This window comes from Aulostomus chinensis, chromosome 9 (assembly GCF_037954235.1).
Source record: "Aulostomus chinensis isolate RoL2024-O1b breed Wild chromosome 9, RoL_Achi_v1.0, whole genome shotgun sequence".
Taxonomy (NCBI): domain Eukaryota; kingdom Metazoa; phylum Chordata; class Actinopteri; order Syngnathiformes; family Aulostomidae; genus Aulostomus; species Aulostomus chinensis.
Window position 1 is genome coordinate 14,171,610 of NC_141328.1, and position 144,179 is coordinate 14,315,788.

General features: G+C 40.5%; 3 protein-coding genes across 6 annotated transcripts in view; all 3 read right to left on the minus strand.

The window, feature by feature from the left end:
• Positions 1-2,315: 2,315 nt before the first annotated feature.
• Positions 2,316-15,346, minus strand: efhd2 (EF-hand domain family, member D2). Its single transcript, XM_086213886.1, has 4 exons — positions 14,978-15,346; positions 8,876-9,023; positions 8,648-8,782; positions 2,316-6,893 (listed from the first exon to the last, which is right to left on the minus strand). Exons 1-4 carry the CDS (start codon positions 15,262-15,264, stop codon positions 6,762-6,764), a joined length of 702 nt encoding a protein of 233 aa, XP_086070012.1. The 5' UTR covers positions 15,265-15,346; the 3' UTR covers positions 2,316-6,761.
• Positions 15,347-51,714: 36,368 nt separating this feature from the next.
• On the minus strand, positions 51,715-118,239 carry LOC147255859 (paired box protein Pax-7-like). 4 transcript variants are annotated; one of them, XM_086213890.1, is made up of 9 exons: positions 117,371-118,239; positions 116,226-116,461; positions 115,793-115,922; positions 115,448-115,576; positions 93,102-93,301; positions 75,511-75,676; positions 70,660-70,859; positions 58,701-58,968; positions 51,715-55,607 (listed from the first exon to the last, which is right to left on the minus strand). In XM_086213890.1, the coding sequence occupies exons 1-9, from the start codon at positions 117,453-117,455 to the stop codon at positions 55,492-55,494; spliced, it is 1,530 nt and encodes a 509-aa protein (XP_086070016.1). In that variant the 5' UTR covers positions 117,456-118,239; the 3' UTR covers positions 51,715-55,491. The 4 variants fall into 4 exon arrangements, with proteins under 4 accessions (XP_086070016.1, XP_086070015.1, XP_086070014.1 ...); XM_086213889.1 differs by having other exon boundaries at positions 115,778-115,922; XM_086213888.1 differs by having other exon boundaries at positions 116,226-116,488.
• A 17,160-nt stretch (positions 118,240-135,399) lies between these two features.
• Positions 135,400-144,179, minus strand: part of mfn2 (mitofusin 2) — a 21,978-nt gene continuing 13,198 nt past the window's right edge. The window contains exons 12-18 of the mRNA XM_086213891.1: positions 143,126-143,230; positions 142,852-142,954; positions 141,848-142,068; positions 140,653-140,808; positions 140,097-140,293; positions 139,783-139,917; positions 135,400-138,623 (exon numbers count right to left, since the gene is read on the minus strand). Coding sequence (XP_086070017.1) covers positions 138,554-138,623; positions 139,783-139,917; positions 140,097-140,293; positions 140,653-140,808; positions 141,848-142,068; positions 142,852-142,954; positions 143,126-143,230 — 987 coding nt within the window. The 3' untranslated portion in view covers positions 135,400-138,553. The remainder of the gene's footprint in view (positions 138,624-139,782; positions 139,918-140,096; positions 140,294-140,652; positions 140,809-141,847; positions 142,069-142,851; positions 142,955-143,125; positions 143,231-144,179) is intronic.

Genomic DNA, 144,179 nt, shown 5'->3' on the forward strand with positions numbered 1-144,179 from the left:
ACCAACTCTCCTTCATTAGAAATTGTAGAATGTATAAATATGCAAATATTATGGAGGGGGACTTCAAGTACTCTGACAGTGGCAAAATTATTGAATATTAATCTATATGAAGATTTTAACCAAGTAAGCTTTGCTGTCCTCACCTCTGTGTTCTGCTAATACTGCTGCATAGATTCATATTGGTGTTTCCTCTTTTAGCAATACCACTGTTTTAATGCAAAACAATGACCGAAGTAAAGTGCTAGACAGAGGGGAAAATGAATGCATGTAGTGAGTGTTCTTACTGGACTTTGCTCAAACGGTTCACATGCAGCTTTATTCTGCCCATTGCAACACAACAACATCCAGGGCTAACCCCATCATTTTTTAAAACTTTTATTAAAAAATTAAACATTAAACTCCTAATGGAGGTGGTGTACACGACAGTACATAACTATATTGATTTATTCTCTTGATTCTCAGTAGACAAGTCTGGCTTACCCGGCAGGTTGAAGGTGTGGATTTACCAGCACAGCGTCTTACCCCAGGTACTCTGGCCTCTGCTGGTGTATGAAGAGCCCTTGCCAACAGTGGAGACTCTGGAGAGGAAGACCAGTAGCTACCACCATAGATGGATGGCCTTTCCATGTAGCCTATGCAGTGCTGCGCTGTATGAGAAGACCAACAAACTCCAGCTTCCATTCAACAGCCACAATGAGGAGGTCAGTGTCTCTTGCACAAGAGAGGTCTTGTACAATCGGGACTCCAAGGACTTGAAAATGGCATCAGCAGGCATTGTGATGTGAACTGGCAGGAAGTGGAGGGCTCAGGATGACCTGGAAGAAGCCAAGTCTCGACTGAGACACGAGGCTTTGGTTGGCATGGTGACAACGGGCCGTGCAGGGCTGGGAGCCTTTCCTCAACCTCTCTATAAGAGGGCACATGGCAAGGACAAACGCCAGCACGTCCTGAAGGAGGTGCGCTCAGGCGTCATTTATTTCTAACTAAAAAACTGAGGTATCAGGTAACAACATCATTTTCATATTTGGGTGACCTATTTGCTTTACATTTTGTAAAATATGTTGCAAATATTTATTTTGTAAATAATAAAAAATGGCCTAAAATGGGAAATTTAACTCATGTTCAGTAATCTTTAAGAGTTTGGGTTTGGTAACAGCACATGTGAGACTCTTTTGGCTAAATATAAAGCTAGCTGTGAGTTTACCTGGGCCACACTTGGGCTGCAATGTTATTTTGGCGTGACGTTGGCCTGGCGACCCATCCAGGGTGAACCCCGCCTCTTGCCTGAAGGCAGCTGGGATAGGCTCAAGCCCCCGCCCCCCAACCCTTAACAGGATAAGTAGTAGAAAATAGATGGATGGATGAATGGAAAGATGGATAGATTAAATAGCAATACAAGTGAGCATCTCTAGCAATTATAAACCGTAATGTCATGCTGAACCAGATTCAGATATTTTGATGAAGTCATCAAGTTCATAAAGAGAGTCGTCATATCGCAGAACATACATCCATATTCTATACTGCTTATCCGTTTAGGGTCATGGGAGGGGGGGCTGGAGCCTATCTCCACTGAGATTGGGCGAGAGGCGGGATACACCCTGGACCGGTTGGCAGTCTGTCGCAAGGCCATCAGGAGCAATTAGGGGATCAGTATCTTGCTCAAGGATACTTCAACATGGTCACCAGGGGAAGCGAGGATCGAACCAGAAACCCTTTGGTTGCGAGGCAGCCACTTTATCTCCAAGCTATTGCAGAACATAGTCATTCAAAAAATGTTTCCACCATTTGTGTTTAAATTTACAATGGAGGTGGTCACATTTCTGTTTCAGTACCATATACAGTAAACAGCTGTCACTGCTCATTTCCTTTCTTGGAAGAGGCATATTTACAGAAGGTAGAGAGTCTTTCATCTGTTTTCTATATATGATTATTGTTCATTCATTCTGAATCATTTGGAGGAATTTCATAGTTTTTCCTACTTCTTAGAGTCAAGAACTAATAACTAACTCAATGCGGACTGTTTCAGCATATTTTGTAATCTCTTAAATTATTAAAGCAGCAATATTAGGCTTGACTGGCTCCACAACAATGTGTCACCAAATCAGTCAACTTAGTAAATTAGTACTCACCATCTTTTAAAATACCAACAGAGATACAAAAATACATACCATCTGACACTGGTGGTGTGTTCTAAGTAGTGAGGGGGCCAGATTGAGTAAATGCAAGGAGAGGCTTTGGGGATCCCAACAAACCAGAGGCTGCAATGACTGGAAACTGAGAAGTTCTTCCTCTATTAACAGACACCACGGACAAACTATTGACACAAAATGATGCATTTATTAAAAATCTGGTAGTAGAGTGATCACATTCTTTATCAGCATGCGAGACAGTAGAGTACATGCACACATGCATTTGTGAAAACAGGCGATAAATTAAAGGGGAAAAAATACATACAAATATATAATACATCTGGTTAGGTGTTCGGTCAAAATAAGAGAAGATTCAATTGTATTGATGCAGTTCAACATCCTACAAGTCTCTGGAACTCCCCTCTTCCAAAACATTTAGCCTTTTTTTTCTGGTGTTTGGTAAATGTTGTGAAGAAAACTGTTTCCAAATGTTGGTCTTTGGTCTCCCAAAGATCTTCAATTAAGACCTGTGGACTGCAAAGGTAAAAGTATATTATCATTTTGAGCTTCATTCAGCTCTTCACTGACCACCCATGGGTGAATAGGGGCACCGTCATTCAGTTTCTTATTGCTTTTTCCTTTTATCACCTGTTAGTGCATTGTGTACATAAAACGAACCAATCTCAGCTAGCGACTGCAAATACTCCAGGACATGAAAAAAATAAAACCTAATCTCTGAAGAAAATTGTCAAAATTAAAACAATGCTAGACCCAAATTCCCCACCAGCTCAGTACTCATGTTTTCACATTTTCCACAGAGCATGACACAAAGTTTAATAAGACTTGTTAAAGTTGTTTGGAATTACTCAGTAAGACATCATGTTATAAATGAAACAAAAACAAGTATAGCATGATGAAGTCTACCACCAGCTCTCAGATATGATTATCCAGTCCAACATATTTGCAGTTTCCACTGCTGGTCCAAAAACATAGAGGAAATAAAATACAGAACAGTCTAGTTAGTTAACATAGCTAATTCAGGTACAGTAACAAACACCCCGCACAATTTTAAACCGCTCAAGAAATCAGAGCATTTAGAGAGAAATATCTCCGCTCTTCACTCCTGTCTTCCAATCTCCCAAATTACTTTGATAACTGTCCCTTTTCATACCATGAAGGTCCAACTGCTGTCTCAGAAGACAACCAATCATTTTCATCTTGACACCAATTGGGAAGACAAAACAAGAAAAAAGAAAGCCATGTTAAAATTACCATGACACCTAACTCCAAGAATGTGTGCAAGGGTTTTAAAAAAAGAGATGGAATGAATATGGATTAAAGTGAGGCTGGAACTTCTATATCGTCTTTCGATCTGGTTCAGTGATTGATTGTCCTGCACTAGGGCTGCATGATTTGAGAAAAAAATGAATTTCAACCATTTTGATTGTCACCACAATTGCAAAGTATGACAGCAAATGTTTATTTTTACCAGCATTGTTGTCATTTTCATTGAAATGATATATGTGTTACATGTTTAGGGTGTGATTTTTGTGGGGATCTGTGTCAAACAAAGATGTCTGTAGAGTATGAGTATGCAGGACATCTCTGCAGTACCACGATATTAAATTAGAGACAATTAGCCTTTCACGAATATTGCACCTCCCTTTGATTTGAAAAATGCAGCTTTGATCAAATTTTAATGAATTGTTCAGCTCTAGCTTGCAGGGGTATGTGACGTTTCTATAAAATGTTCCTTGAAAAAAAAAAAAGTCTTACACAGCTACTAAAATAATTATGTTGTGATAAGTTTAATAAAATGTGAATGTACATACTATAAACATCTTAAATGCAATATTCTTATTATCAACATTTTCAACTGCCTCAAACTGAACAAAATTGAGTGAGGTGTCCTTTGGTACAATTCCCTCTTAAGTGAAGCTAAATCTATGTTCCTCTCTAAACTGCAAGTCTGGTTTAAAAAAAAAAAGCGCAGTTCATTCATGCGACAAAAATACTGTCTTAATTTATGAAAAAATAAACAATCCAAAAATTGTATTTAAATTCCAGGTTCTTGTTTAATAGACAAGATACCAATGATGGAGAGCTGTATGATGCCTGAAATTTTCTTCCTACCAAAAATGTTTTGCAGAATTGAAAGGGGCTCAAAAAAAAAAAAAAACAGTTTCAAAAAGGGCTGCATTATTTGAAAAGGTTGACAAGCAGCCTGATTACCTCACTGATCTAATCATATCTGAAATAGTAAATAGACTTCATCGGCTCACCCACTGATGATGGAGGCTGCCATACAAGATGCCAAACAGCTTACTTGACATTTCACGTCAATCTCTGGGGAGTTGGGGGACAACAAGTAACATGCTGATTACTAGACAGTCACTTGACCACCCAAGCCTCCGGAGTCATTAAACTAATATCATCATGGTTCACATAATTAGTCTCATGAATCTGTGCTACAGAGGATCTTACCTGGATATTTGCGTTAAAACTGAAACATTCTTATATGAAGAACTCAGTCCACCGTACAGAACAGATGATTATGAGGATCACACCTCACATCAATAAGACAGAAAGAAGTCTGATTTCGAACTAAAGTACACAAGGATATCCAGGTAAACTCTGTTTAGGGTTGGGGGGGGGGGGAGCTGGAGCCTATCCCAGCTGCCTTCAGGCAAGAGACGGGTACACTCTGGACAAGTTACCAGTCCATCGTGTGGCCAACATATATAGACAGACGAATATTCACACTCACAGCCACTCCTAGGGTGAATTTAGAGACTAAAATCAGCCTCGTCACCAGTTGCATGTTTTTGGACTCTGGGAGGAAGCCGGAGTACCTGGAGAGAACCCACGCAGGCACAGGGAGAACATGCAGACTCCACACAGAAAGATCCTGCATTCGAGCCAGGGCTAAAACCCGGAACCTTTTTATGTGAGGCGACAGTGCTAACCACTGCACCACCGTACCACCTGCCAACTCTACTAAACCTGGAAAAATAAAGACATTTGGACCCAATGACCAATTAAGTGCAAATTGTGCAAATCGGTCTTCTTTAAAGATGTACCTGACAATAAGTGCACCATACTGGAGCTCTCAACCAGTAAAAACTACAGAAAATAACCTAATTAACCCTTTAACCTCTGTCATTACTATATGCTTTTGGTATGGTAGCATATTAACCCACGTATCTAGTCTAGCAATGAAACCTGCTGTGAAATTAAATTCTCTGTGGTGGTGCTGCTGCACTGACATTTCAGATACAGCTTTAGAACACTGGGCCAGCACCAGCACCAGCTAACAGGTCAGGAGCAACAGTACTGAAAAACAATGAAAACAAATGCACTCACAGGTTACATGATACACTGTTTTGGCAGGTGTTACAATATTTCCCCATATACAGGTGGTTCTAAAATAATATCATGGATGTAAATGCAAGAGTTAAAAATAAAATCTTTGATGAGGGGCAGGGTCTACAGACAAGTCACTACATTCCCAGATCTCATTTTGGTGAATAGAAAGTGTGAAGAGCTATTGGAGATTTGGGTTTAAAGGTTAAAAAAAAGAAAGATCCTAAAACATACTTACAGCTGTCAAAGCAAAACATAATGATTACCACCACTTGCACAATTACCAACAACTCACACCCACCTACATATATTAATAAAAATGTCAAGCTCAACAATTTGTTAAGCATTTAAATCTGACTGGGTGTTGTGTGATTACAAGTCTACTAATTGTCACTGTATATTTTATGAGTCCTTAAGTTCATAAAGCCTTGTGCAGCCCACTGACACTGGAACTAAGACAGTGCAACAAGTGCTTTTGATCACTAGTTAATGCAGATACAGTGAATTGGACACTGGATCCTTTATGGATCCTGAATAAGTTAATGGTCGTTAAGACTGAACTCAATCCAAACCAAGAACTGTACAGCAGTTTATAATACCATGAACCGGGATTTTATAAATCTCCCTACTGCTCACACATCAACAATTCTAAGAGGGCCGTGTTTCAACACAACCTTGCTGATTAATCTAGGGTCATTTGATTTTAAAATGTACTGATATCTTTCAGGTATTGGGAAATGTATTCACAAAGAGCTCGATGTTGGAGGCACAGATGTGCTGCAGTTACTACCAGAACATTGTCTTTGCCTGTCCCTTTGAGGTTTTGAAGCACTGGGCAGCATAATGTGAAAAAGATAAGACTGAGACTTGATAGCAGACAGGACCAGATGAATGGTCCATGAAGGCACAGAGCTGGTACTTACAGTCAGGACACAGTGATGGATCTGACACAAAGAATCATGCGTTCATTTAGCTTAGTGCCAACTGCTCTACTCGCAGTCCTGCTCCAGCTTGACTGTTTTTAATGAAGGAGAGGGTTACTGAGCTATGAGCTAAAGAAAGGGATGATTCTAGACAGTCAGTGATTCTTGATCCTTAAACTGCATAAGATTAGACAGTGCAGATTTTTCATCATGTAGCAACTCCATAGACTAGTGTGCCTTTGACTCAAGACTACCACTGTCTAACACAAATGGAGAATTCAAACACACATTTACACACATACAGCATTAGTAGAGCAAAGGGAGAGGAAGATCCTGAGAGACGCGGTCACTGAAAGGCTGACTTCAGGTCTTTGAAGGCAGCTCGTCTCTGTTTCTGCTCCTCAGCCTGTTTCTTCTTGGCCTCCTGCTCCTGGCGGATTTCTGCCTCAAACCGGTTGGAATCATTGATGGCCTGGACCTGTCCAACAGGAGAACATAACAGCTGTCAGGTACAGAGGCCATAGTGGAATCCAGATTTGTAAAGGCCATTCGGCAGGATTTAGAGATAATATGAATGATCCTTTCTGCCATGACACTTCCCACTGGACACAGCACTAACGTAGAATTCAAAGTACAATGGAAGGATTATAAAATCATGACATAAAAGTTTTGGGCAGGGTCCCAACAAAATTCCAGCACTGGCATGTCCTGAGAGACCTGAACCTACTCGACTTTGATAACTACTTGGCATTCTCAGATATCAGTCTCATCCGATGTCTACATGGCCCGGGTCTTGATGTAACACGATGCAGCCGTTAGAAGGCACTGGATTATCCAACAGAAATACCGTGGCTGGGAAATGTCAAGTACGATACTGGTATACTGGACTTCTTTTTATTTAACAGGAGTTAACACATGGAACAGATTGCTATTGAACCCAAAACACTATGAAATCCCCAACAATTTCAAATTAACCCGTAAGGACCCATTCATGGAAAGTGCGCGACTTCAGACATGCTTTATTTGCATTTGGATACTTCCAGAATGGTTCGTCAGAGCTCGATCACACGCATAGCACATGAAACTGCACAGCTGCGCCTTTACAGTGGTACCTTTTATTTATTTTGTCTTCAAGTATTTGTAAGAAAATCAATTTTGGATTTAGCTGAATTTAATCGTAAAAGCAGTTTGCAAAAAGCCCGGCGTTGATGTGCCCTCCTTTCATTCATCTAAATAACTCACAAACCCGTCATCGGGCACATACGGCAAGCAGAAAACATGAAAGGGCAGAAACTGAGCTTTACAATCCTATAAGACACATACATGTGCATCAAATAAACCTTTTTTAACTTGACTGATAAAAGACTGCAAAATAATAAGTTGCCTTATTTGTTTACTCCAGTGTTTCACTTGTACTTGTCAATCGCATTCTAGAGAAGAAGCTCATATTTTAGCGATTCCTGGGTTATCATGTTTTCCTCTATGACAAACCATGTCCATAATCTGGTTTCGATCACTGCAAATTCCTACAGGGTGTCCAGCATAAGCAGGACATTGTCTCCTTTTCTGAATGGTAGGAAAGCTTTGCTTCTCAATACGTCCTCCAAACTTTCTCCAAGTAAATAGAAGAGCACAGGTGTACATATTGTGCACATGGAGGTTACTGTAAAAGCGCGTGTGCAGATCAAATCGGTTCAGGTCAGGTCACTACAGGTCAGTCTCAGAGATTGGAAAGACACGCTTGGCAGAGCAGTATACTATCTCAGGGTTATAACGAGGGTTTAATCTCTTGATGTCTGCATATAGTTGTATGTTCTTGGAAACAGTTGTGCTTACTAGTCCAACAACATACCCATTTTATAATCATGTTTCTGTTTATGCTTGAAAATATGAAACACTTAATTCCAGCTAGATTATGAGGGTCCGTCTGCCACTGCAGTCAGATGGGAAAAACCTGAATAAACCAAGAGGTTAAACCTACACAGTTTTCCCTCGGCAGACTTCAATTCATTACTTGTTCATGTACATTGTTGAATGTATACAGGTCTGACTTGACTATGAGTAACGTCCCCAGCCCTTGCCCTGGTTTTACCAACACAGATGAAACACACAACTTTAGAGTGCAAAAATTGAATTCAGAGTTTTTGTTGTTTATGTGGATGTCACATGACTCATGATATTGTGAGTGCATTCATTTTTTAATGTAGTCAAACGGATTGGAGTCAAACGTACTTTGGCTTCAAAGAAGGTCTTGGCTCCTTTGACCCCCTCTGTGGAGACATCAATTTCAGAGAGGCGAGCAAGGACACTGAGACCACTGTCTTCTGTTAGCTCTCCAGCTGCTGCCTTCCTGAAGATCAGCAGGAACTAGGGACAGGAACAGCACAGACATGGCTGAAGGGAGTAGAGTTTTTAGCACATCTGAAATCATTCTTTTCATTTTTCAAATTTTTATTTCACCTCTCTGAAACTGAGCTTGTTGTCCAGGTCCTCGTCCACCTCCTTGATCATGTTCTTCAAACAGAGGTGTGTCTGTGGAGCTTCCAGCTTTTCCATCATCAGCTTCAGCTCCATTAGGTCGATGTAGTTGTCTCTTCCAGCATCATACCTAGATGGAATGAGGTAGAAACCTGGTTTCACCACCTCCGCAATATGTATACATTAACACATTCAAGCAAAGCAGATATTTTGTCTTTATGTATTCTGCTTTTTGATTGACTTCTCTCTTTTTCAGTGCAATGACACTGAGTAGTTGTTTTTTTTTTTGGTGCTGCTATTCAAAATTAACATTTAAAAATGTCCCAGTGATATGTCTTTCTACTTAAGTACTGTTGATGCTCTTGATAATTCTCAGAATTCACCATCTCCAGAGCCTCCCCACACACATCAACGGTACTGTAGGGTTCAGTCTAATGGGATCCAGCACTGAGATTTGTTAGCTTAGCTTCCATGTTACCAGGTATGAAGACAGAATGAAGCAAGTTGGCATAATACCAAAGTTTCCTGCTGCTTTCCTAACTTACATATCTAACAACAGTTCTGAGATCAGTGAGTCTCAGTATGGAAGTAGAGCAATCCTATTGATTCAAACTAAAATAGAGAGAGAGGGTAGTCAGATAGAGAGCCCTTTTGGTAGCCCATGCAAAGTGGCAAATATGAAAATATTTACAAAAGTCAATCAGTTTACAGTGACAAGATGTCAAAGACAAAGTGCAACCACAATATTTCCACTAATACAAAAACTGCCATATTCTAATGGGTTATTACTGGCCAAGAACCCCCAACTCAGTCATTTCAAAATCTATGAAATTATACCATCAATCAATGAAAAGCAGACCACAAATTATGCACCTGCAGGACCAAGTAAAATGACAATATTATGCTAATTCCAGTAAACATACAGGCGTGTGCTGATCGAAAAGGTTTTTTTTTTTTCTAAGGTGGTAAGCTGGCCAAAGGGTATGTTTGTACAGGTTAAATAAGAATCAATCATTTATTTTTACACTCAGCTGTAATGTTTTACTGTCACAAAGCATTTAGAGTGAAAAGCAGGAAATCATTCTCACACTTTGTTGCACGCAGCTCCCTGGCAGAGCAAAGCACACTTTCCGACTTCACTAGAAGTAACACTTTCTTTACAAGTGTGAGGAGAGGGACACGCATAACTTAGTCTCCACAAGAAGAGGCAAGTTTTTTTCTCCTCAACAGACACTAGCATCCTTGAGTTTTTAGCTTATGTCACACACATTCTCCTTTATCTCAACCAACATTTTTTTTTTTAGCCCCATAAACAGTGACTTCTATTATGTCCCCATTCAAGTAGGGACACTTGGAGATGAAGTAAAGCATCTTATTATTTGAATCAGATTGTGGGACAGTATGTATTAAAATTATCTGTCAAGGAGCGATATGCACATGCAATTATCAAACGTTTGGCTTATGTTACATTGATGTGATTTTTGTTAAGAGAAAGGAACTAGGATCTCTGTGTAACCCAGACTGCACATTTCAGGGAAATACTCTCGCTAACTTTCAAACTAATATAAAAGTATTTTGCGACAATGAACATATTCTTCATCGTATGACAACAATGTATAATTTTTCTGATGTTGGAGGTCACTGAAAAGGAAGTGGTTATTTTGTTTTGAATTTCTTTTTACGTGAGGGTACGATCTTGAATGGGGAGGGGTCGCGTAGTGACAGTCCTGGCCCTTCGTAGGCTCGCTGCTATGTTAAATAAAGGAAGTCTCTGCTCAGACTGCATTTCCTATTTGGCAAACAGATCTGAGCTCATTACTTCCTGAAAACTCCCTCCATAGTCAATCGAGGAGCTAAAACTGTACAGAGCCACTGTTGACTTTAAACATTACTATCTGTCCATCGTGCCAGAAATGAGATTAACACCCACCTGAGTCTGACAACTTTCAACTCATAGCTTTCTCCAATCCTCCAGCTGAGCTAAATGAAACTTGTCTCCAAGTCTGTCCCACTATTTGGCAATGTTCCATATCTATTCTGAAATATTTGTTTTCCTAAGAGACTTGTAGGGAAAAGGCAAAGAGGCACAGTGGCTTGTTCCCATGGAGGAAACTGCTCTGAGATTTCTTTCTCCATTCTGAACAATGCCCTCCTTCAGACTTTTCAGCCACAAAAGTCACCTGATGTTTCCAACTTCCCTAAACCTAAAGCCCCATCTGTGATATTGACAGCTATACAGCCATTTATGGTCATGATCGAGAGTTTCATCATCAACGTGTGCTTGATTCTGTAGAAACTACTGTTTTCTGTTTGAATTCATTAAAAACCAGCTCAAAGTTGGTTGCAAAATAGGTACTTTTTTTTAAAGACAGAAGAGTTTGACGGTATCAAAGTACTTCCATAAAACTCAAAAAATGGTTTGTACAATATGCAACCCAAAGAAGCACACAGACACTATTATTTGATATAAGACCAAATCTCCACATGTACCCTGTTTTCATCTTCATCAAATGACCTCAGTTGGGAGAGCTGCTACTGTTTCCTAGCATGCACCCCTCGGCTGAATAACAGCAATGCAGCATTCACATTGCCTTTCAACTGCAGCATTTAAGCTGACCACCATGGTCGCTTACCCTTCAGTGTGAACACTCCCTTCTTCTCTTTTAATGCTGGTGCAATAAAATTTAGAAATTTGCATTTCTTTTGAAGATGCACTATTGAGAAATAAGTCCTCTTTTTTATTTTCCTCATGTTGAAAATATGCCAGCTTCCACTTGAGACTTTTCCACTTTAATAAGCCCGAGTTTGTCTTTTGTTTTTTGTTCTGTATCATACAAAGACATACTGCTGTCAAAATAAAATGAAGTTTAACGAAATAGTCGATGTTTTTGGAGGGAAATTTTCGATGTTTAGATCACTCTACTACTTAAAGGCAGAAAATAGTCATTAGTGGCAGCGCTTTTAAAAATAATTGAAAGTGTGTGTGTTGGGGGGGGGGGTGTAAAATAACTGGACAGGCTTGGACATGAGCAGGAACCTGGAGAATGTGGGTGGGGCATCACAAAGGCAACACAGATGGACATGCAGGGACAAAACCTCAAGAGTTCCTTGCTGACAGCTCATAATGTGTGTTTGCAGGATTCATCTGAATTAGTGCGCAGTTACAATGAGAACTACACCGATCTGATACAGACGGAGAACCAGTGGGGTCCATCTATTCATTTCACTGCTTCATATTTATGTCTAAATGAACATACTTTTTGACTCCTGTTTAGTGTGAATGTTTTGTTTTTACGAAGGGGACTCACTTGGAATCATCACGTGTTTTCAACCATTGTGTAACTCGTGATTTAATGTTTACATTTTTTTCTCATTTGATCCAGTTGCATTGTTTTTTTGCTGGAATTCAATAATAACTGAGTCAATTTATGTTAGTTCATTTGGAGTTGCACGATTTCAAATATATTTCTAATTGCAGTTCTGATATGATTTGCAATATAAGAGGAAATATCCATTTTAACACCCTTTTTCTAATTTCTGCTGAAAATCTATTTAGATGATTAGAGGACTTTTGTGGGGATCTGTAACACACAGATGTTTTCTTAAGTCTCCAGAATGCAATGTGTAGGCAGGGCATCTCTGCTGCACCTTCTTATTGAATTTGAAATGGTATTTTGGCAATGTTTTAGGTAAACAAGCTGAATTAGACTAAGGGGCTTACTTATCCATAACCAGACTGACATTATGTAGTTTGTTAATCTAAACCACAGAGGAACAGCAATCTAAACATTTGTGTGTATATTGACACATTTACTGACTGAAATTCTGTCCCTCAACTTTTTTTGTCACGGCAAAAAAATACTGTTTATGGGAGGAAGTTGCCAGTAAAGGTCAAATTCTGACTCATTTCACAAGTTCTCTCTTGTCACTATGCTGAACCACAAGGCTCCATCCTACCAGTCAAATGACAACTCTGCAGTCACTCTGCAAGTAGCCCCATCAACTAGTCAGCAACATTCATTTCCTGTTATATTAATTGCAGCTATGTAGTTTCAAAACATAATTTGGCCTCAAGACGAAAGAGCTGACATGAACATCTGATACATGTGACGTCACACGACAAAATTCAACCAGGCACTAAGCTATCTTGATTCTGACACCACTGTAATGTCCTCCCATCTCTACCTCAGAATTCTTTAGGTTTCAGTGCTTCAGTATCTCAAGATTAAACGAATGTTCATGACTTCGGCGAAACACACTTGAATTAATGACTCAGTGGTACAAGCTGGTATGAGCTAATGAAACATTAATTTTTTCTTTTTACTTGAATGAGCTGGATAGCTGATTGCGTATTTAGCACAATTATTCATGATTGTTTGTGTGATAAAAGTTTTCGCGAGAGGGAGGGGCAAGAAATGTGACAGCCCGCTGCTGTTTGTTTACTGGAAAGTTTCCACTTTTTAACAGGGTGATGAGATAGGACACCGTTCCAAAGAAATTTTAACGAGAGACGACTGTAACATTTAGGATATAAAGCAGACGGTGATGGGCGGAGGTATAAATTTCTGCCACCTACATATCCTTCTCACACTTGTGACATGAAATTCACAATAAAGCTGTCCTCTTGTACATATTGGTCTGGTTGTTCCAACACAAAGGAATGGGTAATGCTATTTAATGGTGACTAAACACAACTAGTGTTACTAATGCTGCATGTTGATCAGCAGTGTTAGCTTCTGCTTCACTCAGACCTGTGCAACACGACAGTACGACAGCTGTGGCACTGTGATTTCAGCTGCAATCAAAGTAAAATGATAGCTCAGAGAGATCGGTGGAAGCTACAGTGGGTCTTTGGGAAGTGCTACTGATATCTGTGTGGCTGCCGTGTTTGTATTAGCTTGCTGCTCTGGGCTGCTTCCTCTCGCTGCCATGACAGAGTGAGACACTTGGTGGGATGTCAGGACAACTGTCTTCAGTGAAAAGTTCCTGAAGTTTGTCCCTAATTTTATTAGAGCTGGTAGCACTGTTGTGGATGGAAGTACAGCATTCGCTTACAGTCTTAACTTTCTTCTTCTGGTCTCCTCAGTCACGCTGCTATATAATGTGTGTAATCGATTTTGTTCATAGTGAAGTTATGTGTTCACGCTACATCATTTCAAAGTCATACCTGCCTTAACAGTGTTTGAACCTGGTATCTGTAGCTAGCAGAGCACTATTCATCAGCTTTTAGCTTTGAGGATACACAAGGCTACACTGACTCAGAGAATGAATCACATTTGACGAAGCAAATTCCTTGCTGACTCACTCAAAAGGGAGGTCACCTGAACTAGGGACGTTTACATATTTATCAAGGAATCGGTTCAGTTCAGTGTGATTCTTTGAATCATTTGTGAAGGCTACAACACTGACACTAACCGCTGAAAATATGTGGTCAAATATGATGAGTGATTTTCCTAATGTCCCTCCTAATGTCATCTCCAATCATGATTTGTTGAATTAAACTACATTGGTGAGAGATATACACATTTTTTGCAGAGCTTTTTGTATCTGTTCGTTGACTTCAACTCGCTCAAGCACGTAAAGTAGGCTCCCTCTCTTCATTTTTGTGAGACCCTAACCACCACCACCCCCCCAATCTTTGAAATCTATGAATTTAATGTTTCGTAATATTCTTTGGTAGTGATGTTTACCATGAATGTCTAAGTGTGACTTCAGTAAAGCTCGACAGACATTGGCAGATTTGCGCTTTGCGGTTCAATAAATCATAGGCGAAACCTTTTCATTACACAATTGGCATTTTATTTGTCCATGTAAATAAAGTACATGTAGCCGTTTTTCGGGTGAAAACCGTGTTGTAGCTTATTGACTACCTTACTACGGTTAGACAGAGCTGTCAAATGTGCAATGAAAACGATTCGCCTATGATTTACTGAACAGCAAAACGCGAATCTGCCAATTTCTAACTTTACCTTAGTCTAAGTGTGAGCAACCTGCTGTGCCACTCTGCTCCCTCTGACTGATCGATGTCAGCGGGGAATCCTGTCCAACTTGACAGGAGCAACATGCAGACTGGTACAAACTCACGTTTTGAACATCTTCTCCATGTCTTTGATCTGCTTCCGGGAGAATTCCTTGAACTCGGTGTAGGGGTTGAACACCTTCGTACTGGGTTGGCAATGCTCTCCCTGCCCCTCGTTCAGCTCCCCGCGGCGCAGCAACTTAGCGCCCAGTTCCGCGTCCGCATTGGCCGTACTCGGCTTGTCCTGCGGACAGTTCTGCTCTTCGGGGACATCCACGGCAACGGGCTCTTCCACACCCTCTTCGATCTTCAGACGGCGGTTTAGTTTGTTCGACAATTCATCTTCGCTCATTTTCTCACTGAGTCTAACAGCTAGCCACTGGTCAGCAGTGTGTGATATCTAGCTAACTACCGGAGAGAAAGCCGTCTTCCTCTGTTGGTTTGACAGCAGCGGGCAACCGGGGGTAGGCGCATTACCGCCACCTATCGGACTGGAGTGTGAAAGGAACTGGTTTCCCAGCAACTGTAGCTGCCAGTATTTTACGATAATTTAACGGGAAATGTCTTACAGTCATGCATGACCCGTCCACCAACCAACCCCCATGAACACACCTCCAGAAATTCCTAAATAGAATTTGATATAGATGGATGATATGTCATTCACATTCTCCATTCTGTAGATAGTATCTGATTTTTTTGCCCACCTCTCCTATCTTTTCAATCATTAAGAAAACTGATCTGTGTTCAAATATTTGTGAGGGTTTAGGATCTTCTTGCAGTAAGTGAGAATAAAAAACTTTTATTACATGTAGATCATATGTTTCTATACAAAAATAAAAATCACCTTAAAGTCTGGTACTTCCAGACATTTTTCAGCTATCGTTTTTGTTTCTCCATGTTGTTTAGGGTGTCATCAGCCCTGACACCCCTTTCATTCCAGGTCTTTGTTCAGTCAGCTGCAAGGTAGTCATGCTGGCATCTGTCCATGACCCATACATGCTCATTGGCAAAATGGTGGAGGGTTAACATCCAAAGATCCTAAAATATTTGTAAAGACTAAGGAGGCCCACCTGCAGACAAAGGAGGAAGGGCATGAGGAGGATGAGATTGTCATGGAGACAGAGCAAATGATGGATCAGGAAGATCGTATGGAGGCAGAGGAGGTCCAGGAGGCCCACCTGCCAGCAAAGGAGGAGGGGAATGAGGAGGAGGAGATGATCTTAGTTAAAGAGCTTCAGGCTAAGGAAGAGCCCAAGGAAGTGGTGGAGGTCGTGAGGGACGAGCTTCAGGAGACAGCACAGGCCCAAGACGCAGTGCTACAGAGCAAGACAACCAAATGCATGAAGGAGGGACATCAGCAGAAGAAGGTGAAGCATGGATGTTTAAGAAAGTGGTTCTCATCTCTTTTTTCCCAGCACAAGAAAGCAGAGCGTCATGAGGCAGAGCACGTCCTGAAGGAGGCTCAGACTTCTGCAAAGAATACCTCTGTATATCCTAACTCCCAGTTCCTCTGGTGAGCCTCCTCTTTCCTGGAGACAACACATGCAGACCTCCATTTGTGGGTCATCCACATGAGGGTGGAGAAGAGAGGAGATGAGGATGATGGTGATATGAGGAGAAGCCTGAGTAGCGGCATGTTAATGGAGACTCAATGAGAAATGTGACAGTTCCAAATGGGTGATTATTACGTTACGTACAACAAGAGCCTACAATTGTGTCAAGATGAGGTGTGCCAGCAAGGAATTGATCATTTTGGAATGATTGTCAGCTCTGACAAGTGCATTTATGTGGAATACAGAGGGGATTAGTCACGCCGAATAAGAAAAAAGGGGTTTCATTTTCATTATCAACTTTCTTGGTGAGAAATCAGATCCCTGACGAACCGACTTAGGCGCCAATCCCTTGGGTGCTGGAGGGCCAAGCACTTACTCCAGCACTGGGCCGGCCTGTGCTTCTATTTTGCATGTATAGCAACATAATCAGAGGCACCACATACCTACATGGCTGCCACTCAACTCCTGACCCCGGCCCCCCAGCTCATGAAATCGGACAAATTTAGGATAAGAACCAAAAAGAATCATCAATGTCAAGTTCTCCAGTTCCACAAATGCATCGGAGGCCTCTGGCAGTGCTCAGTCTCTCAGTCAAATGATAAAAACAACAACAAACATAAAACAGTGCAGAAGAACCGAAAAAAGGACCAGATTGATCAAGCATGGAGGAAAATATCATTCTGGTAAATAGACCATGAAGCATCACAAAAAAACAAAACAAAAGCAGGCTACTTTGTGAAGTTTGCAGCACAGCTGAAACTTGGGTGGAACTTCTCTTGCCACGTCTCAAGATACAACCCTCTGCAATTCATTGTTTGCTTAGGGTTAACTTTGTTGGTCTCCATTCTTTGGTTATTGTATCATGTGTGTAGCTGAATACGGTACAGTTGGATGCTATTCTTCTAGTTTAGCTGTATCTCTATTGAGAAGCTCTAGGAATTTCCAGAGTTGGAGGCGTGGGGCCATGGGTTCTGTGATGGTACAAAACACTTTGATCTTAGAGGTCCGATTTTGATCACGGAATAATGCCTTTAAACTCTTATTATCTCACTTTGATCATATCTTCTTTTCTTTATAGTCTTTGTAGTCTTTATAGTCTCCTTCATTAATGTCAGAGTAATATTCTGAATCATCATCATGACACAGTTTAGAGATGGTGTATATATGCCACCGTACAATTGGTCATTTAATACATAGCAAACCTGCCCTCGCCTAATCAGTCCAGAATATCACTTCCAGCCTTGTGTTTCAAAGAGGTTCCTGATCCCAGAGAAAGATGGCTCCAAGGAGGAAGAAGGCAACAAAGCTCCGGGAGGCCAAGTGGAGAGCAAAGATGGAGGCTGAGCCAAAGGAGCCAGTGAGGGTCCAGAACTATGATGTGTGGAAAAAAGAATGTGACGATTTGATGGCCAAGGTGAAGCTGGAGAACAAGAAAGTGTATGCTGAGTGGCAGGCCAAGAACTTTGTGTGGAAGGCTGAGCTAGAAGATACAAAAACATTCCTAAAGGTCCTTGAGGCCAGGTGGACGAATGAGGAGCAGGAAAAGGAAGAGTGGAATGAGATGGAGCAGGTCCTGAAGGAGGCTCACCAGGAAGTGAGCATCTCTGATGCTCTAAAATGGGATGAGGACAAAGACCATGACAAAGAAGAAAGGGTCCTGGAGGCCCAGGAGGATCTGGAGATGGAGCAACAGGAAAAAGAGGAGGACAATACAGAAGCAGAGGATGTCCACAAGGCCCAACTGCCAGCAAAGGAGGAAGGGCATGAGGAAGAGGTGGCTGTCATGGAGACAGCACAACTGAAGGATCAGGAAGATCATATGGAAGCAGAGGAGGCCCAGGAGGCCCACCTGCCAGCAAAGGAGGAAGGGCATGAGGAGGAGGAGATTGTCGTGGAGACAGAGCAAATGATGGATCAGGAAGATCGTATGGAGGCAGAGGAGGTCCAGGAGGCCCACCTGCCAGCAAAGGAGGAAGGGAATGAGGAGGACGAGATGATCTTAGATAAAGAGCTTCAGGCTGAGGAAGAGCCCAAGGAGGTGGTTGAGGTGGTGAGGGAGGGGCTTCAGGAGACAGCACAGGCCCAAGACGCAGTGCTACAGAGCAAGACAACCAAACACATGAAGGAGGGACATCGGCAGAAGAAAGTGAAGCATGGACGTTTAAGAAAGTGGTTTTCATCTCTTTTTTCCCAGCACAAGAAAGCAGAGCATCATGAGGCAGAGCACATCCTGAAGGAGGCTCAGCAGGGAGTGAGCATCTCTAATGCTCAGCAATGGGATGAGGACAAAGACCAGGACAAAGACAAAAGGGTCCTGGAGGTGATGGTCATGGACAAAGAGATGGCGAAGGAAGAGCCCAAAGAGGTAGTGGAGCTCGTGAGGGAGGAGCTTCAGGAGACAGTGCGACAAACCAGGACAACCAAACACATGAAGGAGGGACGTCAGCAGAAGAAAGTGAAGCATGGACCCTTAGTGGAGTGCTTTTTATGTCTCTTTTGTCTGTCAGCATAAAACCTGAAAATGAAACTTATTTTTCCAATAAATTGTATTACTGTTTACTCTTAATTGCGTGTGATGTGTGGTGTTTACTTAATTTGGGGTGGGGGGTGGGGTTTAGTACATCTTATGCTTCTGGCCTGTTTCACAGCCCTTGTGTTCAAAATTCCGTCTTCATGTTTCTCCACAAACACACAAGATGAATCCATAATGTCAGCATCAAAATAAAAGTAAGTTAAATGGCTGTATTTGTGTCAGAGTAATATAAATATACTAAATGCATCAAACTGTAAACCTTACGGCCCCAAATTGGGTTCCATTGTGCCTTTGAGTGAGAGTATGTGTGGTTAGATTGTGTAGTTTTATTATACTTGACACTGGCATTGCCACCTTGACTTGCAGTACTACTGTGCACAACTGGACGTTTCCATATCCTCATAAAACAACATAACAGAGACCAACAGAGGCTGACAGGTAAGGAAAAGGACAGATTTGCTGGTTTGCCAATGACAGATTCCACACAAAACAGACAGGAGTTGGCAAGTGGAGCTGCCGAACACAGAGAAAATAAGCCTGGTGTCTCAGTCCAAGCCCAGATCACATCAGGAGATAAAACAGCCCAGGAAGAACTCCCATTTCAGGGGTTTCCAAATAAAGACCTGGGATTTAAGAGTTAAGTCATGCTGCAGTATTGAGAGAATTATTGTCTCCTATTTTAAGCCATACTTCACCACAAAAGTGTATTTTGCCTTACAGGTACTCACAAACAGGTGTGTTTACCTCACAAAGATGTGTTCTCACTTTTGCATCAGCTTCATTGTGAGTTCACAATGAATAAAAAGCCAGCCACATATATTTGGCATGCGGCTAATGGAGAATGAGGCCTTACAACATCAAAACCTTCCAAAAAAAGATTGATCTACAAACTATCAAGGTCATTGTCTAGAATATATATCTACTTTATCCTGTTGTATGCTCAGTAATCCAGAAAAATACACAACAAAGTAATGCAGGATGGAAAAAACTTTGTGAGCTCCACACCAATTTGTGAGTTCTTGAAAGACCAAATACATTTTTGGGGGAATTATAGCTTTAACCATGACAGTGAGGAAATTTTACTTATTGGTTTTGAATATAAAAGAATACAGACTGGCTGAGTGCAGCTGGCCGGTTGTAGCTACAGTAGACTAATGATTACTGACACACAAGTATGTCTGTGTCTGCAAATGTGTGAGCGTTTGTGAAACTAAAAAGTGTGTATGTTTTTTTGTTCTTATGTTCTATTGATTACTCCATGGTCATTTGATTAAAAAAGAGTTTTTTCCTCTTTTCTGACTGTGAAATAATTGAGTGACACAGCTGAATAAACTCGGTGCATCTGGGACAGCGCATGCTCTTACATTCTGGGTTCTGGCAGTAAAACGTCTAAGAGCGAACATTCTTTGTATCAACCAGCGGTGTGTCAGCCTCTTCTTTGGTTTAGGGTTCTGAAAAGACTTCCGCAAAGAATACCGTTGGCAAGTGGAGTTTGCATGTTCTGTCTGTGCCTTTGTGGGTTCTTTCCAGTTACTCCGGCTTCCTCCCACAAACCAAAGACATGCAAATGGGGACTAGGCTAATTGGATACACTATATTGACCATAGGTGTGACTGGCATGATGTAATGGAACAGTTTTAGGAAAAAAAATCAAAGTCAGGATCCTCTCATAGCCTAACATGACCTCCTGTTCTTGGACTTACACTACTTCATCAAGGACACTGATTCGCTTGGGAGATGTTGAAAAAAAAACACCAAGATCAGAAGAAAAATCACTGAAGAAATGTGAGAGGTAGCCTGTTGCATTATCAGGTTTAATTGATGTGCATAGCAGTGGATGTAGTGGGCATTTGGGTACTCATCCCGTATTCTTCACTGAACACCTGAAGTGGCACCCCTCATAACACTGGTTCCATCATATATGCCTGGCAGATGAGTTTACCTTTCTGTTCAAGAAGGATTCCACCAAGACATTCACTCAGTGCTGTCGCAACAGACTCAGCATTTGCTGACTGCAGCGGAATGAATTCAAAAAATCTTTCCTGCACTATGGTTCAGTCAACAATGTAGCGAAGCACAAGCACAAGTTAATGCTAATGTCCATCGTCTCATCTTCCTGGATTGACAGAAAATTACTTTTCTCTGCTTCTTTGATGATCTGTTCCCTCACAACAGACAACATACAGTCAAGGAGCTCATTCTGGACAGTCTTTGATGTCCCCTTAACCGTAGCATTCTCCAGGTGCTCATTCAATGCATTGTCACGTGAGCCAACAAAGTCCACAAAGCCATGGAATATCCCAGGGTTATCAGAATTCTCACTCTCGTCATGACCATGCAAAGCAAACTCAAACACGCCACAGAACTTGACGCAGTCTATAATTCTGGAGAGGATGTGTTTGTTTCTTGTCACCTCTTCATTGTGCATTCTGATGCCAATTCGGTAGCCTTTGTTGCTCTGCAATGCTAAGCCTTCCAAAAAGATTTAGCTTCGAGCTATTATCAAGGTGGCTGCGGCTGCACTTGTGTTTCTTGGCTTTCTCAGTAAAATGTTTTTAGTCCTTCATCCCCGTTGTAGTCCATAACATCTCAGTCCCAGGACTTTGAAATAACAAGCAGGGGAAACAAAAAAAAAATGCATTACTGACTGGACATCCCGCTAGCCAATTTTTGCTTAGCGTACATATTTGAGGAGAAGCTCTGTGTGTATGTCCTCCCATGATCAGTAGTCTACTGGGAAATGTTTAAATCATTCACCCTTTTCTTTTCCACATCGGGCCAATGAAAAAAATAGTTTCACATAGAGAAACAATCGAGTTTTCCTTCACCACAGTTTTCCTTCCTTCACAAATTGACAAGTCTCCATCTAGCCATCTCTTCTCTTCTCTGGTAATAGAATCTTCTTGCAGCTGTGGCATGAATGTTTGCTGATGGACATGATTCATTCGATGAATCGTCCAATCACGCTAAGATTAAACATTTGTAGAACGATGCCATTGGTCTGGGGACACAGAGTTGTGAACTAAAAGCAATTTTTCTGAAAAGCTGTCTCTGCTCGTAAACAATAAAAAAAAGTTTGCAAGCTCTCATAGACTCCAGTGTTACCGGGGCCCTTGACTTACAGGAGAGCTTTATATCAAATGGCAAATTGCAAGCCTAGTCTAAAGTTGGACGCTTTTAATGGTTGCTGGCAGGCTGGCAGATACCACTACACCATTGCACAAGTAAAAAAAATGCCATATTTGTTTATTTATTTTGTATTTGTTAGGTTCGATTGATTCATGGTTGATCTTGGTAGATATATAAAAGAGTCAATATTTCACGGGAGGTGGCACGGTGGTGCAGTGGTTAGCACTGTCACCTCACAGCAAGAATGTTCCAGGTTTGAGCCACAGGATCTTTCTGTGTGAGCCTGCATGTTCTCCCTGTTCCTGTGTGGGTTCTCTCTGGTACTCCAGCTTCCTCCCACAGTCCAAAGATATGCAAGCGGGGACTAGGATGACTGGATACTCTAAATTGACCGTATGCGTGGCTGTGAATGTGAATGGTTGTTTGTCTCTATGTGTTGGCCCTGTGATGGACTGGCGACCTGTCCAGGGTGAACCCCGCCTCTCGCCCAAAAGCCGCTGGGATAGGCTCCAGCCCCCCCGCGACCCTTAACAGGATAAGCGGAAGAAAATGGATGGATGGATGGATGGAATGGGCGGTGCTCTAGTGCCCTCTATTGACCAGACGCCTCTGGTTCAAATGAAAAGTATGTGTTCACTTCTGTCCACTGTCACCAGAGAGGAACAGTACAGTAAGGTCTCAGTCATAAATGACCACCTGCTTCCTCCGGATCAAACAAGGCTACTCTTTGATAACAGGCCTCTCAAGTCAAATTTAGGCAAAAATAAACATGTAGGATTTAACACTCAAGTTACATGATGCTGCAGATGTCACTTGTTTCTTTGCTGACCACTGTGCACGTGTAGGTCATGACAGAGACATAGAAAGAAAGAAATTTGTGCATGGTGTTAGGACAGTATGTCAGTGTATAGTTACGGACAGGAATTTTATTGTTTGACATATTTTGGAGGAATTTTCAATACAATAAATGCAGCAGAATAAGCATAAATATCCTCGATGTTGTTGTTTTTTTAAATAGTGCCGCTTTCTTAAAATAATTTACTGTAATTTTTTTCAAGTTCTTCAGAAAACACAAAAAATTGGAGACAAAACATCATAAGGAAGTTGTTTTAGAAAAAAATGGTCAAAAATGACAGGCAATTATTTTAAGAAGGTCACAATATTTAATCTTATAGAACTGAAGTACAGTGTTACAAATTTTTGTGTGCACCCCAGCAACAATCTGAGTTTCTTATGTGCTGCCTCTCCTTTGGGCGAAGGGGAATTGCTCAAAATACATAACAAGTAATTTTATGTTGCAAGTAGTTAACGCTACATCCAAGAACCAATAATAACCTTTAAATGTCTTCAGGCGAGGAATTTATCGAAAATGTGAGTATTTTATCCATCCCTTCCATCCATAGTAAACTGTATAAGCTGTTAATCTTCCCCTCCTTGTAATTACAATGATAATTTAAATTCTAAATTTAGCCTATAATTTATTAGTGCCTACAAATACTCAAGTCAAATGCATAATTACACTGTTGTGTGTATGTACTGTATTTTCTCTCATGTTCACTAGAGGGCATTCCACTCAAAGCCATTTTTTTGTAATGTGAGTGGATCCAAGAGGTATGTGGAGAGAATCATTTTATCATCACTCTGCACAACAAAACATCTGTGCATAAAGTTGAGGATCATGACATTACCAATGAAGGTAATGCATAAATATTTGGAAAACCAACATGACAAATAACAGCTTTCTTGGCAAATAATAAGTAGCCTAGACATAGAAGTAATATGTTAACCAGTTTAGCAATTCCTTCCATTCTTTGGATTGTATCTAATCTACTGCCACACAATATGAGGAGGAACATTCAAAAGCAGCTACCAGACAGAGTCCAACAATGATTTAAAGAGCACACATCATAGGGTTCCGACATTGCACAATAAACTTTGACTCAAGCAGCATTGCTGCCGGCTGCAGCTCTGTCGTGTTCTGAGTTTATTCTGATTGTTGGCATAAATCAAAGAACAATTCTATTTCCATTGACAAAGTGATGAATTGTAACTTTAGAAAAGCAGCACGTCTTATTTGGTTGACGAAGGAGCACAGGAGAATATAGCTCTTCACCTGATGTTCTCAAATTTTGGGATTTTCTTCACACCTATCATATATATGGCAATGGCAATGGCATTTTTATTTGTAGAGCCTGTTTTCACAAACAGTTTGTCTCAAAGGGCTTCACATGGCATCATAACAACATCCTCTGCCCTTAGACCCTCACATCGACTGAGGAAAAACTCCTTAGAAAACCCTCTTAACAGGGAAAAATCTGAGAAACCTCAGGGTGAGCAACAGAGGAGGGATCCCTCACCCAGGACGGACAGACATGCAGTATAGACAATGAAAATGTTGTGACATTTTTTTGGATCTCCAGAAAACATTTTCACTGCTGAGACACAGGGTTTCTCGCACCATTTAGAGCAATGGTTGGCAAAAGGGAGCCCACAGGCCAAACCTGGCTCTCCTGTTCCCCCAGGACATGGATGTTTTCACATCCTGTCCTGGCAATACTTTTTTTTTGTTTGTTTTCTTAAACATAACAATTTTCTATCCATACAGAGGAGGCATACTTTAAAATTATTGAAATTATGAGGCATCTTTGAGTAAAATTTGAGCATCATTTGAGTATCTCATTGCTGGGCTGAACATCCTTGTTTTCAGTAATCAACAAATGGTCATCCTAGGGTAGTGGATCTGTTCCACTCATGTAACCTCACCATTCGTCCACTAGTCAGAAGCTAATTCATCCATAACTTTCACCATTATCTGTTTAAAACATCTGAGTCGGTCACTGGCCTGTTGTGCTGCTTTTCGGGACCTGCTGGTAACTCATGTTGGGATGGGACATTGCTGCGCTGTACATAGCTGCTGCTTTTACTTGAATTTTGCACATTTGTGCCTCTGTGCTTGTGATTTCACTCTCCTCTGCTGGTCATTTCTGACTAATAAACACCAGAAAAGTATTGCAAGCTTCTCTCTTATGTAGAGCTAATGTCTCTCATCCATAAGCTGATTGCTTGCACTCCGTCTCTCTCCTGATTAAACAATAGACCAGACAAGCCATTCAAACCTGGGTGGATGTGTTGATTGACACCATCCACAGCAACAACAAACATATGTTTAATTTCTGCATGATTTGAACCACAAGAAACCAGCTAGGATAAATGTAGTTGTCTTTCCATTCTTCTTTGTATGCCCTGTTGCTGTCAACAATACACCAGTACATTTTTAGGCATATGTAGTAGTTACAACAATAAAAAGCCTACTGGCAGCTAACTAACTACTAACTAACTAACAGTAGAAACTGACCTGTCCAGCATACAGACCAACTCTGTGCCAGTGGCACACCCATCTAATGGACCATGGGTGATGATTCATAGGGATTATTTTTAGTTTAGCAATGCTACTCTTTATACCGTTTTAATATCAACACATATGACCTTGGACGGTGTAGAACATATAAATGTACTACACCATGAGAAATGTCCCCCTGTGAATCATTTCACCAAGGTTCAGAGAGACTGAGACCTCTGTCAGTCCTCCAGAATTCATAGAGCTGCAGTTACATTTGTATTATTCCGTCTTTCAGCCAGTGTTTCACAATGGATGACTATAGCCTGAGGATTCCTTAAGGCACACTGCCACCCCACCATGCTGCAACACTAACTCTCAAAAGTGAGAAGAGGAGCTCTGCATAACCCAGGTAGCCACTGCACAAATCTCACTAAGAGGGACACCAAAGTGCTGGAACAGAAGCCCTCTAGAGCTGGATTCCTTCTCAGTAACCAACAATTCTATGGCCCCCATACCACAAAAAATTGCTAAGGATCGGCGTGAGAACTTGTTTCACATTAATCATCATTAAAAGGAAAGTCAAGGAATCTTTTTTCTTCCTATTTTTGAGTAGACCAAAACCATTAAAGTTTGAACTGATAATAAACTGAAAAGTTGAAACCATAATGTTGATGTTGCCATGCACTTTTGTGCTGAAATCAAACACTTCCAATGACATGAAAGTAGTAAGGAAGCCAATTTAGGCAAACAAACCTACTAGACAAATGAGTTAACTTTTCTTCCATTTTCAAATCCACATTTTAATTGAATTATGTACACCAAACAGGATCACCATTTCATCATGGCAACTTCAGTGAGTCATGACAGTACTTCGTAAAATGACAAGCAAACAGTGTTGAGTGTAAAATATGGTAGGTATGTCACCATAGCAGTATTAGTACAATCTGTCAACATCTGTTATTAATGCATAAAGCATTCCACTGAGAGAGAGTTTGTAGCAGCCACATATGACAGCATTCACCTATACAAGAAACCACTGTTATGAAGTTTGGAAGGGCAGTATCCCCAACTTCATCACATTGATAACTTAGGAGATGCTGCCTCAGAGTTCTTTTGGTCTATAAAAGTTTCTGTGATCTCATGGCCTATATATAGAGCAAATAATGTGACTGGCAACATTCAGAGTGGAAAAACTTATCGGGAGAAATGTATGCAGTTTAATACTGATCTCAATAAAGAGAATATGGTAGAAATAATGATGGATGCCTGGATGGCATTAACAACTGAGTCACACGTAGTGCTGCAGACCTGCATGGATGTGAGACACATGGAAGAAAACCTTGCTAAACATTACTGAAGAGATTGGAGTGCAAGATGAAGTCAAGACTTGGGTTCATGACAATGCAAGTGTGCAGTGTGCAACCTTCCACACTGCATGTGGAAGGTTGGTGTCACACTGAGGTAGTACTGTCAGATGCACTTGCACTCATGCTAGATGAAGGTACTCGAAGAACAGAGACAGATAGTGGGGAGTGGCTACAACACTGTCAAACACAAGGGTAACAAAGCTGGTCAGAATTAGGACCCTTCAAATCAAATGAAATTTGGCAGAACACTGTAATCATCTTATCTAGAATCCGTCAAATGTGCTACAGTTGCTCTCTGCTGCAAAACTCATTTTCATCCATGGGTTAGGGTTAGACTCCTGGTCAAAAACCTGAAACCTGAGCAAAGGGGATCAAAGCAAGTGGCTGATTTCTTTAGAAGGGTGACAGTGGCTGTTCAGTTATTTCTTTGTTACCCTCTTGAACAATTTGTGTGCAGTAAAATGCATGATTACAAATCGCAATATGCGATGTAGACCCGAGGAGCTGACACCTTCAATGTATGGAACCAGCACTTCTGCTTCATCATCCAAGATGATGGGTTTAGAAGCATTACTGTGGTTGACAGCACAGAGGGTGCAAGCAGTGCTATGCTAGTCCTCGTGTTGCAAGCACTAAGGCACTGAACACTTACTGTATTTTGGTGAGGATTGCCAAAACCGCAAATGTAAACAAAATCTAGGTTTTGTCAGGGGTTGAGGGAGGACCCAAGAGCAGCACAAAACACCAATAATGCAATACAGCGAGTTTCAACTGAAAGGCAATATAAATTATATACAACAGCAAAATATGAGCATGTTTACAGGAAGGTTCATTCAGTTCACTATTCAGTAGTTTTGCTGGGAAGCAAACCCACAGCACCCAGATGCCAGGCAGTGATAATCGAAGACCAACAGGGCAGGCTGACTGAAAGAGAACTGGAAGCAGTATATTTGAGCAGACAGAGAGAGGTGGAGTGGTACGACCCTAGGGAAGCAGGAGGAAGTATCAACAGAGGCAGACAGTGGGTTGGAAAACCAGATGGTCTCATGCAGACAGTGACAGATAAGCCAGCGGTTTCTTCCAGGGTGACCAGAGCAGTAACACCAAGCAGCCACAGGCAGATGAGAACTAGGAGACACACAGGCTGAACTCATAGTCAGAGGCAGAAGGCAGTTAAGGTTACTGGGACAGAGTCAAAACCAGGGGATCCAAACGTAGAGAGTTGTACATGCTGCAATGACACTATGCCAATGAGTAAAAGAAGACATACTGCTTAAATACAGGCTGGCTGATGAGCGATGATGAGCCGCAGCTTAAGGTAAACAAGTGCAGGGGATTGGCACTGATGAGACCAGAGGTGGGTGAATCTGGGCAGAGTTCAACAGGTTTATTTCAGTGATCCGTGAATTCCTCCTGAAAAAAAAAACCTTGAAATGGTGGAATTCCAGTGACTGGTTCATGAAACTGATCATTTTGGCATAGCAAAACTTGGTGAGGCCACCTGCATGTCAGCCAAATGAGTTTCTTCCACGGCAGGACTAAATTTACACAGAGCACTTGCATGTGGGTGGGGCAGCATGGCTCAGAGGTAGAGTGGCCATCTATCAACTGAAGGGTTGCTGGTTTGATCCTCACTTCCTCCAATGATCATGTTGAAGTATCCTTGAACAAGATTCTGAGTCCCTAATCACTCCTGATGGCCCTGAGACAGACTGGCAACCCATCCAGGGTGTACCTCACCTCTCACCCTATGTCAGCTGGAATAGGCTCCAACACCCACCCAACCCCCAACCCCCACTAAAGTAAAAGACTGGAATGAAAAACATAAAATGACACTGAGGAAACACAAAGAGCACTTAGTTGGAAATCACAACAGAAACAGAACTAAATTACAAACTCAACAAATGACACGACCAGAAAAAGGTGGGAGAACAGGTGGACATGCAAGGAACAGATATGTATGTGTGTGTGTGTGAGAGAGAGAGAGAGGGAGAGGGGAGAGAGAGAGAGAGAGAGAGAGAGAGAGAGAGAGAGAGAGAGAGAGATCACTGCCAGATTTTCTTGCTACTGTTAATGCTATTAACAAAAGATAAATGTGAGGCAGCTGCAGTTCTAGTCACCACCATACTACCACTAGTCAGTATCAACTAGTTTATTAAATCTCAAACATTCAGCACAAAAATCTACAAGCATATACATTGAAGGACAAAAGCATTTGCTGATAGTTGTGTGGTCTTCTGGAACACCAAACTGCTGAAGTGGGCTTTAATTTTGCTGATCTATTTATTAAATGAAGAAAGCAGATACACCTGATTCATACCGTGACTCAATATTACAGTCCCCTCCAACTCATCCCCATTACTGCAAAATTATCTTCTGAGCTGTGAGTCTTCTGTTAAAAGAACATCTATGTTCTTGGAGGAGAGACAAGTGCAGCTGCTGTTCCACTTCCCTCATTCTGCTGCTGTTGGGAAGAAAAACATTATCCTAAGTTCTCTCTCTTTCTCATTACACAACTCTCCCAAATTGGCATAACATCATAAGCACGCACGCGCACAAAACACACACACACTATGTACAGCGCAGCACATGCATACAGTACATCCGTGTGAGAGAGCTGTGAATGGGTGTTAGGGGGCAGGGGGATCTCAGCTGTTGCACTTGTCAAGAGCCTGGGAAATTGGAAAGTTGACTGTTTCCCCTCGGCCCTGACTTATTTCTGTGTGAAACCTGAAGCCATGATTCTGTTGACAGTGTGCTGGAACAGAAGATACTACTGCGCTCTTTGGACCAAAAAATGACAGACGCTTTTTGTTTTGTTTTGTTTAGTTTTGTTTTGTTTTTAACTGTATGAAGCCCTGCATTCCATTTCTATTTTGGTGCCCAGTTAATCAATAGCTCATGGTGTTGACCTTGGAGGCGGTGTCACACTGTAGAGACAAAACGCAGAGGGCTTTCTCCGTCAACCTACATGACAAAGTGTACATTGATTTGTGGATCAGATGAAAGCTGTGTCAGCTGCACGTGTGTGTCCACGTCCTACCAGATTATTTGACCTCTGCTTTCATGAAGCTCCTGGTTGAATCTCATATGAAACAACAACAACAACAACGCCATTATTGCGACCTTCTACAAAATGTTGGGTTTGCTGAGCCGACTCTTGAAAACACTATTATTGATCCAGTGTTAATGCACACGTGAAAAACTTCAAATTACTCTTGACCCACTGTTCCAATAGATCTGTTTCTGACACTTTCTCTCTTGTTCAGCATATTTCCGTTGACCTTGAAAAGAGAAAAACTTAAATTGTTTATATAAGAAATACTGTACTTTTGTTTTCAATACAATTGGACCATCAAAACTGCTGTCAAAAGTTCTTGGTTTGGGTCTGTGGCTATTTGATTTCTATGAGCGACCCCGACTTCACAGAATTTTTACTTTTTGCTGGAAAAGGAGGCCCAAGTCCAACCACCTTTCTCATGTCCTTTTCTTAGTCCTTCAATCTAAAATACCTAGTAATTAATAAACACATCATTAAAAGAATATTTCTCTGACTGTGTCAATCAAAAACTTGCATGGACATGATTAACTTGCTGCACAGTGTAATTGTTTCTTGTTGTTTACATTTATTTTAATGTTATAATTTCATTTATGCACTTCTCTAACCTCCCCCTGCTTCAACATACTTACTGATGTAATATTTCTATAGCTCCATATTAGCCTCTCTAGTCTCCAATGAAGAAAAACTTTAGTTGGAATCTATTGGTTGGAGGACATTTTGGATGATGTGGTTTAGAAACACAGTGAGTATGGGCAGGGTCATCACAGAAAATAGGGGTGAGTAGCATTACCATAGTCAATGTTTTCTCTCCTGTCTTCTCATGTTCAATAACCCCTAATGTAATCTTTTCCCTTTTAAAAAAAATTGAGTCATCAAACCCTGGTAATCCTGTCACTTCAAATCTCTCACAGTCTGCTGCTTGGATGGGAGTGACTATCAACCAGGCCTGTGATCTTTCCAATTAAATTTACCTCCCAAGTCTGGAGGTTTCTCATCCCAGCTGGATGAGTCACAATGGATGGTGGGGTTGCCCCATCTCAGATACACGGCTTTTGTAATCCTGAGCTGTGGTGTACATGAAATCCCACTGTAATTGCCTCCCCTCCTGAAGGCAGGTCGCTTACAGCTTAGATATTCACCTCAAGACATCTCACAAGGACAATGGAGGGGATTTAGTACCTAGGCAGATCCTCACCCGTGCTGAATATTTTTAGTGAAGGTGCTTTACAAGCACCGTAGTTGCTGATGACTTCCTGTTCTAACAATATGCACTGAGCCCCACTGTGACAAAAAGAAAAGTTCTGCGCGGAAGCCAAATACAGCCTGAAAAGCTTTAGAGGACAAACAGGCGGGAATTGCAGACTAAGTGTTTATATTTTTGGCATTGCTTCCCCGTTGTAACAAAGACAACAGTCTTTGACACAGACGCACTGTACAAAGAAGTTGTGCTCAACCATTTTTCGGGCACTACCCCCGGTTCCATCCATACTTTTCAGATGCCCTCCTCCCAAAAAAGGTTGGCTAATTTTCCTCTCTGAACATTAATTGTTTTTCTTTATCTATATCATAAAAATGTGCTATTGATGCCAAATATGTGAGTTTATATGTTTCTAGTGAGCAAACAAGACATGTAATTAAGAAATAGTATTCAGGGTTAGAAATAAATACAATCAGGTCACATTATTGCTAAGCAGCATCAGACAGGTGTAACTTTCTGATTACTACGTAATGTGGCAAGTTCACTGTATGCTCTTACATCAGGGAAAACTAGCCACTAACCAGGACCAACAGCTAACTAGTTGCTAAGATTAAAGTTGGTACCTCTAACAACAGCTGTTGAATTGTAAATAACTTCCAAAACCAGCCCACATTGGTCTCCCAAAGATCCTGGCTGCTGAGGTGGTGAGAAATATTTTAAAAAGTCATGCAGAAAATGAAAAAACAGGACAGGACCAAGGCACGTTTCTTTAGAAAATGGTTACAATACCTTTTTATTTCATCAACTTCTTGTAAAAGTAGTTTGTGATTAAAAATAATATACTTTGACATGTTTCAGCATCAGGGCTGCACGGTGGTGCAGTGGTTAGCACTGTGGCCTCACAGCAAGAAGGTTCCGGGTTCGAGTCCCGGCTCGGGCACGGGATCTTTCTGTGTGGAGTTTGCATGTTCTCCCTGTGTCTGCGTGGGTTCTCTCCGAGTACTCTGGCTTCCTCCCACAGTCCAAAAACATGCAATTGGGGACTAAGCTGATTGAATACTCTAAATTGACCGTAGGTATGAATGTGAGTGTGAATGGTTGTTCGTCTCTCTATGTTGGCCCTGCGATGGACTGGTGACCTGTCCAGGGTGTACCCCGCCTCTCGCCCGTTGATGCTGGGATAGGCTCCAGCCCCCCCGCGACCCTTAATGTGTAGGAATGAAGATGACGATGGATGGATGGATGTTTCAGCATCACGCCTTCGTCAGGGAGTTACAGATGAAGCTGTGACAAACCAAACTTTTAACAAAAGGTAAGCATATACACAGCCGTTGAGCCTTCAGCAACTATACCAGTCTGGATTGTGTGGACTTAGTTTCTCTCTTCCAGATGAATTCCACTGTGGGCAGTCACTCAAGAGGTATAAGTTCAGAAAGTTAGCAGGGGGCACCCTCAAGACACAGAGTGTATCTCCAGGTCAAAAGTATGCAGGAAGATTACAATATATACGCTTACACATCCACAATTACAAAAAAAACTTCCTAATTATAAAAAAAAGATCCAATAAATACATCTCACATCAGTTGATAAAAGACAAGTCTTTATTAAGAACTGGATGGGTCTTGCTTTTAGCCTGAAACTCCAGAAACTTTCTTGTTGGTTGAGTTGTCTGATTCTATTAAATCTGCATATTGTTTCTGGGATGTGATATATGCCTATCATTTTCAGGATGGATAGCTTCTGTTGTTCTTTTCTTTAAAATGTATCAACGTCTCCAGGCTGGAGAAGCTGATCAGGCAGGCCAGCTCAGTGGTTGGGATGAAGCTGGACCCTCTGGCAACAGTAGCAGAGAGGAGAACTCTGGACAAACTGCTGGACATCCTGGACAATGTCAGCCACCCTCTGCACACTGTCACCACCAGCCAGAGAAGCCTGTTCAGCCAGAGACTGCTCCTCCCCAAGTGCAGGACCAACAGACTGAAGAACTCCTTCATCCCCAGAGCCATCAAACTGTTAAACTCCTCAATGGAGGGGGGAGTGCCAACAGAAGGACTGTCGGAGAGGGCTGAGCACCAACCTGCCCCAATAACAACTGGACACTCGTGCAATAAAAGAGACTGCATTTTGTTATTATTATTATTATTGTTGTTGTTGTTGTTGTTACTACTGCTGTTATTATTATTATTATATTATATTATATCATCATCATTATTGTTATTACTGCTATTACTATTATTACTATTGTTATATGATATTATATTAGCATGATATCATATTATATCATCATTATTATTGTTATAATAATAACAATTAATATTATTATTATTATTTTTATTATTATCATTCCTGTTACTATGCGCATATACAAAATCACATTCAGGTACACACAGGCACACGCACATGTATATATATATATATATATATATATATATATATATATATATATATATATATATATATATATATATATATATATATATAGTCTTTGTTTTCTTTTCTTTTCTATTTTTCTATACAGTTTTATTTATGTCTATTCTTTTTAACTTTATGGTAACAGTGCTGTGAATGTTTAGGAGATTGCAATTTCCCTGGCAGAACGTCCAAAAAGGATTAATAACGTAATCTGTCTGTCTGTCTGTCTGTCTGTCATATGATCATAATTATTTTTCCTGATTATGTGTACTGAAGGTCGATCAAACAATCGCGATTTTGTTTTTCCCATATAAAAACCTTTACATTGTGGACATTCCAATGTAAATGACATCAGTGGTTCTACAGTTAATAAAGTATATATGTATAATATGTCATACCTTATACCAATCCTGAAAGCAGATGTACCAAGTAGAAGAAAATAAACAGTGCTATTTAAAGGGCACATCGGTTAGATGAACAGATGTGTGGCATTGCAATAGGGTTCTATTGAGGCTTGAAAATGTTGGCTGCCACTTCCTCCCAAGCTGGATTCACCTCAGATGGCTTTGCTGAATGCATGCTCCCCCCTTATATGAACAAAAGACATGCCTGCGCCTTCACCTGGGGCATCAGGAGGTGGTCTGGTTATATGCCCTTTAAATACCAAAATGAAGCTCCAAACCCACACATACTACCATCCACAAAGTGGCTGGTGCCAAAGATCATTTAAATAGGGCCCTGAGACCAAGCTGTACACAGGAAGCTGGTGTGCCCAGGGCTGACCCTCGCTAAAAGTCTAAAGTCATATCAGCTACGCAGAGTGAACACTGCGGGTGGCTGGCCAAAATTAATGCTGTCAGTAAGAGGTTTGAGCCACTGGGAAAGATTTCCTGCAGCTTGTTCTCCATATCTAGTTTATCTCAGCTGTTAATGTTCATGATCATTTGAGGCAAGCATTCTTTCAGTCGAAAGAATGAGATTTTGGTTGAATGAACTTTATGCCTTTTTTTCTAAGTTCAGTGGAGTTCCCTGCAAATGAATGATTTGAATCACTTACTGAGCAGGAGTATCCCCCTGAAGTAACAACTAATTTAGCTGGGAGTTAGGATGGTTAGACTTAAACAGCTACATGAACACAAACACACACAATCAAGTTTCCCATTGTCTTAACAGACTTTCCTGATAAGTGTAAACTTAAAATGCTGACTTGATGCTAAATGTGAAAGATTACGGAACAGTATTAATATATATATATATACACATACATATATATATATATATATATATATATATATATATATATATATATATATACATACATAAAACTCAACCCTTTGAATATATATAAAATATATGAAACTTTGAATATATATATGAAACTCTGAATATATATATTCAGAGTTTCATTCCATATATTCAAAGTTTCATTCCATATATTCAAAGTTTCATTCAATATATTCAGAGTTTCATTCAATATATTCAGAGTTTCATTCAATATATTCAGAGTTTCATATATATATATTCATAGTTTCATTCAATATATTCAAGGTTTCGGCAAATCTCATTTGCATTTGTCTGTCTGTCCACAGTCCGCTGTGTGAGTAACGTGTCCAAAGCTGACAATGTGTCGCCGATCATCAAATATGTTCAGTACTAAACTTACGTTCAGCCTGCATTGGTCTATGAATGTGGGCGATTCTTACTGTATCTGAACAATACATGAAGAGCTACCCTTTCAGTTCACGAAATCCCTGAAGCCGCAGCAGCTTCTCCAGTCCCGGAGAAGTGCCGCGTCAGAGCGCAGTGCCATTACGCACGGCCGATCACTGTTTTACCTTCATTGAACCACCTGAAAACTATATCAAGCAATCCATACAGATCTAAATACGGACCTCTACACACAGCAGAGTGTTCCGTTAATAGTTCTGCTTTTTTATGAAGGAAAAACATGGCCGCCCGCAGGCACTGCCGTGAAGTCTGACGTCAGTCGAGTTTCATATATATATTCAGAGTTTCACTCCATATATTCAGGATTCATTATATATATTCAAAGTTTCATTCCATAGATTCAAAGTTTCATTCAATATATTCAAAGTTTCATTCAATATATTCAAAGTTTCATTCCATATATTCAAAGTTTCATTCAATATATTCAAAGTTTCATTCCATATATTCAGGGTTTCATTCAATATATTCAGAGTTTCACTCCATATATTCAGGATTCATTATATATATATATATATATATATATATATATATATATATATATAGTTTCGTATATATTCAGAGTTTCATATACATATATTCAGAGTTTCATTCAATATATTCAGAGTTTCATATATATATTCAGAGTTTCATTCAATATATTCAGATTTTCATATATATTCAGAGTTTATTTCAATATATTCAGAGTTTCGTATATATATTCAGAGTTTCGTATATATATTCAGAGTTTCGTATATATATTCAGAGTTTCATTCAATATATTCAGAGGTTCACTCAATATATTCAGAGTTTCATATATATATTCAGAATTTCATTCAATATATTCAGAGTTTAATTCAATATATTCAGAAGTTCACTCAATATATTCAGAGGTTCACTCAATATATTCAAAGATTAATTTCCTGAACGGCATGCCATAATACACATATATATACATACATGTATGTATGTATATGTATACATATATATGTATATATATACACACACACACACATATATACACATATATGTATGTATGTATGTATATGTATACATATATATGTATATATATATATATATATATATATATATATATATATATATATACACACATTAGTAATAATCAAGAAACTAACTTTTTTTAACTTATTAAATAATATAGCATCCATTGATATATTGAAATATTTTTTGAGGACTTCAGGATATATTAATGCATTAGCCAGAGACCTTAACAAGGCCTTTCACTTCATGGCATTCTTTGATATCTTACAAAGTCAGTATCAGTTGTTTTTTTTCTTACATGTATAATGATACACAATATTTAAGATATTTGAAATCCTCCTGTTAACAGAATTTTTTGAAGTGTAAACATAGAAGTCTCATTCAGCAGTGTGACAACCACCTCCATTCTGCAGGTGAATTGGCAAGGACTAGAAACTCCTCCGCCAGCATTTTCTCTGCATACCAAGAATATTTCTGAATGAAGTAATGAAAAAAAAATACTTGCCAAATATTAAAATTGGCCAAAGCATCTTTCTGTAGGCTGTCAGTGTTGGCTGGACACATTAAATCCCTTCTGTTTCATGAGTGAAAATGAAGACAGAAACTTAAAATTTATTCTATACAAGTATAAGATATCTGCCTTGGCTTTCATTATGATACATATAGAAACAACAGTCACTTGCTGACTTGAAACCTTGTTTGGCTGGATGGAAGGATGGCCTGAAAATCCATCCATCCATCCATTGTTTTCTGCTTATTCCTGTTAATGGTCACAGGGGGGCTGGAGCCTATCCCAGTGGCTACAGGCGAAAGGCGGGGTTCACCCTGGACAGGTCACCAGTCCATCGCAGGGCCAACACATACTGTATAGACAGACAACCATTCACACCGGAGTACCCGGAGAGAACCCACGCAGGCACGGGGAGAACATGCAAATGGCCTAAAAATGTTAAAGTAATTATTATGCATCAATCTGCCATTCCCTGTAACACGGCTAAGGACCAAGATGCGAACCAGCAAGCAAAAGTTCTCAACAGTCTTTATTAAGCACAAACACGCAGGGAAAACAAACTCTGCTGTGGATGATGTGTTTTAGAAACACAGTGAGTATGGGCAGGGTCATCACAGAAAATAGGGGTGAGTAGCATTACCATAGTCAATGTTTTCTCTCCTGTCTTCTCATGTTGTATAACCCCTAATGTAATCTTTTCCCTTTTAAAAAAAATTGAGTCATCAAACCCTGGTAATCCTGTCACTTGAATTCTTTCACAGACTGCTGCTTGGATGGAAGTGACTATCAATCAATAGAATCGATCCAGAACTGGTGAATCGATTTTTTTAACTCAAGCCTACATGAAAGGGCATCGGGTATTCCAGGAACCAGGGCAGTAGGGAAATGGTGAAATTGAATCTGGTAAAAAACAGTGACCAACAGGCCTGGTGGGAGTTTAGTCTTTTTGCCGACTTCATGTACCCCAGATTTTTATGGATGGTCCAGACGAGAAAAGGCTCTTTGGTTCCCTCCAACAAGTGGCGCCACTCCTCCAATGCCATTTTGACAGCCAGGAGCTCCCTGTTGCCAATGTCATAATTTCTTTCTGCCGGGAACAAACGCTGAGAGAAGAAGGCACAGGGGTGGAGTTTCTGGTCGGTGGTGGACCGTTGCGAGAGGACTCCTCCCACTCCCACATCTGAGGCATCCACCTCCATGACAAACCGGAGGTCAGGATCAGGCATCTGGAGGATGGGAGCCGAGGTAAACCTCTCCTTGAGGGAGATGAAAGCTTTTTCAGCATCAGGTGACCAGATGAAGGGGAATCTTGGAACTGGTTAGAGTGGTGAGCGGAGCTGCCACAGAGCTGTAATTTCTGGAAAATCTCCGATAGAAGTTGACGAATCCCAAGAAGCGTTGTAGTTGCTTGCAAGACTCGGGTCTGGGCCACGTAGCTACAGCGGAGACTTTGGGGGGTTCCATTTCGATGTGACCTCTCGAAACGATGTAGCCCAGGAAGGAAAATGATGAGACATGAAACTCACATTTCTCTGCTTTGACATAGAGTGAGTTTTCCAGGAGTTGTTGCAGGATGGATGTAGTGTATGTGCTCATCGTGGGATTTAGAGAATATCAGAATGTCATCCATGTGCACAAAGACATACTTGCATGTCGCGGACGACATCGTTGACCAGGGCTTGAAACACTACAGTGGTGTTGTTGAGTCCAAACGGCATGACCAGATATTCATAGTGGCCGTGGCTGTCTTCAATTCGTCTCCCTCACGGGTGCAGACGAGGTGGTAAGCATTGCGGAGGTCGAGTTTGGTAAAGATGGTGGCTCCCTGCAGCAGCTCGAAGGCCAATGAGATCAGGGGCAGGGGGTAGCGAGTCTTTACTGTGATCTCATTCAGTCCTCGGTAGTTGATGCAGGGTCTCAAAAACGTATCCCTCTTTTCAACGAGGAAGAACCTGCTCCAGCAGGGGATGAGGAGGAACAGATGGTACCAGCTGCCAGGGAGTTGTTGATGTACTTCTCCATGGCCTGTCTCTCTTGGGTGGAAAGGGAGTAGAGGCGATCCTTGGGAGGAGCAGTGCCAGGGAGGAGGTTAATGGTGCAGTCGTATGGCCAGTGGGGAGGCAGGGATCTGGCCTTGATCTTGCTGAAAACCTGGCAGTAGTCATGGCAGGTGGAACAGAAGAGAGATATGGCAGTGGAGTGCTGCTGGCAGGATGGGTTGAAGGAGCGGGGTTCCTCAGGCAGATGAGATGACAGGCTGTTCTCCAACCCTGGATGGAACCAGTAGACCAGTTGATGTAGGGGTTGTGGCGGCAAAGCCACAAGAATCCCAAGACCAGAGGCAGATCTAAGTAATCCAGGATGTGAAACTGAATGGTCTTGTGGTGGTTCCCAGACAAGAGCATGGAGACAGGTTCAGTTCGGTGGGTGATGGTACCCATCTTGTGGCCTTCAAGAGCTCATGCAGGGATAGGATGAGACAGCGATGACGTGTCCTTTCCACCAAGTGAATAACAGCCAGGGAACAGACAATCGGAAAGTCTGGAACGTGTGAGAGATGAGGAAACCAGCAGACAGGAAACTCACGGACAGGCAGCTTGGTGGCAGAGACAGAAGGCGAGATCAATTGCCAGGGAACAGATGAGCAGACCTTGCAACCAGTTCAAGGGCAAGGTGAGCAGGCAGGAACGGGAACAGACCAGGTTGGCAATAGGTGATAAGTCCGGGACAGAGTGCTAGAAGGCCTTGCACAACTGGTGAGTGTGGAGCTGGAGCTTTTATACCTGGGCTGATGACAGGGATGAGCTGCAGGTGTGGTGGAGAGCAGAGGTGAGTGGAGTTCAGCTGATGAGGTGGGAGTTGCAGTGGAAAAACACTGGGTGAGGAGCCAGAGATGTGAAACAATCCATCCATCCATTGTCTTCCACTTATTCCTGTTAAGGGTCGCGGGGGGGGGGGGGTGGGCTGGAGCCTATCCCAGCGGCTACAGGTGAGAGGCGGGGTACACCCTGGACAGGTCGCCAGTCCATTGCAGGGCCAACACATAGAGACAGACAACCATTCACACTCACATGAGAAACAGCATGCATGCATACCTACGGTCAATTTAGAGTATCAATCAGGCTCGTCACCAATTGCATGTCTTTGGACGGTGGAAAGAAGCTGGAGTACCTGGAGAGAACCCACGCAGGCACGGGGAGAACATGCAAACTCCACACAGAAAGATCCTGTGGACTCGAACCCGGAACCTTCTTGCTGTGAGGCGAGAGTGCTAACCACTGCACCACTGTGCTGCCTGCATGTGAAACAATCACATATCTTAAATCTTTAAAAGTTAAAATAGAAATACACAGGATGAGAAAATTTAATCTTTCTTTTACTGTATATTTGGGATGTAACAATATCAAAATTTCATTTCAGAAATGTCATTCTTACTCATTTTATTTGCAGCTCGAAAATACAACTACAGGCAGAGACTGCAGTTGTCTAATTAAAGTTAGGGCACCCAGCATTTTCAGTAAATATTATTGAAACATACTGGGTCAAGTCATAAAAAGCTTGTATCTTTTAACCATATAGTTCATATCAAAGTATCAACTAAAAAGTAAACTGTATTTCATAATGTCAAATACAGTCACTGCACAAGGGCTTCTTGTAAACTTACGTCATTTCATACATTCCTATATCATTGATTGCGCATGGAGTGAATGGTAATCATGCTCTCTGAAACAAAATTCAAATGATGTGCAGCTGCTGGTTCAAGGCAAGGACACCTTTTTTGCTACAGTAATGGTCTACTGACATGGGTTTTGTGTGAGCTAACAGAAAAAAGAAAGAAGGTGATTGGGAAACTCCACCATTTTTACCCCTTGCTGAAACTGCTGGTGCTTTATACATCTTCCATGTTTTTATATAGGTTACACAGTTTATAAGCAATATCCCATTGTTACTGATGCTGTATTGTACTGAACTGCATCTGATGACTGCAGAGCTCATTGGCTGTACCTGCTTACACATGTATGTCAGACATTCAGGACTCTGCTGATCTTGCCTAGAAAGCAGGACTTTAAAGCCCTACTCGACTGCTTTGCTATCAGAATGGACAGGGACTTAAGGGAAAATCACACATCAAGAGCAGCCAGAAATGTCTTTAAGAACTGTGTGTGTGTGTGTGTGTGTGTGTGTGTGTGTGTGTGTGTGTGTGTGTGTGTGTGTTGTAAGCTCCCAAGCAAGCCAAGACTTAAAACTGTGTACAATAAATATTGAACAATTTTTCAAACACTAATCAACGACAAGTCTTTGAATAACGAACGGTAGTACAATAGTATTCCCAGTTTTCTCAATAGATAATGTCTGCCTTTGTGAAAAATTAATTCTAACTCTAATTCAAAACAATACAAATGTTCAGCTGATCCACAGTCAAGAGAGATGAGGACGACAGAGATGAAATAGAATTAGAGGAGATAGAGGGATGTAGTTTTTTTTTCTTTCCTTTTTTTCTGTTTGCACTGCTTACAAGACACTGGGGAGAGTTGACAGATAGTGCTGCTGTTAAAACCTCAACAAAAACGTTTTCTGTCATGTGACCTGCTGAAGAGTCATCAGTAAGAGATTTTTAATCTGTCTGCCATACTCTGAAGGTCCTAATCTTACATTTACACAGAGCCGGTGTTGTCAAAATGAGTTGAAGCTAGAATTTGTCAGCCTCCATTTTCCTCTAATTTGAGCTGGAGGGATGATACATCCTAAAATGATAATATTAGTGTGCCAAATGCTGTAGTTCAGTTGCAGTAGAGTTGATATTGTAGTTACAATGCCAACATGCATAACAGTTATTTAAGGGTGTGACTGGCACCAACATATATCCTTTTTTTCATGGTTGTTAAATTTTTCAGCTCTTAACGTTTAAACAAAATGGTTCCACGGGACAGTTCTCCTCAGCGAAAAGAATGGACTAAGAGAGACAAACACCTTCTTTGTACTGCCATAAAGTAATCTACAGATTATACATTTACTGTAAGTAGTATATAAATATTTTAAGGACCCAAGAAACATGCAAACCAATACACTGTCTCAGGAAGTGTAAAGATACTGTTATCAGACAAAAAGCTGAGAAATATATGTTTCTGTGAAAGAAGTGATTTTCAAGCATGACATTTGTTTGTTTTTATTTTCTCACTTACATGTGGCGTCTTTACTTGGCATGCAAAATTAAATCCCACCTATGAGCAATTTATGAGAATTTGCCACATTCACAAATATTTTCTCATGTCATTTTCTCTTAGATACAAAGAAAATCTTTGAGTAGTGTGGACCTGTACATGCACAACCCACTCACCATTCACCAAAGCTATGAAACTGCTGGAATGTGTGTGATTCAATATTTTGAAGACATTAAAAGTTGGAATACCTAAAATTACACTTTGGAACTCATAATCACAGTGACATAATCAAGGATATGGCTTGATTCTTCGGCTGATGACTCCTCTCAACAACCCACAGGCCAGACTGAAACGTTGTAGTCCCCTGAGCTGTGTGAGCGCAACAGAGTTGAAGTGATTTATGGTCATGAATCTTATTTTTAGGTTGTAATTTAGGCTACAGGATACAAGATTTGTTTCATGATTTTGTTTGTGTCTTTAGGCTTACTGGCATAAAAGAACAAATGAAATGCTGCTCCTACAGCACACAGCAGTGTCACAAAAAGCAAAAAAAGGATGAACTACTGTTCCCTGAAATGTGACCTTTAAATCGTGGCTTATGTGCATGTAAATGTACAAATAGAGAAATAATATGTTTACTGTTGCCTCACATGCTGCAGCAGACATCAAGTCAGAATCCGGAAGTCTATTTACTAAATCTTCTCATCCCGTATAATAAGTGCACACATGGCTGATACACATCCTCATTCATTTTTTTCCCCATTCTCTTGTTTTCACTGGGCCTTAATTTCAATACTTCCTAAATGTGAAAAAATGCTAAATACTGTTTCACTTTCACAGCATGTATCACTCTTCTTCATTTTCCATTTGTTTTTCATGAATGAAACTCCTCTGCAACTGTGACAATTAGTTCACCTTGTGCTATTTTCAGGGCAGCAATCGTGCTAATTTTACTGAGCATCCTCTGTAACTGAAGTCACTGCTGTGCCCTCGTAACGACTGCACTGACTTTATTTCTTTGACATGTGATGACGGAGGACAGTGACACACGATCACAAAGAGCTATTTTATTTACAGAAGAACCTGATCACTACACACACTCTGTGGAGGTGTATGAGGAGAGCACTGACATCTATGTTGGAAGGTGAATGCAGAAACCAAAGGCAGGGAGGAATTGAAGACTCCAATATGTATTAAATAACAAAATAGGTAAAAACTAATTAACAAAATAATCAACAACCAAACAACACAACTAAATCAAAAAAATGGCACAGAAGTGATAAGAACAATACACAACCTAGTAAACAGATGATATAGCAATGAATGAAACAGAAAAACAAACCCTTAACAGGACAAGCAGAAGACAATGGATGGATGGATGGATGGATGGTTGGATGGATGGAACTGTCTGGACTCCATCAAACCATAAACACAACAAACACCAAGATTTACAGACCAGAGAAACAAAACTATAGAGTCAATAATTGCAAGATAGTCCAAAACTGGAAGTCCACAACTAGACAAATCATACAGTGACATCATGGTCAATACTCTTACTCTCTTAAACGTTTATCAGGATTCAAATCAGGTCCTATACATTATTAGACACCACTATTTTATTGTCTTTTATTACATGTGCCTTCATTGCCTTGTGCTCTGTTCTCTTCTCTGACCCCACCCTGCCATTTGTGCACCTGAGTGAAATCAGCGCTCAGCTAGAGGGAGGCAAAGTGATAAGAGACACACCAGTTCTAGAGACAGGACCAGTTCTAGAGACAGGACCAGTTCTACGGCGGTGGCGAGGTGGTCCTTTTCCTTTGTCTTTCCCTTTTTCTCCCCAAGCGGATTATGACCTTAATGCACATTTAGGTGCTGGGGTTTTGTTGTGTTAGTTATCGTGTTAGTTTGGGCTAGAGACTACTGGTCGTCTAGTTATTCAAGTCTTTTTTGCTTTAAGTTTAGTTTTGAGTTTAGGTAGGTGAAAGGGGAGGCATTCGGAGTTATGGCCACTTCATGGTTGGCTCAGCATCTTCCCTACTTTTGTTCATCTTACCAGGGGTTTCCTGTCCTTTTGTTTGACCTTTTTGTTGGCTGTTGGCTGCATAAGAAAGCTTTGGGGTTTAATTTCATCTTTGATCTGGTGTCCCTCCTTTATGTTGCAGCCTCCTACACCTTTGAGTCTTCAACTTCAGAAAGAATATGGTTTTGTAGCTCCCCGTGGATCTTGGTTATTGTAACATTTCTTTGGCAGTGTTTAATCATGTATCAGCCATAAAATCCACCGAAGGACAGGAGGATCCTACATAAACTTAATAAGACTGATGACCCTAACCTGGATAAAATCAAACTCAGACTTGGCATTGCTGTTGTGAGATGCTGGATGTTAGCCTTGTCTGTTAGTTCATCAAAAATATCTTCCTTTTCTTCTAGCAGTGAACACCACAGAGATATTCTAAAAATGCATTTCATCACCATCGCATATGAGAATAAATTACATTTTGTTTCAACTGTATAATGTATCTGGCGTGGCTTTTTCTTTCTTTTGGAAATCCTGTTTACTTAGTAGAAGGTTGGTGCACCTATGTTTGATATATTGTCAGTGGATTTGCCTAAAAATGCAGCACTGTTTATATCAGCAAGGAATATTCATAAGTGATTTCTAACCATGTGTTTTTTAGTGAATTCGGGATCATCAAACCTTTTAAAGCCGAGGTTTTCAGAGCAGCTGTCAGCTTAGGCATGTTGACTCAGACATGTTGAAGACTCTCTACACAATGGGGCTGATTGAGGGTCTGGTGTCAGAGCAAAGAGGTTAGTAAGACACCCAGCTTCATTTCAAAGTCCTACTGGAGTGAGGAGATTAGAATAGTGGGATGCTGGGAGTGGAGGGGCAGGGAGGAGGAGGCCGTACAACAACAGAGGTTGCTGCAGAGCTCTGTAATCATACATTCAGGGGACCAATGAGAGGACATAAAAGAAGGCAGACTTAAGGAAACCCTGTCGCTGAACAAAAGACAAGGGAGGAGATAGTAGTGGGGAGGGGGATAAATTGGTTGCAAAAAGATTCCCTGCCTCACTTTCTATTGTATTTGGGGAAATAGAATCAGCCAGGTGAATAAACACTGGAGCAGAACGAACAACAGTGGTGAATAACAGCTGCAGTGGAAGGGGATCTAGCAAATTATTTCACTTTTATTCTGCTGTCTGTTTCGCACTACTTAAGCATACTACTTACAAGCTGATATTGTTAGCCAATCATAGCAATCTGTCTGCTGTAAGCTGATTGAAGACGCTGCAATCCTCTCACTGTGGCGATCAGACAGCTGGAGCCCAGGTATATAATGTATCCTGGAATAATTATGGGATTTAGGGAAATGTTAGGCTTTGTTAGTGCTTTCATTGTGACAGTGTTAAGTATTTGACATAGCGGTATTCCTAATGCACAATACCCCCGGGCCTGCTGCAGTGGGGGGAGGGGGGCTGAACTTCTACAGACATGTCCTTTAATGACTGTGCTCCCCACTGTACTTTCTGCTCTTAGTCAGAGTGATAACATTGGTGCTGAGTCATCACTTTACACAGAAATACTTGCTGCTGCTCTTGTAATTGAACTTAAATGTTTATTTCAGTGTATTCTGTACAAATTAGTGCTACTACTTCTACATCAACTTTTAGTCCCCTTGTCTCCAAACAAATGGATATGGCCCATTCATATCACATTAAACTGTGTGAACTGGTTACTTTCAATAAAAGTTTGCTCAGATTCATCATTTGTCAACTCAATGCAAACGTCTCAAGTTCTTCTCAAGCAGACATCTGCTGGCTACACCAGAACCCCAAAATACTGGTTGGGTTCTGAAATTTCACACAATCAAAAAATGAATTTACATTAAATTAATGAAAACTATATCTCATAACCATTAACACTGGGTATGAGTGATCACCTGTATAAAGTACTAAAGAGGAATAGTTGTTGTTGCTTGGACAGACAATAAGGTGGAACTTTCGCTAAAAGTAGCTCAATTATATATGATCAAGGTGGCAGAGACATAAACTGGTAGTCATTGCAAAGCATATGGAGCTTTACCAACACCCAAGGGAAGTCATGGCAATGGAAAAGGCTACATACAAAAGGGCAGAAATCACCAAAGGGTCATGTTATGGTGAATTATTTGTTGTTGTAGAAGTTGCCGATGAGAACGACAAGGTGCGTTACTTCAGGTTCTGTACTGGTGTGTCCTCTGGATGCAGAAAGATGCTAACACTTTTACAGACTCATCAGTTGATGACTGACACAACTTCTCTTATTGCTCAAGTAAATTAATACAACATGCACGCAACACCATATCATACCATTCCTGCTTGGAAGACACTGGTTTATCTCTGGGTCGGAGAACTTCCCTGATGGCTACACAGACATTCACCAGATAAGTTTTGTCCCCTTTACCTCCAACTCTCCTGGCTTCTCCCTGTCTGACCTCATAACTACCCCAGCTCTCACAAACCCCCTCACTCTCCCCGATCAGAAATACACACTTCACTCTGCTCATTCCTGACTGAACTGGATTCTCTCCATACCCCCCCCCCCCCACACACACACACACACACACACACCTACCTACCTGGAACTTTTTGTATAAACAGAGACTTTATTTAACAAACCCGTACTCTGCTTACTCTGCTTTATTTAAATGATGATGATTTTTCCGGCTGATGAAATAAAATAGATTTGTGCAGCCTTAATTCCAGACGTTGTGGGTTTTTTTCGTATTTACTTTAAAGTTGTGGGTTTGATTGACACAGACTTTTGTAGAATGAAACAAACTGCAGGGTTTTCTCTCCCTTTTAATTTATAATTTAAAATAGTGTATGACAGTCGAGTTTTGTTTTCTCCTGTCTGGCGCCCAACTTTCACCTTACTTTGGGAGAGGTAGATTCAATGCTACAAGTGTGTAAGGTTTGACCCATGGCTGGAATATACAAACAATGGATGCAGCAGGACAGTGCTGCTGTTTGTGCATGCTCTGTGCAATGCAAGCTCTAAAACTTCAACCAACAAGCTCTTTGAGACAGAAGTTGGCCACAACATGGATGCAGAGTTTTAAAAGCAGCAGCAGCCCAATTTAGGGTGGTTGGATACCTAACTGATCCTTCCAGGACAGTGGATTTTTGTTTGTTTCTTATTTCATAAATATATTCTTTCTTTTAATTGATATCCTTCTTCCCTCTGTAAATGCTGCTGAAGCTATTTAAATTTCCCCTGTGTGGGATTAAAAAAGCATTCCTATTCTTATTCTTAACTCCGCAACAACAGCAAAAATATGACTGGTCACATGTCCGATGCATAGATGAAGCAAACGGGAGGATCCCTCGACACGGAGAAGAAAAGAATGGTATTACAGTCAGGTGTAGCAGTGGAAGCTGTTGAAAGGATGTCAACGTAGTGCGGTTCATATTTATATATACATTGATAAACATATACAATCCTGATAGTTTTACAGTTGATCGCAAAGAGCAGCTCGCATCATGAACATAATCCATAGGCAAACGGTTTTTGTTTTGTTTAGCTGTTACGTAGATGATGTAAATTCGATTCATGATCTAATCCCCACTTTGATAATCTCTGACTGACTCTCTCGCTTTGAAGTCAGCCATGACAGCTCCAGTGATTGAAAATGGTAAAATCCTATATTACAGCCCAGCTGAATGAATGGAGTGTTAATGAAGAAGGGTGTTTGAGCCCAAGGCAGAGAGCAGTGTGAGCAGCTGCCTCGGGGCCTGCATCCCAGACTTGATCTTGACTCTTAACAGCAGGCATAAATGTAAAGGTCCCATTTTAGCGCTTCTATCTCAGATGCTCATGTTTGTCAAACAAACACTTCTGTATCTGTTTTTCGCAAAACAGTGTTACTTTAATTTCAGCCACTTTACGAAGGCCTCTTTCCCTCTCAGACACAAACGGTCAGAAAGGAACTGCTCACTATCAGCAAATTCTCTGATCAACTAGGAACAAACTCTGGGAAATGGCTCACGTTGGAGAATAGATGGTAATTGTTCAATGCAATGCCTTACAAGGTAACATATTACTATTATCACATAACATTAATCTGCAACATAGAAATATAGTGTGTTAGTTTTTACATTCAGTGATAAAATCCAAACATCAATCTCATTATTTATGCCAATCTGCATTGAAAAAAGCATTACATTTATTTTAAGGCAATATATTTGCAGTAGGCAGTGTTAGGAACACCAGTTAATGACATCATACTTTTCAGGGCTTCCTATTCTTTTTCTCTGCTAAATCAAAGTTTAGTCAGGACTTTATTGGACTGAGGCACTCAGTATTTTCTCAGAAGCTTGATGCAGCCGATACATAGACACCGTCTGGCAAAAACTTATTGCTGAGGTAATGTTTTTCCATTTGTTTTCCACCAGGACAGTGGATCCCCCTCAGTGTTTAGTTCTGGCATTTTGCTGTATACCATAAACTCAGATCAACTACGCACTTGGGGAGAGATGCTGTTGGTGTTTATGTGCCATTATTGCTTCTCTTTTCTCCTTGTTTCCTCAGAAGCAGCTGTCTTACATCTGTCTTGGACGATCTGGATATCTTGTTTTGGTCTGAGGCCTTCGTTTCTTACTACAGGGAATTCATTAAATGGTCCATAAGATTTTTTTTTTTTTTTACATCCCTCCCACACAACACTGTCTTTAGCTGTCAGTTGCAACACCTTGTCACTCTCATTACATTGGTTCTGATAATCGATCAAACCCTTTATCTTCCAAGTCATCGTTTTCATTATAGGGACATGTGGGTATCTTCCACACCAACGGTAAGACAGAGCACAGAATTTGATGTTTCTCATCACTGAGTAAGTGCATCAGCAATAGCACTAAGTGGTCTAAGCACTTCTTTCACAGTTTTGAAAGTTGTAATGTCAGTGTCTTTAAAGGCACAGTCTGGAACATGGTCTGTTGCAACTTGTAAACACATCATTCATTCAAAGAGGGCCTGTCCTCCCATACTCAATTGGACAAGAAGCATACACCCCCCGCCCCTGACAACATAAACATCACCACAAAGCCCTGTTATCACTGGCTAACCCCTAGCTAGGTCAAGCTAAACACAGACTGATAGAACCTAACCACCGGTTAGCACAAGTATATTGCCCGTGCTTGTAATCCACCCATCCAGCAAAAAGGGGGTCAACTCTGCATTGCGTTTCAAGGTTCTTTTAAACTCCCACTTTTGTTTTCAGTCCTCTACAGCCTCAACAGCAGGAGTACATCTCCCATGACTTGGTTATGTACTGAATAGTCACAGAACTGAAGGTGTCTTCAGCTCTGTTTGTCCATAGAAATATGAGATCTCAATTTCAGTGTAGATTTTTGGGTGTACAGTAAATAATGTATCCTCTGTAGCCGATATCTGGAGTTAAAATGCTCAACCATTTGCTGAAATCCATATTTCTTTTTCACAGTATGAGCTTGATCCATGCATAAAAATTCAGCAAGAGCCCTATTCAGTTTCCTTGCTTCATTCCTGTTTTTGTCATAATGTCTGTCTTTGAAAAGTCTCTGTTAAGGTTGGCTGTGTGTATTTGCTGAGTCTGACTAGGCTGCTGCCAGGCCGTTACTATCTCCTGAGGCTGATACTGTGAATGGCATATTGTGAGATTTCAATTATCGAGTATAACTAAATGACTGTAGAAATGGCGAAGGCTGAAGTGTATACACAATGTGCAGCTAGAACAGACATATCGCTGAAGTACTTTAAATGTAATAGTGTAGGTACTGGTGGCAGACAGTTAAGCTGTAAATATTTAAATGGCCATGTTAGACTGACCTGCAAGGACACAGTATGGGGTGCAATGGTCAGATGACACGAGCCTAAACATGATCAAATTAGCCCTTAGCATTTTCCGTTGATGATTTTTTTTATGCCGAGTATCACAGTGTTCTCACTTGTGTATATCAGGAAAAGCATAACAAAGGTATCAGTTTCATACATTAAGTATTTTTAATGTAAAAAAGAATTAAAACTTAGTCATTGTAATAATAATTCTAATAATATATTCATCATTTTTATTTACTTATTACTAACCTCCTCTTTCTGGATTGTTAACTTTAATAATAGACACTCCCAATAGCCTTACAAAGTCTTGGACTGAAAGAGACCGAAGGGAGAGTTTAGCGGGTCGGGGAAGGTGTAGGAGGAGGGTGGGCTGTAAACTATTTTTTACTGTTTGTTTATTGTATTTATAGATAGATATTCACTGTTAAAAATCAATAAAAATTGTTGAAACAAACAAAAAAAATGAAAACTTCACTTACTAAATTCTTTGAGCCAGTCTTGGTGTAAATTCTACTGGTGCTTCACCAAAGTGTAAGTGTTTCCCTCTTCAGTTAGCAAACCTCGATGCAGTTTGCATTTGTTCAAATTTTTACAAAGCCATCATCATCCACTGTCAAATCCACTGCAAAATACTTCCATACATGATCCTTGGTATTTGTCTTCTAAATAAATCAGTGCAGAGACGACAGCAGCAGTTCTTCTTGTGATTCAGTTGGAATCTTCCATAAATTGCATGCGTATTCCTTGCAGGCGTTGTGAAGGGTGTGTTTGTTTCACTCCACAAGCTACCCTTTTCACACCCAGAAGAATCTCTAGTAGTGCCATCATATTTTGGGAAATTTAGCATTTAGCAGTTTTTAGTGACATCCAGCCAGCAAGGAGTTCTACCTGAATGGAGCTCAGTAGTGACCACCTACTCTTGTTCTTTTAGGGACACACTTTTTTTGGAATGCATACTGAAGCTGTCATTGTCTGCCATTCCAAGTTTACTGAGTTCTTGTCACTGATTGAGAAGAATGTGGAGAAACAGGATTCTCTTTCTGATGAGAAATGTTGCAGATTTTGCTATAACATGTTCCCTGACGTCAAGTCACCTGGTGCCAGGATATTGATGTCATCAAATCTATACAGGAAGCACCTAGTCCTCTATTTGAGCTCACAGAATTTCTATCAGGGGAGTCATATGTGCCTTGGTCATAACAAAAAACAAAACTTTTGAATGTTCCTGAAGTAACATTCAGCTCACAAAAGAGTTGAGCACCAAAACTGTGACATACTGTCAAGAAAATTATGCAGACCAGGCCTAGATGATCTGCCTGACATAGCTACCTTGGTTGATCTAAGATTCATGCTTTAGGACAACAAGCCAGACAAGTTAGAAGCCAGAAAGCCCTGTGTATTGTCTGAGAAGAGGAGTGATGACCTAGGCTCATGGGAGGAGCTGCTACTGCTGCTGATGCTGCTGAACCGTCAGTGGTTGAGGCATCATGAGTGCAATTTCCCAAGAGTGAGCCAACTTACAAGGAAATACTTGTACATCTCAGGTACCAGAACCCCTTTTGAAATGAATTTTAGTGCTGGAACTAATGTCACGTGTCCAGAAGCAAGAGTGAAACCAGAAAAAGTGACCCAATTTGTTCTCCTTTCTTAGAATTAGAAATAAAGGCATGTATAATTGTAGATAGTGCTTGGAAGTTTAGATGATTGAAATTTGCTCAGTTTTTTTTTTTAATCATGTTTTATGTATTTGGGTACTTATTGTCTGCGACAATATAGTTTATTATGTTCAGTTGCTCTAGAGTTCTTTAAAAGATTTTGTTACGATTAGTTTGATGCTTTACCGTGATTTATGCTTGATTTCAATTTTTTTATTTTTTTTACACTGCACACATTCTGTAACATTTTATTTACTATGTATGACTAACATTTTATTGCACCTTGTTGATGTTCGCTAAGTTATAACTTTATTTCTTTATTTAATTTTTATCAAGGTGTTAGCTATCTTATTTAAGGTACCCTCATTTTGTTTTGGAGAGGTTTTGATGATTTGTTGTAAAACTTTGTTGCAATTTAAGACATTTTTAAAACAATGTATAGCACTATATTAGCCTCATCTGACATGTTGACCCTCATGGAAGACTAAAATATTTTCCTTTGAGTGGTATACTCCAGGATGTCCACCTGCGTTTATCTTACCAATACTTTGGTCCTTCGTGGAACACACAAATGCATTAATTCTCTAATTTAACCATCCCAAACATACTCAATTATAAATTCTTCACTTCACTGTTCAGCTTCACTTGTCTGTGAACAACAAGAAGCCAGAGCAGTCAGGTAGTCTTGGTCCACTTGTAGAGATTTAATGAACAGACAGTTACGCCAGTACATTTTATACACCAAAAAGCTGAGGGGAGTAAAAGCCAATACAAATTTCCCACTAGTCTAAGACTTGATACAGGTTGAATAAATTATACTATGGCACCATACACACATGCCAAACAGAAAGCTGAACAAAACAAGCAGAGAAAGCACCAAGAGCAGTGTTTGAATTACAGGGCAGTTGGTGGGAGGGGGCTGGGGGGGCTTATATCCCTAGAAGACACCTGAGCTGCTTTCATCCTAACTTCATGTTCAGGGTTAATTCACGCGGTGTGATGGATATTACACATGTACATGTGCATTTGGTATAATATTATGGAGTTACTTAAAGGCCCCACCAACAACATGGAGATACGTTACCTCCAAAGCATTGATCCGACCACAGAATAAAATACATTTCCTTAGAGCCTCCCTTCTGTAGTTCAAACACAGACCAAGAGGTAAACAGTGGGTGAGGGGTTAATGAGAATATCTGTACATTTGATCCTTAATCTCTCATTGGTTTGAGGTCAATGAAAAAACATGTATATACACAAGGGTAACACAGCCAGCATTCAAAGAGTTCCCGTGGCTGCTGACACACATGGATGAAATTATCAAAAGCTCTTTGAGTCGATGATGATTGTCCTCACTATACATGGACACCAGTATTCAGTGGGAGTCAAGGATTGAACATCAAATGTCTCTGTGGAATGTCATCAAATACAGTACAAAGTAAAAGAAAAAAAGACACATATAATGCAGAAGCAAATATTGATTGTTGGCATTTGCTCAACACGTGGAATGAGACGATAAATTTGGTCTCCAGTTTACTTTCAGCTCATGGAAAAAGTAGGAAGTGTGGAATGGTGAGAAGTTTCACTTTGGTCAGTATTGATGAGTATGAGAAGTCCTTCTCGGAATAATCTGTTATGGCATTGGTGCAGTATAAGTAAAGGTTAAATACAAAAAAACACAGAGGGGCCATGGAAATTAAAGGCAGTATACATCATAATCAAAGAATGACAAAGCGCAAGGAAGTGAAATGAGCTGAGTCTGTAAGGAGTTGAGTTGGAATACACATCAAATTGTAATGAGGACAACAGGTAAACATAGATGAAGTGTTTAGTTTGCCCAGCAAATTAACACTGCAAAATATACATTTATAAATCTCGAGTATGAAGGATACCTCTGGTGTATTGAAACCTGGGCCCTATGTTCACATTTTTATGATAGCACAAATGGTAAAGGGACAAAAATGATCGGAATCAATCCAATATCGGTGAAAAAAACAATCGCAGGCAAAAAATAAACGGGGCCTTTGTCGACATCAAAGAGAAAGTGCTTGTTCTCGCCACTGACAAGTGTATGACAGCATTATGGATCCCTAGACGAATGTTTAACATGTGACACGAGGAGAATTCTCGCTGTTGCAGGAGGACTGTGAACAAGACCAGAACAGAGTACAGAGGATGTACGTACAATATTTTATGTTTGCACATGGAATTTCCCTGTGCATCAAGTTATAGAATAGCAGGAAAAATAACCACTAGTTAAGTCAGTTGTGTGTAAAAAGAACCAATAATTCCATTTAATGCTAATCGGAGCCTGTCTGTCAGTGGCAAAAACTCCCCCTTTTATTGGACATACTGTACTTCAATGTTTCCTGTAATAGTGCTCTTGAAAAAATGCACGTCAATTTTGAGCCTATGAATCATTTAGACCTAGAGTGATGGGACAACAGGGACCATGTTAAAACACTGGAATGAACCAGTAAATGTGTCCTCATTTAGCAATACACTTTTTGCAGTATTTCCAAAATACTGCAAGTCAGCTAAACAGAAGAAATATTAAGATTTTTATATTTGTGTAGGACCTAAAGCATAATCAGGTAATGTAACCATCCAATTAATTGTCATAACCAAAGTATGAAAACATGACTGAGCATCGTCCAGGCAATTCTGTAGGAGATATGTTTAAACATAGTGTGGACATTGTACTTACCAAAGCTTGTCCATTACACAATGATGAATAACTGATCTGTGCTTTTGCCATGGTACCACCGTGTAGTTGCTTTTAAGAGGTTAATGAAAAGTTAAATTAACTAGAATGAATTATAAATGAGTGCTGCACGGTGGTGCAGTGGTCAGCACTGTGGCCTCACAGCAAGAAGGTTCCAGGTTCAAGCCCCGGCTCCAGCACAGGATCTTTCTGTGTGGAGTCTGCATGTTCTCCCTGTTCCTGTGTGGGTTCTCTCTGGTACTCCAGCTTCCTCCACAGTCCAAAGACATCAAGAGGGGACGAGGCTGATTGATACTCTAAATTGACCGTAGGTGTGACTGTGAGTGTGAATGCTTGTCTGTCTCTATGTGTTGGCCCTGCGATGGACTGGTGACCTGTCCAGGCTGAACCCCGCCTCTCGCCCGTAGATGCTGGGATAGGCTCCAGCCCCCCCGCGACCCTTACAAGAAAGGAATAAGCGGAAGACGACGATGGATGGAATTAAAAATGAGCAAACAATTCAAATGTTTGGTTCTAAGCCGTCAGGAGCAATGTATGTTTACTTTAAAACAGGTGGGAACGATGATCACACCGGCAGATGCTTGATTCCGTCAGAACTTCAGCATAATGACTGCAGGTATGTCAGAACAGAACATGGCATGTAAAAACATATGGCTAAACTGCATTGTGCCTGCCACCGGATCTTAGACTGGCAAATTGTGTATTTTCTAACCAGGCATGTGCATAGACAGTGATTAGGGAGATCTGTCAGAAAAAATGCTAAGTTGAAAATGCTCCAATGGAACATGAAAATGTTCTTGGTAGGCAGTCTGAAGCACCGTTACAAGATGAAAATACCTTCCAACATGCAAACAGCATGGCATCATCTCTGCATAATAAATATCCTGTTCAGGTTTTGTGAAACAGATCTTTTCCTCATTTTAAATTGATTTTCTCAGTTTCACATTGTAAATGTTTATATCAATATTTTATCTATCATCCAGGAGGTACCCGGCAATATGAACAACCAGTAAAACCATAAAACAATATTTATGAACAACCAGTAAAACCATAAAACAATATTTATGAACAACCAGTAAAACAGTAAAACAATATTCCTTATGGTTGAAATCCTTGTTTTGATGGTGCCATGGAAAAATATGAAAGTTTGGACAGCTTAAGTACTAAATTATTACATCCTGGAGAAACGGTAACATAAATGGTATTTAAAATTTTAAAAAATAAAATAAAACAAAAAATCAGCCCCATTTGTAGTCATCCCATGACACATACACACACATGCTCTCAGGGACATTTATATGGATGATAGCAGGAGGTGTGGGTTGTGCTGGTGACAGGATGTCAGGTTGTTAAATATGCTGGGTGGGCACTAGTAGGCCTGGCCTGTCTCCACCTGCAGCAGTCCCAAAACAGCTGAATGGTCAGCCAGCTTCATCCTGCGCTGGCTGGACAGGCTGACGTTCTTGGCCAGGTAATCCACTGCAGCTGGAAAGGACAGAACATGGTACATGAATCTCTCAGCAACTTCACGTTTTCCTTTTTTTTTTTTTTAAGCTTGCTCAACATTAACTGCAAAAATCCATTACCCTCCAAAATCACTGATGGAGATTTTAAACCGGTTAGTCCCTCTGTAGGCACTCTGTCCTATTCTCATCAACACAAAATCTCAGGAACACCTTGAGGGAATTTCTTCAAATTTGGTGCGAATATCCACTCAGACACAAGCAGGAACTGGAGAGATTTTGGTGGTCAAAGGTCGAGGTCACTGTGACAAACACACATTGAGGAGGCATAAGGTGTGAGTGTGTGTGTGTGTGTGTGTGTGTGTGGAAACATTGATGATGCCTGCAGTCCAGTAGCTTAACTACAAAGAAAAATATAAGGGTAAATATAAGGTCTGGATAAAAGCCCAAACTGTTTACTGTATGTGTAGCAAGTCCCATCTGAATATAGAGAAAGTTGCTTAAAACTAGAACATTTTGCATACACTTCACTGTAAATCAACCACTCCAGCTCCTCAAAGCCTGTCTAATGGGAACCGAAAAACATTTTGTGGGCAACTTTTGTAGCCTTCCTGTAGCTCATATTTATCTGTCTGTTTAACATTAGCCTGCAGACGTTGGCAATGGAAAAGTGGATGATTAAGTAAGTGAACCCTGTCTATAATCATGATAAAGGATGAAATCACATCTTCATAATTATTTAACGGACACCAGTATGATCGATGTAGCCTGTCTTAAGAAACTAATCTAGGAACTAAGATAATGTTAGATAGCTGATACTGAACTAAACAGATTTGCAAATGATCAATAGGTGGGAGTCCCTCGGTGTCATTGTTGTGTCCACATGCCATCCATCTACTACGTTTATTTGACAGGAGTTTTGTAGAAAAAATGGAAATGCTTTTTAATTATATGAGGACTATAATATTGATGGATATAGTGGATGAATGTAGGATATCACCAGTCTTATCCTTGAACATGTTCAGTGTAGTTGAGGAATTGTTTGTTGTGTGTCGCTTACTTAGAGGATGACACAATATCTGACAGACAGACAAAAGGACGGCAACAGTTTGGCTTAGACAGACCGACAGACCGACAGAAAGGTCGACAGGCAATCAGACAGAGAGACAGGTAGTCACCAGAAAAACTATGGTTCTTAAAAAGCTGGCATTAATGCTCAGCACATTGCTCTCTTTGGTGGATGTTGCCCCTCCCTGGTTTAGCTGGTGATAGCTTCTCTTGTATAATGCAGCAAAGAGAGAGGATTGCTTAGAGCAGATGATGTGACATAGTGTGTGCGTGTGTGTGTGTGTGTGTGTGTGTGTGTGTTTGGGGGGATAAGGCAGGCGTGTCAGTTAGGATGCTTGTGTGCATAGTACACAGAAAGGAAGCTGTCGCTCTATGCTGAGGCCTGGGAGAAAGAAGAGCACCTATGGGTGGGCAGGTCTGTCTGCCAGGGTGCCAGTCATCTAGACAACTGGGGGAGCAGTGTGTGTGTGTGTGTGTGTTTCTACAGAGGTTTAGTGTGGCTCTCTAAACGAAGCTGTTTTTTTCCTGTCAGCCAGATTTACACCTTAAATCCTTGTTGAGCAGTGCTCTACGTTCAAGATAGAGCCTATCTGATAACACACTAACACGCATGTTCAAGCAGGAACACAGGTCCACACACACCTCAGCTATTTTGACAGTATGTACTTTAATCTGTCAGGTGCCTCCTGAATAAGAACAAGAGAAGAGTCAAATGTCTGAAGTTAAGTCAGTCAGCAGGAGGAAGAGGTGGGGGGTGGAGGGCCACAGCGGAATCATTTATGGCATAGCCCAGTATCTTAAAGACTTACAGCCAAAACCAAGCTTCATCATTTACTGTCAGGGGAAATGTTTGCTGTTAATGCAGGGAATATATTTTCTTTCATATATGAGATTTGAGCTCCATTATTTGAAGTGTTAAATAGAGCAGAAAAAAATACAAAACAAATACGAAAACAATATATGTAAAATCAGGTGGCATGGTGGTGCAGTGGTTAGCACTGTCGCCAACAAGAAGGTTCTGGGTTTGAGTCGGGCACAGGGTGTTTCTTTGTGGAGTTTCCATGTTCTCCCCGTGCCTGCGTGGGTTGTCTCCAGGTACTCCGGCTTCCTCCCACAGTCCAAAGACATGCAAATGGAGACGAGGCTAATCGGCCTAAGGCTAATACTCTAAATTTACTGAAGGCATGGCTGTGTGAATAGTTGTCTGTCTATATTTGACTGGCAACCAGTCCAGGATGAACCCCACCTCATGCCTGAAGGTTGCTGGGATAGGCTACAGCCCCCCCCCCCCCCCCCCCCCACACACACACACACACACACACAGAAACGTCCAGGTCTGATTCATTGTGTTTGTGTACCACAGCTGATATTTTTAAGTACTACAGAAATATTCAAGCTAGCAGTAGATTTCAACATGATTTGGTAATGTCAAGTTTGGCTGCTATTGACATGGCTGACTGTCTGGTGGACAGCTGGAAGTGGCTACAGCATGCTAGCAGTCCCTGCTGACCAGAACACACTAATGTTGTGGCAGTGAGAAACTGTGTTTTTTAGGTCCCGAAACAAGGATGAATCATGTTGCAGCAGGCTGGAATGGCTCTGTACCGTGTAAACATGAGATGTTGTCAGAGATGTGAGCTCCTGCGAGTGGGGACCGCTAAGCTAAATAGCAATTTTTTGGCATATACCAGCGAGCTGTCCACAGCCAAACTCTAACCATCATCTACAGTATAGAAAGAGCACAGATTAAATGTGGAAACAGAGCACTGTGGTTACCCACTTACCAGAAATACCGATCTCTAAATTTGACTAATTTTGAAGCCAAACTCTTAGTGAGCTAATGTTCATTTAATGCAGAGCAGCTAATAGCTAAGCTAACTACACTTTCCTGCATTACATCACCAATTAACAGACTTGTGCTGCATCAGACGAGTGACCAGCTAAATAAATGGACATGCTGTGTATGACACTTTTAGCAAACACTACTTTACACATGTGCAGAAATAGGTAACCTATCATGTTGAGTCTAGACACCATCTTGACTTACTCTGGCCATACTGACTGTATTGGTAGCCGGCAGCTGCCACAGCTGGGTCGACACTGTAGCTGGTGGTGCTGTACGTGGGGGGGCAGTAGGACTGGGATGACGGATGGCTGTCCACTGTCTTAATGGAGGCCTCGGCTGAACGTTGGCTGCAGCTGGCTGAGATGGCATTAGATGGAGATGTATCCAATGCACTGTGGAGTGGTGAAATGGAGAATTCATGTTGCGGCTGTGAGGAAACACCGCTGGGGTTACTGAGGATGCTCATCACCTGCAAACAAAGAGGACATATGGTCTCAACCGAGTTCCCGTTAGCCTTCCTACATTATGATTAAATTATTTAATAATCCTACATCTAAGAACCTCAAGTAAAGTAAAGTTTATAATACAATCCAGTGTGGAGACCAACACAAAAAAATGACACACTTTCACTTTCAATTCAGATCAATATCAATCTAATGCATGCATTCATTAAAATGGGAAATGCAATAGACAGGACAAAAACAATCATTTAATGTCCATTATTTAGGGACAATTTCTGTGAAAAGCAATATCAGTCAGTCTGTCATTTTTATTGCTGTCAACACATTCATAAAGAGCAAGAAATCTTAACTGCGGGCCATGCTAACAAGGTACCAAGTTATCATTTCATGGTCCACTGACACTGATTCCTAAAAACTGGGTGACTACGTGAGCTTTGTGTAAAAAACAAAAAGTCACTTTTTTATAAATTACCAATCACAGTCATTTTATATTCAGTACAAACACCAAAATAAAATGAACAATGATGGGAATAACGGTGTTAAAATAAACAGCGTTACTTACGGCGTTACGTTTTTCAGTAACGGGTAATCTAACTAATTACTTTGACACAACACCGTTACCGTTACCAACACGTCGTTACTACACGTTACTGAGGCGACTCATTGAAGCTGCCATCCGGCTCGGCTCACACAGACACAGGAGCTGCAAATGCGTGTTTTTTTTTCTCATTGGTGCAGGGGGAGGGGAGGGGGGGGGATAAGCGCCTAAGTCATGCTGATTGGGTAAGAAAGAGTAAGATTTCACGTTGAGCCAACCAGAGACATCAGGTGGGCGGGTGTTTACACACGAACCCAGCATGTAGCAGCACACATATAAACTACCAGAGGTGGCGAGTCTGGAGTCGCTAGGAAAGACGGCGTTTTCAAGATAGGCACGACTGTACCTTCATGGAGGTTAAAGGTAAAAATGTACATGTTGAGTGTATGTTATGTTGTCCCAGAGCGAAAACAAAGAGGCTGTCAATGTCCAATGTGAGCAACTCCAGTTTGATGAAGCACCGTTGACAGCACACGCTTCTACTACACTAGTGGCCAGAAACACCGTTGACACTGTTAATGGTGATAGCAAGCAGGTGCTGTTAAAGTGACCTCCGCAAACAAAGGACATGGAGCCACGCCATCCAAGCAGCCAAAGCTGGATTTTTCTTCCCTGCTCCAGAAAAACTTGTGACACAAACAGAACTTAACGAACTGATTGGCCGTTATGTTGATGAAAACAAGCTGCCGTTGTCATCATTTGATTCACACTCCTTCAGAGCCTTCATAGGCAAAATACCAAGGAGAAGGGGAGCATCTCTGCCCTGCAGAAAGGTATTTTCTAAAAAACTAAAAAAATTCTTTTACATTTTTAAACTTGTCAGAAAAAGAGTAATGCAATTGTTACTTTCCCTGGTAACTAGTTACTTTCATAGTAGAGTAACTCAGTTTCTAACTCAGTTACTTTTTGGGAGAAGTAACTAGTAACTATAACTAATTACTTTTTCAAAGTAATGTGCCCAACACTGAAAATGAATAATATCAGAATTAGGCATACCTCACGTGTTGTGTGCGCACACACACAAACACCCACATACACGCGCACACGCAGTGATGTAACAATAGAGGAGAGAATTGGTTGGTGTAGGAAACCACAAGTTACATACACACATTTTTTTTATACAAATAATATTCTCTGCTTAGTACATATCATTTTCAAAAGCCCAAAAAATGCAGTATTTAATATAGATTTTTCATAGCCTGATGACAACGTAGTCATGAGGAAGGCTGTACCTCTGCTCATGGAGTTAAATATCTGTGTCCATAGCTACATGAGCCAAGGTGTGTTCCGAACTGTCACGATGCAAGAGAGCAGCAGTCCAGACCAGCTATCCAGCAGGTGTCTGTGACCATAAGTGATAGTTGGATCGACCGGTAAATTGAGAGTTTCATTCACCTTCAAATAAGTCTCAGGAAGTTATAGCAGTTCTTCTTTCTTAAAATACGAGCAGAAACCCTGACTTTGTGGTAAAATTCTGCCTGCATTTGATTTGGAGCGTGAAATATGAAACACTAACTTCTTCAGATACGGATGTAAGAACATTTAACACATCTTATACATGTATTTTTCTATTTGGGCTGTTGTTGCTTCATAAAGGCTGTTTGTTCTTATGCGATCAAAGGGTCTTACAAAAATAAGAGAAAAATGGGGGAGGAGAGAGGTACAGAGAAGAGGCATATACTGTACTGCAGATAAAGATGTGTAGAAGGAACAGGGATAGAGCCTCCAGGCCCCCGGGAGATGTCAAGCCTGACTTGGGTGAGGAAGGTGAGTGGTTTCTAGCGGTCTGACACTTCTTTTCAGGGCAAACAAGGAGGTGGCCTGTCACTGCAGAGCAGCCCATTGTTGGGCTTGAGAGTGGAAATTATTCAAATCTTCATATTTAGCATAAACTCACTGACATCAGTTCAAGGTACTTGAATCACTGGGTGAATTCTTCGGACAACCATAATATGACAAAACACCAGGGTTCCCACCAGTGACAGAGAGGAGCTGTGTTCCTTCTCACGCCTTGGGTGATATTAGCTTACAGTGTGTAAAAAGCTTGAAACTTTCATGCACCCCTGGAGACGTTTTTGTACACTGCACCTTCTCTTTTCTTGATAATGTTGAATGTGTTAATGCATATAGCAAAAATCTTTGATCTTAACTCCTTAACTAAGTTAACCATGCACTGTATAATTAAACAAATTACTCCGGTCTTAAGGGTAATTTTGTCCCACTGACTCCCACTTCAGTATAAAATCCTGAAACTGTTTTTGATTAATTATGGTTTTATCCTGGTCTAAGGAGTTCAGAATTGCATTTTCACAATTTTCAACCCAACAGAACAATTTTCTCTTGATTGGCTTGTTGGGATCAATTACAATCACAAGTTCTACATTGTTAGGTATTTATTTTGCAGGACTTTAAAATTATAAGTATTTTTTTTAACTATTTTTCAGCTAAATGTCGTATTTGAATGTTTCCCCTCAAGAACTTACCAATTCACCCTACCTAGCTGTTCTTGGTGTTGCTCCACTATCTCTGCCAAGCCATCGTCTACATCTTTTAAGCTGTGAGTGAGGAGCTTCACAAGTGCAAATGTATATATCATCAGAAACCAGAGGTTGCTAGCCTCTCTGAGGACATGAGAACATCTGCTTAGAATTAAACCTATAGCACCAGAAAAATTGACTCTTACACTGTTTATTCATTATAAATAATAAAATGTGTGTAAATCAAAGTTGGATGTCCAAATGACTGCATTAATGATTTTAATTGATACATGTCTGAATACCCAAAATGGAAAATAACTAAACTGTTGACGACTGCTAAATTACAAATGATCAAACATCCATCGATCCATTTACTACTGCTTATTCTGTTAAGGGTCACGGAGGGGCTGGAGCCTCGGTTCGCCCTGGACAGGTCACCAGTCCATTACAGGGCCAACACATAGAGACAGACAACCATTCACACTCACACCTACAGTCAATTTAGAGTATCAATCAGCCTTGTCCTCTCTTGATGTCTTTGGACTGTGGGAGGAGGCTGGAGTACCAGAGAGAACCCACACAGGAACAGGGAGAACATGCAGACTCCACACAGAAAGATCTCGTGCTAAAGCTGGGGCTTGAACCCAGAACCTTCTTGCTGTGAGGCGACAGTGCTGACCACTGCACCACCGTGCCACCCTTCAGTGGATCAAAGAATCCTAATTCAAGTTGAAGTGTGTTTAAAGTGAAAATCTTTAATGTTGAAGAGAGTAACAAATAAAATCAAATGGTACCTGTTATATCAATTCAAAAAAAATCCATTTTGAAATCAGATCATTATAGCGTAATAGGGAGACAAAATCATTATGTTTTCATTTCAATTTTGGGGGGAAAACACAAAAGGTGATTGTTTTTAATTGAATTGTTCAGTTGTAATAATTATCATTAAGAGTCATTCATAATGATTAAACTGTATATTTAACTGCTTTCACCTAACATTTCTGATGGAATCTGGATGGAATTATGCACAAAAAATCTTGAAAAGCTACATCTATCTTGTAAACTGTTTCACACAGCAAGGGTTAAAGCTCAGTACATACCAATATGAGGACACTCACTCTCTTACAGGGTGGAATATTTAGAACTCCAATCATCCTCTTTACTCCCTCTGATCCTCCTCCTCTACATGGACTCCAAATTAACTGTGAACATTTAATGCTTCTAGGCCAAGTGGTTCTTGATCAGAGCAAGCTGGGGTCAAGCCCAATGATGGATGGAAGCAGACAGTAGCTGTTTGCTCAAGCGGTGGGGCCCACTGAGGGATGTCAGGCTGACAGTGTTAATATCGGCTCTTCCTTCCCATAATGACATGTAAATAAACATGGAGATGGCTCTCAGCTGGAGGCTGACAGGCAGAGCACTGCTGTAAATAGCAGGCAGCTGGGCTCTGGGAGCCTCACAGAGACACAGACAGACTGTACACTACAGATATCTACATTTGTTAAGGGTGGAACACTTCAATTGCAATAATGTAACCTTGAAATAGAGTTAATGGCACAATATCCTGCCATGCACCTTCACTAGAAGCAGAGCATCTGTCATCGCCTCGTTCAGTTTCAGCTAAGGAACAAAAATGAAATATTTCTGCAAACCACTGATATGATATAACTGACAATCTTTTTCAACCAAAGATGCTCTGCTTTATAATTTCAGTAGAATACTCTACCACATATCTAGAGAAATCAGGAGCAAACCCCTTTTCTTGTTCAAGTAGAAGATAAAGGACATTCAATAACAAGGTTAGGCCAGAGCTAAAGATGGTACAGTAGTAGATTCCATTCTAATCACACTACCTCTCCCTTAAGATAAATCACATTCACCTTATATTTTGCTGTTGATCTGTGAAATCAACATTGATTCTACATATCTTTGGAGAGAGTCTGCTGCCAGCAGATATACCGTATAGTCTTACATTCATGTTATAGACCACAGTCACCATATTCCCTTCTGGAGAGGAGAAAGTGTCAAGCAGGAGATGATGAAAAGGAAAAGGACAACATCTTCTCACTTCCAAGACCTAGACTGCAGGTAAAACAAAGCATCCATTTTCATGTCTTCAGAAATATATTTGTAAAATGTTGATGTCATAATTGAGCAGTAATTACAATTTTAAAAAGGAAAAAGGAAAATTGTGCATTCAAATCTGATGTTTAATATAAACATGGGTCATTGATCTTAAAACTTTAAACAGTCTCTTGCTTAATATAGACTTATGTAATGACCTGAACTGTGAAATTTCAGGTACAGACCATAATGATATTCTGTATATTACAATATATTTGTTTGTCTGGACATTTTAGAATGAATGCACTGATATAATGACAATTTATATATTTATATTTCATATAGTATAAAAAGAAAATGTATTGTGTTAGACACCAGGATTACCAGTAAAATTCTAGGCCTTTTCTTAAGTATAACTTCCATCTCTGAACAGCAATGAAAAGTGGACCGTTATGGCTTTGCTGCAAACCACATAACTTCTTTTGTATCATCCACAATAATCTCTCTATGGTACCTCAGTCCGCCTTAGTACTTTCAAATATATAAAATTTAGTTCCATACACAATCTGAAATTTTATTTCAAGTTCAACAGGACAGGGACTTGTTTTCCCAACCACAACACTCATTACATTGTATAAATGACAGAGCGGTGTATTTGCACTCCAGCTGCTGCATCACGCACGTGCACAGCATTTATAAATATGTGTTTGTACATTTATATATACCTATCATATGTATACATGATTTCCAAGCAATTCACAGAAGGGGCAGTTGGGCAGTCAAGGTAGTAATGATGCACAGACTGGGATGTATAGTGTCATAATTGAGGGGATGTGGTTTTGTCACCAGACATACACTTGCAATTGTCCTGACATCTCACTAAAACACCCAGTTTTGAAACCAGAAATACACTTTGGGTTGTATATGAATTATATTCACACCAACACGATGAGCAGTCTGAGCTCCAACATTCACAACATAGATGGAAACATGTATGATAACGGACAGTAACTTCTGTGACTTCATCTCATCTCAGCTACAACTTCAACTTCTCCGTGTTCAAGCAACTTTGTTTTGCATTTGAAAAAACATCACTGTCCTCCACACTGCTATTATTACTGCTAATGAAGATTGTATACAAGCACAAGATGTAACACGCGGGTGCCATTTTAACAACACCACACACTTCTTTATCTGTACTGGATTCACATTAAGTAGTTAATGAGAATCTTTTCAAACTGAAGAACAACACGTGTGTGTGTGTGTGTGTGTGTGTGTTAGATTATTTTAGAATGGGGAAAATTCCTTGATATATTCATGCAGCAATATAAATTGCAGATGGGAAAAAGAATCGCACTGTCAGTCTTTCAAAACATGGTGCAGCCCTCATCAACACCTGCATTTCATCTGAACCACGGGAGCTCAAATAGCAACACTCAGTCAGTACGATAACTTCATTTCTAAGGGGGGGGAGCACCCTCAGTGAGAAATAAAGAAAATATATCCTGTAAACATTCCATTAGTGGCTATAATTTACAATCCTCTACTTCTCTGGCATCTTTCTTGAGTAGGTCTTGTCTTTTATTTATTTATTTTTTTAATAAAGCTCTTTGCTTTGCTTCTTGCCAAAGTGAAGCAGCATCTGTTTTTCAGCCGATTTCTCATTAACAAATAAACCCCAACCCCCACCCCATTCCTCAATATGATGATCTAAATATATGCGCTCATCCTTTTTGATTTGTTGACATGGGAGTGTGCCAGTTGACAGTGTGCCCAGTCAAAGGGCTTAATACTGCAAATTTTAATAGCAGCTGAGACTAATATTGACATTCAGGTGCACACAGCCGTGTCAACACACTGTGAAATGGGGGCTGCAGGAGGACAAGCACAGGAATGTTGTTTTTTTTTTTATTTGTATTTTTTAAGAGATGGGGGAGGGGGGCTTATTTTGGGCTGCTCCTTCTGCATTGAGGGTAACAGATTTTTTTTGGGGGGGGCAGTTGGTGGGGGTCGATACACTGGAAATGTATGCGGCATTTTTGTGGTATTGTGGTAATTTGAAGAAATAAATGGGTAAATGTGTGTGTTTACCCCCCCCCCCCACCAAACGTGCACGCACACACACACACACACACACACACACACACACACACACACTCACACACACGTCCTCCCCACACCCCACCTCCTTATCTCAGGCCGACAGTTGTCAGGAAACACGAGCAGAGGCCTGAGTTAGCGAGGAGGCAGGCAGGCAGGCCTGGGGATATGGATCAAAGAGACAGAGCTGGAGAACCAAAGCAGCTCTGATCCCCCAACACTGAAACCCACTCTATTCTATCCTAACTCGCCTGCTCTCTCTCTCTCACCCCGACATCAAATAGCAAGCAAGAGAGCTCCACCACTCCAAAGCAGGCTAAATCTTTCTCTCATAACAAACTGGAGAGGAAATGTGAGCGCAAGATGTTCTTCTTTACCCGTGATGCGTTGATGTGTTTGGGTCACTGTGGGAATAATAATTTCATCTTCAGCGCCAGGTCACTTAGATGTCTGACCTGACAAAAAGGGCTTAGTGATCTAGCATCAGTGGCTGTCTTACTGAAGAAACCACATGGAGAGCTTGAAAGCAATATAGATTTATGGGAATTTGTCAAAAAAAAATAGTTAAAATGAAGAAACAGATTTATTTTTCAGGCAGCAAGGAGGTTGCAACAATACTGATGGTGAAGCTGTGAAAAGGGAGTTCTATTTACTCATACAATGCCATCACAGGGACTGCCTTCTATACTGCCTTTCTGTCAATAAGACTCGGAATTGGCTACACTCTCCGTCTCCACATAAAAGTCAGCCTCCAATTCTTTTCCATTCAATTTGAGAGGAGGAGGCGCAGAAATGGCTTGCATGAATTACATTCCAAATGCAATATAGCTGTTTCAAATTGAGTTATTTCCTGTCAGACGTACAGCATATGGTCTTCCTGCGATTTTCAAGTGGAATCTTAGCATATTCACCCTACACAGTTATCTCATGTAAATGCCTGGAAACATGATGAAAGGGTCACCGGCAGTGAACCCGTAATGAAAAAAGCTTCAACTGGGACTTGGATCCATTCAGAATAAAATAAGAGGACAATAAACGTGGGATGCAGCAGCATTCACTGAAGATGCATTTCATGTCATGAAGGAATGCCATTTCAATCAAATGAAATTACTGGAGCTGTATTGAATGAAACGATGAATTTCCTCCACAGTCGGCTCATACATTAGCGCTCCATCCTAGCAACAGTGAATGGTTAAAGTAATCATGCCTTAAGATCATACTGTAAATATGCCCTAAAGCTGCAGCTTTTAAAATACAGATTTTACCATTTAAAATAAATACAATGGAATGGAAAATAGGAGAACAGATGACAAATGATCATTTTAAGATTTTAGCTTAGAAGCAAGAACAACGGTCCAACAGAAGCTTCCCAAAATAGTTATCCAGGAAAAGAATAGTAAACATAGTCTTGACAAAGAAGTTACATTTTAATCTCTCCGACTCTGAATTTCCCTTCTGAGTTACGAACACCATCATTTCACCAAAGAAAAATATATAAATAAACAGCATATCGTGAACCACTGTTTACGTGATGCTTGACTTGCACCCGTTGGAACCAGAGACACCATGTTATGAGTAGGCGCTTCATCCAAAGAAACTACAGATAAATAAATACGTTTTTACTCATATAGTGACACCATTCTCACTAGACACAGAGCTTGTGCAGTGCTTGTCCATATTTTTTAATTTTATAAAATGGAACTCCTAAATCTCTATTTTCTTTTATTAACTGAAAGATTTAAGTCTTTTTCTATACCACGTTAATACACAAAGTCAAATAAATGAGTAAGAAAAGCAAAAACCACATGAATGTACTGTATACAGCGTATTCCCTCAGTCTGGTAATCCCTGATTTTAACCAGTGCTATGCTCTTTCAGGATAGAGATTTAACTAAATGTAAAGGCAGCCAGGGCTCTTGATATATATGCAGGATTCTTTTGTAGTATTAAGTCCAACACAAAGATTAATAAACATGTTCTGAGAAAACACCTTACAAACACCCTTTTGTAGAAAATCCTCACATCTCTCCTTTCTTCAAAGGAAACAAGAGGAATTAAAATCAACCAGCTCCCCCCCCCCCCCCAAAAAAAAGTAAAACCTGCCAACAAAAAATGCTGAGTGAAAGAATAATGCATGCATTTGAGGCGTTGAATTAACTGTCTTACTCTCTGCAATCACCATTTCAATCTTGTCTTCTTGCTCGTGGTACACTTTACTGCCCAGTGTTGGTGATATGAGCCATTCATCTATTCTACCAGAGACAACCTTAGGCCTGAGCTCAACCGTCTATCTGAATTGGTTACTTCCAGATAGCAAGAGAGGATAACACAGAGCGTCCCTCCCTCGTCTCTCCTCATACAGACATGTGTCAACATTGATACAAGTTCCTATTCTTTGTGAATCAAACATAATGGTTTCCTATCTATCACTGACTGATCTGATTTTAGAGAGTTAGGATTCGTGGCATGACTGTACGACCAGATAATCAGACAGGAACAATGACAAACAATTCTAAAAATCCCTGGATGATGTCCAACACTGAAAAAAAGAAAGAAAAAAGAAAGGTCTACTCCCTGCATGTTGACCATGGTTATGGTGAAGGTTGGAGCAAGATTGTGGATACAAAAAAGAAGTCTGTAAGGGGGGGAATTCTATCTTATACTCTTACTATTGTCCATAAAATGACCAGTGTTTTACCGTATACCAAGATTTCAAAGGTAGAGCAATAACCTGGCATTAAAGATACAATTTGTAGGTAACTGGGAGAAAAAAACTCCAGCATTTCATACCACTTTCAGCATATATCAGAAAGTTGTGGTGTCCACCCCTGTTTTTGGAAGCAAGGAAATGCTATGTTCTTTAGCTTTAGAGACTCTTCATTCTCCAATAGTTTTAATTTCCATCAGTCACCTCCTGCATTCACAAGGTTTAGATTCCAGATTCAAGCTGTCTGAATTTGTTTTCCCAACAACGTCTTGTTCCTTCATGCTACAGTGACTCACTAGCACCTCTTGAGGAAAATGAAGAGAGGTGTTAAGGAATTACCTTCATTTGGAAAAGTGTTCGTAGTTGTTTGAGAATACAGAATCTGTGAAGATGATCGTGGTGGAAACAGCTGGCCATCAACATGATGTAGAGTTTTGCTACATCAGAGTTTATTCTTATTATGTGTTTTCATCTTTTATACAGCTCCTTTTCTGAAATGGCAAAAAAAAAAAACACCTAAAGGGAGCATTAAAACTTGATTTTTAATTTTGCCATTTCCATTAATCCTTTATCATGTGACACTTCAAAATGCACATAAAAACACACTGATGGAAACCAAAGTACTTCACTGCAGCCTTAGACAATAAGTCAAGCTTGTAAATTAGGCTGTGGCTCAGGAAGCGGAGTGAGTCATCCACTCATCCTGCAGCCACAGTCTAACTTTCGAGATTGACTTATTGTCTAAGGCTGCAGCACATCGTCGAGTGTTACTTCACGATGCTGCTACAGAAAATTATTCTATTATTAGTCAGCACCCTTGCATAGAATATAGCTGACTGTTTCTTCCTATACACATATTGTTTTGTGTGTTTTACGTCACTAGCAGCAAGGTTCAGTGTTATCATTTAAGTAACCGTTAATATAATCAATACGAAGAGTTTCCAGCCTGACCAAGATTTCTCCAACAGTATGTGCTAGTTAATTGACTCACATCAATCAACAGGAATCAACCAGGATACCAGTTCTAATGACATATCAAGAGCTTTAGCAGAAATAACAGAAAGTCTGTCGCAATCAATTTGTTCAAAGAATCCTATGCATGAAAACAACTCAGCTAACCACTGGGCTAAAAATCTGTTACTCCTTATCAGAAGAAGATATGCAAGTCATTTACATCAAGCCAAATGTTGCTTATGTTCATACACACACAAAAGATATGGTAATTGGGTATCAGCTACAATTCATTATAACTGCCTGCATTGACAGGAACATCTGTTAATTACAAAATGAAAGACATTGTCTGAAATGAATGATCACAGTCATTATTCAGTGAGATTATTTCTTTTCTCTCTTTTTCCCCCATAGAGTGGAAAGGATTTGTCCTTGAAATGAATAGCGATGTGGTTGAAAGTTCATGCCAGAACCATTAGAAGCCAAAGGCTCCAACAATGTAATTAACCACACAAAGTAATGGATGTGGGATCAAATTAACTCCAAAATGTCAGTGTTCAAGTTCACCCAAACAGGACTGTACAGTAATGTGCTGATTGACTTAGTTGAGATCTTCTTCCTGAGTAAACATTCCATCCAATCCCAGCATGACAGCAAAGAAGACAAGCAGACCAAAATATTGGGACTATTGGAATTATGGTAAAACAATATTGATGGGGTCAATTATGTCTAGTTGATTGCTGATGTTACCATGTCTGCATATCCTTGTGTATGAATATCAAAGAAGTTCTACAAGTATTACCTGTGGTGAGAGACCGTTGCTGACGGGGTTAACGTGGTTGCTCGGTGCTGCAGAGGTCATAAAGGTGTCAGAGTAGCTGGAGAAGCCATGACGGTTAGACGCCAGACCATAGGCGGAGCTGCTGTCAGTGCTGGACAGACCACCCTGGTGCATAGTGGATGGAGGCAATGGCTGAGGGCGGTGAACTGTTCCTCCACCGTCTGAGGAACGAGACACAACAGAAAATATAGGCAGGTGACAAATCAAAGAAAAATATCATCAGATGCTTTCACACATGTACTTCAACACTGAAATAATTGGAGCAGCAACTGCAGGGTCACCAACTTACTCATCAGAAGTAATTAGGGGTTTAATACTGTGCTCAGGGATATGGTGACACAACTATTGGGGATTGAACCAGCAACCCTTCAGTATGTAGACAGCCACTCTACCACTGAGCCACGCTGCCACCAAGTAAGTGAGTGTATTCTGCATTTCAATATAGCCAAATTCCCAGTGAAGTTGTTATATTATTCTGTTTTAATGTCAGACAATAGAACAAGTGTGAGATGGTGTCACAAATGTGGCCCACGGTTAGTGACACATATTAAACAACAGTCGCTTCAGCTTTCTAAACTCCTAAAAGTTAGATGTGATAATTGTTTAGAATTGTTGGTCAAAAATTATGGCTGTTTTGTGATTATGTGATATCGTCTCTATTAACATATAAAGCATCACTCATAGGGAAGTTGGAAACATTACATCTGTCCAATTTATACTCTTACTCAGCAGACATGCAGCCTCTATACTGACCCGCCTCCAGCTGTACAGAGTAAATACAGGGTGTTTACAGGGTGTGTGTAAAGTACCTGCAATCTGTCTAAAAGTTTGTCAAATTTGTCTCTAGGTGCCTTCTTTGAACAAATATTGCTTAAGTGGTCTGAAAATTTCCAGGTCTAATCAAAAACAAAATTGTCAACAACCCTAAATTGCACATCTGACTGATACCGCTTTCAACTGCATGCAGACAATGGGGTTGCTTTCACAGAAAGTTGGCCATCAGTGTTTTCATAAATGCACGAACTAGCTATCAGTTCTGGGCGGCCATTGTGGTGCCCCTTTGGTGATGCAATTGTCCAGAGAACAAATACATTGGTGACAATGCGTGAGCTTTTTAAAAGTTTAAAAAGGATGTCTTGGACAACGATAGCTGTTTTTATCAACCAAGGTTTACCTCATATATGACAAAAATTTAGTAGGTTTGAAGAAGTTTTCTTTGGTGACTGTGGATTGGCCATCCTACAATGTAAGTGTCGTTGGGAGGACTGAGTTTACCTGTCGCCTACATGATTATCGCCTGTTGCACCTAACTTGAAGGGCTGCTCTCAAGATTTTTGACTGGTTCTGCAATGCAGGTTTTTTTTTTTTATATATATAATCTCTTTAATTTCTTCCAGACACATTTATTAACAAATCCCAGGAGATTATAGCATTTAGAACATGGATAATTAATCAGCGGCCTGCAGGCCACATCCAGTCCGCCATCTGGCCCCCAGAATCTTTCTTGTAAAGAAAGGAATAGAATCACCATTTGTTCTTCAATAAACCTGCTCTCAATGAGCCACTCTGGTGTTGCAGCTAGTGGCAGCGCAGAGCATCAGAGCTCCTGAAAGCAGCATGCAGGGAGAGAGCAGAGATGAGGCGGACATGAGAAAAGTAGAGACAACAGTTTCAGCTGCAGCAACGATACATGAAGTGTTCAGGTACATTACTGAATGTACATCGTATGCATTATAGAAGAACTGTGAGCCTCACACGGTAGTTACATATACAAACAAGCATTTCAGAATGCTCTGTCTGTGGCTTCTTTGCAAGGGTGGAAAGTAACCAATTACATCTACTCTCGTTACTGTAAATGAGTAGCTTTTTTGTGTACTTCTACTTTTTGGAGTACTTTTTAAAATCTGTAATTTTACTTTTACTTAAGTATTTTTTTTTCAAGTAACAGTACTTTGCTACATTTTAAATTGATTCCGTTACAGAGTAAAATAAATCCACAGTTTCACAAAGGTCGCCCTGGCAACAGCTGCAGCCAGTGCGAGCCCCAGCCCAGGTGCACGTCAGTGACGTCAGCTGCTTACCGCGAGACACTGGAAACTGAGCGTATGACACAGAAACTTCAAAAATGAATTTGACTGAAATGGATACGGTTGGAGTTGCTGAGGAGGAAGGTGAAGATGAACAAAACGAAATGAATCCCCGGCCATATTTGACAGACATTTTTGAGTTCAAGAACAGAGACGGGAACAGCTTGGTTATGCAGTGTAAGCTTTGTCCCAAAGATACCCGCATATCTGCGTTCAAAAACTCGGCATCAAACCTGCGCAAGCATGTAAAAGTAAGATAACATTCCATTAAATCAATAACTCAGTACAGTAGCTAACGTTGCCATTAACATGTATGTTAGCAATGCTACCTTACAGGTAGGTAACTAATCGTTCAGTAACATTGGTGGCTAATGGTTTGCCACGCACACTCCTGACCCCCCCCCCCCAAAAGTAACTAAGTAACTTTTACTCTGAGTACATTTTAAGTGAGCTACTTTTTACTTTTACTTGAGTAAATTTTTACACGAGTACTTTCACTTCTACTTCAGTAAAATGTAATCAAAGTAACTGTACTTCTGCTTAAGTAGATTTTTTCTGTACTCCTTCCACCCCTACTTCTGTGAAGCATCGATTCAAACTGAGGCCAGAAAAATTTAAACTATCACATAGCCCAATGAAGCTGAACAAATTCCTGCATGCAACTATGATGTACAAACCAATTTATTTATTTATTTATCATAGTTTTATTTTTCTAAATTCTATTATTCAACATATACAGTAGTTCCATTCTGTTTTTCTACATGTCCTTTTATAGTCACCATGACTGTTACAGGTCTAATAACCAAAATAAGTTTAGTCAAGGGGGAACTATATTTTTTTAGTCCTTGCTCAGATAATAAAAGAGCATAGTAAATGCCAGTGTGAAAAAAAATGACATTAATGAATGAAACACAATGCCTTAGTTTTCAGCAATGTTGCTTTTAAGTGTCATTCGAATTCAGCTGTCCTCTTCTCAATCTGCTGGAGTTATTGTCCCTGAGGTTCTTCCTCAGAGCTAAACTCTAGGCAGCCCTGGGTTTTGGTCAGTGACCACAAAAAGTGGGGGAAATCTGATGATACACTGGTTTCAACCTCAGTGCTTAATCCATTCCTGTGTGCTTGGCCTCTCCACTTTTAGGCCTAAGTTATTATCAAGACCCACAAAACTGCACTATAATTTGAGCCCTCCTAACATTTAAAATCACAATTTTTTCCTGTTTTATTTTCTAACAGATCTTAGGTGCACTGTCAGGCAACTGGTGAGGTTCCTCAAATGAGTATGTATCTGTCTACTACCCAGAATGATGAACATGTCACCCCTGGTTCAGATTCTGCTTAGTTAGGAATGCAATTATTAAACCCCTTCAGCAAAAAACAAAAAATATTATAGACCCTAATTTATAGAATAATTTCAAATTAATCCCCAAACTTCAAACTTACTCATAAAAGTTTGAAATTGTTTTGATTTGTTTTTAGGGTTAGAACGTTTTGAGACATTAATTCAGGATTCAAGGCAAATTACGTTGGTAAGACAGCATGCTTCATGTTGGTGAAGCTTCTGTTTTAGTTCAATTAGATGTAAGTGATGCATCTGTTTCCATTGCTATGCTAAAGAAACATAAATACTTCTCACCCCAATTATTTTACTCAAATTAAATCACAGTGAGTACACTGACCTGAGATACTGGATGCCTTCAGACTTTTTTAACCTAAATATTGGTATGACAGTCTGAGGTTGTTATTGTTAGACGTGATGAGGTTGATGCTTGCGCCTCAAGATATCCTTGCTGATCAACTCTACATGAACAATGATGTTAACCCAGATATGAGTCCATTTTTTTATATCTCAGTTTTTTTACTGCAGACTGTACAAACATGTTTTACAAAATTATACAACCAATGTGATTTTCTCTACACTTTTGTGAATCATCAGACTACAATAACTGTTTGAAAATACCAAAGCCAGACTCCTCAAAAAAACTAAAAAAAAAAAAGTGATAAAAAAAACAAACAAATGGGATACACACTTCTCCTGTTGCAGCAACGCTTCACTGATGTCAAATCCAAAACAGAATTGATAAAGACTGATGAGGAGAATCACTAATGCCATCAGTATCAGTAAAACCTACTTTGTGCTAGCAGGACTTGGAAATGCTCTACAAACGTGAGCAGCAGAATGACACCATACTGAAGCTTTCAGGTGAGCATGAACTGACAGCAAAAGATTATGCACAGGATTGAAGGTTAAGGAGATCAAAATAATGAAAAGGATGAATTGAGGAGGAATATCATCAGGAAACTTGCTCGAGCTGCTTAACAGACTTAATGTAAAAATTGATGAATCAAATTTTCGATACCATGAGGAAGAGGAGGAACGAATTAAATTCTCTGATTCCAATTTCTCAGGACTTTTAGAGGCTTTTAGCAGCTACATATTCACATCCTCTTAATTTCTATTTTGGAAAAGCTGTCACATCAAAGGCCTTATACTGGCCACCAAAATGGTGCTACCTGAAACTCAATCTAAGTTCTTTTAGTGGGTTAGGGATCTGGAGTCTAATGTATAGACAAAAGCTTCAAGAATGCAGGGTCATGAGGGTTTACTACGTGAGCTGATGAGTACATCAATTTTAAGTACTACTATGCAATCGTTGCTTGTATTCCTATTCACCTCATTTTGTGAGCAAGCAATGTATATTCTGTATAAATATGTTATTTCCACTACCTTGGGACAGATTGTTGGTTGGGTAGCTTGACTCTGGCAGTTGGTATGTAGGAAGTGTTGGCATCCCTGTGGGAGGAAATCCACTTGGCAACAGGTGGTTGAATGCTGCTAACTGATTAGCTCCTGCTTGTTTTCGCCACCTGGCCCTGCGATTGCTGAACCACACCTGGGAAAAATGAAATAATTGTTTAGAAAAAGGTCAAAACATCAGACAGCATTGGTTTCATTCGTTAGTCAATGCTTTTGTTAATATTAGCTTTCAGTGGTATCACACGACATGCAAGCTGCTTTTGAAGGTCAGCAAAGAGCTGTAATGTGTAGAACGTGAAGAACTGGACAGTTGTAATAGATAGTTTGGAGTTGTACCTATCAGACAGAACCATATGCAGCAGCAATGTAACAGTGCTGTCATGGTATGCCAACCAGTGGATTCAGATATTACCAGGCCATGAAATGTTGGTTATCAGTTGTAATCAAAAGCATATATTTAAAGTAGCCCATCTGAGGTTCAAGCAAGAAATGCCTTCAAGCAACCTTAATAATTATTAAGAGAGAAAGTCAGTGAACCAGATAATGTACATATATAACAAGGATATAGGTCAAGGCAACTGCAGACTCTGAGAGAAGCAGGTGTTCGTTCCTTGTTTGCTGCTGCCATTTACAAGCGTTACGTCATAATTAAACTAATCTTATAGAGGAAGTTAATGACTGTTTTCCTATCCCTAAAGGAAGGCTTCACAGCATTATTTTCAGGAGATTAATTTGCATGTCATTGTATTTTTCCTATTTAGTATATTTTTTTATATCTATTTTTTCACACTGTTGTCATAAGTACTTTCACAATAGAGGCTTGTGATGCAAAGAATCAAGTGCATTTTTTTAGTAGAATTTCAAAGATGCTGAATTATCGTTTTTTTGTTGTTGTTTTTTTTTAGAAAAATGAGTCAACACCTATCTATTCAAACATTTTAATGACCTGTAGATGGTTACCACAAGGTCTGCCACAGCACATATTTAATGAAATCTAACTTGATAAGGAAACACAAACACAAACACACATGCACACATACACATGCAAATTCACACACACCCGCAAATTCACACAGTCATAAATTACAGTCTGCCTGTTCTTTGGTCCTCGTGATGTCTGGGGCACCTGATAAGGTAAGTGTTTATACCAGGAAAGTTCTCCAAAACAAGGTGTACACACACACACACACACACACACACACACACACACACACACACACACACACACACACACACACAAAACCTATGAATACGGGCCAACACAGGCTGTGAAATGAGATGCGTATTGCTTAACAGCTCTCTTTTTTCACTCAGCAGGGTGTTAATTTCTAAGTTCTTAATTAAAACCAAAAGACAGATGCTCAGAACAAGTATCAGCCTGTTGCTCTGCAACAATCACACTCCCATTGCCTGCACTTGTATCTTTTCCTCCTCAACAGACACTGTCCCACATGAGGTAACAGCATTTTAATCATTTAACTCGTACAATACAATACACTTACATGAGTTAATAAATGAACACATTTACATATACACTCTCTCTCTCTCTTTCTCTCTCTCTCTCTCTCCTCCAGAGCCCTGGCAGAAACCTATGTACTGCCTCCAGCTCTCCACCCACCCACTTTCTCCAAGAATCCTCCTCTTTCATTTGGAGCAAATGAAAACATGCCTTTCAAGTGGAGAAGTTCATTTGGAAGCCTATTTCTGTAGAGGAGACTTGAATAATTAGGGCAGGTGTTTTGCCCTTAGGTGCTACTACAAGAAAAGAAGAAGAACATCCGTACTGATCAACTCAATAGTCCAACTCCATCTGCACCCAAAGAAATGACATAATTTCTCAATCTGTCACCTCCTTCCAACCACAGAAAACTCTCACAAGATGTCATTGATTGTAGTCAGAATGCATTCTTGCACATGTACACCAAATGTTCATTTCATTTCAGTTTATTACGTTGTCATACTGGACTGTGACCACGACTAAGTAACTAAGGCCTTAACATCTACAGCATTGCCTTTGACACCACCCTATCTAAACATGCGGGGGTTTTACTTAATATTACTAACATGATGGACATTTGCACTCTTAAACTGACATTAAACTGACACTACAAATGCTTTTTTCCATGAAAGTGGCGATCTACAATCTTCATGGCGATCCACCCCTGACCGCGCATTCAAAATCAGTTTTAGTTATCAATATCAAAACTAACAATCAAGCTTTTTATATAATTTTTTGGTAAACTGGCCAAGATCAAATCAATTGAGAACAAATTTTTATTTACAATGATAATCAGGCCAAGGTGATTATATCTGTTATCTTAATTTCTGAACTCAGTCAGAATACGTAAATAACACAATCAGCCTTATACCTAAGGGTAGGAGACTTTCTGTGAGAACTTGATTCAGATAAACTTCTAAATGTATACATCAATGGCAGGCTGAAATGCTGTAAAGAGTTGCTCATGGGTCACTTATATCTTAAGTATAACATTTTATGTTCTAATGACATAAAGATAAACTAGATATTCCTCTATCAAGAAGATGGTTTTGGCCCCAACCAAACATGATGCTCTGTTGATGACTGCAAGAGGACAGGAAGGGTGATGCCAGCAGAGCAGCTGCAACTGCTCATGAATCTTTGTGTGTGTGTGTGTGTGTGTGTGTGTGTGTGTGTGTGTGTGCGTGCGCACGCATGCGTGAGAGTGTGTGTATACGCAGTGAGACAGAAATCAAACAATTACAGTTGTTGCCAAGGCTGTAACAAGAACCCAAAAAGTGCAAAACTTTAGTTCTCAGATCATTTCAACGACAACCTATTTATGAAAGAACTACATTCCAAATACTACTGCTTATCCAAAAACTACTAAACAGGTAGTTTCCAGGATTACAGAGGATTGGAATAACCATCAAACTATCTCAATTTTAAGTTCTTTTGGCAAGCATTTCACTGATATACTCAATGTAAGGTTTTACAAGTTTAGTGAAGGTGGCAGACTACCTACATATTTACAACACAGCTGATCATATATTTGTGCCTTAGAACTGTTTTTTTTAAGAAAAGCAGCCTCTTCTGTTCCTTTGATGCCTATAGTAAAGCATGTAACACAGTATGCAGAGATGCACCATGGTTTCAACTACTGTAAGCAGGAATTAGTAGTAGACTGTTCAAGGTCATGGTGAGAATACAGAATACTATGTAACCATGTCACACCCTGTGTCTTTGTTAGAGGGCCTAAATGGGAGTTTCATGTTTGCTCTACTTAGGTTAGACAAAGTGAAAATCTCAAAAGCATTGGCGCAATTCACACTGCAAATAACATTGAACAATATTAGATACAAAAACGGTGTAGCGAGATGCTACAATGCCAAGATACATGATCATAGTTAACTTAAGACATGATTATCATAATCATTAAAATTGAAGCTTTTCAAAAAGCTGTTGATCAAATTTGTTCTTGTTTCTTGTAGAAAATGGAGACTGAGTTCAAACAGTATTCATACTAAAGCTGCAATCATAGGCGATTTTAGACCTTTTTAGGGGGGCTCAAGCACACCCTGAATTACATCAAAGCACCCCTAAAAAACATTTAATCTTAAATGTTATATCTTGAGTGGTGATAACAAGACTGTGCCTAAAGCATCAAAGATGTGACTATATATATTGGTTAGGCTCACTTGCCACAATGAGATCTCTTGCGTGCTTGGAAATGGAGGGGCAAGGGAAGGGGTTTGGCTGTAAATAAAAGTTACTAAATATCATTTAATCCTCCAAACTGTTGTTTTAAAACAAATAGCCAAGGTAGTGTTAAAAATCCCTTTAATTCTGTCTTTGACTTTAAACAAGTTATCTAGTTAAGCAAAAATTCGTTGGTTACAGTATGAACAGTCTGTGATTTTCTATATCTTTTATCTCACTGTAACCTTTCGATTTTAGACATACGGTGCTTGACAAATTTATTAGACCACTACAGGTAAGGTTTATGCCAAAAATTTAAACTGCCCAAGATAAAAAGCATAGGTAAATACCAATATAAATTTTTTATGTTTCTTTAATAGTTAATACACCAGTATGTAGAAGCTCTTGAAGCAAAATGATATTCTTAATGCTAAAAAATAAAAATGATTGTAATGCATGAATTTTCAAATTTACTGTTTTACAAAAAAGTGAAAAAATAGTAAAGCAAATTGTCATTATGAATAAGATGTCAAATTGTTGTTTTTTACTTGCATTCCTAAACAGAAAATTTAGTTTTAGTGGTCGAATGTTTCGTTGTTTTGCTTCATGAATTTCTGACTTCTCAGAGAAGTCTGGTGAGCTCAAATTTGGGCACAAAAGGGTGATTTCAGTTTGAAATACCACTTTCCTGTTCAAAATGGTAAAATGTGGAGAGCTCACTGAAATGAAAGTCTGGATTAAAGCCCTTCATGATGCTTGATGGTCTTTGAGACAAATAGGGAAAGACTTACAGTGTCAAGTATGCTTTGGAGTCAGCTGCCCAGACTGATACTTTAAATATGTGCCGACGAAGAGGCAGGAAACAAAAGTTAACCGAATCAAATGTCAGACACTTCAAGATTTTAAGTACTAGAGATGTGCAAGCATCTGTTCATCAGGCAGAGATGAATGCCTCTAGATCAGAGTCTGAGAAAGAACGACCATAAGCAGATGACTGACAGAACAAGGCTTAAAGCGAAGAATAGCTACTATGAAGCCATTATTGAAGCTGGCAAACATCAAGATCTGCCTCAGATTTGCCAGGGAGCACAAACATTGGACTGTTGATGATTGGAAGAAGGTACTCTGGATAGACGAGTCCAAGTTTGAGCTCTTCGGTCAGCATTGGCATGTTTCTGTCCACGGAAAAGCTGGAGAACGTATTGATGCCAGATGCATTGCACCCAAAACAAAACACAGTGGAGATTCCATCATTGTATGGGGTTCCATTTGTGCAAATGACATGGGTAAATTTGTGAAAATTGATGGTATCATGGACAAGAACAGGCAACATAACATCTTAGTGCATCATGAACTCCCTTCTGGACTGAATCTTATTGGTCGTGGATTCATACACCAGACAATGACCCCAAGCATACTTCAAATCTGTGTAAAGACTATTTGACCATGAAAAAAGGAATCTGGAGTCCTGGAACTGACAGACTGGCCAAGTCAAAATCCAGATTTACATCCTATTGAACAAATTTGGGTTTTAGTAGATTCAAAGATCTATTGCACCAAAGTTTCATCTGTGGGGGATGGCTCAGTGGTAGCATGGCCATCTAGAAACTGAAGGGTCGCTGGTTTGATCCCAGCGGCTACAGGTGAGAGGTGGGTTTCACCCTGGACAGGTTGCCAGTCAATGACAGGGCCAACATCTATAGAGACAACCATTCACACTCACAGGCATACCTATGGTCAATTTAGAGTATCCAATTAGCCTCGTCCCCAACTGCATGTCTTTGGACTGAGGGAGGAAGCCGGAGTAACCAGAGAGAACCCACACAGGAACAGGGAGAACATGAAAACTCCACACAGAAAGATCCCGTGCACGAGCCGGGACTCAAACCCGGAACCTTCTTGCTGTGAGGTGACAGTGCTAACCACTGCACCACCGTGCCGCCTTAAAATATTTACATTTTCTCATTTTTATGACTAGTGGTCTAATAAATTTGTTACACCCTACATGAAGACATCCCTTTGGACTTTCTGCTTTTCACTATCTTGTGAGTCAATTGTCACAAAAGAATCATAGCGATAATAACCTGAGCACTAATCACAGTAGCAATTAAAAACCATTGTCTGAGACAGCCCTACACATAACTGTGTAGATGACTGATTATGTAATGACAGACAATTCATCTATGTGTGGCATGCATGAATGGTGTGTATCTGGTATGTTGTGTGTGTGTGTGTGTGTGTGTGTGTGTGTGTGTGTGTGTGTATCTGGTATGTTGAGTGTGAGTGTGTGTGTGTGTGTGTGTGTGTGTGTGTGTATCTGGTATGTTGAGTGTGTGTGTGTGTGTGTGTGTGTGTGTGTGTGTGTGTGTGTGTGTGTGAGTATGTGTTTTCTTGAACTTCCTCCATAGTGAGGACCAGAATAAAGTTTGTGGGTTTTTTGTGCATTTGTGTGGGCCACACTGGCCAGCTCTGACTGGGGGACCTGAGGCGCTCCCAGGCCAGCATAGGACATATAATCCCTCCACCTGGTCCTCGGTCAGCTCTGTGGCCTCCTTTAAGCTTGATGTGCCAGGAAAACCTCTCTGGGGAGATGACCAGGAAGCATCTTTACTAGATGCAAGAGCTTTGCCCTCTGGCTCAGCCTCTATTAATCACAGCAGTATGGTAAAGCGGATGGCAGTACCACTCCTGCTGCTTCGATTCTCTGCCTATCCCTCACTCCATCAGTCCATCAATACAGCTCAAACCCCTGAGGTATACAAACTCCTCCAATTGAGGTGAGGACTTATTCCCAACCTGAAACCACTGGTTTCCCTCAGAGATCCATGGCCTCAGATTAAGGGTAAATCCACACTAGTACAGAAGGGGCATGGCACATTTCTGCCACTGAAGAAGATTATTCAGGTTTTTTAAGAAACACTTTGGAACCGACTAAGATTTGATTCTTAAGATTTTTGTTTGTTGTTTGTCAAAGCAGTATGACCAATTAGTCATCTGAAGACCACTTCTTTATGGACCCTGTACACTTGTAATGAGAACTCACCTCCCTGATTTCAAATAAATGACCATCATGTTCAAAGGTCTGCTGTTATGCTCTCAATACAACAAAACCCTACAGTTTAAAAAAATAATACAGGGTGCTGCAGAGGGGTTTTTTTTTTCATTTGGGGGCTAATAAAACTCAAGACTTGTGTTTCTGTAAAGCACAAACAAACTTGTGCATTTTGAAATCCAACATTTATCATGTGGATATATGCTTTGAGATGCCAATCTTCATCCCAGCTACTTCACACTCTGCTGTTAAGTGATTCAATGAGAGCTGAAGGTCACAGACTAATGGTGCGATCAGGACCGTAACATCTGCAGAAAGCAGTGATGCCATCCTCAGCCCACCAAACCCTGGTGTTCATGCCCAAGAAAAACAACGCACATTTAGTCATGCTAATGTGCATGCTGATGTATGCAGCTCTGGGTGGCTTGTCAAGAAGAAAAAAGGTGATTGTCAGTGCTTCTCATCTCCTGCACCAGCTGACTATATTTGCCATCTCTGGTCCTATTAGTTCAGCATTTTTGCATGATATCCTCATCTTTGCCCCAGTTTTCTTGGTCAGCTAATAGCATCAAATACATTATAAAAAAAATTGTGGTCCATCAGTGTTTAGTCTGTTTCCCCCTTAAGTCAGAAATAGAAAGCAGACCATGAATTAAGATTGTTTTGATTTTGCTCCTTTGTGACTGTCAGTAAATAGGATGAGCAGTGTCACAAAGGATCATTCAGGGGGCTTCAGGGGAAGAGTTTGGGCTGGTTTCCATGACGTAGTGCTTTCTGTTTTCCTGATTCTTGATTGATCCACGTTGCTGTAGTGAATTAATTCTCCCAGGAATGGTGGGCTTGAAAGTGGTGGGAAAAACAGATTCTAGCCAAGATGTTTGGGAGTGAGACATGCATGAGGAATGCAGCCCCCATCCCACTGCCAAGCACCTAACAGCTGTTGTTAGAGCTCGACAGTATTTTCCCCACCACTGTGCCACTGTGAAGCTGTCAAAACTAACCAGAGACCAAAGGAGCTCTTTACTTGAGATGTGAACAACTGGCACAATGTGTGTGTGTGTGTGTGTGTGTGTGTGCGTGCATGTGTGTGTACTGTTTAATCTTTTCCTGTTCTGTATCTCAATGACATGATCTGTCAACAAATATCAGCACAAACAGTAGAGGCATGAATGTGAATTCTATCCAGAACCCTGCAATCAGGGCCAAACTGGGCAAACAATGTCCTTTGGCAGCCCAGTCAAAATATTTGTCAGGGGTCTTGGCCTCACAATGGCAAAATGAGCATGAAAAATATAGTTTCAAAATAAGAAACACTGCTGGTCACTTGCTCACTACAGAGATGAATTTCTTTTCCTCTTAAATAAAATGCAAATGTTTTAGCATATCGATAAAATGAATGAGTACAATTAGCACAGTTGCAACTGCAATTTGCACAATTACCAAATACATAGGTCTTGCTGATCATTACTATGTTGCTTCTCAGGGGATCAGTTGTACTCCTCAAAGCATGTTGGAATTAGGTTTGAGTTATCCTGTGCACAATAGTCCATCATCACATTGTCAAGCTCTCTCCAACATATATTCCACTGCTAGCACTGATATGAGATTTTTGCAACATTTGCTAGATGCATATCCTGCTTGGCTGGAGAAACTAGAATATCACTCACGAGGGGGAGTTTCTTCAATCTTACATCAATCAATAAATCATTACACATCCTGTCAAGATGGACAATAAGTGATATTCAAAAGTCTGGTTATTGTTCAACAAAGTTATGGAGCTTTCAGTTTATTTTACAGTTTCTATTTTACAGTACTGTGAAAGTGTTCTGTTTTCTGTGTTGTACTTCCTTGTAAGACCTTTATAGTTACCCGAAATATAAATAATTTACATGTATATTTAGTGTTGATGGGAATGTGAACCCATTTGGCTAAAGTGAAGATATTCCACCAGTGCCTAAAGATCATTAAAATAACTGTTTGAATCAGAGGCAATGTGAGGTAGCAAATCAACATTGCATATTGTTGATATCAATCAATCAAGTCTATAAATGATCCTGTAGTTAAAGCGGTCCATATAAATCATGTCCAGGGCCGACTTAAGGCATAAGTGATATAGGCGGTCGCCTAGGGCGCCACATTGACTCGGGGGCGCCGGGAAAAAATAAATAAATAGATAAAAAATAAAAATTCACCTATGGGCACCCCATCCTTTTTTTTCTGGAAGTGAAAAATGAACAAATACAGAAAAAAAGAGTGAAAGCAAACAAGAAAGAAAGAAATACACTTTGCACCCTGCCCCTGCCCCTGCACCTGTACCCTGCGCACTGAGAGTGGGGGATGGGTCACTGTCTGATATTTACATTTTACCTGCATTTCATAAAAATGAAAATGTCCAAGCCTTCAGGTGCGCAAGGGAGGAAACGAAGGACTCGTCTCTGTGCTGGTCCTATTAGGTCTTAGTGCAGCTTTTGATACCATTGACCCCCATATCCTTTTACAGAGACTGGAACATGTCATTGGCATGAAAGGAACTGCACTAAACTGGTTCAGGTCATATTTACTAGGTCGATCTCAGTTCGTACTAACTAATGATAACCCCTCTGAAACCACTGCAGTCACTTATGGTGTTCCACAAGGCTCTGTGCTTGGACCAATCCTCTTCACCCTATACCTGCTTCCTCTAGGTCACATTATTAGGAAACACTCAATTAATTTTCACTGCTATGCAGACGACACACAGCTGTACTTATCAATGCATCCTCATGAAATGAATCAGCTGACTAAACTGGAGGCCTGTCTAAAGGAGATAAAAACTTGGATGACCCATAATTTCCTTTTACTAAACTCTGATAAAACTGAAGTCATTGTCCTGGGCCCAAAACATCTTAGAGACACCCTATCTAATGAGATAGGTACCCTGGAAGGCATTACCTTAACCCCCAGCAATACCGTAAGGAACCTAGGTGTTCTCTTTGATCAGGATCTGTCCTTTAATGCCCACATTAAGCAAATTTCTAGGACTGCTTTCTTTCATTTACGCAACATTGCTAAGATCAGACACATCCTGTCTCAAAAAGATGCAGAAAAACTAGTCCATGCTTTTGACACTTCCAGGCTGGATTACTGCAATTCCCTCCTATCAGGCTGCACCAGTAGGTCCCTAAAGACTCTCCAGCTGGTCCAAAATGCTGCTGCCCACGTGTTGATGAGAACTCGTAGAAGAGACCATGTCTCTCCTATACTGGCTTCTCTGCATTGGCTCCCTGTCAAATTTAGAATAGAATTCAAAATTCTCCTTCTAACACACAAAGTCCTCAACCATCAGGCTCCTTCATATCTGACAGAGCTCATAGTCCCTTATTATCCAGCTAGAACCCTTCACTCCCAGGATGCAGGGTTACTTATGGTTTTAGTTCAGTTCAGTTTTGGTCCGGGATGCAGACACCCTCTCTACCTTTAAGAGCAGACTAAAGACCTTCCTTTTTGATCAGGCTTATAGTTAGGGCTGCTTAGGCTGGCCCTTAGATATGCTGCCATAGGCTTAGAGTGCCGGGGGATCTCCCATGGGGCACTGGGCTTCTCTCTCCTCCTCTCTTTCCTCTCTCCTCTTCTCCTATATGTGTCATATATAAATCATACTCATACGTATTACTAACCAGTCTTCTTCTCCGGAGCCTTCCGGCTCCCCACTTCCCAGATCCCAAGTGCTGCTGGAGGAGGCTACAGACCTGAAGAGGCTCAAGCTGCCACCCGTAGCACCACCTGCACACGTCCCCATCCATCCATCAGTCTCATACCTTTATCGCTCTCTTTATCTCTGTCCCACTCTTTCCTTCTGCATATCTGTCTCTCTCCATTATCTGTTTTTGTCTCTGCCCCACTCTCCTGCTCTCTTTGCCCCCAACCGGTCAAAGCAGAAGGCCGACCCCATTGAGCCTGGATGTGCTCAACGATCCTGCCTGTTAAAAGGACGTTTTTTTTTTCAAAGAATTGTTGTGTGTAAATTCATCGAAGGAGTGTGGTACTAGACCTGCTCTACCCATAAAGTGTCATGAGATAACTTATGTTGCGATTTGGTGCTATATAAATAAAACTGACTTGACTTGACTTGACTTGATTAACACTAACTTATCCACGAAAACAGATTTCTGCACTCACTGGCTTGCACCAGATATGTGAGCACCACTTGGCATTGTAGCACATTGTTGTAAACTAAATTGATATTGAAATATATAAATAAACAAACATAATAGGATCTTCGCCTGAAGTACCTTCAGGCTCAGGCCCTAATTAGGTCTACACTGGATTATTGGGTTGCAAGTTGGCAGCAATTAGACTCAAGAAAAAATTATGTTGTGTGGCAGAAATGTTTTACTATTAGTGAGTTCTGTGACATTTTATGATTTACACCTAGCCCAGTAGCATGTGGGTAACTCTTTTGTTGTTACTCAATTATGGTGTTATGTTATCTCAGTGGTGCAAGGTTTTTATTTCAGAAATGCATAAATCACAGCTTTAATATGACAAATTTTGAACTCACTTATAACTTATTTTGAAGTAAGTTTGCCAATGGTGGAGGTATGGGGTGGCAGGGGGTGGCCAACTCATGCTGAATCCTGGCCACCCTATTGGCCACCCTGGCCCTGATCCCAACCTGATGCAACCACCGCATCACAGTTGTCACTACTTTCTGACATGCAAAACCTTTACTGCACTGCGACGACACTACTGGACACGTTAGATGTATGCACATCTTGATTACACATCCATTTTTTTAGGCGCAACAAAGATACTTTGGTTGCGTCCAGAGTTCTGGAGACGGGACCAAGGTCACATAACAGGTTAGTTATAATATCAGCAGGGAGATTCGCATTTTGATGCTAGCAAGCTCACTAACAAGAAAAGATAGCAAAAAGTATAAGCATTGTCTAACTTCTTTATGCATTGGTGACGTCATCCTAACTATATAACTGTAATATAACTCTAATAAAAATCAGCTGTTTTTCATATTATGTCTGTGTATACCTGATAGAACAAGAGAATGAGCTCATAGTGATCACTACAGGCTGAGCTGAACATCTCCCAACCTGAGTCCTCTCAACACAGTAAGCAGTACAGTTGTCTGTATATTGTGCTACATTTGTATCGTGTAAGCATCTTTGTTACTTTACTTGCAGGAACAAGGAAAAATTTAGATACACAGAATATGATTTGATCTTTTTCATCATTACCTGTATTCCAAATATTGTAGAGATGTGTAGCTTAGGTCCCCTTACAGTGAGAAATAGCCACCACAAAATGATCACATCAACATCCTGGCCACCCTGCAAAAAATTTCCCTGCTCCATCATTGTCTGCAGCTACATGTTTTTGCTTGTAATAGGCTAATATCTACTCTATAACTGTCCAGATACACTCAGGAAATATCTGCAGAAGCCCCCAGCTGCTGGAGAGGAAACATCTGATGTCCGATCTAAGCAAGTCAGTTCCAATAAGTTCACTTGTGGTCTCTGTGTAACTTAATTGATAGCACTGTTATGTTATTATTATTATTATTATCATCATCATTATTATTATTATTATCATGCCTACAGTCTATTTAGAGTATCAATTAGCCTAGTCCCCATCCATCCATTTTCTTCCGATTATTCTGTTAAGGGTCATGGGGGGCTGGAGCCTATCCCAGTGGCCTTCGGGCAAGAAGCGGGGTTCACCCTGGAAAGGTTGCCAGTCCATCGCAGGGCCAACACATATAGACCAACAACCACTCACATTCACAGTCACACCTACGGTCAATTTAGAGTATCAATCAGCCTCGTCCCCTCTCGAAGTCTTTGGACTGTGGGAGGAAGCTGGAGTACCAGAGAGAACCCACACAGGAACAGGGAGAACATGCAGACTCACACAGAAAGATCCGGCCGCGGCTCAAACCCAGAACCTTCTTGCTGTGAGGCGACAGTGCTAACAACTGCACCACCGTACCACCCTATTATTATTGTTGTTGTTGTTATTCATGGAGTGTCACAGTAAGTGTGAATTGTTGTCTTTCTATAAGTGTTTGTCCTGCGATGGACTGGCGACCCGTCCAGGGAGAACCCCGTCTCTCGCCCGAAAGCTGCGGAGATAGGCTCCAGCCCCCCACGACCCTTAACAGGATAAGAGGAAGAAAAGGATGATGATGATTATGATGATGACGATTATTATTTTTATTATTATTATTATTATGTTAAATTTTACAATTATAACAGCTATGGATGTTCTGTCTGTTTGTATACAGCTGCAGGTAAATCATCATCCAGTGCCACCACCTCCAGAGCTCCAGCTACCTTAAGTGAGGTACAGCTTGCAGCCTTAAAGTATTAACTAATTCTGCTGAACATAGCACCTTTTCAATACATGTTGTTGAAACAAAAATATTTGCTGTCACTAGGAGGACTGAGTGACTTTGTTGATAACATGTTAACAACAATATTTCCAAAAGGGAATGCAGTTGTTAATATTTAATAATTTATTCATTCTTTGATGTGTTCCTTTGTTTCTTAAGTCATTTTAAAATATAAAAATATACTGTTTGTCTTGAGACCATTGTTGTCCCTGATGTTTGAGGGGGGGCACCGAAGCTCGAATTCGCCGAGGGCACCAAAATGGCGAGGACTGGCCCTGCTCATGTCAGCACAGAATACTGGTGAAGTTTAAAGCACAAGATGTCTGTGTACGTTCTCATTCATCCAGGTCATCGTAGATCGAAGTGAAGTAAAATCTGGTCAACTGGACATAAGTTTATCTTAAAGACGTTTCACCTCTCATCCGAGAGGCTTCTTCAGTTCTAGTGAAGAGTGTGGAAACTCCAGCTTATAAACCTATGTGGGAGTGGTCAGTGCTATTGTGGTGGAAACGACCCTCCCGAGACTCACCTGGCCTCCCCAAACGACAGTCGTTGTGCGGTGTCAGGGAGTTTCAGGGGTGGTCGTTAGGGAGTTTCACCGACCACTCAGATGCTAATGGGCTGTGCTGGCATCAGCCGTTCCACATGGGTCTTTCAGCTGAGCTCTTTGGGGAAGTTTTGAAAGGACTTGGTTGTAAATAGGTGAAAGGAAATGTCGCAGTCCACCTCCTCTGTTCAAAGATGGTTTCTCTATCCTGACGTGGATGGCTTCTTTAACTCCTCTTTCAAACCATCTGTCCTCTCTGTCGAGGATTTGGACATGGTCGTCCTGGAAGGAGTGGCTTTCCTCCTTGAGGTGGAGGAAAACCGCTGAGTCCTGTCCTCCAGAGTTGGCTCTTCTATGTTGGGCCATGCGCTTGTTGAGGGGCTGTTTGGTTTACCCTATGCAGAGATCCGTGCAGGCCTCACTGCATCTGACAGCGTATACCAGATTGCTTTTCTGGCTGTGAGGGGTGGGATCTTTGGGGTGAACCAGTCTTTGTCTCAGAGTGTTGTCTGGTTTAAAAGACACAGGGATGCGGTGCTTATTATAGATTCTCCTTAATTTCTCAGAAACCCCTGCCACATAGGGGATCACTATGTTTTTTCTCCTGCCTTCTTCATCTTCCCTCCTCCTGGAGCTCTCCTCCTTTCTGGACCTGGAAGAGGATTTCACAAAGGTCCAGTCTGGGAAGCCACAAGTTTTAAGTGCTCTTTTCAGATGCTGCTGTTCTTTTTTCCGGCCTTGGACGCTGGTGGGGATGGTCTCCGCTCGGTGTTGCAGCGTCCTGATGACACCTAACTTGTGCTCCAGAGGATGGTGAGAGTCAAAAAGCAAGTATTGGTCAGTGTGGGTGGGTTTCCTGTACACATCCACCCTCAGGCTCCTGTCCTCTTGAATGTAGACGTCGCAGTCCAAAAAGGGCAGATGGTTGTCTTTCACATCCTCTCTGGTGAACTTGATGTTGACGTCTACCGAGTTGATGTGTGCTGTAAACGGTTGTACCTCCTGAACCTTGATCTTCACCCAGGTGTCATCAACGTATCGGAAACAGTGGGTGGGGGAGGGTCCACTGAAGGAAGTCAGGGCCCTCTGTTCCACCTCTTCCATGTATAGGTTGGCCACGATAGGAGATACGGGAGAACCCATGGCACAGCCGTGTTTTTGCCTGAAAAACTTCCCTCTGTACTGGAAGTAGGTTGTGTTCAGGCAAAGGTCCAGAAGTTGGCAGATTTGGTCCGGATTGAGGTTGGTCCTGTTGCTGAGGGTGTTGTCCAGCTGTAGGCGTTTCTTCACTGTTTCCACAGCCTCCACGGTAGGGACGCAGGTGAACAAGGAGGTCACATCGTAGGACACCATGGTCTCATCTGGGTCCAGCTTGAGTTCTCTAACCTTGTTCACGAAGTCCATGGAATTCTGGACGTGGTGGGGGGTTTTCCCTACCAAGGGGGCTAAGATGGTGGCGACGTGTTTGGCGATGTTGCACGTCACGGAGTTTATGCTGCTGACAATGGGTCGGAGCGGGGCACCTTCCTTGTGGATTTTGGGGAGGCCGTAAATCCGTGGAACTGCGTCTCGGGGTGACAGCAAAGTTCATTCCTTTGGCAAGGACGTGTTTCTCAGGACTGGTGAGCTCCCTGTTGGATAAGTTCCTTATCCACCTGTCCTGTGAGTCCGCACCCCGAAACATCTCCCGACTGTGGACCTCATCACTGCCACAGAATCCGCCATCAAGAAGAACAACCTCTCCACCACAGAAGCAGATGAACTACGACTCAAGGTCACAGCGGACTCACAGGACAGGAAACCCCCCCACCACGTCCAGAATTCCATGGACTTCGTGAACAAGGTTAGAGAACTCAAGCTGGACCCAGATGAGACCATGGTGTCCTACGATGTGACCTCCTTGTTCACCTGCGTCCCTACCGTGGAGGCTGTGGAAACAGTGAAGAAACGCCTACAGCTGGACAACACCCTCAGCAACAGGACCAACCTCAATCCGGACACTCATCAACAGAATCGGAAAAAACTGAACTTGATAACTTTCAATTAAAGTGAATACAAATCAAAACAAAATGAAAATTACATAGACCCTCAGAGAAATTTCTACGGGACACAAACACTGTGACACAAGTCGAAAAGGAATGTAAATATAGATTGAGTAATTCTAATACAGAATACATAGAAAGAAATATATAGATCTTATATTTATATATTCAAGAACGACAAATACAACTGTATTACACTTTAAAAACAAGAAAATTTTCTGTAGAGATTTCAATATTAATCTACTCAACCTCCATGAACACAATTCAACCACAGAATTAAATTCACAGTACCAGCTTGTACCCCTTAATCACAAGGCCAGCTAGAATAATTACACATAGAACTACACTTATTGACAACAATGATAATCAGGTACAAAGCACAAGATGTCAGCAATTCGCTGAAATAAGACTAATGAAACAAAGCTGGGGCAGCATGATGGTGCAGTGGAAACGCGTCCTTGCCAAAGGAATGAACTTTGCTGTCACCCCGAGACGCAGTTCCACGGATTTACGGCCTCCCCAAAATCCACAAGGAAGGTGGAACTCTGGAAAGAACTTTCAATCTTTTTGTGTGGAGTCTCCATGTTCTCCCTGTTCCTGTGTGGGTTCTCTCTGGTACTCCAGCTTCCTCCAACAGTCCAAAGACATCAAGAGGGGACGAGGCTGATTGATACTCTAAATTGACTGTAGGTGTGACTGTGAGTGTGAATGGTTGTCTGTCTCTATGTGTTGGCCCTGTGATGGACTGGCAACCTGTCCAGGGTGAACCCCGCCTCTCGCCCGAAGGTCACTGGGATAGGGTCCAGCCCCCCGCGACCCTTAACAGGATAATCGGAAGAAAATGGAAGGATGGATGGATGAATGCATGGATGGATGGAAACAAAGCTGGAATAATGTCTATATGAAGGACCCTCAATGTTACACATGAGGCACATGACACATTCCAACTACTCTCTTTGAAAATATTGCTCTCTAAAGAGGAAATTTGTGGAACAAAACCATACAGAAAAGCCATTGCTGACTGAGGATATATCAACTGCATGCCATCAAACAGCTATTTAATTCAGAGATTGTCAATAATTTTACTGGTCTGGCCAGAGAAAATGCCAAGAGTAAAGATTGTGTAGAAATTAAATATACTGTACGTTAAAGTACATGTTGTGTGGTCAGCGTGGTTCAGACGAAAGGATTCAAAGAGCTTGTTAAACAGCAAGTGCAAGTTTTAATGAGATAGCATCAAGCTAGCAAAGTCATAGAAGCTAGCTCTAACAACTGACTGCTGGTCAGCCCTTAAAAGCAAAAAAGAACTCAAAACTACCTGTCAGACCGTCAATGCCGACTGTGAGATGGGGTCCACATCCTGTTCAAGAACCAACTCCAACAACCTCACAGAGACACTGACTCGTGAAAAGTTGGATGTCACAGCCTACATCCATGATAATGCCATAAACATTGCGACCGTCACCATGTGCATCCCCAGTGATTCATGTTATGGGCCATCATAACTTGCCATCAAAGCCAGATTAAAAGGAAAGGGCTTCTCATATGCCACATCATTTAAATGCAATTAACTGGTTAGTTTTGGGTTAATAGGTGGCAGTCTGTCAAAAACAAGATGAACCAAAACTGACCTTCCAAGTAGCAATAAATAAATGCCAATAAATATGTAAAATTGCACCGGCCAGATGGAGACATACAGACAAAAACTTGTAGCTGGAAGAAAAAAAAAATCCTAGGTTGCATTTTCACTGTTAATAAGAGAAGATGATTATTGGTGAAACCTTTACATTCAGTCCATCAACTTCAAAGAGACAGGGAGCAAAAATGGCTGGAGGGACGAACAGATATCAGTCAATTACCTGGACCCGAGCCTCTGTGAGTTTGGTCCTCTGAGCCAGCTCCTCCCTCGTGTAGATATCAGGGTAGTGGGTTCTTTCAAATGCCTTCTCCAGTTCCTCCAGCTGCTCTGCTGTGAATGTCGTTCGACTCCTGCGTTGTTTCCTCTTCAGTGGGAGATCAGGCTCCGACTCCACGTCTGAAACCTCGTCCATTCGACTGCCTGGACAAACAGGATACACTAGGTCACCCCATGACACTGTGAATACACTGTATGGTGAATAAACTACGCAGACTAATGCTGAGGTATGAGAGTGACGTATTCATATTCAAGACCCTAAAAGTACTCAATGAACACAGTGAACAGTGAGAGCCATCTAACCCAAGAGCCATCTAAGTCACCCTACTACTAGTAGGCTAGAAGGTTTGGAGGTGATCCTTTACACCTTTCTGAGGATTTAATGCACAGATTAGTAGTAGATCTTTTCAAATTGACGTTAAAAACAACATTCATTTTGCAGTCTTTTCTGTAGGTAAAGTGTTATTTAAGGGTGTTTGTGTTCGTGACAAGCTGACTGTTACTCTGGTCTGTAGGGTCACTATCACACACATTTCAAAAGTTTTCACTGAAAGACCGTACATTTTCCATCCTTCCATTTTCTATATCGTTTATCCGTTAAGGGTCGCAGGAGGGGGCGGAGTCTATCCCAGCTGACATTGGGTAAGAGGCGGGGTACACCCTGAATGGGACACCAGTCCGTTACAGGGAAATCAGAAGCAATTAGGGGTTCAGTATCTTGCTAAAGGATGCTTCAACATGGTCACTCGGGGAAGTGAGGATCGAACCAAGGAACCTTCGGTTGCTAGACAGCCACTCTACCTCCGACTCATGCCGTGCACCCAGGACATTTTTAACCCACTATATTATAACTGTGTATGCGAGTGTGTGTGCGAGAGAGAGAGAGAGAGAGAGAGAGAGAGAGAGACAGACAGACAGTGAGATAGACAGACAGAGAGACATAGAGACAGAGACAGAAGAGACAGAGAGAGAGACCCTTTCTTCACATTTGAAACAAACATCCACTGTACCTTGCGGATAAGCTTAAAAGATTTTGGTGATCAAAGGTGACAGTCACATTTTGCAGAGGTGTACAAGAGCAATGCGGTATTTCTAGTGTATTGCATGGCCAAATTTTTCCAGTCTTATTAAGGCCTCAAACATTGTTCAAAAGTTAAAATTAATGTTGCAGTCTGGTATCAGTCTTTTTTTTTTCAACAAAACTTTGTTCATTCCATATTGTTCATACATCCATATTATTCACATACTGTACATCTTTTCAAGTCAGCATTGCAGTCTAGCATCAGCTTTCTGTATTCACATTGAAATATCTTCAGTGACTACATTCTCTTATTATTTCTGTCCTAATATGACCTGTATTCATGTCATCCACAAATGGTATCCAATTACAGTAGCAGGAAAGTAAAATCCTTATTCAGCAAAGTAAACTCTAAACAGTTAAAGAAACAAACATCAAAGCTTACAAGAATATAAGTGTAGTTTATTTAACCCACCTGTTAAATGAATTTCTTGTAAATGCTAAAAATATCCTCATTGATGGAAATTATCTCGGAACATCTACTGGCAACACAGTGCAGCCTCTCATGTTATCATATAAATTTCTAAAAAATATTTATTTCTATAATATGTGTGTATGCTTTTGTTCATTTGCGCCTGTGTTTTGTTTTGTTTTTTTATTTTAGGATTAATTCTAGGTTTTTTGTGTTAATTTGCTTGATTGTGTGTGTCTGTGAGTGTGTGTGTGTGTATGTGTCTGTGTGTGTGAGAGAGAGAGCGTATAGGAGGGAGAGAGAGAAAGAGAGAGATGAATAAACGCAGTAGATCCAAGCGCAGACCATGTCAGTTTTGAACACTAAACACAGCAATAAGCATCATCAAAACTTTGCAAACACACAGAGAGAGGGAGGTAGAGGAAGGAAACATGATGCTTCAAACTGCTCCAATGACTTTTCTGAAGCCTACATGATTTCTCTGTATGGTTATTTATATGACAAAACATTTCCTTGTAGTATTATTCTATATCAAAACCTGCATATCTCAGCATCCCTGGGGGCATGGTGCTGAGAGTTAGAGTGGAATGAGCAGTGTTAATCTCTCCAGACCACCTTGCTGGTGATAAGTGTCGTACCATTCTTTCACTATAGGCCTAAGGGCAGCCCAGGCAAACACTGGCTGGCTGAAAATAGTCCTTATGTATTTATTGTGCAGCTGATTTCTCTCACACACAAGGTATCCATGCTACTGTTCAAAAGGAGCAGCGGAAGATTATCTGATGCGTACAGATATCCACTCCAAAAATGAGGCTGCTTACCAGGGTTGGTGAGTAGTTCGGATTTATAATTCTCTGCTCTAGACTAGTGGATGGCAGATCCAGTGCTAAAGTACGAGATATTTTAGTTTTCATTGACATCACTTGCCTTTATCTAAAACCAAAATAAAAAATGGAATAAGGGAAGCATCAATCAGTCTTTCAGTCCAAATATAGATATGTGAGCTTTGGATACCAATCTGATACTAGTTTAATTTATCTTAATGCCTCAGTTGTGTTGTGAAGCACTGCTCTGCTCACTTTATACAGGTTATATAGGTTTCTTGAGCTTGCATTTTCACTGTGAACTGCTCCAAAAAAAAGCCAGGCGTGAGTATACCTCAGATTGGTACATAGCTGCTACTGACTCAGTCCTCTATGCTTTACCTAGATTTTCCTTCAAATCCAGTCTCCGTGAACTAGTCTCAGTTTCATTCCCTGCCATGCTGGTGACCTTTTTTGCCATGCCTAATATCTCTGTGCATCTAGTCCATGACTAGCAGCAAACACCAGCCAACATTCCCCACAACAGACATGATGTTGAAATATTCCATCTTGAAATGGCTGAAACTCAACAACTGCAAAACTACAATGTTCATCTCAATTAGCAAATAACTTGGACTCATTCATTGATCCCATTACACACAGACATACACATAAAAAGTTTGTTTACTCCTAGCCTGGTCACTGCATCCCATCTCTCTGGTAAGTGAAGCACACTGTCACACCTCTGCCATGTCATCAGAACACCATCGCTCTTGAAACTAGTAGTGCTGGGAGCACAGCAAGACACACACACACACACACACACACACACACACACACACACACACACACACACACACACACTTCTAACCTCAAGTGTCATCCACTGAGTGCCCTACAACCCACCCTAAACCTTGACACTCCCTCTTTTTTACCAGTCACTGAAAGCAAACCCATCCTTTATACTGTACATGAAACGGACCTTCTCATCTCAGTCTGCACTTCAGAGTCCACTGCAGTTAGAACAGCCCCACCAGGATCCTGACTGAAGTGAGAAAACACTCCTACAATACACCCATCTAACTCTCACTGCAGTAGCTCCCTTTTCTCTTACAGGATAGATTATAAAATACTTAACTCTTCAAACCTTCTGCTACAAGCAAGATCCAGCAACAACTAGATCCTCTCTGCCCCAAAACCAAGCCCCAAACCAGCTTTCTGTTCTGACTGCTTCCCACCTGTGGAATTACCTCCCTGATCACATGAGGACCCCACAGATCAACAATGTTTTTAAAAGACTTAAAACTTTTTTGTTTTTCACAGAGCCTACTCTTAATACCATGTTACCCACAGACCATACACACACACACACACACACACACACACACACACACACACACACACACACACACACACTACTCATGATTATCTTTTTTCGAAATTTGTATATTATTGCACTGGGACTATTTACAACTTTTATTGAAAATAATAATAATAATAATAATGGTGATGATGATGATGATGATGATGATGATAATAATAATAGATGTATGTGTTTTACTATATTGTTGACTTTGGCATTGTTATCATTCTTTTTATAGTTATTCTTTTCAGCTATACGCTGTATGTATATATATATATATATATATATATATATATATATATATATATGTGAAAAGTGCCTTATAAATCAAATGTATTATAGTTTTTATTACAGTTTTCTCACAATGAAAATTTACTTTGTGAAAGTATTGATGGTGGAAATGATGTTATATTAGTACATGATGGAATCAGAAGAGTTGCTTGCATTCAAATTTTAGTCTTGTCACATTTTGTACTGACACTGAACTCTTAATGTGTTAGAATGTCATTTGTCTCTAGAAAAAAATGTTCTCTGCTGTGTAGAAAACTTGAGACTATTCAGAAATGCACTTCAATCCAACAATGTTTTGATTTACATGTTCTGCAATAAAAGGTCTCTTATATTTCAATATCTTCTTATATTTTCTATGTAATTTATTTGTATCTATATTTACTGTAAATGTCTAACAATGCATTTGCACAACAAAGTACTATACTGCACAAGTGCATCAAAAATGCATGTGATGTTGAAACAAAAAAAATCGAGTATTGAATGGTGACACCGTAAATTGATTTAAGAATTGAGAAACTCCCCTCAGTCTGTGATATTAGGGTTTCTCCTGACAGACAGTTCATCAATTTGGGAAATGTTACAAACATCCCAGAGGCTCTTCATGGAATATACCCTGGAGAGATTTGACAGTGGGATGAATCATTGTGCATGTGATGACCTACAAATTCAAAGAATTTCAGGGTTTGAAAAGTACAACTATTCAACTGCGAAGCATGTGCATTTGGTAATTGTGCAAATAGTAGAATACTATTTTAATTTGCTATGCACAACACCAACATTTTTTTTCATTTATTTTATATTGAAATGCTCTCCAATGGAACAGTAATTCGTAAATATGAAAGGTTAATAGTTGTTATAAATATTTGTGCAACAACTGTATTGTGTTGAGAAATTATATAATACACATTTTTATATATTTGTGTATATATCTATATCTATAGATATATTGATATAGATATAGATATAGAGATTAGTTTTTTCTTCACTGCTTATTGACTGGCTTGAATATGACAGCTTTCTCTGTGCGCTGAAGTTGGTCATGTGCTGGTGAAAAAAGAAAGAAAATCCCTATTAAACTGGCTTAGACAACGACAGGGTCGGCTCTGTAGTTTAATTAAACAAGGAATTATGGGATTAGTGCAAGGCTGCCATTACAGGCCACTGGAAGAGTCTCATGGAGAGTATCTTTTTGTATTCCCCCACTTGTGCCCCCCTTGAAAGCTCCTGCGAGAGAATTCTCAATGGATTACATGTGGCCACAGGACATGCTGCTGCATTAATTAAATCAATTCTGCATCATTTTAGTCCCTGCAAAGCTTTGTTTTCCTAAAAACCAAGGTAAAAAAAAATATTTGTACACATGCACATCTTCAAATAAAGCCTCTATATTCAGTACACTGGTTGTTTGTTGCTGGTAGGTTGGTGAAGAGATGGGGGTGGAAGGGATTGCTGCAAAGCAATTTGGCACTAACTCAGCGTGACAACACTTGAGGCCGCTGCAGTGGGCTGGGATCACTTTCCAAAAGGCACCTCCAAGTCCTCGGGGTGCTGCTGCAACGTGATGGACTCTATTTGTTTTCCCTCATGATGCTGCTGGATTTAGGAGAGGAGAGGTGCAGAGGTTGGAGGGAGAGAAAGAGGGATGGGAGGGAGGGAAAATAAGGCTTCCTTATTGCCTTACAGTATTTTCTGTCTTCCTCTTGCTCTGCACAGATTTTGTGTGAGGAAAATGTCCATAAAGTCTGTTTTTTCTTGTTTGCCTATTTGTTGTTGTTTTTTTAATTCCCCTTCCAAACAATCACTTTATTTTCCTTTGACAGTAGGCTACCGACGGTAGATTTGCATGGCAATATATTAAACTACAGGCAGGAAAACACAGAAAATATTTTTTCCAGACTGGATTACGATAGGAATGGACGTGAGTCATGGTTTCACCAGATGGAGAAGTCACCAGGAATACTTGAGATTGATTCTTTGCAGAGATACATCTATATTTAGAACCTATCTTAAAAAGCAAGGCATCAGGGAACAACAACATATGCATTGCATTATTTTCAATCAAAACAGGTACAGTTACAATTTGATTTTAAGAATTTTTCATAAATAACAGAAAGGCAGTATAAACGAATATTAAATAAACGTGTAATGTCAACTATCCAACTTGATGAGGTGAAATTCTCTCAGAAAAGGGATGCAAAAGTCGACCTCATTCACAGGTTTTTGCTTGTCGACACATCAGATGCATTTGCCTCCAAATCAGTATATTCATCCCATCAATCCATTTTCTATAACACTTATCCGTTAAAGGTCGTGGGGGGTTGGAGTCTATCCCAGCTGACATTGGGCAAAAGGCAGGATTCACCCTGGACGGGTCGCTTATCTGTCACAGGGCCATCAGGAGCAATTAGGGGCTCACTATCTTGCTCACAGACATTTCAACATCGTCACCGGAGGAAGTGAGGATCGAATCAGCAACCCTTCGGTTGCTAGTCAGCCACTCTACCTCTGAAGCATGCCACCCCTACATTCATTCATTAGGCTGGTATTCAAACTCAAGTCAGAGCTTCCTGGGCCTGCTGCCGAGTTCGACAATAAAAGGGTGAGATAGCAGAGACAATGGGCTAGTCATGACAAAATGATAGTGAGACTAGGGAATAGGTCACCTAATATTAGTAAAAACCAGAGAGGGGCAAGAAAGTTGTGTGACTATACAGAACAGAGTGATTAGACAATGTAAGCTTGGCTACCAACAACAAGCTTCCAACAGAAGCACTTGTCTTCTGGTCAGAATTTTTTTTAGAGTGAAGACATTTCTGACAAAACCATCCATCTATCCATCCATCCATCCATCCATTTTCTACTGCTTATCCTGTTAAGGGTCGCGGGGGGGCTGGAGCCTATCCCAGCGGATTTCGGGTGAGAGGCAGGGTTCACCCTGGACAGGTCACCAATCCATCTCAGGGCCAACACATAGAGACAGACAACCATTCACACTCACAGTCACACCTACAGTCAATTTAGAGTATCAATCAGCCTCGTCCCCTCTTGATGTCTTTGGACTGTGGGAGGAAGCTGGAGTACCAGAGAGAACCCACACAAGCACAGGGAGAGCATGCAAACGCCACTCAGAGAGACCGCATGCTTGAGTGCTGACCACTGCACCACCATGCCACCTTGACAAAACCATTGAAGTAATAAAGTACTGCTGACAAAAAATGCAGACAAAAAAGATCAAGATGCTTCTTGACAGCAAGCAATCAGCAATCCATTTCTCACACCCATCTCTGAAAGACAAGTCTTCAGGAGTATCTGGAGACACTGTTGTAAATGATCTCAGAATGCAGCTTTGAGTATCTGATAATTCTGTCATTAAACAAAAATCAATGAGGTTCAACGAGTTCAACAAAAGACTTAAAAATTTTCATGAGGATCCCACCTGCCTTGGAATTGGCAATAAATGTTATTTGCCATTATATAATCTGCATTTTCTTTTGAAAGTGTTGTTTTGTTGTGTGTTTCGTAAGCAAATAAACTCAGGACGATTTGAATGTCAATCTAAGCGAACAGCCGCTCTTGGAAAGCACCAGGCATATCAGAGCACAATGTGGCCAGCAGTGTCCACGCAGCTGTGCTGAAAACCGGAACAGCATTGGTGGTTTGGTATCGCATGCTAGCAGCAGCTCCATACTCGCTTTAGATGGCAGCACAATGCAGATTCCCAGAATGGAGGAGAATAAAGTTTGACAGACCGGTGTGGATCAGGAGGGTCAGCTCCTCTCTCCAGCTGATAATGGGAGGCAGAGATTATGCTAATGAGACAGACGCCTAGAGCCGATAGAGGGGCTCAACCTGGACTTCATCTTTGTCTCCACCAGATCCCTCGATTGGCATGCTATGTCTTATCAGGAGAATGTGAGCATGGTGCAGTTCCACACGTACGTACGCGCACGCACACATACACACAAACACACACACATGCACGCACACATACACACACACTTGCAAATGTGCTCCAGTCTAAATAAAAACACTTCAGTTTTCACACAACAGCTCTGTTTTGTTACAGTATGAATACGATTAGAATAGGAACACATCCATGCTTTAATTTTTTTTTTTTATCAGATCACTGGTATTGTGTGCAAAAGCTACAAACACTCTCTGTCTTTCTCTACAAAAAAACTCAAATGCAAATCGCATTTAACAATTATGGACTCATTCTAGCCAGAGCCAGTTTTTCAATGTTGTAATAAAATGGAACGTTCTGATTACTTAATAATGATAACTGTAATTCCATTTCACAGCCACTGATTTGACTTTCCCTACACTGAAACTGACAATAGAGTAGATGTAAAGGTGTATTTTTTTATTATTTGTTATGATTTGAAACATGTATTTCCTTTACTATGAATAGAGTTTTAAATATAAGGAAGTCCTGAGTACTTTTGGTTTATATAGAGTCTCTGTTGAGGACTGTGGGGTTAAAACCACTTGGTGTTGTAGAATTTTACAATAAACAACTAAATGAAGGATGGTAATATTCTTGGTTTTCCATCTTAAACGTCCCCTTTAGGATTTAATGCATGAGAAACAGGCTGAAGTGTTCTGTTTTTTAACAAGGGTGTATGGATAGGAGGATTTTAGAGTGGACAAGACAGGGATTCAAGAACCCCCTTTCATGAAAATGCTGAATACACAGATAGAAGATCCAAGTCCCGTCCATCAGATTGTGGGCTGTAAACAGTGTTTTCTTGCTGAGAATACTGACAATACTGTTCCCACTTTGACCAAGACATGGGGACAAAGACTGACAGAGCTCTGGAGAGCTGCATGAAACTACTTATGGGTCATTTTGAAAATCATATTAGTTCCAGTATAATTACAATCAGGATCTGCTTTCAGTTTTGCTCCATAGGCTCTGACCAGTTGAATACACTACATTTGCTCAACAATTGATGAATTTATTAGTGCAAAACCATGTCTTTCTCATAAATTGGCCTGTTGAAGCATCAGTTTTGTCCACAGCTGTTATGTTTCTGTGCGTGAGAGATGAAAGAAAGAGAATATCGCACTAAAGGTCCTTCCACGTGTGCTTTCTCTGATAAGGGTCTCTTTCTCTACTATCTGCTCAGCCTCAGGGCAGGATTTAACCCACCTGCCTGCTCTCCTCACTGCCAACACTCACTCCAGGACTCCCTTCAAAATGACACACTGTCCAGTCAGTCACAGAATAGAAGCTCTTGAAAAGGATATATACTTGGTTAAAAAATACCTTTGACTATAAGGTTTCACATTATGAAAGTCTATAACAAAACTAGGCCTGCGAGGCACAAGGCTTCTCTCAAAACATTTTCTCTCTTTCAAGTAGGTGCAATAAAAAAAAAAATCATATGAATATAAACATTTTCAGCTGAAAGGTTTGGAAGCATAGATTATACAATACTGAGTGTGGGCACACACATGAATATAATTAAAATGTTAAATGAATTTTTGTTTTTACAAATCAGGTCACAATTGTTTGACTAACTTAATTAATAGACCTTTGTATTACTGAAAACTTACTTTGTGGACAGCGGTATTTTTACATTTTCTCCATCATTCCAAACACCACACTTAACACATCGATATGGTGGAAACTTCCAGTAGTAGGACTACCTCAGGACACTTTCCTGTCCTATGCTGACGAGGCTGAAGAATTCTGACTAGAGGAGAGAGAAAACAGATGGGGCCAGAGAGAAGTGGAGAGGAGCTGTCACGGCTCTGAAGTCTCTTTGGATGCCTCTTTCTGGTCAACTGCCTCAGTGACAAAAAGAGGGTTCACCTTAAACAACAGAGGCCCAAGAATATCTCAGGGCTTTTCAGTGTCAATAGTAGCTGCACCTCAGGGTGCTGCCAGCCATAAAAGACCATGAGCAGCACCGCCGCACTCTGCAGGACTTCAGCAAACTCGCCGACTGACTCACTAATGCTGAGCAGCCAAGCAAAGTGCCGCCTGCATATTTAGGATTGAAAGAGGTCAAACGGTGCTGAGGCGTGACATGGAGCTCTTACATGGGGGAGGTTGTCAGAACATTAACTGAATTTATCGAACATCAAGTTTCACATTCCTGCCTAGCAACATTTACCAGTAAAATTAAAATACATACCAGTCCCACAATAGTAGCTTCACACCTGCTGTGGTTGCAAATTTCATGAAACCTAATATTTAAAAAATATGTTTGAGCCTGTCATTGCAATCAATAATTCACCAAAATGTAATCTACTGAAATATGAATACAACAAAATCCATCTGTACACTTGAAACTTGGTCCACAAGGTTATTATTTATTGAATATATTTCATAAGTCAGACATAATGCACTGTATCAGGGCATTATTCATCATTATTTATACATCTTTATTTTACTACTTAGGCACATTTTCATTTGACATGCAGATTTTTATGCTTCTGCTGACAATACAAGGACTTGAATATAAATGCTCCACTAATTGAGGCCAACGCCAAACTTCTACAAATTATTCAAAGAACACAAAATAAAGTCAAATAAAATCTGCCAGTTGGCACCAGTACCGCACCATCAACAAAGGCTTCAAATTCAAGCCCAAGTGGGCAAAACTGAGCTGAAGCCGAGACCAGAGCCACGATGCTCCTATTCACTCAGTTCAGTATTGTTCCTGCCTTTGTTCCACTACAGCTCCAACACAATAGTATTTATTCATGACAAATGCAGCAAAAGTGTATAGTAAGCAGCAGCAGGAGTGAAGTATATGCAACGGTGGCAGTTTTACAGTGATGAGTAAAATGTTTTCCAAAAGATTTAGGAACTCTGTATTGTGTAGGGAAAAAAGAATTGAAGAATCTTAACTTTTGTTGCCTCACAAGAGGAAAATACATGACTGCAGCCACAAGCGTATAGTTTCACAGAAAGCTATAGGAGCTATTACAGGCGAGCTGTGTGCCCTAAAAATGCTACATAGAACTGGCACTGAACTCAATCCAGCCCACACAAAGATGCTGGCTTTATCGGGGCATTATGTCTTAGCAAACTACTATTAAATGCAAAGTCTTTATCTTCTTTCCTCCCCAGGCACTGGCATGCTCATGTCTTTATTTAGGAGATAAAAATAGCCACAAAAAAATTGCAGACTGTCAATATAAACACTGATAAAGATTAGAGCCGGGAGCAAATATAATAATAAGAGCCACTCATAAGATATACTCGACACAGCAAAGCCCTCAGTGGACATCTGCAGGCTTAAAGAAAGCAATTGCAGAAAGTTTTAAAGAGCAATAGAATAATCTCATTCTGGAAAAAACTCGATTAACAATCAGAGGAGTGATTTGTGCTTGTTGACTCTCTGTCCAGATTCTCTTTAAAAAGCTTTGAAATGCATTCTGATACATTTGTAAGAGACAGAAGAGTAGGTGAATATTACCGCTTATCACTCCAAAGAAAACAAACATTTTTCAAGCCAATCCAGGCCAGCCAGACTGCTTAAGACCTCGCAAATACTGCACATTCACACAGGAAAATAAAATGTATTCTTATCTTAAAAAGATCAATAATAGGTAACATATATTTTATACAATAAAAATCTGATTAATATAAATAATTAACATTTCTATTATTTATATATATTTCTTATTATTTTTTTCACTTTTACCATTTTAAGAATAGTCTGTATTTGTTTTTGCAGACCCTTTAAAATGTAACTGAAAAGTCACCCATACAAAAACATATGTAAATAGGAGCTTTCGTAGCAGTCCAGTGTTTTATGTGGAGGTCAACACAATGCATTGCAAAAGTATTTCACAATACAGATTCAATCATATTCTGTTACAGGTATTCTAATTTTCATTTATTATACTTTCTTAGACTTGAACTTGATTGCATGTTCTTTTATGCTAAATGGACAAGTATAGAGAACACTGCCTTTCTGGATTCATCCTAGTTTATTAGATTTGCCCATATAACCACCTCCCGCACTACTGTAAGTTTTATAGAAAAGGTCCAGTGCCACTCTATTTTTTGTTCATGTTAACTAACCAGTATCATGTGAGATTACGTTAACTTTTATGTGAATCAAGGAGAAACGTTTAAGAATGATTTATACGCAAAATTATACATTCCACAGACACAAATATCTCAAAGATTGTGTATACATTCACTACAGAGTATATATACATATATATATATATATATATATATATATATATATATATATATATATATATATAATAAACATAAAGCAAACCTACAAAAAACTACCAACAAAAATATAAAAGTGTTATTTTCTTCTGGTGACACTCATCAGAGCTAAGCAAAATGTGCAGTAAAATACATTACATTAGAATTTTGTATTTAGTTATTCAGACAGAATGATGAGTACAGAATCAGTGGATATTGAAAGTATTGCAATGGTTTGAAGATGAGCACACCCTCACACAGCTGGCGTCCTCAAAATGGCTGCATTCAACACTAGCCATCATTCTCACATGTGGAGCACGTTTCTGAAGTGCAACACTCATGTTTAGGACATGTGTATTGTCTTTGCATAAAAAAGGGGAAAAAACATAAAAAGAGAGAAAAAAGATTCTTCAGAATGAGGCAGACATGGAAATAGTGGGGGGAAAAATTCAAAAAGGAATTCAAGCAAAAATCTGATTGCTTTGTTTTTTCCACTCCGGATTTGACAAAAATTTAGAAATATCACCAAATTACTTAAATATCTGTCTGTAATTCAGTTCTGTATGTCCCTACTGCAACACAAATAGGTACTTATCAGGACTACCAGTTTCTCTGTGAGTCTAGTTTCCTCCTTTGTTCCGCAAAGCACAAAAGTTGCATCTCAAGGGCTTTGTCACTTCAGCACAAACTTTTATTGTTTGATCCTCACAAGGCCACTTTCCTTCTGACTGTCAACCCAAAGAGGACTAGTGGCTCTAATAGGCACTAATTTACTGATGTCAATGTCACTTGATATTTTCTTTCAGTTTTACATTCATTCATTTTTCAAATAAAAACATTTACATTTCATGTTTTCATCGGTTCTCTTGTCGACAGATTTACATGGCATTTGTTCATTGTCTTAACATAATGAAAGGTTATGCTACACTCAAACTGCTGATGTGCATATGGTGTCTTTATCCCTAATTGTGTTAAGCCATCTGCTGCTTGCAGCGGCTGTATGAAGCACAATATTTTTACTTACACCCAAACAAGGCTAAAGAGTGTATAGTGAGTGGACCACAGCAAGCCCTCCCACTGCAGATGTACATTTATTCAAAGCAGTAGCATTAGAAATGCCGATCAGCTCAGCAGCACAGAGAAGCTTTCCTTTCAACGTTTTGCTGTTGTCTAGCTCAATCGTGTCACTGTGAGGGAGTCTATTCAGAGGTATTCAAGCATCTGCCTTCAGGCTACAATGGTCGCCACTTTATAAACTGTCAGCCTGCTTGCCTCAAGCCTTTGCTTCATATTGTTTCCTATTCTTTAATAAACTTGGAGGAGTTCATCAACTCCTTCAATGGCAAATGCACACACAAAATAATAGACAGAAGGGCCTCTTATTCCCTCGGCTCTGGTTGTTTTGACAAATATATTTTCTGTTAAAAAAACAAAAACAAGAATATGCAGAACAGTACAGAACCTGGTGCTATCTAACATTAAAGTGATCCAATGTCTGGCTTGTGAATTTCATATTAATTGTAACTTATTGTGTGTGTGATGTCAATGGAAATAGAGGATTTTTATTGCATCGGAACTCCACTTTGGATCTACATGTAACATCAGCAGGGTGGAGGTCATTGAGCTGCTACACTGGCTCAGTTTGTTCTGCCTGCTTTAATGACCAGGTTGTGACGAGTGGGGAGAAAAAATAAAACAGCTGCTGTCACGCACTTGTCTCACGTGACCAACGTGGTAAATGTAGCCGGATTACAATAATTACTAACTTTATACCATATTATCTTTATTTGTGTACTCATGTTCTAATGATTTGACATAATTATCTGGAAAAAAAATAATGATCGGTCTTGAAACAGAAACAATGACAAGGCACTCTTGAAAAATTAAACTTTAAGGCAACTCTAAAATTAATAAAAACAACCAGTTTGGCCCTTTTGGTAATGTTTTACATTTGAAATTGGCAGCATCGCAGCCTTACAGCACATGCTATTCGTTATACTACATATCAAAACGGTAGTGTGAACATGGTTAAAAATTTACAGTAATTTACAGTGGCAAATAGTACTGAAGACAGGGTCACACTAAGTGAAGGACGGAAAGTTAAAATCATCTGTGCTTCAACATGGGAACACTTACACCATCACTGCTCAAGCTGTTTTGATACAACAACTCCTACACAAATCTGTCTGTTAATATCAAGGTATTTTAGTTTGGAAAATTCACACATTCAAAACATATTCCATACCGCCAGGTCTAATTACAAATCCAGGCCACTTACAAAACAAGAGTCTGCCCCTTGCTCTGTGTCCATGAGGAGGCTGATGTAAGCTCTTCAGCTTGGGAACAATGCTGGGTTCCCCTCATGGCCTGCAAATATGTTTACTATGTGACTCAAATAATTTTATGGCAGATATGGAGTAATACCTATTAATCCACTTTCATACCTTTCAGTAGTGTGAACAGCTACTCGACCCTTTAACAATTGCCAGACTATTATGCCCTGGTAATCGCACTATATTTAAGGTAATTTCTTGCCAGTTATTTTGGATATTTGCTTTTTCTGAATTTGATTTCTTCCACAGATTGATGAATGAAACCATCAACAAGCCATCCAAACACTGAGACTTTTCAATGAAGACTTTGAATAGGATGCATTCTATCATCTTAACATTCGATGTTAATATTCAACTGTTATTGTTTATCTTTTTTTAATGGAAAAAATGCAAATGACAGCTTATTAGTTCTATAGTACAATATAAAGAAAAATATTCACATGTAGTTTTGTGTTTGGTATTCACATAATACACACACGAGATTTTACGACTGGAAATGTGTGAAAACATTTTAAAAATCCCATGCATTACAAATGACTTTCATATGTGCTATATTTATAAAGGTAAATTTGGACCAACTTAAGTAAAAGACACAATTTTTCCCCAAGCCGCTTTCTCCTCTCCTTGCAGTACTTTGTAGCATTTGAATCCTGATGTGTCAAGTAAAATAAACAGATGATATACCCAAACAACTGCTGTTAACAGAATAAATAAATACTTTTTTAAATCAGCAAATATTTTAAAGGGGTGTGTTTGGATTTGTGGGCTATTGGCTACAGCCCTAATATTTTTTTAGGATTTTTGTCCAAATGATAAAAGTAGCCTTTATTTGTTTATTCTTAATTTCCCCAGATAGAGAATTCCAATAACACAATATGTTTTCTTGTTGAAAAGCAAGTGACAGCGAGTAAATGCAAATCTAAATGTAATCTACTGTAGACGTTAACAATATGCAGATGATCTTATTTAAACAATTCAAGACATAGATAGCTTTGTTTCTAATGTAAAAACAAATAAAGTGGTAAGACGGAATGAAACTAAAAGGCATTTTCAGAGACAATAATTTTGTCTGGGAGAGTGTCTTTAAAGTTATGATTCCAATCCTGCAGCAATCTGTGAAAGAGGACAAAACCCTCACTGAATGGTCTGAAGCAGGCTCTCCAGAGCCAAATTAGTTGGATTAAAGCAGACGTCTCCCTGCCAAATCCCAACATAGCAGCAGCTAACAAGCCAGTCAAGCACAAGATATCAAGTTAACCTCTCTTGCCCTCCTTAAAAATAAAAAAACAGAGTGAAATATTCAACCCCATAATGTTTTGTTGCAACATCACATTCAAAAGAGGTATTCATAATTATAGATAGCCATTTTCTCCAAGAGACTTATGGAATCTCAATTGATTAGAAATAACTTTTGATACAATATATCGGAACAAAGGTTTACACGCTACAATCTGTATTCCATTTGGAATGTTAAAAATTGATATGAAGGAATCACAGTTGACATCTGCAGTAACTGGAGCTGCAGAGCTACAGCACATGAGCTATCTGGCTGTGGGAGATCGCCACAAGACTCATCGAGGGCTCAATTAATGACCAACTAAAGTCATTAATTTGTTGTTGCCATATTGTCTGTGCTATGTGTTGTGATTTCATTGTGCTGTGTGTATCCTTTGCAAATGGCCTGTTAATGGGACACCCAAGGCTTCTGACTGCCCTCAACCCTGTTTTGCCTGTTTGGTCTTTGTGCACCGCTTCTCTTTTGTTGGCTGATCAGCTTCCCATTGGGTCGCCAGACAAGATTCTTGGCATTTGTCGGCGAAATGAAAGGGGGATTAAGGGATGGCTACTGAACACTCCATGGCAAGAGTGGGTTGCTATTCTCCTGTTCAAAGCCCCTTTCCAGCTCAGCAGCTCCCCTTTATATATATTTGTTTTCTGAAAAGCATCATTGAGAAGTCCAAAGTGCTACAAGAAGTAAAGGACAATCAACAAGTAGGTAAGCACACTCAAAAAATGGTAATTGCTGAAAAGGAGAAGAAGCAGTCCAATTAGCAGCAATCAAGGTTGCACTTGCAACACAGGAGTATAGATTTTTAATGTTGTCATGATGTGAAGTGTTATTTTTGAAACATGTATAGAACATCGCGAATATTATAACGATGTCATATATTGTGTATTATTTATGTTATTTTCTCAAAATAACAAATTATTTTAGGACAGTTAATGTGACATCTATTGACAAAGAGTTTAATCAGTTAAATTACTGACAGATTACCAAAAAAATTTTAATTGCCCCCCCTATGTGAGCCTATAATTATAGATTATCTAATTAACAGAGTACAAGCTAACAATTACTAATTATTGTTGTAAAAGTTATGCATATTATCAGCTTCATCTTTTTTACTGAATGTTGGATGAATATTATGTTGTTTAAAAAAGAATTATACATATTCAAATGTATTTAAAATACAAAATTTAGAGGCAATATCACATGAAAATTATACTTGGAAATAATCAGGAAATTTCTGAAGCATCTCATTGATTTGTAATTAATTGGTGTTGATGTACACAGGAGATGCAAAGCTAAAAACAAGACTCAACCTCAAGTGTACTTGCGTCTATCCCTTTGCTTTCTCCTATGCTGCTACTGACCCACTTTCCCCCCACAGGGATCCGTGCGTGATCACCTAATGCTATCCACGCAATCCTCAGCGGCTTGATCCAACCATTAACTCGTTCCTTTTACATAAGCAGAGACACATTCACAAAGTGGGTTTGGCCTTGAGGCTGAACTATTCCAAACATCATCAGCTGCACCTGGAAGCATTCAGTGCCAGTTGTACTCATGGGAACATTCTGAATTGATCAGCTATTTGAATTTTTGTACCGGTGAAGAAAAATAAAAGAAAGGAAGATTTTTCACAGATAATCCAGGAGGACAAGATGTCCCTCTTGAACTGAACCCGCTCGTCTTGTTGGGGGCACAGGGGCCTAAATAGGTCCTGTCCCTCATGGCAAATGGGCTTTAAATAAAAGACAGGCAAGCCTGAAAGCACCGCTGGCACCAGCAAAAATGATGAAGTCATATTGTGGCAGTGTCACTGCAAATGCTTCTGATAAGTAAGAGCAGCAGAGGATGAAGCCTCTAAGCTGCTCACTTTCCCCCAGCAGCTTCCTCTTCTCCTCGCCTAAGTTTCCCTCTGTTAAAAAAAACACCACACATGAATCCTGTCCTCAGGTATACCTCGGGTTGGGTCGGCAGACTGCCACAGCTGCTGCTTTCCACAGCAGACTCCTTCTGCTCACTATTTCCACATTCCAACCATAATATACACCCTTAACTACCTCCCAGCGCGGAATCCATAACACACGTTACCGCTTTTACATTTACAAAATACTTACAAGGGAGGACAAAAAAGCTGTCATTACACAGAGGTCATATCTAGTGAGTGATGCTCCAAAAAGGAAAAGATCATGTATGCGCATTTATACACATGATAACTTATTTTAACAGATGGCACAAAAGTGATACTGAATAATAGATATCATTGGGACATACAGTCAAAAAAGGTGGTTTACAATGATAGGATTTTTTTAATGATGCCATATTGTCAATGTAATTACTATTCATACCTTTGAAATGAAGGCACCTGTCCTTGTAATATTTATGGATATATCCAGACAATGTAATTCATGTTGTCAATTACTACATTATAGAAAAGTGCAAGTACACACTTCACACTGCAGGATTCCTGTTGGATTAGTATTTCATTTCAAATCAAAGTGTTCTTCATCTGATGCTCTTCATTCTTTCATGTACTCCAGCTCAGCAACTGCCCTTTTTGGTTTGTTGTAAATAAATGATAATCTATACTGAAGTTGAAGTGGATTTTCATATCAATATGAGAAAGTACCATGAAGTCATGACATATATCAACTCCCCGTGTCATTTCAATAACTCCTGACAAAATTATTCAATGTCAAAGTATCCACGCAACCCACCATACCCCTAAAAAATGCCTGACATTTCAGAGAGAAATTGTTCTTTATTTTGTACAAAATTTTCCTTTGATATGGAAAAATGGCGCACGTAAATGAATATGTTACACAGTTTTAAAATTTTCAAATTCAGATTTTCATAGATTTGGAACTATTCTTTGTTTTTCTTATCTCCACCTTTACATCTAAATTGATTCTTGCTGTGTGAAAACAAAGGAAAGAAAACCAAGATGGAGGCTGCTATTTAAATTGCATTGCATTATATATAGCAATCTTATCTATTTAAAATGTTACCTCTACCCGTTACGTAATTGGCTGGGCTTGGGCTATCTATCTGTAAGGATTACACAAAACACTATGAAAGGATTTCCACAAATGTATTTCCCTGAGACATCTCAGCCCAGGGAGGAACCCAATCAAGCCTGGGAGTGATCAGAGCCCAACTCTTGATCCAGGAGTGTTTTTTGTTTTTTTTTTTAATTTAAGAAGGATTCTTCATCACTATGGGATGGGCAAAATTTGACATTTTGATACAATATATTTTAACTCCCAATGGCATGTTACCTTAAATGTTTGTAATACTTCTAAATATTACCACCTAAGGGTGAGCTACTGGCCTTAGCAGAGGTCTGCGCTTTCTGAATACATTTCTACTTTGTTTACCTATTAACGGTGAAAAAATTAGACGGTTACCCAGCCCTTTTGTATGTGCCATCTTCAAACATTTCATCTGAGAGCTACAGCTCAAAGCTGGGCAGGTCTAAGAGAAAAAGAGAGCAGACACTTCGACTGGAGAAGATGAATGGCTTTAATGATCAGTGGATTATCAGATTCCATCACAATGACGTTCAGTGTAACAGTAATGCAAATGATTATCTTTATTATTGTTACAACGGTGTTGGCTTCCAGCCCCCCATGTGTTTTTTATATGTCTCTTAAAAATGGGAATTTTTGTTATGAGGCAGCGAGGGGGAAAGGGGAGGTTAATCCTAGTTTAATACACTGATGCACAGCCCAGGACCGAGGCTGTGATGATTGTGTTATCTCCAGCCAACATTTGGGTCTCCCTCAATTTCAACCCGGCAAAATAGCTGGAAGAAAGTGCAGATGGAGTGGAGTAAGTGCGGCTGCCCGGGGAAAAGTGTTATTAATAGCTGCTATAGAACTTCCCACAGCCTGTGCTCACTGTAAAACTGCTTCTCGTCACTTCCATCGGATTTGTTTGAAGTGCTCTCTCGATCCTCACTGTCAACCTCTTAATTTTTTTTAACCAGGCTCGCTCAGTCCCAGGAAACTGTTTTTAAGCCCACACTAGGGTATGCAGAGGGTTGGTAGACAAGATATTGGTTAAAATGCTACCCTGACCACATATCAGTCGTCAGTGATTTCCAGCCTACCCGTACTATTGTGCAATAGTGGAGGCCTAACAATTTCACGTAAATATTTGAAAACAAATTTGATACTACTTGCTTTGTAGTTCAATCACTGACTCAGAATAATTTCATTCAAACTGAGTAAAATCAATTATCAGCTTTTTTTATTACACCATGTTTCTGTTGCGCACACACACACACACACACACACACACACACACACATACATATATATATATATATATACATAGTACTTACGCATAATTTTATTTCATTCTTCCTCTAGTGTTTTGTTTCAATTCTTCTATTTATTCACGCTCTGTATATACTTTTGTATATTTCTTTATCTTTAAAATGCATGTTTAGTTATTTACTATTTATTATGTTCTCAGTGCTCTATTTTTACTTTCCCTTTCCTGCTGTAACACTAGAAATGTCCCCTTTGAGATCTGTCTCAAGGCTTATGTCAAATGTGATCTTCAGAATATGATTTCATATTTATGTATATATATATATGTATATATATGTATATATATATACATATATATCACATTTCTGATTTTTACAACATTAACAGCTTCAATTTGCTGACCTTATATGAAGATATATGGGCTGTGTGAATTACATGTAATTTCTTGTCTGCATGTAACTGAAAAAGAAATTAAAAAATGGATAATAGCTATTTATACAGTTATAAACCCTTGATGTATATATTTCAATTGTTCTTCTGTATATTGTGAGGAATTTTGTGACATTTGTGTATAGTTTGAAGGCTCCACAGACACTAAACTGCCTAATTTGCATGTAGAACGTATCTTACCACTGCATGTTGGTGCTAACCTGTCATTTGAAAATAACAGTTCATCTGATTAAAAATGGCAGTCAATACCAATCCTCCATTAGTTTGTTTCGGTAACCCACACCCAGTCACTCAGATTCATTCTATTACTAATATACACTTGTACTCCCCCCAAAGTTTTGCCAATGTGGCACCAAAAACAAACCCATAAAAACAAATGAAATTAATATTTCAAAAATGCAATCTAAATAACACGCAAAGGAAGCCATAAAATCTCATGAATTTTCGCCGCAGGCTCCACACCACGAAGTGAGCCGCTGAAAGATGAAAGTGAATAAAAAAAATAAAAGCTCAATTTAATCTGCTTTAAAGCCCTTCAACAGAATGCATGTGCCTGCAACTGTAAGAGTGAGGGCTGATAGGGGATAAATATATTTTTTACCATGCCTTTGAGCTATTACACCCTTCTCCAACACAGACGCCTATTCAACAGACAGCACTTTCATTACCAGCTGTAATAGGCTAAGTCTTCAAATTATTAAATGCCAGGACCGGATGACAGAAAGACACAAGCCAGGCTGGTCTTCTGAAAAATATGAAAAGGAGGACAGTTGATACCACTTTGAAACCCATCGAATCAGTGGTCAGGAAGCACTGGGAGCTACAGCTCTTAAGTTTAATTAATGGACAGCTGATCCTGCCAAAATGCTTGACTGAAAAGGCCTACAAGACGCACAGCATGGAGGTTTTTCTACAGGCGGGCTCTGGGGGATGAAAACTGATCTGACACAGCGCTGTGGAAAACATTGATGAAGAAAAAATAGATATACAAATTGCAATTTTGTTGAAAAATGAGAAGAATAGCAAATGAAGAAATTCGCTCTTAATTTGACATATTTAAGGAGTACATTATGTTCTGCTGTTTTTACATATGCAAACCACATGAATTGGAATTGGATTGACTTGGATTATTTAGGCCTATAGAATGCCTTCCACCGATGACCAACTTTAACTGTTTTTTTCTTCTTAAAATTATGTTTTCTGTGAATTTATTTTTTTCAAAAGATTTTCAAGAAATTTTAATTGGCATGAAGAAATTTTTGAATTGTATGTAGGGCACCTTAATTAGCATCTGGATACCCCCATTTGTGGATTTGATTTTTGAAAGTCTTTAATGTTGTTTTGGGGATTTTTTTTTCCAGAGGTTTTTTTTTTTCCAAACCGAATGGTCTCTGCCTCTAAATCCTGCTGACTTTGGGTCAATACGGAAAAGAGGAGAATTTTTCGGGTGAGCAGGCCTCCACGAGGATGTGGGCCCCCAGCTGCAAGGTGCATGCAGTGTCCCCGCCGGGTCGCCTGTAATTGATATTGACTGGCACATCGGTCATCTGTCAGCATCGCTTTCAAGGCAGCGTTTAAGCAGCGCCACAGGAGCCCGATCCACTCCAGCGCTCCCCGTCATAAATAATTAAGCGGCTCCTGGGTCTGCTGGGAAAACAGCTTAAAGGAGGAAAAACCGAAGCGACAAAACGCCCACTTGGGCCCAATTTGTAGACAATTCATCATTTAGACTGTTAGCACAACAACCAGCTGTCCACATGCTCCCTAACTGCTCACAGCGGCCTAGCGGGCGGGAAGAGGTCCTCCGGCCTACCTTTATCACCGAGGATGCCGTCGATGCTGTGTTTGGTTTTCTTATCCCCTTCTTCATCCTTTTTATCAAACTCTTCCTCGTCATCCTTTTTTCCAAATCGAGCTCGAAGTACTCGGCTGATTGAACTCACTGAGAACATAAATGGAGTGTCATTAGATGATAATAATAATAATAATAATAATAATAATAATAATAATAATAATAATAATAATAATGTTCGATGCCCTAATTCTAAAATTACGGCCTGCCTTTCGTATTAACAGTCTTTTCTTCGTATTCATTTGAATGGGAAGATAGCGGAGGAAGAAAACAGAAATAAAAGCAGCTTACCAGTGGAGGCCTCACCTGAAGGGACTGTGCTTCTGTCACACACGCCGTCCTTCAGCAACTTATCCCGGATCTCCCAGCTGAACATGCCGGGGTTGTCTCGTTTATACTCCTCTATCCGTTTCTCTACGTCTGGCGTGGCTACCTGCTACAGGTGGGACAATAGGACCGAGAGATACGCGGGAAACCAAGTGAGCACATTCGGATTAAACGATTTTTGACTGAAAACACTCAAAAAGAAGCAGCATCAGCATAATAAAGAACATTCTCATCGAACAGCAAATTATCAGAGGGCCTAAATAGAATGGTGGCCTAATTTAGAAACCTGATATTAAGGCCTAATTATATGACACCAATTAGCCTCGTGTAGGCCATATTGTTATTTATCATTAGCATTCGAAGCATTGCTGCTCTTTATACGTCTATTCTCCCTCCTGCTGAGGGCCCTCACCCTGGGCTTGCTGCCTCCTATGGCTCCGGGCCGGATGGAGCCGGTCTCCTGGTAGCGGCAGAGGATCTTGGAGACGCAGCCGTGAGAGACCCGCAACTGTCGGGAGATTACACAGGGTCGAATCCCGTGGTGAGCCATCTCCACTATCTTGTGTCGGATGTGGTTGGGTAGAGGGCGTCCGTTAATAAATACTCCGCCAAGCTGATTCACCCGTCCCTGGCCCAGAGGAGTGGATACTGCGGACGACACAAGGCGGGAGCGCGCTTCAGACAGGAAGGACATCGCAGCATTATTTGTTTTCTTCTATGTAATGTTAGCAATCTGAAAAAATAATGATATGTTACATACTCCTATTCTACCATGTTAGGAATTAGGAAATAATGCGATATTTGTGTTTGTCGTGGGCAGGATGGCAGTTGGAGGTGAAGAGGTTGGTCTTCTCGTCATTATTATTCACCATCACGCCGTCCCAATGGGGACGTAATCCTCGGCTTCGCCTCTTTCTTTTCTATTATTGAGTTTGATTTGAAATTGCAGGCGCGGACATGAATCCCTCATCTTTCTTTACCGACGTTGTTTGGGTTTGCTTTGAATTAATAAATTGGTCAAAACTGAAGATTAATGGACCACAAACTCCAGTAGGCCTGCTGTTTACTTTGGTCAGGATATTTAGCCCGAGGCCTTTTAACGGGCCTATTTCTTGTGACAATGTTAGCAAGAGGCTAAAAGGAATTTTAAAAGAAGAAAATGACTTAATGTGCATTTCATTATGTAGTCAAGGCCTGTCACGCTTTAAAACTCCTCCAGCAAGACTCTTTCCAGCCGAGCGTGTTACGGGCCCTTTCTTTTCTTTTCAATATAGACTTTGGCACAGTAGCCATTTTAACATGATATTGTGGGTAAACACAGGTGTCAACCCGCCTAACACAGTCTGTGTTCATTTCATTAAGAAAACCTATTTTCTTCCCTCGGGCTACTGCGAAAAGCCTCTATATGGCTGTAAATATTTTCTTTTCCTCATGTTAACGAAAAAATGAAACAAATATAAAAATAAAAAAATCTCCTCTCCAAATGTGCACCGGGCCTGGCTGCTCTGTGACGGATGTGAAGCCGTATTCCAGCGCTCCTGCTACGGTGAAGCTTACCTTCCAGGGGGAAACCGGTGCGGGGGTAATTCTGTCCTGGAGCTGGGCGCATCATTCGCGGTACCGTTCCTGGCAACGACGACATAGTAGCCTGCCGTTAATAAATAAATACTAGGAGAAAAACAAAAAAAATAAATAAAAAGAAACAAACAAAAACAAGTTGAAGTGTCCAGTTGGAGTGTAGATAGACTTGGTCAGAAATGTTTTGAAAATTGCTGAAAGGTCCAGTGTATGTCGGAGGAGAAAACGTGCTGAAAAATAAACATGAAAGCTCCAGAACTGTGTAGCAGCGCGCCGGTGAGGCAGCCGGAGAGTTTCGGCAGCAACGTGCAGCTGGATGCGGAGCTGTGGGGATTCCTGACACTCATGGACCTCCTCTGTCTGTCTGATAGGAGTTTATTTAACCGCTGGGAAGGATGGACTAGTCTGACAGTCTCCCGGACTAGTCCAAACCAGGCGGTTCAAGACCGGGTACAGGTCGCGAGCACCGATAGGTTCCAAGAGCTTTCAAGTTTCAAGTTACAGCAGCCAATGGAACAGAAGAGATCTCTCTCTCTCTCTCTCTCTCTCTCTCGCTCTCTCTCTCTCTCTCTCTCTCATCCTCATCTCCCTATTTCTCTCTATAAAAACACATGCTCACACACACCACACCACACCACACACACTGTCATAACTATGAATTAGAAGAGGAAAACAACACAATAAGCAGCCTACATTTTTTGTAACGCCAAAACCAATGACCCACCATCATACATTCCCAGTTTTCTGTTAAAATTTCTGTAAAAAAAAAAAAAATCAGAAAGGCCCCACTTTAGGTTGTTACAGAAATGCAAATCCCCAAATATAACATTCACATAAAAATGCATTCACCCTTACCTTTAAATGTTTATGAGCACTGTTCCTCATTAGTTTAAACATTATAGCTATGCTAGGGCTTACAAAGACACGACAGCCAATTTACAAACCATCAAATTTTAGGCCTAATAAAATGCGTGGGCTAATAGAACTCATCTCCCTTTTCTACATTACTACTCCATGCAACTTGTTACTGTGCAGCTGTCCGAATCCAGATGATCCCTGACATGAATAAAATACTTAAATTGCTCTCTTCCAGATGTTGCATGTAAACATGTTTCCTGCATGTGTGATCACATGTTGGAAGACCGCATCACTGTTGCCTGTGATTTGTGCAAAGTGGACAGTATTGTCAAATTTTTAAAAAACGGCATCTTTTATACTGTTATTGGAAAATTGTTACTGCATCGAGCTCCAACAGCTCAATTCCATTTACCACCACCACAAAGCATTGCAATGTATTGCATTTGTTTTTATTTCCCCACCCATTGCTAATTAACAGACACCCCCACACACACATACCCGGCTACTGTATACATGTAAAGTATATGAACAGATAAACAAATGGAGACACACCCATGGAGTGCAATGCGAACATATGTTGCTGTCTTTTAAGTAGGTTGAGGATGAAGTGGAAGTCCTGAGGCTCAGAAGAGATTCCCTACTCCCAGTTTGTTTTGTTAGCAGAGCTGACAGAGGGACAGTGCTGTTGCTCAGCTGAACAGAGGGGTCTAGAAAGATTAAGCAACAATTACTGAAGAGGGAAAACGCTCTTTTCCACGTTGGCTCGAAAGGCTTTAATAGTGACATGGTTCAGACATTCAACAACAATCCACCGCAGTCTCTGTTGGACATTCCCAGCAATAATATGACAAATTTTCCCTCGCGTGGAGCTGACACAACTATCTGGACTACCAGGGGACATCTGACAAGCGGTTGGGGATGATATACAGTCGCTGCTTGGTTAACAATTTGCAAAAAGAAAACAAAATCCAGATCTCCATTTACTGTGTGGACATTGTGGACATTAGCATTTCCTCCATGCATCTGCTTACAGTTCATTCTGCTGTCAATTCACCAGGTCCACTCGCTGACTCTAATGCGACCACTGCAATAGCTCTGCCATAACATTTGCCTTTAGAACAATAATAAGATTCACATTTGATCGATAATGTCAGGGAGGTATTATTTTAACAACATGACAATAATTGAGGTAAGGAGTTTTTGGTGGCATTCAACAGCATTATATTGTGTACATTTTCAATAAAATGTTTGGAATAAAATCTAGTAATTCTTTGTCCAATAAAACAAATATATAATCAAGGGAACATCCTCCCTCGGAGCAACCGTTTTAATTCACAGGCATTTCCTGTTTAAAATTTGTTTTGTGTGGGTTAAATCTCATCTGGTCTTGACTAGAGGATGGCAAATGTGCTTCTTTTTTACACAGATTCCTAATTTATTTTCTAAGTCTAAGTTAGGTCAAATGCTTTGTGTTTGCTATTTCACCACCTGAGTCAAGCCTTTTCTCATATTTTGGACAAATATTTAGGGGCAGATTATTAGATACAATTTCAATTAAATGGACTCCAGTACAACACTGTGTGTGTGTGTGTGTGTGTGTGTGTGTGTGTGTGTGTGTGTGTGTGTGTGTGTGTGTGGCCATGCTCACGTTCTCCTCATAAGACATAGCATGTCTTAACGTGTTACAATTCTGAATATACTTACTTCCTGTCATTGATCCACTAAAGCCATCCTCATGGAACCTATTACTTCAGGACACGTCCCAGCTTTAAGTCCAATTCAGTCCACTGCTCTGCGATGAATTACCCTCACGCTATGTCCTACTTCATTGTTCTTAATTCATATTTCTACCGCAGAGATTTTAATAGACTTTATTTTAAAGATTACTCAGAGAATGGGGGTTTAAGATCTTTGAACTGGCTGTGTAACATTCCCAGAAAAATTAAATGGAAAAAAAAAATTGGAGATGCAATTTTCTGATGTTCTTTTAAAAAAAAAATTCAATTAATCTCTTTTAAAGTATCACTTTCTCAGATAATCACTCGTTTGGTTGATGAACATCAGTCCTACCAAGCCCCAAATGGATATTGCACAGCCTATATTACTTCTGGGACAACGTTCAACATATGAGAAGTACTTTATCTACGGTTACCATATTTTGTAACATTTTACATTGACTATCACTAATGCCATAATAAGAGCATAATAATCAATCATCAAGTCATGTACTCGTTATGTTACTGTTAGAAGAAGAAAAAGAAAGTTTTTATTGTCAGTGTGAAGATTCTAAATACATTTATCCTCTGTAATGAACCCATCCTCTACAGAGCAGTGAGCAACAATTTTAAGGACCAGCTCCAATTCTTTCAGTCAGTTCCTGAGTCAGGCGCACCAGCAGGTGTATAACATTAACATACACATCTTTTAGGTTGAATACATGTTACATGTTAAAGCTGACACTAATAAATAGTATGTGGTTGATAAAGGTGTAACATAATATCACGACTGTCCGTTTACTTTTCCGTCTTCTAACTTCCGTTTGCAAATTAAGTGTTGTGGTCCAGGGTTTTATGTAGAAATTTTCTCATTCCTTCATCTGAACATATTGTCAAATCCATAAATTAGCGTGCATGTCTTGATTACATAATTGCTCATTTATTAATCTTAAATGTGACACACATATTTAGTGGTTAACATGTATGACGTGTAAAACTTCATTAATTCATCAGAGCGCTAATGCTGAATAAGAATAACAACTATACTTACCTGTGCACCAACGCTCTTCAGCCTTAAGAAGTGTTAACAAGGGACATTTGTTCATTACATCAATAGTAACGAGAGGGAAACTATTTCACTCATTCTCTTTGTACTTGATTTTGGACTCCTTGAGTAGTTAGACATGATTGACAGCAAAGAAAGCATTGCAGATTTTTGGGGCACTGTGACTCTCGTTGTCCCTCTTCTTGGTATCTTCTGTGTCCAGCGAAAACTGCGTGTGTAATTTACTTCTCCCCTTTGCTCCCTTCTTTGTACGTCTCCTGCTGTGCCCATTTCACTGTGATTGGTCACCATTCTGAAGACTTCTGTAGGGCTGGTAAGCTCTGTCAAAGAGCCCCCCACCACCACCACCACCACCACACACACACACACACACACACACACACACACACACACACACACACACACACACACACACACAAAACCCTATTATCTGATTACTGACACAAAATAAACACAGCCAGGACACTGATGAAATGTCGCATACAACACTGGTATCTGACTCTTCAACACAACCAAGTAATGAATGAACAGTGTTTTCCTGAGCTTCAGGCCAGCTGCTAATCCCGCTTCATACTGACCCAGGTTGTGAAAATAATTCAGTGTGAAGTGCATGTGAACAAACAAAGATGTAGGTATTTTTCTTTCGTTGGCCCCGAAAAAGCAACTCCATCCACTTTTTCCTGGTGCTTGCGTCTTTAGGAAAGCTCAGCAAAGTGAACTTTCCCTCACACTTGGAAGAACATTTTCTGGCAGCCATTGCAAGGTGTTCAGATACAGATTCAGATTCACTTTATTGTCATTGTAACTAGTACAACGAAAAGGTAAGGTGCGGGCTTTCAAGATATATAAATATCAAAACAATATAAAAGCAATATAAAAACAAAGTCACAGTTTGAAACAAGCTTTGCAGAAGTAAAACTTCCAGAGCCAAGCAGGGGGAAAGGGTGTGTATAGGGCAACATGCATGCAGGAGGTGTACCCATATAAGGGAGGCAGGTATGCTTTGATATCATTGGTAAAACTTTTTTCTTTTGAAGACGGTAACATACAGTGTAAGGCCAGCAGGGTTTACTATAAAATGTAGGTCCCTTATTATGTTGTCCTTTGGCATTGTTCAAATGAGTATCTTACGTTGTTGCAACATTTATAGGTCAGGCAAGACAAATAAGCATGATCTGCTTAGTGGCTTTACTAAATTAGTATAGTAAAACTCAGTCCAACTCATTGTAAGTGAATGCATTAATATAATTGTATTTTAGAGTATGTCCTTTAATGTGTAAATCTACTAATGAATCTAACAATATACATTTTGCATCATGTCCTTTCAACCTGAGTAAAACACAATGAGAGGAGAGGGAGGGATCACAAGGCTGCAGCGGAGTCCCGACTGCTCCTGATGTGAAACCCTCGGGTACAATATAAAGATTGTTTCCATCTTTCAAGCGAGCAAAGCATCCTAATGACGAGTGTATTCAGGAATCTCTGTGAAATGGGTTTGTTTACTTGTTTCCCATCTGAAATGCAGTGTGCTCCACAGGTGCCTCCAAATGATTGAAAACGACAACCTGCTTTTCAGACTGCAGCTCAGGACGTTTGAGGTCGGAAAGTACACTTTCTAAGGAAAAGCTCTGTGCATCTGGAGCCTAGAATACACGCCTTCCTGACAAAGATGGAGCTCTTGGAGAAAGGATAAAGCTTCATGTAGTCTCCTTCTTACAATAACTGTCGAAGTCATTTTTCAACTTTTTATTTTTGCTTAAATGAAATTCTTATAATGTTTTGACTCCAGTTTTTTTTATGTTTTCTGAAAAGCTTGAAAATATGACTTAGGCATCATTATAAAGAGGAACTGTAGGTACAGTTTCATCTCATCCAAGAATTTAATACAATTGAAACTCATGTCCATCAACCTAATTCAAGGTATTTTCTTGATTAGATGCTAGACATTCTCAAATAGATTGATAAAGACAGGTGACAATTATTTTTGTCCCAGCATTATGGCTTTAGTACTTGTTTTCATAGATTTCTCTAATTAACACCATTCTTCCACAAAGTATTTCAGTGGTTTTGGGGGGGGGGGGGGTGATGATTCAGATGTGTATCACAATTTTTTATTGAAAGATTAATTCATTAATGGAGCATTATCAACTATTTAAAAAAATATAGCATCTAATCTTAATGAAGAAGCTCTATGGTCATTTGATTAAGAAACTGAATACAATGTCATTTTGCAAGACACTAAAAGCCTGGAGGAGCATGAGCAGCTCACGCTGTTGAGTCTGTGATCACAAAGGACAAAGCTGCCACAAGTGACAAGTCATGAGACTGCAGCTGATATTGAGTGAGGTAGTGGAGGAGTATCATCACGGCTCACTCAGTTCTCCTTGCTTGGACTGGGCTTGATTAGTTGAGGCATCGGAAGTAAATTTGAGATACTCCAATGACAGTTCTTAGAACTAGATGCTTCAAAGTTAGAGAACAAAGTTCAGCCCCTCCCAAACTTTTCACAAACCCTAACCCCTTCAGATATTTAACCCACAACCATGTATCCCTTGTGCACTTTAAAAACCAGTCCATAAGTCAATTAATGAGTGACTTTACAGGATCTGACTTAAATTGAATATAATCAATCCAAAGCATAGCTAGGTTTAATTAAGAATAATGCTGCTAATTTGCTGCCTTAATTTTAAATTACGATATTAGATCAATATTTTCTTTTCTTTATCTAGCCGAAAGGTTAGAGTATCAGGCTCCTGTTGGACTGGCGGGATAAATCAAGGTGGTAAAGTGAAGAAGCGGTGTTAAGAAATTAAAACATAATGCTGCTGGGAACTGCAAGAAATTAAGAGAAGGGATCCAGGTTTGATCCTGTTGTTATGGGTGATGTCGTATTTCAGGAACAACAGTCATTTGTTGACACGTTGAAAACAGCAATTGTGAGCAATGTTGCACGATTAAATCTATGATATCGATGATAACACCATCTTCAAATGAATATCTATAATATTTGTCTACACTGCCTATAGTTCACAAGCACAGAGGGAGCAGATTACTGAGGCTCTGATTACCGCGATTAAGATTATCCATGATGAAGTGTGACTTCAGTGGTTTAAGTTGTTAGAAGAACCCACTGAAATGTTTATTCGGCAGAAAACCAGCTACCTCTGAGAAATTTATTTTCCTGAAAACTGCATTAAATTGGATGCTGACATTTGTTTTTAGATCAAGCATAGTGCTTTTTATCAGTGTTGGGAAGGAGTCAAGTAGCGTCATGTTGCCATATCTCAAAAGATTTCAAAATAATCAAGTACTACACCAAAACCAATTTACTGAGTTGTTAGGCAATAACAATGTTCAACTAATTACGACTTGACAATAGAGTACGTAACTATTGTTAACCTTCAGATGTTTTGTGAATGTGACCCTGAAAGGTATATCCTTAAAGAGCTGAACATAATTGAATGGTTTCTGTAGCTGAAAGTTAAGGGAGTTCACTGCTTTCCTTTTCGAAAATCACTGCATAATTTGTCACCGCAGCAACAAGTTACCTTACAAGGTAGACATTACAGAAGCTGAAATTCAGATGTCGTGTTACTGCCAGGGCGACCACCAACAAGTTTGCTGTCGTCAAAAGTAAATTGTGTGCAGTTATTGGTACCAAGGCCCTTTTCAACTGGGAAAAAGACTGACCTTGAACCTCCAGCAATATCTTGTCATGGAAGGAAAGAGGAGGATGGCTGCTAACAATAATGAATTGGTATGCTGTAGAAAAATGTGCTTGTTTGAATCCTTAGCTGCACATTGACACGAACACAGAGGTGCATTTACAGATTCTGATTTACCGTGATAAAGGACACAATTACCAATTTTGTAACCAGTTTTGTAACAAATTACATTTGGCAGGGTAAAAGCATAATGTTGCTTGTTTTTTTTTGAGTAATGAATAATGCCATTTTGAGACATGAGCTCAAGACTGCTTATATGCATTACTATACATGTTTAAAAATAGTTTACAAAGTTTACATTCATTTAAAAAAAAAAAAAAAGAACCCAAGGACTCTGACAGGTGACAATATCAGCTGAGAAAATGTCCACAGACAGCAACGTCCAGTCAGCAGTAGAGCAGAACAGCAGCCAGAACAACCCCGGATGAGTTTGTGCCAACAGCAAAGTTCCATCTGTCCAATATGCCCTCCATTGACATGCACTGTCCTCCATATCATGTGATAAGCTGGTTACTTGTTTTTGTTTTAATCAGTTAGATCAGGCCTGCCTTCACAAATGCCAAAAAGAAAAGAGTCTGTGTGAACAACATGAAAGTAGCAGCCCATGGATACCACGCAGTGTGTCGATTGGTTTCACTTAATCGATCTTGGTGACCAAGCCATGAAAAGTGATGGTTCTGATGCATCACAATGCCCCAGTTCACTAAAGAGTAGAAGTCTCAGGCCTCTCTGCTTCAAACATTATTATTTTCACCTCTTTTGAAAAAAAAAAGAAAAATGAATAACAGATCAAAGTTTTTCATCAAATCAATTGTGTGATAAGATTTTATTCATGTTTTTAAAGAAGAATGTTGCAGGTTGGTCCATATTTGATGTCATATTACCTCACTCGGGGTCAGGCGATGGGCCCTAAGGGTCATCAACACGAATAAGAAGTGTGATAGCAAATCCTTCCAAACCCATTTCCTATCTTCTCTCGTCTTCCCTCCTCTCTTCTTTTCCTTGTATCCATTCCTTAGGATGTATTTTACAGGATGTTCCGAACTCAGAATTATGCCGCTAAATTGGCTGCTGTCTTTTTGCCTTTGCATCAGAAAGCATGGAGGTCTCACTAAACAAGTGGAACACAAATGTTAGTTCAAACACTAATCCAATTTCAAATGGAGGGAATTATTTCCATACAATTTCAACATCCATTTACAAGTTGTGGGGTGCTACTGACTCTTTTGGCCACCATAGCCAAACCTCAGTAATCAAGATTATGAGTGGGCATTTGCTACACAGATATGGTGTGTAAGTTGTCGGTTTGCAAGGGCTTTGGCTCTAAGAGTTGCACAGCAATGTAGTAAACAAAGCCTGGTGTGTGGCTCTTAGTGGCTCTAGGATCTAAGTATAAATTTTAACTGATCCAGGATATTTGGAGTTCACATGTTGTGTCATAATATGGGTCAGGAATCAGATTCCAGCCTCCTCATACGTTCTTACGGGCCCCGAAAGCCTCCAGCTGCATGGATACACACAGACCACAGCGAAAATGAAGTTAGGGAGAGTGAAGGTGAATAGTAAATATGTGTGAGAAATAAATACATGCTCAAAGTTGATACATCTGTTTGTATTGTCCCTTTGTGAGACGACTATATTTAGTGATACTGAAGAGACAGGTTGCAAATAAGTCACAATGAGCCTAGTGAGAAATGCAAAAATAAAAATCAAAGATCTCCAGCTGGAAACATATCTAATTTCTTATGGTTGGGTATTTTTTACTGTTTGCTGGCGTGTTAGAGCTCGGTCAAAAGCATCGCTAACTTGTTTTTCACAGGCGATTACAGCTAGAACAAGACAGGCTCACAGGCCAGCAGACCATGGGACCTTCATGAGGCTGAGAGCCACCTCCGGGATAAATGTTGCCATTTTGTTGATCAAGCAATGCAGATCCACCATGCAAGATGCATTTCGTTTGCTAAAAAGCTGTCTATAGCGTCTATTCATTGAGCAATTTTTCACAGGAGTAAAAGTAGATAGCATGATGATGATGATGCTGAGTGGTTGAATAACATGTCCAGTCTGCACGAGATCCATTTGGTACATTTGGTACAATGTTTGTATTATATGAATTAATGGCTGACCTGGAGGGTTTTCAGTCTCTTTGTGAGTTAATTGACCTTAGATTTGCACTACAGATGGAGCAAGATTTTCTGTTACTTCGGCTGTACTGTAATTATAAATATGGAACCCAAATTTCATTTAAACCGCTTTTCATGAGGTTAGAATGGAAAGGCTAACAGTTAACACAGAAAGGTAAGATGCAAAAAATGAAAAAATAAAGTGATAAAAAGGTAAAAAAATTAACAAACACAAAAGTCCAAGCTATTAATAGTCTACAGTTTGACTTAGCTTTACCTGTTTAAGTTTTGATTGCCGATTGTATCTAAACTCAGGTCCTAGTTTATGCAGCTAACTGACCACACTCAAGTCTGGATTGAAGCATGGTAGCAGGAACATGGTAGCTATGTTAAGGGGTTAGTTTGTGAATTGCCAGCTTGCACTCATTTGTTGTCTCATGGCACATAAACATTTCAAACTGTAGTTTTTATAATGTATGAATGCTAAGAGCTTGCTAGCACATCTTATTAGTTTGTAACTTGTAAGGAGCATTACTGTTATTAGTAAAATGCACTGGTTAATGTCAACATCCCTATTAATTATTCAGCTGTCAAGTATCTATGCTGGATTATCAGTGTATAAAATCAACATTAGCAGATACGCAGTATCAAAGGATCAGAACCTGATAGGGTGCAAAAAAACTGGAAAGGGACATCCCTCAATGTTTTTGTTTTTTTTGTTTTTTTCAGGAAGGATCAGAGTTAGGTTTAGATACACACTTTTACAAAGATTGTATTCTCTTTTGGGACGAGGCTGATTGGATACTCTAAATTGACCGAAGGTGTGAATGTGAGTGTGAATGGTTGTCTGTCTCTGTGTGTTGGTCCTGTGATGGACTGGTGACCTGTCCAGGGTGAACCCCGCCTCTCGCCCGTAGATGCTGGGATAGGCTCCAGCCCCCCCACGACCCTTAACAGGAATAAGAGGAAGACGACGATGGACGTATTCTCTGTCTACATGGTACCACTACCGCTATTAGGTCAAAACAATGGGGCACATTAGAGTGAGTGAGCCAAACACTAACAGGAGTTAGTCAAAGAATGACCAGCTTTATCTATCACTCGTTCTAATGTATGGTGTTCATCATAGCAAGTTCCTCACAGAACTTTAACTTGACAAAATGTCATTAGAGTTCTGCTCAGGTGAAATAAAATAAGTTTTGAAGGAGATTGTGTGAATTTGCTCATCTAATTATCAAAAGTAATGTTTATGTTAAAAAGAAAGTATGTGATACAGATCAAAACTGATACTGAAAGCATTCATTCTATTCTGATGTTTAGAAGAACAAGAAAATATTGTTTTGGGGTTTGGGATTTCTGAAGAATGTAGGAAATATATCAAATACACTTGGGGTTGATTATTCACTTCAACTTTTTGATCATCTTTAATTTCATCTCTACAGTTTAATCTGATAATTTTATAGTTGTACCACAATGAATGAAATCATTCCTCAGCTTTAAATCAACTACAACTGTGCAGCTACAGTAAAAAAAAAGGAAAAAAAAGTGCTGTGTATAAATTCAGAACCATGTCAGCGTCACAAATCAAGGAAGAGCACAGAATTATTAAGGACAAATAAAAAAAATAAAAACACAACAACCTTTCCATAACATCCAGGAAATAACTGCCTGGGCAAATTGGGGACCGGGAACATGGATGTGTCCTTGCCTGATCGAAATGAAGGCACCATATCAGCAGACCTCGGGTACTAATGCTGAATACTACTGTCAATTTTTCATAGAGTACAATCAAAATAACTGCAAGGGAGTGAGTAAAAACATATAAATAAATATATCAAATAAATTCTATGCGTGAAAATCACCTTTCCAAAAAATGTGTCTTTTTTTAAACTGTTGTTACTCATAGGCGTTTGAAAAAGAATGGGTGAACTTACAATGACATCTTTTTGAATATGTATATATACATTTATATATACATATATATACACACACACATATATACATATACATGTGTATATATATATATATATCCATCCATCGTCATCTTCCGCTTATTCCTACACATTAAGGGTCGCGGGGGGGCTGGAGCCTATCCCAGCATCAACGGGCGGTGTTCACCCTGGACAGGTCGCCAGTCCATCGCAGGGCCAACATAGAGAGACGAACAACCATTCACACTCACATTCATACCTACGGTCAATTTAGAGAATCCAATCAACCTAGTCCCCAATTGCATGTTTTTGGACTGTGGGAGGAAGCCGGAGTACCCGGAGAGAACCCACGCAGACACGGGGAGAACACGCAAACTCCACCCAGAAAGATCCCGTGCCCGAGCCGGGACTCGAACCCGGAACCTTCTTGCTGTGAGGCCACAGTGCTAACCACTGCACCACCGTGCAGCCCGTGTGTATATATATCTATATCTACAATATATCTATATATCTATATCTATATATCTATATCTATATCTATATCTATATATATATATAGATATATATATATAGCCTCTGCTCTTTCTTCTGACATGTTTCAGTTTTTCATAATTATAGCATTAAATATTCTGAGAGTCAGCATGAATTTGTGACCATGTTCAAAATCATTGACGAATGTGATATTATACAGTATTATGAGAGAATGTAATCTGAGCAACTTTTAGCATTGATATTCTTTAAAAAGGAATGTTGGATAAAGGTCTGCAATTCTTTTTAGGAACTGGTTTATAACTGTGGTCTTTCGTGGAAAAAGACCGAAGGGAATGAATGATTACATGTAGAACATCCGTGCCAAGCGGTTAAAAATGTTTTTGACTCGGTTTGGAAGCAGTTTTGTGATAGCCGTGAAGAACCTTTTTATGCATTCAAGCTAAAATATTAATTTGGCCCAACCTTCCCCACAAACTGTTTTAGTGGTATAACACATAACATCTGTCCACAAGATATCATATGTCATAAAAACATAAACCTTCGGGTATAACAATTTCTATTCTAAATCTGAAAATCGTCCCAATGGTCTTCACGGTACAGTAGGCAAGTGAGGAGCAAAGTTAATATCCAATGGCTCACTTTGGCTCAGGTCGGGTCGAGTTGTTTTGGCCCTATTTCCACTGGCCCCCACACTAACCATTACCATTTTGGTCCCTGCTCCGCTGGGGTTCCAAGCGAGCCGAGTGAGGACTAAAATGTGACGTAAACACACAGTGGGTCGCCGATCGGGTAACTTACCTGCTTACATCGTCTACTTCCTATCATCTTAACCTCGGTAGATTACTGGTCGATCGCTTGGTAAAGTCTTTTCTACTTGTCTTGGGTGTTCTGTTTCGCCACTTGAAGCCTCGCCTGTCCGTCCATCCCTTACTTTTAGTTTTAGCAAAAACCACTGATCGAGCAACAGGCATAAAGCCTGATTTATGCTTCTGCGTCGTGGCGACGCCGTACCTACGCCGTCAACGCAGACCCCCACGCCGTAGCCCGACGTGCACCTCCAAAAAATCCTGACTACGCGTCGCGTCGACACGTAGTGACGTGAACGTCAACGGAAACACGACGTTTCCGGTTCAGCACAACAACACCGCCATTTTTAAAGTTTCTGTGGTGACAGCAACACGCAAAAATAAAAATGGACCAAGCCGAAGAAAGAGTTATCGAGGAGGTTCGCAAGTATGAGCACCTTTACAACTTCCATTGTTGTCTCTGTCTCTGACCCATGTGCTATGACCAAAAGAAAACTAAGGAATTCGACAAGAGTCCCCCAAAACCATACAAAGATAAAGCCACACCCCTCTAGTGGCTTGGCGGTGAATTACAGAGCAACGCGTTCCCTCGACGCAGAACTATAAATGCACAATGACGACGTAGGGGCTACGGCGTAGCTACGGCGTCGCCACGACGCAGAAGCATAAATCAGGCTTAACGCTGCTTCCATGTCATCCATTGTTGTTCTTGTATCGCACACTAATTATGCCGGCGAACACTCAGCCGGTGAGTCCACCCGTACTGACGTGGTACCCAGCGCTAATGGAAGCACACCCATACCGAGCCGTAACTACCTGACCCCACCAGACCCGAGCCGAAGAGAGCCAGTGGAAACACCCTTAGTTATAGACCAATTGGTCCAATAACAGATACTCAGTAAAAACTGCATGTTAGGCAGCTAAGAGAAATGAATTCATCACAGAACTAGCCAACACAAACACCTGCAACAGACCAAAACCATGAATGACAAATGAACTCTAGAAAATAAACTGACTTGGAAAATTAACTGGGAAGGACAAGAGACTGAGATGAACAGGGAAGGGTACAGACAGACCCAAATTTATGACTGAAACCAACACACACACACACACACACACACACACACACACACACACACACACACACAAACACAAAGTCTGTTTAACTGACTGCCCACAAGACAATTGACAGGACAGGAAAACAGGAAAACTTCAAAGAGGGAGGAGAGACAGTGAAAACTCTTGTAACTGTATCTTCTCAGCCCTAAATTGTGTGTGTGTGTGTGTGTGTGTGTGTGTGTGTGTGTGTGTGTGTGTGTTGGTCCTTGTACTTGCTACATATTGAGGACTAGAATACGTATTTAACCAACAGAATGAGGACATTTTTGGAAAGTGAGGACATTTTAGCCGGTCCTCACATCTTCAAAGGGCCATTTGAAGGTCAAGACTTGGTTTTAGGGTCGAGGTTAGAATTAGGTTCAGATTAGGTTTAGGGTCAAAGTTAGGGTCAGGCAGTCAGTTGAGATGGTTAGGGTTAGGGTGAGGGGCTAGAGAACGTATTACATCAATGAAAAATCCTCACAAAGATATAAGTACAAGGATGTGTGTGTGTGTGTGTGTGTGTGTGTGTGTGTGTGTGTGTGTGTGTGTGTGTGTGTGTGTGTGTGTGTGTGTGTGAATGGAGTCCATTGTAGAGATGATATGAATGGAGACCAGTGAAATCCCACTTATTAAACACTTCACTTCTTCTCCTGTCACTGAGACTCAGACTGGACAAGACTGTCGCTCAACTGACACACAAGAATGTGCATGAAGAAATACTGTCTATATGTCAGGTAGCTGTGAGTTCATCATTAGAGACAGAAAATGACTTTCACTGGCACTGAGAAGGTGAAGGGGAAGAATTTTTTAACTGTTCAACCAAAAAGAAGATGCAACATTTTCTGTGTGTTGCAACTCAAAGGAACGGTTTGGTTCATTCTTATTCTAAGTTTCTGCTGTCATTTTACAACAGTGTTCATTTTGTGTTATGCATTTACAGTCATGATTACTATAATGTTTTCTCATTGGGATTAACTAATTAGAAAACTTAGAAAAGAAATTAGAAAAGAACAACAGTACTAATCAGGCCATATTTAGTATCACAATCAGTCAGTTATCGGCCGGCATGGCTCAGGGGTAGAGTGGCCGTCTAGCAAGCAAAGGGTCGCTGGTTCGATCTTTACTTCCTCCGGTGACCATGTCCAAGTGTCCTTGAGCAAGATACTGAACCCATAATTGCTCCTGATGAGTAGGTTGGAGCCTTGCATGGCAGCCTCCACCATCAGTGTGTGTGAGAGTGAATGAGTGAATGAGATGACACCGAAAAGTGCTTTTAGTCCATTTATTCAATTCTAAATTAAATTTTCACATTTCTCTGTGTTAATTGTTTCAATCCATTTCTTTATTTGTTTCAATGTCAGTATTTGCAGTTTTTGGCCCAAAATTTAGGTTCCATCAATGTATGGCTAACATTCAGCCTCAACACCACTGACTGAGCATCATGCCTGGCCCCTCACATTTAGCACAAAACTGCAAGGAGTCAAGGGGTTTACATATTAACTCCTAAATCAGTCCTAAGACCTGCTGCCCTTTTCTGCCCCCAGTCCTTGTGTCTACATGCAGGCAAATGTCACTCCTCAGAGAGAGAAGTTTTTATGAGGAACGCCTGACCACACTCACTACATTTCCCTGATTACTAAAGGAAAAATCTGCACGTAATAGCTATTAAAACACTAATGCAAAAAAAAAAAAAAAAAGTTTCAAATGATGCACTTGAAGCGTCTAAAAAAAAGTGATGAAATTCATGGTTACTTGAAGCCTTACTTGTGTGTGCCCTCTGGTGGACAAATTGAAACACACCACCTCAGCACAATCTGACATTTACTACATATTCCCTGATATGGTATGACTGTAACTGGCTGACTCTCTCAGAAATACTCAGCTCACCCATTTGAAATAAAAGTATTTTATCCTACCTCTGAATACTTTCAATATTCTATGAATTCCAAAGTTTTACAACTTCACATCACTAGCAGATATATGTACGATATAATCCTTCTTGAGCATATTCCATCCATCCATCTATTTTCTATAACGCTAATCTGTTAAGGGTATGGGGGGGGGGTATGGGGGGGCTGGAGCCTATCCCAGCTGACATTGGGCAAGAGGACCCTGGACAGGTCGCCAGGCCGTTGCAGGGCCATAAGGAGCAATTAAGGGTTCAGTATCTTGCTCGAGGATACTTGGACAAGTTCACCAGGAGAAGTGAAGATGGAACCAGTGACCCTCCGGTTGCTAGATGGCCACGCTTCCTCCAAGCTATGCCGCCCCCTGCTTTAGCATATTAATAAATATATTGGTATTTTTCATGTTGGAAAAAATGCATAATTAGTTTTGAACTAATGGGAAGTTTTCAATTATTGTTGTGATGTTAATGTAAGATTATTTATCCAATGACATCTTTCATAAAAACACGTGGTAATAATCCTCCAGGCTGCTATAGGGATGGCAAACTGCTCCATAAAAAAAACAAATGTTCAATGCACAACCCAGGGGTAACTCTGTACATCCATCCGTCGTCTTCCACTTATTCCTTACTAGTAAGGGTCGCAGGGGGGCTGGAGCCTATCCCAGCAGCTACGGGTGAGAGGCAGGGTTCACCCTGGACAGGTCACCAGTCCATCACAGGGCCAACATACAGAGACAGACAACCATTCACACTCACAGCCACACCTACGGTCAATTTAGAGTATCAATCAGCCTCGTCCCCTCTTGGTGTCTTTGGACTGTGGGAGGAAGCTGGAGAACCAGAGAGAACCCACACAGGAACAGGGAGAACATGCAGACTCACACAGATAGACCTCATGCTCGAGCCGGGACTGAAACCTTCTTGATGAGAGGCGACAGTGCTGACCACTGCACCACCGTACCACCCCGACCCCCAAACCAATATGATTAATTTGCCTCTTCTCTTTGTTTTCATTTAACAACCAGAATCAAGATAGCAATAAATAAAATGCCATCACTTAGCTCTTTCACTTTTCAGGTTGCTCTCACACTAATACTGTAAATTAGACCTCATTTACATTAATGTCAGCTTGGCCCCGTTTTCTCTGGCTTTTTTGGACCATCTTAGTGATTAGTTGATGTTTCGTCTTCCCCAGGCAGACTTCAGCACATTACCTTCACTAAGAAGCTTGACATTATTATTCTGCACACGTTGCAGCAAAACTACCTAAACCAAGGCCAAGTTATTATCAAGACCAAGACAAGATTTTGAGAGTTCAAGACCAGGGTAAGGCGAGCCAGACGGTCCTTTTGCAGTATGAACAGCCTGTGTTGCGCTTTCTTTTTATGTGTATGAAGTATTTACAGTTTGTGTGTCTACATGTAGATATGCACAAATTAGCTGACATGTTCTTCCCAGTTTCTTCCACTTTGCTGTCAGTGGAAGCAGCCTTTATATTCTCGAGGTGTTCACAAGTAACCAGTCAAGTTATTGGTTGCTAATTGTTTGATATGCAATCAAATAATGCACAGGCAGTATCACCACGGCTGTGAGCTTGACAGAAAATCAGAAACTACAACTGCGGCTGAGTTGAGACTGAGACCTTTAAAAAGCGGTAAGTGCTGCTGCACATTATGAAGGTAAAATGAACGAGTCAGCAAAAAAATGGCAACACTTGTCGCGACAGATTTTTTTCCTTGTTTTTTTTTTTTTTGGTGCCACTTTTATTATCCATTTCAAAAACTCAACAACCGTGACTCCAATTTACTTTCCACTTGATCTCTGGCATCACACAGACGGACCCACTTGAAGTGGAGGGGGGGACACAGTGACTGTCAGTAGTACATCTGTTTCACAGTAGGCTACTAATAATTTAGGGAGCGTGTAACCTATAAAATGGCCGTCCCAACATTAAGTGGGCTAGCAGGTAAATTCTGTTGATGTAGTTTGCTTCTACGTCTGTATCAGGTTGATCAGGCGGGGGCCTGCCCACAGTTTTCCCCCTGAAGTCCATTTCTACACTGGGGGGGCAGAAGTCAAGTCACGACCTCTGTAGGGATGTAGGCCACGAGCCATCTTCTCTCAGGCAGTTGCGGCCCTTCAAGAGATTCAGCAGTGGTTCGGACTTCAACAGCTTGAAGATTTTTGGGTCTGTTCATCAAGGCTGTGATTCCAAACCGGTGTTATGACACATCCTCTGCAGACATGTGCTCAGTATTGGCTGGGAATTAAACAGATGATGGTTTCAAGCACTATGTCACCTTTATTTTTACACATGCATATAGCTGAACATTTGAACAGGACAACAAACGACAACAGTCACCACATGCTGCTGGCTTCCTGACGCCAACCATTACATCTTTAGGAAAAACATCATCATCAAGGAAAAAAACAAAACAAAACAGAAAATTGATAAAGTGCATATTTTCTCTTTAAAGGAAGTGTTGTTCATAGCCGTCCTGCTCCGTAGGGAACACACAGTGTTTGGTTTCATTTGACAGCGTGGCCCCTTCCGCCGCAACAATATAGATATATAGTACACACAAGCAGGCACATAATTGTGTACTCCAATGTGGCTCGTTCCCTTTCGGCACTTTCCTCTTTCAGTTGAAAGGCAAATTAGTACATTTTATAAATACGTATTAAATTTAAATTAAAAATTAATTTCTGGCCACTTCCCCATCTCATAAAATCATAATAGAGGAGGAATAGTGACAGAGGCCAAGAGAGAGGGAGGGAGCGAGGACAAGAGCACGCCCACAAACCATAGTGTTACTACACGCAAGTGTTCTGAATAGTGACGATAAACAAGACACCAAGGCAGGCATCATCAGTGTTAATGCCACCCCCCACCCCCGATCGACTGAGAAGCGGGGTTAGAAATATATTCAGCTTTACTATTGGATATGAGTGAAAGCAGAGCCACTCGACATAAGTTTTGATGTTGGAGAGTGTGTGAAGAATGTCAATACAGAAAAGATGAAAATAAATTTGCGAAGATTTTCTCCTAGCCTGCTGTTTTGGAAAACTCAACCCATTTTGCTGGGAACATCAAACGTAACTGTCAAGTTCAACGAGTTCAGATGAGAATACATTGATAGTAACGGTCAGAGTATGTGTAGAACAGGAGGTTGACCATATCAAAAATACTTGTCCGTGTTCACTGGACGAACTACGGAATTTCATATCTGATGTTTTTTCGACTGACATTTAAAGACGGAGACATGTACATCTGTGCTGTTTATCAGGTGACTTCCCAGACACGCCCTAATGTGAAGGAATTCAAAGATTTCGGGTACTAATAGAGCAATGACTAAAAGCACACATTACCCAATAGTCTAAATCCTAACATTGACGTGTCCTCTGTATGCAACGGCTAAATTTTAAATTCACTCTTCACTACTAATTCAATGGGAGCAGCATATCACCGTTCCCCACAAGTTTATATTATGGCCACAAAATCAGGAAGTTTCCTCTCAGTGTACCACGTGGGAAATACACTGAACGTTGAAGTCGGAGCTCCTTGAACCGGAATCATCTGGTTCACGTGCCATCAACCTTAAACACGGGTAGAAGTACTGAGTTCTCTCTGAGCTGACCTCACCTGTCGCTTGTCAAAGAGATGTTGATAGCCTCCATCACTACCCGCTCAGACTAGCAGGGATAAGGTCGTTCTACCTTTAGTTCAATGCAACATCCCACTAGCATAAGACACTGTCATGTGGACTCCTCTGCATGGCACTTGTCCTGTGGTTAAATATATATGCACGATAACACGCCTACACATGTGAAATGACATCAGATTGAAGGCTGATTGAGTGAGAGAGCAGTGCAAGCATATTAGACAACAAAGGTCTGCTCTGGAGTCGAGGTGTTCGTAGCAGCGATTGGTGACGATCTGGTCCTGGTCTCCCAGATGGGTTCACATCCAGTATTTCTCAGTTCTGCATGGGTATGCTTTTAAATAACAGATGGGGCCTGTTAACCCCAGGGTTTTGTTAAGTCTTGTTAAGCCATCTCAGGAAATAGACGGATGGGAACCAGCTCACAGAAAAGATAGGAATAGGCATCCGGGGGAGATTTTTCCCTCCAGGGTCAGTGGTTCAACCCAGAATTTTCTCAACCTGAGTGTCCATGTGGTCAAATCCCAACAACTCTGGTGATTCCATCCACAAGTCAGACATCCCAATGTTCTCTCCTGACCCCTGTCTCTCTGTCTCTCCTCCTCTGGTGACAACATGGTTGAGGATTTACTAAATGTGGTCTGGCCCGACCCAAGTTGTCTGATTAAAGGATCATGGTATCCATCTCTGATCCTTTATTCAATGTAATGGACAACTGGCTCCACATCAGGCAGCTGCTCTGATAAATAGTGTGATTATTTGGGTCTCTGGTGTCAGTAACCGAACGCAGGCATCACCATCGTCTGAATACAGGGTTTCACTATACTCAATACTTAAAAACTACAAATTTCAGTGATTGGTAGCGGCTTGACTTGACCCCTTTAGACTCAAGTTTTAGATCTTGGTCGTGGATGATGTGACAACAGTGGGGAACCAACTGGTCAGAGAATCATTACAGTGAACCAAACTACGCTAGAGTGCAGATCCCACTTTACAGGTTCATTTCTAATGTCCCACATAGCACACATGGTGCAAATTAAATCTGTAAGAACTTTAACTCACCATCTCAGGATCATTTTTATTTTTACCATAACTAACTGTCTATCCATTTTCCCCTCCCTGTATGCAAGGAGCTTCTTTACACTCGGGTTATCTGATATTTCTGCCGATTTTAATTCTGAGATCCTCAATGTTTGCACAAATTTCACATACTGTTGCTATGACAACCACCTATCACTGAAGCCCCTTTTCCCACTGACAAAAGAACAAACTAAACTAACCTTCGTTGTGTAAGCACCGCCACCCCACTGGACTCAAACCCTGCACCCCACTGACAGATGCGCAAGCAAGGAGACTAAAACCCATGGGCACTAGCATCAATAGCCAGTGTGTATACGAGTAGCAGGAAGCATCACCTGGGTACCAAAAGCAAGTCCAGCCAAGCCTGTACCAAGCACTGGAAGCGCAGCTTAAGGGACTGTTGAAAACATTCAGCATCGATGGCCACGGGACATCAACTGCTGCTCAGCTCTCTGTTCTGAGAATAATCTAATGCCCAACCAAAACTAAACTTTGCTGTTGTCAGGGTTCTCTGACTGTATCGAGGCAAAGATCAGTGAGAAAACTATGTTCTTTCAATGTGCAAGAATCATAATAAACTGTTAGATTCAGGGCCAGAACTACATGATGGGCACATTTAGCATTAATGCTCAATAAACTGAAACTAGGTGTGTCAACTAGAGAGCAAATGTTTCTGTCGTGCTGCACCGCCTCTTTACTTGCTGTGGTGAAGATACTGCTGAGTGAACATGTTGAGCTCACTGTCCAGCCAGCCGGCCTTGTTCCTAAAGCAACACAAAACAGACACGCACATTGATGATAATCACACTTCTGTACAAAGGACCAAAAGTACAACAAATGATGATCTTGACACTGAAGCAATACAACCATCAAGACATGGAAAGACAAAGGTATGTTGGTGCTCGATCATCATCTGCAGGTCTTGATTGACCTACATCAGAATAAATCTCATTTTCTGTCATGAATGACTAAAAAGCAGCTCATTCTAATATTCAACAGTCTGGAATCAGCAAGTATTTTTTGCTTGAAGAGACTGAAATGATTGGTACATTATCAAAATAGCTGGTGCTAATTTTTTTTCCCCAATCAACTGATCAATTAATTACTGCAGTTTGAATATGCAGACTCGTGTATCTGAGCCATTGCCTACGCAGAGAACACTTCCGCAACATTCCATCAAATATTTGAGTATGTGAACCTACTTCCACACACTGCTTCTCAGACTGTTTTTGATGCTGCGATTGTTGGCTCAGACTGCTCTGCTACCGACCACCCTCAAATGTGTATTACAGAACAGCAGTAGCAGCTTACTTTACTGATGTATCAAAGGGCAAGCAACAGGTCAAGCCTGTACCCTCTGCTGGAAAGCAAAGGAATGAGCTCATAAAGATGGCAATTCAAACAGGTTATTAAAGTTCAAACTGAACTTTTCCATCCACCTTCTAACAAACAATCAAACTTCGAATAAAAGGTGACGGCCCTAGCCTTGTGTCCACTGGAGTCTGTTTCGACACCAGGCAGCCATCAGGGTCAAGGGCTCTGTGGAGACAACGGGCACAGAAGGCCCCTCAGATAGCCATTGACCATCTACGCAGAAATTCTCCCATCAGATACTGAATCTTTGTGGTCGATGCAGATAATGATATCAGGGCATAACCAAATTCTAATCAGGATATATCCTTATCAAAGTACAAGCTAAAAGTGACAAGAAAAAGTTTGTGGGAAAAGTGCGAGAAATATCAGCTATGTGAGCGCACATATCTGATAATCTTTTACGACAGTGACTATAAATGAATCATGCACTGCTTTAGCCCTGCAGCGGAGAACATGAAGCCATGGACGATGCCCCGTCACCACTTATTCACTGCCCAAATATCATCACCCAATGGGAAATGTGTTTCCTGAGTGTGGTGAGGTTCTTACCGCAGAAGCTTAGCTTTGCTCTGCAGGCTGTCTAGCAGCTCGATCTTGCTGTTCATGTCAGTGATCTCATCCTCCAGGTTCTGACGGGTGATGTCCACCTGCTGGCAAAGCTGTGCAAACACGCCTGCCAACTCCCTAACAACCAGAGACAGCGTCAGCACAAAGAATTACTCACAAATACTCAATGAATGTGTAGTTGGCATCACAAACTCAAGGGGCGGTTATTCAGTAAGGCTGTGTGTGTGTGTGTGTGTGTGTGTGTGTGTGTGTGTGTGTGTGTGTGTGTGTGTGTGTGTGTGTGTGTGTAAACTCACTGCTGGACTTGATGGCTGCAGTTGGATCCAGTGTAGCTGACGATGAGCTGCAGCTTCTCACTGGCGTAGTCCACAAACTGTCTCTTGAAGGCTCTCTCCTTAGCTCTGGTGGTCCAGGTGAGGCGCTCGTAAATATAGAGGAGCCCGTAGAGACCAACAGACAGAGCAATCAAACGCCAGCCTACCGCCTTCCAGATCTGCACACACACCAACATGCCATTATGTCCGAAGCTTTATGCTCCTCATGTCTGAACACACTACTGGTGGGTAATGACTTTAACAGGAAGTGAGAACTCAGTGTTTATGGACTTAATAGTTAATGTGACATTCCTATGCAGCCACGCAAAATCAAGAAACATCAAACGATATCTAAACGTATCGATCAAATGTGTTTGAATTATGGACTCCTCGTTTCTTCAGTGTCACTATTTTTCAAGTCCATGGTCAGCGAACTCCAGTTTTTATTTTCTCTCTTTGACATACCACCTTTATCCAAATGCCTTTATTCTTCATTCACTTTTGTCCAAATGTGCTCTATGTATGTGTATGATCTCACCACACCGCCAACTACAAGGACACCCATGGAGGTACGGGAGGTGAGGGAGGCCAGTCCGGTCACCATGGAGACCATCAGCTCTTCCTGAGTCATGGAGCTTTGTGGGAAAGGAGGCATGCTGGTGCTGACTGGAGTCAGGGCCATGGGTCGAGGAACCTGCAGGGAGAAAAGGGGACAGTGTTTAAAAAATGAAATAAGTATTTAAAAAAAAAAAAAAGGGTTTTAAACGCCAGATGAGACACTGTATATCAAGTCCCTTCACCTACCAGCCCACTGATTATAAATATGTTTGAATGGCTCCCGGAAATGAAAAACTCCTCAAGATCCGTCTCACCTCCAAATTCAAAACCCGAAGAAAAAGACTCACATTCGAAACAAACATTCTTGGCCCCCCTACACCCTTCAAATCAATGGAGCACTCACGTGGAATGTAAACTAGATTCTTTTCTTTATAATTCTTCTGTTCCAATGATGGCGAATTACAGGTCTTTGTAAGAAGCCCGAATCTGAGCGACCGTTCCTTCCTGAAAGTCTTTCTTCTGCGAGAGCCAGCTCATCGTTCTTTCTTGGGCATTGGTAAATAAAACTTGTTACCTGCTCCTCCTCTGCTTAATCTCAAACTGAAAGATGCTTATACATTTTTAGGAAGAGGCTGTGATGTTGATGGATAAGAAATGTCAGATGTGACTAGATTATATGCCAAATGGGGTCCTGCTAAATGAATTTCATAATTTATTTCAAATGAGCTTACTTAAGATGCTTACGTCACAGCTTGTTTTGAAAAAGAGTGGAAAATAAGAGATGAATGGCATTTCCCCCGCCCCTCTGGTTACATTTGCAGAGAAGTAAAAGTTCTGAAAAAGTGGAGGTGCATTGTGTCGTGAATACATAACATAAAAAGAGCATTAGTTCAGGGAAATGTCAGGCCCTCAGCTGCCTGACCAGTTCTTGTAGTTCAAAGAGTTTGTACGATTAAACCCCACAAAAAAAATAAAAAGAGGTTCAAAAAAGCACGCACTTGCACAAAGCCCACTCTGTTCTGAGTCCATTCTCATACTCATGAGGAACAAATAATGTTTACCTGTATCTTTTAAAGATACTTCAAATGTGCTGCGGAGAAGCTTGACTGACAAAACTCCTCAAACTCTGTCAAGTTGACCTGGGAGAGATGGCTGTATGTTCCAGAGGGGCTTACCTGGTCATTGTAACCCATGAGGGCCCGCCGGGTATTCTTGGGCCCCAGAAAGCGGTTGACCAGCATGGTCCACCCCAAGGAAAAGTGGAAACTGATGTCCTCCTGGAAGTCACTGCAAAGCTTGTCACAAGCCAGGTCGTAACTGAGACTGAAGCACTGGCGAGGAACCAGCTTGTCTACTTGCTCTCGAGCTGTGCTGGGCAGCAGGGGCTTCAGACCCTCTGCAGGGACACACAGAGAGCAACACCATCAGACAGATTTTTACAGGTGAAGGGATATTGTGGTGCTATGGTCGGGACCAAGTCATTGTATTCATGGGCAGACCTGACAAAGTAGTTATTGTATTTCAGCAGTATTCTGATTCATAGACCTATGGTTTTCCAGCATGGTTCCGATTATGAAATATTGTTGATATCACTATTGAGATTAGGCAAGGCAAGGCAATTTTATTTGTAGAGCCCGTTTTCACAAACAGTTTGTCTCAAAGGGCTTCACATGGCATCAGAACAACATCCTCTGCCCTTAGACCCTCACATCGACTGAGGAAAAACTCCATAGAAAACCCTTTTAACAGGGAAAAATCTGAGAAACCTCAGGGTGAGCAACAGAGGAGGGATCCCTCACCCAGGACGGACAGATTAGCACTTGCTTCTCTCTTCTGAGTAGAATCGCAAATATTTTTGGGTTGATGAACACAAATAAACACGTGTCATCCTGCTAGTGAAGTGACATGATACAGACCTGCTTTATGGCTTAAAAATGTATTTCAGCGAGTGAGACAGTGACGATGACTGGATGCCACACAGGTCATGACAGGAGCTGTCCTAATGACCCACAACGTCAGTGAAGTGTGCTCCACGCCCACGTTTCCAAGACAGGATGCATGATTACATAAACCATAGTACACAGCAGCAATGTGTTAGTATCACATGAGTGATTGGAGCCTGTTTAGTGTCAGCACCAGACAGATGAGAGTGTGTGTGTGGTCACAGGAGGAGTGTTACCTATCATGTCAGTCTGTGTTGCCTGAAGAGCACCGGTGATCGTGGTGGAGCACCTCTCTGACATATTCTTGCCCAGACCCTCTTCAATGTGTCGATGAAGGTCCTAGAAAAGAAAACACATAATCACAACAAATTAATAGTCAAAAAACAACAGAAAGCTTTTTCTAGACTGGGGGCTCACTTCTGGTGCTAACTATATGGCGGACTGTATGCCTGCCGAAGCTGCTCATGTTATGAAGGAAGGATTCTGCTGAATTCATGTGTTGATGCTTACGTTCTTGTAGACCTTGAGCACCACTGGTGATGGGTGGAAATCCAGGTGGAAGTCATCCACCAGAACGTGGAGCTTCCTAATCTCCTCTGCCATTGCATTGGACACCTGAACGTAAGCAGAGAACGCAATGAAACTGCTGAACAAGAGCAGCTTAAATTCTATACCTGTACATTCAGCATCTGGCAAGTTTTGTCTGGTAACAAGTTAAAAAGTAAGTTCTTTCTTGGACCAGGCTGTTTTAAAATGCTAAGTCCAGCAATAATGTCGTTCTAATGCAGCTGTTGAGAGGGTACATAGGACAGTATACAGTACATCTCGGTATGAAACCAGATATAAACAGACTTAAACAAAGAGATGATAAATAGACACGGAACATGCAAGTTAAAAACAATCAATACTAGCAGCCATCACAGTAATGTGGGGTGTGTGTGTACAGGATGATACAAAAGAATTTCCAACTTTTCAGTAGGGACTGGCCATGAACAGCTTGCCCTGACTTGTCACAGCGGCTAGTTAGTTAGCTTAGCTATCCCACTCACATGATACTACACTCTCCTCCTTCTTTGACTCAACAGGATGTAAGTGATGTTTGTACATGAACTGCTAGCCGGATCGTTTCACTTCGGGAGGTTCCTATTAGCAGTGGGAATGCCAACAGAAAACAGCACTTTAAAATGCCTTTAGTTTCCCAGGAATCTCCCCAGTGGGCAGTTCCTCTTAAGGAGTTCCATTTATACTGGCTGCCATACAAACAAGCTGCTTGGTTCTTTGCTGATATGGTCAGTCAGCATGTTTGGTATCACATGGACCCCTGCCAGAGTGACTCCCCTATGCTTTGCCTTTGCTACAACTGGTAGCAGAAGTGGGAGTTGCTGTGAGGTCATAGGAGGCTTACTCACTGTGTGAGCTTTATGAAACAGGTGAGGTTGACCCCTGTGTCTGAGTACCAGAGATGGGTGAATCACACAATAATATCCACTTTGACTGATGTGCAGCTTTGGTGGAAAGAATCACCCATGAAGTCCCCTAACTTAAAGTTGAAAATCTGAAGGTA

Coding starts and splice junctions, on each gene's coding strand:
- efhd2 (XM_086213886.1), bottom strand. CDS start 15,264: ATGAGCGAAGATGAATTGTCGAACAAACTAAACCGCCGTCTGAAGATC. Junction 9,024..14,977: donor ATGGAGAAGATGTTCAAAAC/GTGAGTTTGTAC, acceptor CATTCCATCTAG/GTATGATGCTGGAAGAGACA. Junction 8,783..8,875: donor ACAAGCTCAGTTTCAGAGAG/GTGAAATAAAAA, acceptor TCCTGTCCCTAG/TTCCTGCTGATCTTCAGGAA.
- LOC147255859 (XM_086213887.1), bottom strand. CDS start 117,455: ATGTCGTCGTTGCCAGGAACGGTACCGCGAATGATGCGCCCAGCTCCA. Junction 75,677..93,101: donor TCACAGAGGCTCGGGTCCAG/GTAATTGACTGA, acceptor CATTTTTCCCAG/GTGTGGTTCAGCAATCGCAG. Junction 58,969..70,659: donor GCAACGGTCTCTCACCACAG/GTAATACTTGTA, acceptor CTTTGTTTGCAG/GTGATGAGCATCCTCAGTAA.